At 40.2% G+C, this 144179-nt stretch overlaps 1 protein-coding gene across 2 annotated transcripts; it reads right to left on the bottom strand.

The window, feature by feature from the left end:
• Positions 1-216: 216 nt before the first annotated feature.
• Positions 217-74207, bottom strand: GRIN3A (glutamate ionotropic receptor NMDA type subunit 3A). Of its 2 annotated transcripts, none has more exons than XM_061370282.1 (9): positions 73452-74207; positions 40620-41224; positions 33360-34407; positions 18517-18620; positions 16939-17054; positions 14498-14649; positions 2714-2878; positions 1908-1981; positions 217-672 (listed from the first exon to the last, which is right to left on the bottom strand). In XM_061370282.1, exons 1-9 carry the CDS (start codon positions 74166-74168, stop codon positions 336-338), a joined length of 3318 nt encoding a protein of 1105 aa, XP_061226266.1. In that variant the 5' UTR covers positions 74169-74207; the 3' UTR covers positions 217-335. The 2 variants fall into 2 exon arrangements, with proteins under 2 accessions (XP_061226266.1, XP_061226265.1); XM_061370281.1 differs by having other exon boundaries at positions 18475-18620.
• Positions 74208-144179: the final 69972 nt, after the last annotated feature.

Consider the following 144179-nt stretch of genomic DNA (forward strand, 5'->3'; position numbering starts at 1 on the left):
AGGGCTAAAAAAAAATTGAAACCTTGCTGTACTGTCAAATGGAGGAACAAGGAACTCTCACTGTTTGGAGGCTCCTTATTTCTCCAGTTCCTCAGGAATGGCTGATATTTGCCAGGAGAATGATAAAGTTGTTATGGAAGAAGGAGGAGATTGATAAACTTGTTACGGAAGGAGGAGGACTCAGTAAGGTGGCTGTGGGCTGCTGTGATTCTGCTCTCATGAAGAGCATATTGCCTGCTTTATTGTTGCACCTCTTTCTGGCATTATAAAAGTGTGTTACAAATTTTACAGAAGGGGAGAAAGGAAGAAAGGAGAAAGGGCCCAGGTATGCTGGCTTAGGGTTCTGCAGGCCTATTTGTCCTCTGATACTCTTCCAGCTCTGATTTCCTGTCCATAGCGAGTTGCAGCTCCTGCTTGATGATTTCGATCTGCTTCTCCAGCTCCGTAAGCTCTTCCACCACTGACATCCTAGCAATACCGAGGGACTCTGCTTTCCCGTTGGTTGTTAAGGAAGCTGGAGTCTCTCTCTTCACCGGTGGCAGTGGGATGTCTTGGTGCTGTTGGACCATCACCTCATTTTGCCCCTCATCAGTGCATATATATTTTTTCCGGTGGCTGTTGCCCAGATTGGCTGTATTCCACACAGCATGCTGGCTATTCCCTATATGGGACCTCAATAGAGATGTGAGAGTTAATATGAAATCCGAGCCTGCCCTGTTGTGTATGCAGCCCTCCCCTGTGAGCCATCTTATTGGAAAAATACGATGCTACTGTTACGAATTATACATAAATACCAGTAATTCCCTCATCCTTCGGATTATTTTTCTTGAGAAGCACAAATCATGAATGTAAATGGCCAGATTTTTGTGATTAACCATTAGCAGAGACTAGAACAGAATCCTAGACTTCACCATCCTTCCCAAAAACATTTTTATTAGTTATGAAATTGCAATCTTTCCAACTCTAGTGCAGGAAAATGTGTGTGCTCCAAAGCTTTCTGAAAGCTTCTGTGGTTGCAATATCCAAAATTTATTACAGCGTTAGTCCTTTGTGTGTTAGTGCCCTGTGCTAGCTTGGGCATTTGCTCACATGGAGGAGGAAAGTGGCTTCCTAGAGTTAGTGTAGAGATGAAGGGGAAAGTCTACCATTTAGATGAAGTCTTGAGTAGCTGCTTGTGCTTTGCAGGGCAGACATGATGATGTGGTGTAACCAAACCTTGCAGGTACAGGTAATTCCTGAGATAATATTACAGAATTTGGGGTTTGTGTGTTGGGGGTGAAATTCCCATTTGGGACCTTTTTCAAATGCTTCAAATTTTCTTGTGGAAAAGTCTTTCTAAAATATTTTGACTTGAAAGAATCTTTTCCCTCTTTTTTTTGGAACTTTGCTCTGCAGCCTTCCCAAATCATGGCACCTCCCAGAATATGTTTCTGACTAAAGAAGCACCCTTTGGCCTCCCAGCTGGAATGGAAGTTAGCACAGAGTTTGCTGTTGTAGTAGATGAGCTTGGCTTTCCTTCCTGCTTTACCTCTTCAACAGACAGTTTATAAAATGAAAGCATTTTATTCATTTTTATTCATTATTCATTTCTTCATTTTATAAACTGAGGTTGAATGTCACAGGGCCCTAGTTATTTGCCTATGCTTTACTATGGGAGTAATTAATTACCTAAAAACAAGGGCAGTGAACTTACTCCAAAAAACTAACTATAGGATGGGGGTGCTTTTATTAGCTGTATGAAAAATCATGGAAGAATAATATTTCTAGATTTAATACTTTCTGTTGGAAACAACTAATTTCCACTTCCTTCCCTTGTCACTTCTATTTTTTTTTTTTTGTTTCTGTTACTTTTGGGGTGTATTAGATCCATAAGTAGATATCCAGACACAACACGCAAAACTTCCTACCTCTTTTCTACTCTTTTTTTCTTCCGCTGGCGTTTGTCTTCAATAAATGAACTGTTCAGAGCACGATGTAATCTCTAGAGGGAAAAGAAGAAAATAAATTAGTAAAAGCAAGATAAGAATAGCTCTGTAAATAGTTAAACAATTTGGGCTTTATGTGATGGACGCCAACATAAGATATTTTGCACATTCAAGGATACAAGCAATCTCTGTGCTTTGTCATTACCACAAATTTATTTTCCACAAGTTTCCCAAGGAAGGGCAGTCTGAAAGTTTGACAAACAGAGTGCGGAACAGTCTTTGGCGTTAAAATTCCTCAGAAGAATGGCAAACCATTACTTTCTAAAGGATCTCTTTCACTGTGGTGCTTTAAAGCAGTAGGTCTTCTTTTTTGTGCTTTTTGCTTCAAACTAACCTCTTAGAGCAAACACTTAGAGTAGTTTTCTTCCATTGTTTTCCCTACAGCAGTGACGGAGGTTATCCAGCACTTCCTGCATGCATCAAAAGTTTAGGAACCCATAACAGTGATATAAAATGTTCTGGTTAGCCAGTTCAGCACAACACCAGTGCTGCTTCTGATGTCCAAAAGAGTTTTAAGGTTATATATGCAAATGGAAAGGCTTAGCAGTTGTGGATATTTGAACTGTTTCCTCTGTGCTTCTCATTCTGCTGTTAAGTAACTCTCTTCAAATTCCAGAAGCTGCTGTCATATTTGAAATGCTAAACATCTGTGCACTTACAACCTTTTATACCTTGTTCTTGTTCAAGCTTTCTTAATCAGCCACATGGGGTTACTTCTGAATATGTACCTGACTTGTATGGAGCCAGTATTTCATCTTGGATTTCTTCTTGATTCGTGGTAAGACCAGTCTGTACACAATGTGTTCCCCAATGGTAGTGAGAATGGACAAACCAAGGCCAATGCATAGCATTACGAAGAGCCCAGAAAAATGTTTGATCCCCATCTGGAGCGTCTGTGAATGAAATAAGAAAGTAGGCTGTTAAGTGTATTCTACTAGCTTCTGTTTTCTCATTTGGAAGTGTGGTGTGGCCTCTATCACAGTGGTCACATACTGCAGAATAATCTGGATACAGTTCACAGCAAAGCTCCTCAGTGCTGCAGAAAGCTCAGTGTTCAGTCAGAGCAAAGGACCTCATGGGAATGAGAATCAGCCAAAGACCATGGAAATCTTGTGCAGTTTCCCCAATGAGATTAAGTGTCGAACGCATACAAGAATCCAGTATTTTTGGTGTCTTTGCATTTGTAAAAGCAAATACTGCTTGACTTGCTCTACAGTCAATAAACTGTAGAGCAAGTCCTTCATCAGCCATGAGTTAAGACCAACTGTTCATATTTTCTGGGAACTGATCATTCCCCTTTTTGTGCTTTACCCCTGATGGAAGGTCATGAAAAAAAAAAAGTGTTTTGAAGTAGTAGCACAAACACAGCACCTCTCCATTTGCTACATCAACAGGACTGAAACTGTGTGTGTTAGGAGCCCCAGCTGCAATTGTGAAAAACAGGAACACTCCCACATTGTCCTGCTGAATCACCCTTTTCATGTAGAGTAGGAAGCTTTTAATTAAATTGAGTTTCTTATTCACATTAACTAATTGTATTTTAAGACCAAAAAAACACACACAGCAACAATCTCTACAACACCTGCACTCTGATGTGTAGGTCAGGTTTACATGTTACGTATAATCTTAGTATCTTGATCCTCATGCCTCTATAGGTCAATTATAAGTGTATCAATAGCTAAAATCTCAAGCTAAAAATTACTGCCCACAGGCTGCTTGGGAAATATTTCCAAGAATACAAGTTCTACTTGTGCCTTTCCATTAAAGAACGCTGTTCCCCTAGTCAGAAAAAAAAAAGAGGCAGAGAATTGCTTGGGTAGATTTTATGTCAGATGATATCTGGGATGCTATCATCCTGGTTTACTGACCTCTGTGTTCCTTCAATTTGTTGTTAGTTTGGTGGGTGGGTGGTGGCAGGGATTGTGCTTTTTCATGACTGTAACTATAGTTGATTAATGGTGAGTCTGTTGATGTTGAAGGCTTGGGAATTCTTTTTTGTCCTTTTGTTGGATGATTGTGAGCAGTATTTCGCTCATCTGGTTGTCATATTTTATTTCTGTTACTTAAAACACAACAGGAGATAGCATATTGCAGATGTTTAACAAGAGCAAGGGTTCAGCAGTCTAGCAGAGTAAGAACTTTTGTATGTGGCCCTGGCAATGAAGTCTTGTTTTAGGGGTTCTCTGCCAAAATCAACCTGGTTGCCCGGCAGCGCACTAAGCAGAATTTTTGGGAGGAGAATTTTTGTACCAGTGAATAAACACTTCAATGGTGTTGAAAGATACAATGGGGATATAAAAGCAATTTCTAAAGAAATAGTGCAGCCTGGAAAGTAAAGAGAAAACACACTAGAGTGATTCTGGGATGGAAGGCAGTCCGAGTCTTGGCACAAGGGTTTTCTGATTCTAGGAGTCCAGCAGTCCAACTTAAAAGCAGAACTTTCCTCTCAACACTGGAATTTCTTACTGGCAAGAACCTGTTGTCCCATACTTTGTCTTTCCAGTTAGGGGAATAGGAGGGCAACACAAAAATCACAGGAGATAACGCTTCAAACCACTCAAAAAGTGCTTGACTGGAGGTCTGTGTGACCTGGCCTCTTTCTGTCAATTAGCAACAGAAGCCCAAAAATTTAGTCCAGGTAGCATAAAAGCAGACTGAGGCCCCACATGTGAACTTTTTCCAAGGTCTTTAAAGCCAAGACTTCAATATGGCCCATCTCTGAATTCAGCACATGTAAACTTCTGTAAGAAGCAAAAAAACTGCTACCTGTACTAGCTGAACATGCCAGTTAAATGTGCTTTCACTAATTCTCTAAGAAGCATTAATGCAAATCACTTGCCTTCCAAAAAGAATATTCAAAGCCAAGTATGAAACAACTTCCTTAGAGATGTAGAGCTAACAGTAAATACAAAAATAAATTGAATGAGACATAGAATAATAACAATTAAAAAGGAGTAAGTTTGCTTTGTTTATATGATCCAAGCCTACTATTTGGTGTCATAACAGTCTAAGGGTGGGCATTGCCAGTAACTTCCTCAGTGGCAGAAACCTTTGAATCGGCTGGCGAATATCCTTTTGCTTAGCTACTTGAGAAGTAATGTGAAAGTCCCCAGAGGCATGGGAGATTAGTAAGGAGGCCCAATCTGATAGTGTTAGGTACAGAAGGGAGCATTTATATTGCTCTGAAAATAGGAAATAGTTTTAATGGACTATGATAAACTGCTAGCTATTCAAACTAATAAAAATTTAAAAAAGACACGCAGTGGCAATTGCAGTGGGGATTCCTGCAAATGTGAGATGTCTCCTCCAGCCTGAAGTCAGTGTTTGATGCCAGCCCAGTACTGCTGCAGAGAGAATATCTGGCCGACATCCTACATGAAATATAATTCCCTTATCTTGAGTAAAACTGCTCTGATTTGTGCTGATGAGAGTCTGGCTCATTGTCCTCTCAGCTCTGCAGAATAATTTTCTACCTTCCCTAGAAAAAGGTGAAAGAAATTCCAGCACTGGCATCTCAGATGCATTTTTCACTTGTAATGGATAGCTTTTGAAATTGGCCCAAACAAGACATCTTTTCCTAGGAAAGGAAATGCCAAAACAAAGCATCAATAATATTTCATCTGGCAGTAAAGAAGAATGCATTGGAAGAGCTTGAGATAAAGGCTGCACAGTAGATGGACATTTCTGAGACTAAATTCAGTTGGGAAATTAGGTAGGGAAGAAACAGTAACCACAGTGTATTTTACAGTATATGGAATGATTTATCACAAAATTAACACATCTGCATGCCCTTGTAGAAAACCAATTTATCAGCTGTTCATAATTCCTGTAGACACACACATGTTAAATATTCAAGGAAACTATCTAATAGAGGCAACTCTCATTTTTTAGCTTCATGCTGATCAGTATCAGAGCAGCAAGCTCTACAACTTATTTTGTAGTTTGTGTATGTGTTTGTGCATGTGTATATAGAACCAATTTGGAAAGAGCAGCAATAACCTGGATTCTCTGTGTCACTGCTTTCCCTCTGCTGAAGTGGCAATGGTCAGAGGTGTGTGTGTTATGTCTTTGCTGGCAAAAGAAAATCAACTGATGATTATTTTTTCTTAGAAATAAAAGCCCATAATGTCATGTATTTTCCATTAACCTAGGATAAAAACATGGTCTTTGTTCTAACTTTGTAATCATAAATTCAGGAGGTAGCTCCTTGCATTTTAGGAGAAGAATCTCAATTATGCCCATGTAAAGCAATAAACAACCATAGACAATCCTGTGATGATTGCAGCTAATCGGTGCTGAGCAGTACACTGGCAACAGCCTCTAAGTTATTTTCCACTTGCAAATTGGGAAATCGTCAGTTTCTGAAACAAACAATTACAAGAAAAGAAGTGGAGGTATCTGTTTCTTTATATATGCTTGGAGAGACTTTTCCAGTTTATTAGCCCATATCTGCAACTGCTACTCAAACACTTCCTGCTGTCTCTTCTGTAGTGATACGCTTTTTCTTTGAGCCCTCAGTAGAAGGAAGGAAATGCAGAGAAGGGAGTTTGATATTTGTGTTCTCTTTGAAGGGGGGAGCAGAGACAAAAAACAGCACTCAGTGATTTTATTATTTGATTTAATGGAAAAAAACTCCTGCTTTATTCCCTACTACAAGACTGTAAGTAGTTTACTCTCCCTGATTGTACTGAGAGGGTGAATAAGTTACTGAGAGGGTGAAGTGGGAATAAATACCTCTGTGGTCCAGCTTCGACTAAGTAGAAGCCTCTAAAAATTTTTGTGGATATTTTGCAGGTTGTCAGAACAGCAGTGGCATTGGTGTACACATTCCTCAACCCAAAGACTAAATAGCGGTATCATGTGTGTATTAGTTACAGTAATACACTATCCTTTCTGGTAGCATTTTCCCAAGGATTTCAGAAAGCTTTGCTGAGATCAGGAAGTTAAATTTTGCAGAACCTTTGTGAAGAAGGAATTATTCTCAGCTTTATTAGGGATAAATGGATATGAAGGGCAGATATCTAAACTCATCTGGGCATCTCAGTAGGTCTGCAAAATCCTACTGATGTTGATGCTTGTATTTAGGTAACTAAGCACTATTAAAACCTGTCCCTCTCTACAGAATGGGGCATTTCTTGTAGCTGCAGAGATGCTGTTGTTTATTTATCATTGGTTCTATGGATGTCTGTGCTTTCAAGAAGTAGCAGCACTGAAATAGTATGTATTTGATCTCTTTAGGGAGATTATCCTTAGTGAGGACCAGTGACCGTGGCTTTAGAGTTTCAAGTGCCAAATTTTGAAATACTGCAAATCACTGTCTCGCATCAGCCATAATTAGCAAGAATTAGTACAAGGCAGATTTATAAGAAATCTGTCAGAGTACCAGGAAAAAAAAAAGAATATTTCCAAGGCTGTACATTGTCATGTGTCTCTTGTGTGCAGATTTACTTTCTAAATTAAAGTATGAGAATACATCACAGGGTTTGGTGTGGTAAATTGCAAACTGGCTTTGGGGGTTGGACTAGAGGATCCCAAGAGGTGTCTTCCAGCCCTAACAATTCTATGATTCTGTGATCCTATTTTATTCTCAAATTAGCAAGACAAGTTCCTTTCTCCTCTTGTTGTGAGGACTTCTCCACTGATCTGGAAAAATACTCCCTTCTGTAATAAATCTTTTTCTTTCAAGTAATCCATTTTCCGAGCCCTAGTAGTGAGAAGAATCACAGAATCATAGAATCATAGAATAGTTAGGGTTGGAAAGGGCCTTAAGATCATCAAGTTCCAACCCCCCTGCCATGGGCAGGGACACCTCGCTCTAAAACATATTACCCAAGGCCTCATCCAACCTGGCCCTGAACACTGCCAGGGATGAAGCATTCACAACCTCCCTGGACAACCTATTCCAGTGCCTCACCACCCTAACAGGAAAGAATTTCCTCCTTATATCCAATCTAAACTTCCCCTGCTTAAGTTTTAACCCATTACCCCTTGTCCTATCACTACAGTCCCTAATGAAGAGTCTGTTCCCAGCATCCCTATAGGCCCCCTTCAGATACTGGAAGGCTGCTATGAGGTCTCCACGCAATATACATATATACATATAATCTGAATTAGATACTGAGAATATGTTTCCGTCTGTGATATCACAGGCTGGTGAACCGGGAAAAACAGCTTTGTCTTGTCAGGTAGTGAACTTTTTTTTTTTTTCCAGTTTCCACCAGTGAATCTAAATCTGGTGCTCATTTCCTGGAGGCTGAAAACATGCTTCCTCAGACTCTGTTGTCAGACTCAATACTCATATATTCCTTTCCTCAGGACCATTATGGAAAGTATTTTTTACCCAAGGGCAAGTCCAGATGCCACTGCCTCTTCACTCAACGTCTGTCATTTTGTAATACTCTTCTTCATAATGTTCCCAGTCCTGGCAGTGAGCAAGGGCCAGCTTTCCTCCCCAGACAGCCTATGTCAGACTGAGTAAATTGTCTTGGCAGCAGAATCTTTTATCCTGTTCTTCATGTTCGTTTTTCACACACTCGTAACAAAGCACCATGAAATGTGACTGATGGGCAGATTTGATTTATGAGCACCGGGCAGTTTGTTCCCTTTGTGGAGGGGTCTACATGGCCTTCCCTTGACTCCTACAGCACATCAGAGACAAATGTACATACCAGAGCTTCAAGGTAATGGCTAGAAAACTGGTTGTCAGGTGATGGATATAACAAAAAAGGAAACTAACTCTTGATCCTTAAAGAGAGTAGGCAGAACTCAGAGCACAAAAGCATGATTTTCTGGATAACAACTGATAAAACTGTGGCAAGATGAATGAGGCACTGTCTAATTGTGCATCCCAGGTGATGCCAAAGCCAAAGATCACCTGTTCAGTCACAAGGTCAGTTTTGAACAAGTTCATTCAAAGACTCTAGCGCAGAAACATCAGTGGATCACACCACTGATGAGAGAGGAAGAGAGGATGAAAGGACTTCGTCTTTGCTGCGTGCCTGGTCTTGATCAGATAGAAACCCATCATCAGTGACTGATCTCCACCCTTAGCAGTATGGACCCCTCCCTCAGGCATCATCTGGAGGTGCATGGCACTATGCCTTCCCCCGTGTCACCACCCATGGTAGTGGGTCTGCAGTAACAGTCACACTGTGTGTGTGTTTATGTATGTTATCATAAATGTCAGGTTAGATACTGTTTGTGTGAAGTATCAGTAAGTTATTGATATTAATAGCTGGGGTATAGTCATGTAACAATATATTTTTTATTCCATGTATTGGTTGTTATCTGACTGAACTGACAGTCTGTGTGCAAATCAGTCTCCAAGTTCTAGAGCTTCAGTTCTCCTGTGACACTTGCAAATGGAGAATGTAAAAGCCTTTCAAGTGAAATAGAACATACATCTTACGTGGTAACACTGTAAAAAATGTAGCTTAAACGCTATGAAAGTCTGTACACAGCTTTTTGCAAAGCCTGACTGCTCCCTGGTCCAGAAGGGGCTCTTCTCTTTCACTCTGTCTTGAAAAACCATGATATGCCAGCTCATCTCCTGAACGCTTTGCCCTGATCATTACTGCCTGGTCTGAATACTCAAAACCATTGCTAATCGACGGACAATTTGCCTGGTCAGGCCATCCACCCTGCCTGCTTTCATAGTGGCTTTGTGCCAAAGCTGTTCTGCTACCATGAGCAGAAAGTTGCAAAGCTGCCAATTAACTATATTTTGGTTCCCTAAAACGCCACAGAAAGAAAGAATTAGATGTCTCTCCTGAGCTAGGGGGGAGCTAACGAGCTGTAAAGTCCTAGGAGCCTGGCTGGGGCTAGTGGCATTAATGAGAACAACAGCAGGGTAGAGGAAGGTCTAAGTGTGTTATGTGCAAGTTGAAAATGAATGACACTGATTATGTCCATACGTAATACGCGCAGATCTAACTCTGCCAGCTCCACTAGCCTCCTGCACTATGCTCTGGCCTAAGTAGGGACTTAGTAAATTTACAGCAAAGAAAATCCTTAGAGACTAGAATATGATAATTTTGAATCAAGAGTACTCGAGTGATATTGCTAGTGACCAGCAACCAGCATGAAGAGCCACCGTGACCAAAGATTACTTCTGGTGGAGAGCATAAGATGCAATCCACTGAAGCAATTTGTCCCAAGTTTGAGTTAGCTGCATCATCCATGAATGGGTGCTGGCCAGAGTAATATGCCTTGTGCAGGTGGGTTTGCTGAAGAGGTTCATACGAACAGTGGAGATAAGCCCTACTGAACACTGGAACAGGCTGCCCAGGGAGGTTGTGGAGTCTCCTTCTCTGGAGACATTGAAAACCCGCCTGGACACGTTCCTGTGTAACCTTATCTAGGTGTTCCTGCTCCGGCAGGGGGATTGGACTAGATGATCTTTTGAGGTCCCTTCCAATCTCTAACATACTGTGATACTGTGACCTCTGCACTTTCAAACACATCTTTATTTGGTTTCTCAGCTTGAGGAGTCGCTGCAAATTTTCCAGCCCCAGTATGAATCATGCCTTTCTGAGCCAACTCTGTTTTCAAATGCAATTTAGAATGAGTAGATAGAAGTGGAAAGAGCTAGCAGTGCGTTCTACCACAGGCAATAACTTTCTAGCGTAAGATTAGAAAAAGTGATGGGTAGGAAGATGAATCTCAAAACAAATCCAAAGAAAAATCAACCTTGGTGGGCAGGAGTGGCAGGTGGATAAGAATCAGGTGTGGCCTAAAGAAATAATGACAAAAAGGGAAGATGGATATTTTACCCATTTAAAGGCTATACTGATCAGTATTTCACCTAAGTATATTCCCATTTTGGGGTCACTATTCTTGGTCAACAGGTGCAGTGTGTCACAGACCGGATTTATTGAAAAGGCAGACAATAGAAAATACAAAGCCTTAGCCCAGCTATCAAAAAGCTATCTTTGGTATGTAATACGTGTGAATGAGTACCCACATAGAAGCTGAGACTTTTTCTGAAAATGAATTAACAGCTTCCGTGTGAAGCCTCATCCACACTTCAGCTAATCTGTTGAATGTTACTGTGACTGACTGCAGGTAACACAGATTTCTGGTTGCACAGGAGTAAAGGGTACAAACTGACAAAGATAACACCACAGATAGCTCCTATGCATCTTGATGCAAAGACGGGGAAACTATGCTTTAGAAAGGGGTCTGCTGCTTGGCCCTGTTTTGTTTAGTAGATTTGTCCCACCTATGAAACTGAAGGCTCTAAAATGTGCAAGTTCTTGGCTAAGAAGAGTGGATGAAAAGGAGGGGACACTCATGGGAGAGGTCACAGAAGAATTCAGAAAAATGAAGGTCTGGACTTAGCAGAGCTTTCCCCAGAATGGCACAGACTTACAATTTTCTGTTTCTCCTTACTCTGCTTACATAAAGCTTTTGAGTGTATGAGGATTTGTTCAAAGACAAAGTATTTGAGTGACTTTTTAGAGTCAAGTCAGTCATCTGAACCAGCTTGTTAGATCTTGGCCTCTGAAGAGAAACTCAGTTATGCATGTTTGGGTTAGCACAATGGAAAATCAAATAAGGACTACAGTCAGATACCCAGCCCCAGAACAGCTAGACCTGCCTTACTTTCCGATCATCATATGGAGGTTACAACTCAAAAGGCTGAATTACTTTGAAGCACAGCATCTTAAAACGTCCCTTAAAACCCCATGCTTAAAACCTGTTCAAAAGTAAGAAAAATGGAATTGCATGGGATTATTCATGTGACAAAATCGGTGATTTCTTGTAAGACTGCAGCAGCTTTTTTCCCCATCTCCTCTGCCTTTATTGGCAAGCCTCGGGGAAGGTTTGAGTACATAAACCATGTTGGGTTTTTTATGCCATGAGCACAGGGAAGTCTAAGGCTTACCTGGAAACTAGTGACTCCCAGTATTGCTTCCCTGAACATAAAGGAATTAAAGAAAATCACAGAATAACAGAATGATTTGGGTTGGAAGAGACCTTAAAGACCATCTACTTCTGTCCCTCCTGACACAGGGAGGGACACCTTCCACTAGACCAGGTTGCTTAAAGCCCCGTCCAGCCTGGGGCTGAACACTGCCAGTGATGGGGCAGCCTCAGCTTCTCTGGGCAACCTGTACCAGGGTCTCACCACACTCACAGTGATGAGTTTCTTCCTAACATCTAATCTAAATCTCCCCTCTGTCAGCTTAAAGCCATTCCCCATTGTCCTGTCATTACCTGCCCTTGTAAAAAGTCCCTCTCCAGATTTCTTGTAGGCTCCTTACGGTATTGGAAGGCTGCTATAAAAATGCAGGAAAATTGTATCGTCTTCCCTCATATTTTTAAATTGAAAAAGGCTTTCGGAAGAATAACTTTAAAATTGACATGCTGCCTATGAGATTTTCTCTCTGGTTTGAATTCAGTGTTTGTTCTATCTTTGTTCATTTTGCTTTTCTGCACAAAAGACAAATCTAGCTGGTTTTATAATATGCCCTCTGTAGTTTGGTTAGCCAGGTCTTATTTACTCTACTACTGTATTTGTTGTGGCAGAAAAAAGTTCCTGTTCTAGAGACAGTCTTGAGATCCTAAGGCTTAGAATAGTGGTCATCAAACTTTTTTTGATAATACACCTCTATTAGTAATTTTTCGAGCATGCACTCCCCATATATGTGTACTTATTCTTAATTTATATATAGCTGCATTATTGGATTTCTAATATTTTCTTCCTGCAAGGCAGTGCATTGTCTCGTGGGCTTAAAGAAGCAAATATATATTATTATATATATATATTATATATTATGGGGGAATATATATTATGGGGGAAAAACTAAAAAATTAGTTTTATGTTTAATAAATATATGTTTAGAATTGATTCTGTGTCTTAGCTATTTCTCTAGGGATACACAGAATACAGCCCTGGATACAGCTACTGAAGTAAGATTCTCAGGATCAGAGGAAGCTCCCCTCTCCATCACTGAGGAATTATCAAGCAGATAAATTTGTCTCTGGTATAAAAGTTTTACATTTTAAGACAACTGTAATTAATACCATTACTATTTTACTGAGGTTTCATTCAAAAGGTTGTATTAAAATGTAGAGTAACAAGAGGTCATTGAATGAAGTGCTTGTCAGAATCACGTATGTCAGCTACATTAAACAGAAAATTCCCCAAATACATGTCTTGTTAGATGATAATATAATCTTCAGATGAGATAATCAGAAATAACAGTGAATGCACACTTTTTTAAAAATGTGCTTCCTTCTGCTGAATTAATCACAGAATATTAAAAATTGCAAGTTGAATAAAAATCAACGGATTTTTTTTCTATGAATGTCTGATGTTAAAATACATTTAATATTGACACAATCTTAATGAGAATGCAAAAAATGTAGTGAGATGCAGAAATATCCCAACGATCTATGTATTGAAAAAGTCAAATGCAGATTTTCTTTGTCTTTTCTCTAAAATATGCTAGTTTTCTAGTGATTTAGTCCACAGTTGGAGATTTGCAGTCAAGATTCTCAAGTGACTATTGAAAAGTCGCAATCAAAGCCTTAGCAAATGGGCTTCTCTTTAGAGGAGCATGGCCATGCTACCACTTTCTCAGGGAACATGTGGGATTGGTTTGGTATTTGGCTGAATGCTCTGAGGAGATACCATATTTCTAGCTACATGTTTTGTACCAGTAAGAATACATAAGCAATGTCTTTTGGAAGACCTTAAGGTAAACGTGTATGCTCTAAGCTTCATGCATTGCTGTATCTTTTAATTCCTCAGTACTTTTATTTCCTTGACAATCTAAGAGACTTGACAAAAACTTGCTATTCTGGTAAGAGGAGTCTTCCTCTCATAAATAATGGCCTACATCTTCAGCTGCCATGAGCTGGCATATTTCCTCTGATTTGATACCACGATGTAAATCCACAGAGATTTACTTCCATTTCGGGCAGATCTACATAGATGTGAGTCTTTTCTGTTCTTGGCATGATATCTTAGTGGACTGTTTCTAGGTTGGTCCTATCTTTGGTACATGTAGCTGCCATCTGTGTTAGGAAGCGATCAGGGTTATATTAGAAATTTGGGATGTATTAAATTCTAACTCCTTCTGCTTCTTTCGCTCTTGCTTTTGGTCTCCCTGTTAGCGATTTTAGCTATTGCTCCTGATATTTAGCTATTGCTCTACACATCCTGTAGATGCCGCACATAATTGAGTGGAATCAGATATATCTGTTAAGCGGTGTGCCAGATGAGTTCTGTTAATAATATTTTACATGCCCTATTTGTCTCCAGAAGGGCTCTCTCATGCATGCACTGTGTGCCTAACTTAGCAGCACAGTCTTGCTGATATTTTTCTTGTGCTCTGATCTGAATGCTGCTGGGCATAGCATCTATTGCTTTTGAAGCTTAATGCTTTACTTCAGCTGCATCCCTTCTCTGTTGTGTGTGTATGTCTACTGCACACTGTAAATGAGGGGAAATAATCATCAACTTGAACAAATCCTTATTTATGTGACCCAAGCTTATCACTTACCTCCGTGACAGCGAAGCTTCTTTTCCCACATGGAACAACCTTGTACCATTTGTCGTGCAGAACATCCATGAAACCATGGGACTTGTACTGACTTATCAGGTCAGAGATGTTTGAGGTGAGTGGAGAATTGGGGGGAAGACCAATACCATATCCTAGAAGGAAAAGCAACACAATCATTTCTCTTTTAGTTGTCTGCTTTTTCCTAAAGTATGTTCATTTCAGTTGTCAACTACCAGTGTGGCAGAACAAGCTGGCATTCTGTTTCAGCAAGCCAGTTGAAACCTGGATGCTGGCTTACTGTGGACTGAGAATGATAAGACTTTTTGCTGTGCAAAATAAACTAACCTAATACAAACAAGACATACTCATTCAAAACTATTAAGTCCAAACAAGTAGTATGTAAATTTGGAGGCTCAAAGCTTAAGATGGAGTTACAGATAGATGAAAAAACCTGTGTTATCTCTAGAAACACAGCCTTTTGCATGCCCTCACCATGGGTTCTTCTTTTTTATCTTGATTAAGCAATGTAAAAGGGTCTTAATGCTAAGTAAACCACTCTGTGATCCCTTTACGTTGTTAGAGCAATGGATGTGACTGTGGTGTCAACTGTAACATTTTCTTCCTATGTATTTTCTGATGACAAGTTTTGTGCATGTAAATGTATATGGCAGCAGTCTGTATTGCTGTTACACAGTAATTTAAGGTCCAAGGGATATCCTTTCCATTTGTGCAATTCTGTTCTGGCAGTGACATGGACCTTCAGATAGTAATAAATACAGTTCTTAGCCGCTGAGTTGTCTTTTATCACATTAAAGTGCTGGTAAAGGACCTAGCGTAAATGAAACTGGATTCAGTAACTCTATGGTCCTGAAATTTGCAGAATCTGGGTTTTGATTTTAGAAAAACAAATACAGTTCGTACCTACAAGACATGCAGTTGCATACAGCGATGTCCTGCCAACTGCCTGTAAAGAGCACTTTCTAGTCCACTGTGGATTTTTTTCAATTCAGAATTCAGAATTTTGGACTGTATCCTTTAAAAAAACCCCAAACCAACCCCCCACAAATCAAAAAGTAAAACAACACAGGAAGAAAATTAACACCACCCCCACCTCCCCAAATGTACATGAATGGTAAACTTGCCAGCACAGTGGTTTGCTTTTCAATGATGCAGAATGATGTGGTGATATGTGTACCTGCAATGCAAGTCTCCCTTGCTGCTTACTTGTGTGCATTGTGCCTGTATTTCCACCTGAATGTAGTTGCTGACATTGAAGGAATGGCTTCAGAGAAGGCATAGCTAGGTCTCATGAATACCATTATTTGCAGCATATGTGTTTTGTAATTGGGTGATATACAGTCTGGTTATGTAAAAACATGTAGTTTGTGGCTTATTTGTATTTTTCTGTATTGAAATCTGCTTTACTCGATTCAAAGTTGTGGAAGCTGATGGCTTACTTCAGTAAATTTGACCTTTCTGAAATGGATGATTTATCAGGTTTCACGCACATAATGAAACATGTAGCTGAGCACACAGAAATCCTTCTACAGCTGCAACAGCTCTTTGTGCATCTATCTTCCCCAGTAACAAAAAGAACAGAAGGAAATGGATTGCTTTCAGGTCCCTGGTGTGAATTCAGATGGGAGACACTGATGAGATATATCAAAAAGAAGCGTTCTACAAAATGCCTACTGCTGGTGACTTGTAGCTGAAATGATTAAAATGCTCTGCTTCCTCTGGCCTTCATTTAGCATATTGCCTTCCTCAATCAGGTTTGAACATTTCTGAAAGAGGTTGTTTTAATGTGCAATAGGAGGGGCCAGAATGATTGCCCTTGGAGGGGAGGAAAGAGGGCGCTTCAATCATTTTCATTAGCCATCTATCACAAAAGTGATGCCTAAAGTCTCATAGCTACCAATGCTCACTCGAGCTGGAAGCAGCTTCACATAAACCTCCAGGCTGCCTTCTGACCTGTTCTTCGTTAATACACCAGGGCTGCAGCAGGCTACACAGCCAGGTAGGCTCCCTTCTTTAGCTTCAATTAGCTACAGATTCAGCAGGATTTTTAAGCTGACCTTTAAAAGAATAGTATTTTTCTGCTTCAAATGAGAAAAAAAAAGCTGTAGAACAGCATTTTGAACATATTTCATCGAGTTTTGAATGTGTATTTAAAGTGAGCCTACTTGTTTAGAGATGGACTGTCTCAGCACTTTAAGTAATTGCTATATAGAGCACAGCAACAGATGGTAAAAGTGGTCTGAAGGCATAAAAACCTCAAGAAAAGGGCGAAATCTTCTTTCTGCTTAATCCCTGAAAATTTTACCATAATCTTCCAGGGGTCCACAATTTTACCTGCATAGTTTCATTGACAATACCAAATCACAATAAAGGAAATGCAACACATGAGAAATAGAGTACTGCATTATAAAAGTCACTATTACCTTCAATGGCAAACGGCTTTCCCACAGTTAGAAGCTTGCAGTCAGCATCTATTGATACTTCATAATCTAAAAGTGCTTTATCCATGATGAAGGCATCGAGTTTCTCTGGATCATGCCTGTATTCAACATCAAAGTCAGAAACAGAATCACTTCACAGTCAGACTCAGTGATAGTTGCTGAACATTTCTCTATGTAGTTCTCTGGAAGATTACTGAATGAAAACAGAGACCAGGGACTGCTATTTGCACTCCTGCATTTAAAATGCAGAACTGATTTGTATTTTGAAGAATGAAACTATGCGTGAAATACAAAGTCTGTGCGAACTGGGCATGGGACTTATTTTGCTCCCGTGAAATCCTATTGATCTGAAAGGTGGCAAATACTACATTATGTTAAGACTTTTGACTCAATTGAAAGGTAGCATAAGGTTTTATTGGAAAAGATAAAAAGATTTCTAAAATACTAGCGCTGACTTTGTTTCTTTGTGATGTTAAAGTTATAATCATTAAGCAAAAATGCAGGAGAATAACCCATTCAAAGGTGTTTCTCCTCCTTTCTCCTTGAATATGAGGTAGATTAATCCTCTTCACCTAGATCAGCTTTTCTCTGTGTTCGTGAATAACACAATCATTTATGAATAGTACGCTTGCATAAATGGTGATATAAAAGAACAGTTCCAGTGCCTATTTTCATCGATCCAGGGACTGAACTCTCCACTCTTTTCACCTCACAGGTCCAGGTGTTCTCCTGATACGAAGTTACTTTACTTCATTGATTTTGATGGACAGATTCCAGTTTAAGTCAGAGAAACTTCCATGTATCTTAATTATCATGAAGATGGGTCTGGGAAAAATACATAAACAGGAAACAACTTCTGGTGGAAAATTCTCAAGCCATCTGTTATGCAACTTCTATGTGTAAAATGAATGAATTATTTCAGGCTTATTATCACCCCTCCTGTTTCCTGGTAGAGTAAATCAGTTGTGTGACCCCAGATTGTTAGGCACAAATGTCTCTGAAACACAGCGATACCATGAGTCCCTAAAGCAAGAAGACTTGGTGTTTATTACTTTTAAATCAGTCTAATATTTCTTTTAGTCATTTTAATGATACATGCTTTAAGGTTTCTCTCCAAGAACCATCTCTCCTCCCAGCATGCTGAAGATGCTGGGGAACCTCATTTGCAGCTTCAGCTTTTGCTTGGACTCTTTTTTTGCTGAATGTTTCTCTCTGCCTGTTGAAGGGCTCCCAAGCACAGAAACATGCCAGGATTTATACGTTGCCCATGCTTGATCACACCCTAGCAGTTACTGTGAAGCACTTTTCCCCTGGGAACACTCCAGCTGGTGCTACGCTAGCTTGCTTTCCAAGTATCACTCCCTCCAGGTAATTACATGCTTTCCTTTTCACCTGCCACACTCCCTTCAATGACTGTTTTGTGGGGTAAGTGATACTGAAAGTGGGAAACCCATCACCATCTCACTTCCATGCATTCTGGTCAAGGGACCAGATCTACTGTTTTATGCAGAGGCTCACTTTAGATATGCCACTCCATCTGGGGTTGCAGGGACATTGTACCGTCTCATGTACTCATGCATCTCTGGGAAGCTTTGCCTCACATAGTCTTCTGCGCTGCTTTCTCGCACGGTTCCAAACCGAAACCCTTGGGATGGGTGGTGGAGCTGAGGAGATGAAATTACAGATTAGCAGAGCCATTTGCCTCCTTCACATCTGGTATTTTGGTCTGCTATGTGAACAGTTTGTCAGAAATTCTCAGCCTTCACAGACCTGCCTCTGATGTTTTTCTGCCATCAGTTTTCCTGATTACAGAGAAAGTTTGAAAATACTTACCAGGTGGCTGATTAACCTGTTTGTGTAATATCAAGATTTTCTTTAAATGTAAAAATCATTCCCCTTGAGACACCCTGAACCCCCAAATCCAGGTTTTTAGTTGGCTTGTGTTTAAATAAATTAGTGTTTGAGGAAGTGTTATGAGAAGCCTCTACGCTACCTAGTACCCACTTTCTGGTGCCCAGAGTAACCAGTGAACAACCCTCAGTCTGGATTTGCTTTAGCAGGATGTCTTTTATTGATACCTTAAGAATGAGATTAAAGAATCTTCTGCAGAAAGGATAGCACAACCATTTCCCTTCTAGAAGCCTAGACAACCTACCACTGACTGCTGCTGTCTTTACTGCCATTCTTCACAGAGAATCTCAAGACTAAAGTGTTGTGGACACCAAAATGTCTCCACTGGGAGCAAGAAGTTCACCTCAGTACCTCTCACCACAGCCAAAGCTGTAAGGCAATTTTTGCACTTCTGTGTCCTTTCCTTCTCACAACTGGCTTCACCTGCTGTATTAAACCCCCCAGTAGTTTGGATGTTCACAGAAGTTTCAAAAGTTTCTGTTTCTGAAGTACCCTGCTTGTCTTTGGAGTGTTTAGTGACTCATGGGGAAATTCTCACATTGCAGTTGAGGTGTCAGGCAGTGTCCTCTACTATGCCAAGCACTTGGCTGAGATGGCTGAGTGTTGCCAAGATCATACTAATTGGAAAGCCTCCAGCAATGTACCAGCCTCTAAAATGTGGAACTTTCAGAGCACAAAAAGCCAAATAAAACTAAGGCTGAAGTAGCCATGCTCTATTTGCTTCCCAGGAAGCTCACGGTCTTCACAGAAGCTTGCAAAGATGATTCACCAAGACCATGCTCTGCTTTGCAAAGACCACACAAAGAGGTGTTCTGCTGGTCCATCTGGCTCTCTTCATTATTATCTACAGAAAACAGTATAGGGCAACACAAAGCTGTACAAAAGACATTTCCTACTGTTCTCTTCAATGACGCCACGGATGAAAAAGTGTAGTTAAGACTAACAAAGGTTGAATGTAAATGCATAGTCATCTGGTTCAGTCTGAAAAGGAATGGAAAAAGGTCTTTTGGATGGTATTTCAGTGTCTTGGAAGATATTAATATAATGCCTTTCTGCTAATTTTTACCTTAAAATGGGCAGGTACTTTCCATATCGTGCTCTGCTGATTGGGTCCCAGTGTTGCAACCCAGGAACAAGACTGGTGGCACAGAGGAAGTCCTGCTATGTTTTCAGAGGTGTTCTGGACTTGATGACCACAGAACAAGCAATGCACAGTGTGCCTCCATCTGGCACTGGCCATAGTGCTTGCTGTGCCAGAAGGACTGTGGGCGCAGAGGGAAATGTTCCTGCCTGCAAGTGTGGAAGCAATATTCAAGTGCCAGAAGGCATAAATAGCAGAGAGCTGTGCTGTGACAATACATTATGGAGACTTCCAGCACAATGCTGTCAACCCAAATCTAGGTCTACCCTTGAGACATTGAAGATGACCTGCTTGAAGAGTAAGTTTAGAGTGGGTTCCATACACTCAATGCCCCAAGAAGCTTGTCACCACAGTCAGCACTATTTTTTAGGTTTTACTTCTTTGAAGTTTCAGTGAAGAAACTGAAAACCCCTGAGTCTCAAAAGTGAACCACAGTGCCACCTTCCAATCCAGCTTAGGTGTTGGTTGTGATATTTGTGGCCCACCTAATGATGTCAAGTACAGCTGGTGATCCTGACTTCACTGGGAAGTATCCCTCACTCAGAATGTCACCAGTGTCTACATCTAGCTAAATATTTAAGCCTCTGTGAGAAAGACTAGAACAAAAGAGAAAGCAAACTGCACCTTCATGCAATTTTCTGTTCCAAATGCTTTACTGAGGACTGTCCATGCTTTGATTTGTGTTGGTCACTTTGTCAAATTTCACCTCAAATGGTGACAATATTGGAATACGTATTAGATTAAAATTCCATCTGGCTTAATATCCTGTTGCAAGCAACACCATATGTGTGGTGGGAAGTCTTGGAAAGTCTATGTAAGGAAGTTGTAGTGATCCCCTGCATCTTATGCTCTACTTGCTTCTGATAATCTATGCTTTCTTAAGCATAATTATGTGTCTGCAACACTGTATTTGATGACCCTTACTCCTTGTATGAAGGATAAAACTTAATAGTGTTTTAATCCTCTGTGTCTTTTGGGACTTCCAGTTTTTTTGTCACTGCTGCCTATCCACATGAGGAAAAGGCTTGCTTGCAGCTACATGAATAGTGGATTAACAATGCAAAATGATGCCAAAAGCAAATAATGGACTACCTGCAATGTCTTTGCTGCTAATCTACTAAGACTGCTAAGCATCACAGAAGATAAAAACCTCATGATGGAAACAAGGCTCATCAGTTGTCACTGCTCCTTTCTTTTTGTAGTCCTCTCCTCGGAAGAGTCTATGAAAAGATGGAAACCATAAATATCTCTGTCCCGACAGGATAGGTAAATGTAGTCTTCCTGTGAGTCTTGCCTTATCTCTTTCTTTATCTTTTCTGTTTCTCATTGTCTGTTTCATGTTTCTTGAATTTTAAGGGTCCTATATTGAAAGAGTCAGTCTTTCAGTTCTCTTTAAACTAGCAACAACATCCTAATATTTAGGGCTTCAGAGAAATCCTGAACTCTGAAAAATTAGCTTTTGAAGAGTCACAATTTTAAGAATCAAGATTTTTTTTTTTTAATTAACTGGTGATTTGGGGGAGACAGTTACTTTCTTATCAAAACCAGCAAACATGAAAGCTGTCTTACTGAGAAGGAACAGTTCTCAAAATTTACTAGTATGTGGATACTACAGTTCAGTGTATAGTCCTGTGTTTTTTCATTCAAAGCTCAGTCAGTGTGAAGGTGAATAACCATCACAAAGGTGGTGATGGATGGACAATAGGACCATTTGTACTTTCTGCATCCATAGAGAAGCCGGAGATTTCCTAGTGATTCAAGTATAATTAAAAATAAATTAATGCAATACCTGCAGTTCCATCCCCAGACACGAGTTTTCTTGGTACTCAGCTTAGATAACCTTACAAGGTCCCTCCTAAATCAGACATCTACAGCTGTAACAAATCGAAACAGCATTTGTTTTGACCTAGAGAGCCTTTCAGGGAAAACAGCTTGACAATTCCTTGAACCAGATGTAAAGAAAGTTATGGGTACAGATGATACATTCCTCTTTATTCATCTCTTTAGCTGTCAGACCTCCCTTCTGAAGAACTGGGAGCAAAGGAAATCACTTGTTTTTAAAAGGGTCACTGCTATAGGAGTAACTGCTCCTCAGCCAGTAGTACAGGCTTGGTACTTCCAAGCAGCCTCTCCATGCACTGCATGGGAGCTAAGCATTGCTGCCACATGTGGGACTTGTTAGTGTTTACTGACTAACCAGCCCTTCGAATGTTAGTTAGCAAGGCCACCACAGTGAACTGCAGACTATGTTGGCTGAGCTGCTGAGTGGGAGAAACAGGTGAATGCCAACGGCATGGGCAATGTAACTGTGTACATGAATATACAAATGAAGTAGTAAAAAAACAGTGTTTTTCAGGGATTAAAAAGCTATTTAGTGTTGCTGGTTAGTGGCTTTCCCCAAAACGTTGAAGTTTCTGGCAGTTAACAATAAAATTTCTGCAGCTCGAATACTGGATATCACAGATTTTATATTACTAAACTCAGTTTCAGACCTTAAGCACTGTTGTATGCCATAAATGGTCATACTACTCAGGTGCATCCCAAATTTTTAGAACTATCTCCCCAGCCTACTGCAAGAAAGCTACTGCCCAAGAAGTTGTGAGACACATGGTGACCTCCCATTTGGATCTGGGTCAGTATGTGGGGCACACTCAAGAGATGGTCACGAGAGACCTCACAGCAAAGGGAGAGGATCTTGCTGCATAGGTCAGATAGTTGGAGAGAAGATGACCCATCTCTTGTGAAGAGAGAACTCTTGGGAGGGAGGACTAGGAAGTGCTGCTTGGAAGGTCAGGGTGAAGGAGCAGGGGAAAGGCTGAAAAGCTTTGGAAGTGAATATGCTTTTTGGGAATTGGGGTACCAGTGCTGTTCCTGTGGCCTCCACGGACAGTATCTACCGTGGGATGTATGTGCTGTGCTGCTACTTCCAGGAACAATTCTCACTGTTGAAGAAAACATACTGTGGATAAGAAAACAAACAAAGGGTAATGTTTTCTTACACTAAGAAAACACAGGGTAAAGTGAACGCCTCCAACTGCTGAGGAGGTGAAGTGGTTGTTGGGTCACTTGAGCACTAAGACAGGCAGGTCAAGTAGTGTTTATGAAACTCGAGAGCCCCACAGAACATCAAGCTGACAGTGCCAGGAAAAACCTTAGGGAGTTCTTGAGAGTCTTCTGTACCTTGTATAGCATTGTGCTACTAGACAAATGATGTTTGTGCTGCTTACTGCCAAAAGCAGATACTGCAGCTACCAGTTTCCTTGGCTTGGCACTTCTAGATCTTCTTGGTTTCTGTCTTCTGTTGTTACCACATCTGCTGAGTAGGAAGTGGAAAACTTGTTTTATTTGGGAAGATGTTGAGAAGAATTTGGTATTTGCATACATCTATGGCTTGGGGTGCCAATTATGCATGAAAATACCAATGTGATAAAACCACAGGAGCAAGAACAGGAAAATACAATCCTGAATGTCAAGATTTTGCATTACTTGGCACATTCCAGTTTACGTAAAACAGTGCCACTGCATTCAGTGCCATCAGCTAGGCTGAGAATACCTAGGCTCAGACTTGAAAAGACTCAAACATAGAAATCTCCTATGGAAGCTGGGATTTAAAACCAAAAATTCATGAGATGCTTCCAGCAGATAACGTTGACACACTCCAAAATTGGGCTGTTGAGTTTTGAGGTCTTTCTAGCAGGTTCTGGCTTCCATATGACCTTTCAGTGTTGCAAAGCTGTAAGACTTGGCTCAAAGGCTCCCTCCTTGGTGCCCTGGTTGTCATGTCTGCTGTCATTTTGAGGTCTGTATTACTCTTGGTTATCATGTATTTTTGCAGTGTGTAAGAACCCTGGATGTTCAGAATAAAGCTTCAGTGAAAAGATGGTCTTGGCTCCTAAAAAGCAATACAATATTGCCTTCTGATCCTGAGGAGTTTGAGCTTGCTGAGAGCCATGAAGAGACAACAAAGGTCTAAACAAAAAGAACTGTTGGGAAGTGGAATTATGGCTATTCTCTACAACAGTTAAGTGACTGAAGTCTAGGAAGTGCTTTCTCAGTACTTGATCAATGAGGTGCACTGACTGTCTCACTGAATCTAATTCCGAACTATTCTGTGCATCTTGATAGCTGGCTGGAGGAAGAACTTCCGGAACTTGATTTCTAACTGGCATCTCAAATCATTAAAACGATTTCATCATTCATTCAGTCAGCCTCTCCTTTACTGAATCCAACCCATAAATTATTATTTGAGGGAAATGAGAAAAGGGCAACCCCATACAGAATGGAGTGCATCCTGCAGTGACAGATGCAGAATTAACATGGATTTAGCTTTTACCACCAGCTACCATACTGCTTTTTAATTTTAACAGTATATAGAAAAGTGGACTATGGCTGAAAACACCTTCCTAACTGTTACAACAACTTCTGAGGAAAAACTGCATGAACAAGTTTCAGTAGCTTTGTCCCATGATAGTGCTAGTTACCTGGTGTAACACCCGGTGTGGTATTTAGGATGTGTCATGTATGAGTAGAACTACTTTAGTGACTGCAAGATTTCTGCCAGGGAACTGCTGCAGAATCTTGAAAAACTGTTCAGTTTCAGTTGCTAATTGCTGGAGAAGGGTAGCATTAAGTGGTCTGCTCTGCTGTGAAGAACTGACATGATTTTACAGCTCTGCTATTCTGCAATGAGTCTTCTGTCTTTAGCATATGAAGTTCTCGCATTTCATCTTGCCTTACATAACCAGTGCATTTAACTGCTTGTCTAGATGCTAATAGATTTCTCATAACCCACTGATAAAAGAAATGCAATTGTCAGTGCTAAGCAAAGTTTCAGGGGAAAAAGAACAAAGCAAACAAAATTTAAAACAAACCCAAACAATGTAGAACTCTGGCCATGGGCTTTTCTCTACTTATCTGGAACAGTTTTTGAAAACTAACTAGTGAATATTTATGGGGTGCAGAGGGAAATGAAAGAAAAGAAAATTATTCACAGTGAAGCACATGAATTTCAGATTCTAACAGCTGAAAATTCACAGCTGAACTTCTGGATGTGGAGGCTTTGTTCATAAACTGTCCCGTGTGCTCAGGCTTGAGAAGTGGAGATGTTCCCCGGGCCTCCAGGAGATGGTGTGTGCAGAATACATCTGAAAGGTCGCTTTCCCTTTTCTGCTTCAAACTGTGTCAGTGGAGCTGACTCCTGGCTTGCCAGGATAATGTCAGATTTTGTTAAAATCCTGTCTCTTTTAATCCAACCCAGCTAGGTCATTAGTTGGCATAAATCTTTACGGCGTCATTGAAGTCAATAAGCAGTTTCAATTCCAGAACAAATGCACAGTCCAGTTTATTCTCCCACATTGCAACAAGAGCATACGTGAAAATAAACTGACATAGGTATCTGCTTAAAAATCCAAAGCATCTGTATTGATGGCCCCTGTGTGAATGCTAACAATTAACTAGAAGATCTGCTTTACTCCTCTCTGTGTTGCAAAAGCTGTACAGCTAAGGGATGAGACTGGGGACTCCAGTCTGTGGTAGACAGTTTAATCTCTGAAGATTGCACTCCTGGGCAGTACAAAAAGCTGCGTAAGAACAGAACTCTGGTGAACTTAAAGGTATGTTTATCCCCGTTTCATTAGAGAGTTCTCTGAACAGAGGGGTCTTTGAGTTGCAACTTATTCCAGGACAGCTGAGAACTGTAAGATAGTGTAAATTATTGTTAAAAAAAAATGGAGAGACTCAGGAAAAAAAAAAAAAAAAAAAAAAGCCTGTAATCCCCAAAGGAAATAGATCAGTTTTCAGTACACTTCAGTTTGAAGTACACTTCAGCAGCACAAAGCAGCCATAAAAAATGCTCCAGACTGAGTCGCTTCATTGACCATGTTCTTCTGCTTCTTTCCTGTAAAATAGGGCTAATGTAGCTGTAAGGCAGGTGAAGTCCTTTTCAAATTATAAGGAAAGGAGAGAGACCTGTTTGGCTGAATACATGCTCGAACTATCACAGTGACATGGGAGATTTCTGGTTAAATAATCCCTCTTGTCCTTCCATCCCAAGTCTCAGGTCTACAGACAAAAAAGCAATCACGGATCTCTACAGGCAACAGGGGGCTGAAGTGGGAAACCTGATGTGACAGTAGCCTGAAATGTAGGTAGCTTTCTTGCCTTCTCTTGCTGTAGCAGTTGCTGGTTGATTAGGCCCACACTAATCCTCCTGCCCCCTGGTGGTATGGCAATTGACCCCAGGTACCGGGGCTGAACACCATCCTCTGTGGTGACACTGTCTAAACTTGTAAGGCAAGGCTAGTACTCAGTGGTTTCCAGAAAAGGAACAAAAATTTCGTGCTGCAAAATGGGTTATCAGTTACTAGGACAAAAGAAGATTCCAGTTGCAGATTGTGGAACTGTCTACCAGGGCAGCCCTAATGTCTTAAAATATTTGTACTGGCTTTTGTATCAAATGCATCAAATTAAGGTAAATTAGAGGAGTCCTTTGTTATTGACAGATCTAACACTGGGACTAAATATTTTTTTCCTTCATGGAATCAGTTTGGAAGTGATTAGGAGGCACGTGTTAAGCATGAAGCATAAAAGAAAAATGATGGACTCATTTGGATGACTTGACCTCCTGCAGAATGAAATATGGTCAACAGTATTTGACTTTACTTGGTGTTCAGTCAAATCCTATTGTATTGAATGAAAACTACTGTTGTGGTTTTTTTGTTTGTTTGTTTGTTTGTTTGGTTTGGTTTGTTTTTTTTTCTGGAGGACTTGATTCCTTGACATCCCTGAAATCCAGGGGATAGGTGTAGTAGCTGACTGAGGACTTTTATCACTAGAAATGTGAGCCAGGCTACTGTCCAGGTCTCTGTTTATAGATCACAATGGCTGTGCCTTTTGTGAACAATAATAAATATCCTCAACACTGCTAAGTCAGCTGTATGGTGCTGTACCTTCCATCTGCCAGGCGATAAGAGCAACCTCATGCATCTTCACTGTTCTCTGCGTCTCTTTGCCAATTACTTCATTAACATCTCCTCATAGTTCTCTGCTTGCACTATTTCTTGCAAGGTTCTGAGCTCCATCTATGATGCAGTTGCTATTTCTGGTGGTGAGCTTGCTTTTCTTCTTTTTAAAATCACATGACATATAGGTACGCTGAAGCTTGAAAGTAAAAAACTGACATGGATACAGCTGAGAAAAGACTGAAACACATTAATTCCTTCTAGTGATGAAAGAACAACCTTCATGACATGCACCACATGGAATGAAGACAGCAGGACTTCCTCCCTTCCACTAGTACCCCTACATTCAAGCAATTAGCATGGTGAGCTAAAGAGTAGCCAAGACAGTACGTGACAGTACAAGGCATTCTGAGCTGAATACCTGCAGCAGTAAGGACAAAGATACAAAAAAGATAACTATTGGCAAGAAGGCATAAAAAAGCAGGTCTTGATAGAAAAGGAAACTTCATTTGGAGATCATTTGAGTGCACTGACTGATAAACTGGATATGAGAGTAATAAAAATCCCAACTAGACAGATTTTGAGTCCTCGAAGATATAACTTTACAAGAAAGGTTTACTGAGGTGATGGGGAAGCTAAACAAGTCAAGTGTTCTTCACCATAAATTGCATAGGGAAGCTAAAGAGCTCAAGATATCTCCTCCATTAACTGCACGTGTCTGTCATTCCTATATGCAATTGCTTTGCTGTTCTATATTCTGACTAGAGTTTGGTATTTAATTTATGCTTTGTCTGAGATTTTTTTCGCTTTGGTCTCTGTGATGCCTGAAGTCCTCTTGAGTTCAAATCCTTCACCAACTCATTAATACTCAGAAAAGCACCATCTATTAATTAGCAGGCTCTGAAGCTGTTGAGTCATGACCTTCCCGTGTCTTCCTGCACAGAAATACATGCTCTATAGATTTGCAGCCAATTCTTTTAATTGTAAAAAGAAAAGAATCCTGAAGTCTTCTACAGATACTAAACCACATGGGAGCAGTAAGATTTCTGTTAATTCTGCTGAGTTTGTTGCTGTTGGTTTGTTGTTTTGTTTTTTTTTTTTTTTTGCTATACAATTTAATGCCTTTAATGCATACTTAAATGGGTAGTTTTAAATGTACTTCAAACTTTAACTCATACTTAAATGAGTAGTAGTAATGCATGCTATTTCATTACGTATTTAATACACAGAAGTGCAAGTGGTGCTTCTTACAATGATTCATCTTATATTTCTGCAGGGAAAGACCACAGCAGTCTCTAAGAGCCTTTTCTTCAGTGTAGTTCTTACAAGACTTCCCTTTTTCAGGAAGAAAATTTATCAATAAACACACAACAGTTATGGCCTCACTTTAAAGCTTGCTGAACTTTATGGAAAATATCATTAAATGCAGGAGTATTTGAATCACGTGTCTAGTAGTGGAAAATGCCTATAAAGTGGCTGGACTCTTCCTTTTCTACGATTTGGTATTGCTAAAGCTACTCGCCATTGATATTTCTAGACTGTTTTAATACAGTCTTTAACTGATACGGTAATGGCCATAAGGCCACTAGATTAACTGAGTTTTTAATATATCAGAAATGAGAGCTTGCACCCTCACATTTTAGAGTTTAAATGTAGAAACAAAAATCAGGTGGACTGTACGTACTGAATTCCTGAGTAACAAAGTCTCAGAAGTATCTTGCCTGGATTATTACTCCAAGTGCTTACTTCCATAATAAAAAGATTGACAGCTTTTAAGAGCAGTTGTGTTCAGACAATGGATTACAAGAGAAGAAGAGATTTCTAAGGACTAATCCTGAAGCACACCAAGGCTGTTGAAATGCACAAGGCTGTTGCGGGATGGTGCTTGTCAGAATAATTGTAGATGTCTGCAGTTTATTCTTTGGGGCATCTATAGTATTTGTCAGACATCAGTGCTGGCCATACATGGAGACCTCATAGCAGCCTTCCGGTATCTGAAGGGGGCCTATAGGGATGCTGGGGATAGACTCTTCATTAGGGACTGTAGTGATAGGACAAGGGGTAATGGGTTAAAACTTAAACAGGGGAAGTTTAGGTTGGATATAAGGAGGAAATTCTTTCCTGTTAGGGTGGTGAGGCACTGGAATAGGTTGCCCAGGGAGGGTGTGAATGCTCCATCCCTGGCAGTGTTCAAGGCCAGGCTGGATGAGGCCTTGGGTGATATGGTTTAGAGCGAGGTGTCCCTGCCCATGGCAGGGGGGTTGGAACTTGATCTTAAGGTCCTTTCCAACCCTAACTATTCTATGATTCTATGATGGAGAGAAGTAGCACTTTCAGGTGGTGGTTTAGGTGATCTTATCCTGAAGTTAAGTGTCTTCAACAGCAGCCCAATGTGCTTACCTCTCCCAAACAACTATAAAAGCATATTAGACTTAGTAAATCATATATAATGTCTCCACTGCAGATATGTAAAACGAAACGATATAGCACAGTGAAATTCCTCATGGTGGGATTCACAGGTGTAGCCCATTTTGTTAAACGAATCTCAATGGGTTAGGTATTTTTGGTCAAAATTCAATGTGTAAAGAAGTTTTGCCATTATCAAAAGCTGTTTTGAGGGTAAAGTGATCCCAGAGAAGCAAAAAAATAACCGCAGTAAAGTAACAGACACAGCTACTCAAGCGTATCCTAAACAAGGCAAAGAAAAGCTGACAGCTGTCAAAGAAGTGACAATGGTGGGACTGCATCTGAAAAGCTCATTATATTGTTGAAAGAATGACACTTTTAGCAGAAAGAAAGACCAGGCATTGGACCACTATACAGAAAATCTGTCCAGCTCCTCAGATTCTCCTGTTGTATACTTTCTTGTTAGCATGTTTGAAAAGTTTCTTCTCTCCTCTGGGCTTCCACAGATATTTTGCCCCAGATAATCTGAACTACTCAACACACTCCTGACCTTATAGTGTATCTCCAACATGTGCTCTTGCATTAAAAGCTTGAAAGCACAGTCCCTGCTTCAAGTCCCCTTGCTACTAAAAAAACCCACTCCCTGGGGAGATCCTGTCATACAAGACCCTATTATTTGATTTGATAATGAAGTTTTATTGGATATGGACCTTAGTTGCAGGCTCACTGGGAAAAGGATGTCAGTGGCATTGCTGTTTACTTCCAGATAATTTCTTCTTTTCCCTATCTGTGCCACTGAGACCTAGGTTACTCACATGCGTATAGTACCTCTTTATGGAAACCATACTGGAAAATGAAACATAAAGTATCCAGATTTCTGGATTTGTCAAAAGACTGGCAAAAAGAAAAACAGCCAGTCTTCTGAAGCAGAATGGTAACAGATTGTCTTTTTTTTGTACCCAGAACCCTTTGCTTATCAACGTGCTTCTTTCCCGCTTGGCCCGTCCCTTTGAGGCTGCATACTCCGCTTGCTGTTGTAGCTCTGTAATGCCATCACATCCTGTGAGTCAGGAAAAATCCAACAGTGGCAAGCTGCCTGGACTTGCCTGTCCCCATTTGCATCCCTACGTGCTCCTCTAACACCAGATCTGTTTTAAGGAGATACCTACAGCAACCTAACCTTGCCAATGTGGAAACGTGCATTGGTCCCAGTGAAGGATAAAACCTTTGGGTCATGGCTTTTTCAGGTATAGCTGAGTATACCGTAATCACCAAGGTGCTGAGGAGCTGTACAAGAAACAAGGTTTAGGAGATAAACAAGTTTAGGAGATGTGAGGCATAAAGCCGGCTGCCTCCAGGCCACTACAGGTGGGTAGGACAAATGATCAGACCAGCCCAAAGGCGGGCTGCTGGTTTGCAGTATTTTTCTGATGAAAATATTGTAATATTGAGACTTCAGCAACAAGAGAGAACTATGCTCCCTTTGCTGAGCTGCAATGAGTAACAGCTAAAACACTGTACTGCTTGATCAATTAAACATCACTGTTGTAACATGAATTTTTACAGAAAGTCAGATGCTATTTATTCAGACAGTATCTAACCCTGTCTTTTTTTAACCAGAAGAGAGAACATAGATATTCCTGGCAATACTGACTTTAGATACCAGGTTTCTAATCTTGAAAAAAACCTTTACATTTTTCCCTACTTGCCTACCTTCCTGACTGTTTGAAATCTCAGATCGGATTTGCTGTCTGTTACTGACAGCCTGAAGAATTATATGTCTTACATCACCCTGGAAGGTGTTACCCCTCTATTTTGGTCGTTATTTTTTAAATACATTTCAAAAGCATAGTAGAAGGGCATATGTGTACTGAGAGCAGCAGGAGAATGTTTAAAAGTATATTAACATTAAAAGGATTACTTCTGCATCCTGCTGCCTTCTTTTTAAAATGAGTCTCCACCACTGAAAAGAAAGAGGTAAGCAGGTCTGGGGGAAAAAACCCCAATGTTTAAATCACATTAAAAAATGGTTTAAGTAACTAACTAAAAAGTGGTGCATGTACCTTTGCAACTGTTGTGCCACAAACATTACCTAAACAGATTTAATGGGATCACCGACATTATTAACTGTGTACCATCAGTGCTTTTGTTCACGATTAAGACCTGTGTTTTCAGCACCTCATATGCTTCAATACTCTGCGCTCAATTTTGTAACTCAGCAGCCAAGCTTTACAGTACAGCTTTAGAATAACTTGATTTTGTTGCAGTTGCAGAGATTTTTCCAATACTTGTCTTAAGAACTCCATGTGTGTTCACAATAATGATGCAGAAAAATAGGATGTAATCTGATGCAATTTGATTTGATGAATTAGGTGATGCAAAGAGTAGAGGACTAACCTAATTTTAAAGCCAATGCTATGTCTCACACAATAAAAGACTATAACAGATATGTCTGGAGCTGTGGAAATTCAAAGGATCTCATTTGCTTATTCAGAATGCCCTGAATAAAACAAATACATGACTTTTGAACTTAAATTGTGCCTTAAATTGATTAAATTATTGATGTAGTATTTATGCTACTTTTTTTCTGGGAGGAGAGTCAGATTATTAGTATCAATTTGCTTCAAGCCATAAATCAATTTTAGAGTGCCTCAAGCCAACAACAAAGAGTATTGTTCTTTGTTTAAAATATATTTGGTAGCAACTAGCTAGATAAAGTTGGAGGATATAAGCCAGAAGTTGTACTCACAAAGTCAAAACTGCATGGTCATTAGTCTGAATGCAAGGTTTTACTAATGTAACAGATGAAGCTTGGTCTTTCCTGTCTGGAAAGACATATGTAACCCTTAAATACACAGTTTATGAAAGCAAAGTAAATGTTCAGTTCTTGAGTTCTTAAAGTTACCTTTTCCAGTGGCACAATGTTGCATTGATTCAGTTCACCTGTGACAAACTAAAGATGAATGGTTTCAAAGCTTTGTACCAAGGTCATAAGTATAAAACTGTGGACAATACAACCACACCTTCACTGGAGAAAGTGCCAAACAAAGGAAGTTTGCTGTTGGCACCCTGTCCCCTACAGTGACTTTTAGGTGAACAGGATGCCTTCCCATGTGCCCTGTCTTCTCTAAACAAACCCTTCTGCACACGCGTTTTCATGGTCATTAGTAGCAAATAAAATCAGAAAAGTCTTACAAATGACCAGACTTGAATTTCAGCTTAAGATTCCTTCATTCCCTCTTGGGAGTTCGGGAGAGTGCAGGTAGAGGCAGTCCTGCTTCTACATTTTTCCTTGCCTTACCACAAAGTACTAGGACGTCTGAACTGTTTGCAGATGGGTTGCATACAAAATAATTAATTTCCTCCAATGACAGTTCCTCAGCAGAAACATCATTGAAAATCAAATGTCTGACTACTTGTAAAATGAATTCTACTGTTTTGATTGAGAAGATAGGGTTTTTCAAAAGATTTCAGTTCTGTTCCATCTGATTTAGCATTCACGGCTAATTTTGTCAGTAACACCTTTGTAAGAACCATTATGGCCTGTGAAATTACTGCAAAATCCTACCTAGAACATCAGTGGTTTTCTCTCCATCCAGTGTGATTATTTTGTTTGAGTAGATCTCAGGATGATTCAAGTCATCCAACTGATGAAAACAACAACAGCCAAAGGGACTCAGAACTGAAATCAAACTCTTAATCTGTATGTAGAAGCCACTTTTCTGCATTGAGCAACACCAACATCTTTCAACTTCCCCTTCACCCTTAATCTTTGACATTCACCCGTCCACTTCTACGACTGTTTAAAAACCCTCTCTCATTGAATTTTCCTACTGTAATGCTGTCAGGCAGTAACTAATTGTAGTGTCACTGCTGTTGTACACACAGATTGCTTTCTGATTTTATTAGAAACTATAAATTATGCAGCAGTGAATTTTGATAGGGAAGAAGAAAAGTCTGAGTTAATAACAACAGGCATGTTTTACCTTTGGGTCATGTATTCCAGACAGCTCTTCGTAGATCTTTTCTCCTACCATGACAGCAGCCAGGTTGGCTGTGTATGTGGACAAACAAAACAGACAGAAAATAGCCCAGAGATTCATTAAAAACCTTCCAGTCCAGCACTTGGGGGGTTTGATGGCAGCTGTTCTTCCAAACAGGATTGCATAGCAGACATTCAGAGCGGAGGAGAAAGAGAAGACTTTGTTCCTATTCCTTCCCTTCGGGGTCATCCCAAAAGGACTTTTCCACTCATATAAGGTGAGGAATATCGCTGTGATGTGCAGAGCAACAAATATCCCCAGCCACATAGTCCAGTGAAGTGGCCACATAAAGGCTCCAATAGGAGCTGCTGTGTCTTTGGTCCTCACCAAGATGCCCAAGCTGGTAGAAAAGAAAGGGCTGGTGAAATCAATCACTTGGCTGCGGGCAGTGTTAATGCTAAATGATGTCACTGCCATGTGAGCTGTGCCAGCAAGAAGGTCTCCCACCAGCCCTGTCCAGTGGCTGTTCTTCCAGGCTCCGTATTTTCCATCACCGACAATGTACAAGTCAAAATCAAAATTCATATCCTCAGCTAGCTTCTCCAGCAGGTCAATGCAGTAGCCATAGCAGCACTTCTTCAACTCAATGGGAATCGTGTCATTCCCTCCTTGAAGCGTTTCAAACAGGTTATCCAGCACAGCTGAATCATTGGTCAAAGGATCCAGGCACAGCTGCCCTGCTGGGCAAAGACCTTCATCATCTACATCTCTTGTAAAGACAAATGGATGCTCAATGAGAGTTACCACTCTGAGATGCAGCCGGGTGGGGTGTTGCATGTGATTTTTATGCCTCTGGGCCTGTTCTGGCCATATCCCATAGTCCATTATTATCTTTCCTTCTTGCCAGCTTCCCAGACGCGTCCACATTGGCTTCCCAATAGGGTCATGCTGTAGATTCCAGATGAAGAAGTTGTTTTCTGAGCTGACAATGGAGGACCCTTTCACCTTAATGTGGCCACTGAGACCGTCAAAAGTTGTGTTGGCTAAAAACCTGTTCGAGGGAGACAGCAGAGTAATAAGAAGCAGACAACCGAAGCCATCATGCTAACTTAAGTCACCAAGAATTTATGTTTAAGAGAATGGATTGTGCATGTTGTTGGAACACCTCTATCATTAATAGCTTTCCTATGTCATGATGAACAAACCATTTACTTTTTGTAAGTAAAGTACTTGGATATGCTCTCCTATGTTATCTAATGCAAATGAAAACTCTTCAGGAAAGATATTCTTTTTACTTACAATGAAAAATCCGTGAGAAAACACCATTTTTTTCAGTTACCTTTGCCTCACAAATTAGTGAAACATAGGTTAGTTCTAAGCAGCTGAACTCACTAGATCTGTAGTCAGTTTCCTAGATAAAAATACATATGAAAATGGAAGAGTGGAAATTATGTACAAAATGTCCTTCCAAGAAAAATCCTGTAATTTCAGTAAGATACGGCTTACATAAGAAAGGCTACTGAAGTGCTGTCAACAGCTTTCAAGCACTCTGAAATGAACAAATCTGGATTTGAAAATGCAAATTTGGCATTGGTAAATCACTGTTAGCCACTTCAGAATGAAAAAAGGGACTCAGTGAAAGATGGCTACCCTACGATAGTCAGGATTAATTCTTACAAAAAAAAAAAAAATAAAACAACAACAAAAAACAGCAAACCCACACAAAAACTTTTTAAAAACATGTGCAAAAGTAGGGTTCTTAAAAGTGTAGGTCTCATGAAGTGTCCCTGCTTTGCACTGCACATTTTGCACTGAGATTTTTGGGCTTTAACTTTTTTAGATATTCACAATAAGGTTATGTATTTCCTCTGTATTGGGTGGCAGGGTTAGCTACTAGTTGTCTTCCCCTTAAGTGTAATTCAGCTTCTGGTTAAGTCATTATCAAAGGTGCTAAAATGACATGAATAAAGGAGCAAGGGGATGAGCTGGAAGGAGAAAATCCATTTTAGTGTAAACATCATGACCATCTGAACTGTAGTCTGTTAATAAGAATGCTGCTATGCATTTTGCAGGGACTTTATATGTCTTAGTATGGCAATTCCATAAAAAGCAACTTAGTTGAATTGCTGCTAATATGGTGTAAAGTAAGTCAGGCACACGTTTCAGAAAGAGGCATTCAGAAAACAAACTATTTAGGTGTCACAGTAGAATGTAACACCTCACATTAGTTCTGGGAATTGGATGAAAGCAAGTAGTGAAAGAAGTATAAAGACTATAGCTGTCTTCCAGCTTCAATAAACAAGATATAAACATTAAGTAGTGTTGTTTACCGATAGTTAAAGCAGATAAAAAATAACCTTGAATTGATTTGAAAAGCATAAATCTGCAGCGAGTGTGTGTGCATGCATACTTCTGCCTTGTCTCTACCCTTTTGTTTTGATGACTTTCGATGGAGTTCCAGTGGTTAAAACTCTGGACTATGTTTGTTTCAAAATCATATCAGTTTCTGTCCTCAGCAAAGGGTAAATTTATAGAACTAAATAATGTAGTTTTGAGTGTGGTTGTGTGTGTGACAGGCTTCTCTGACATGGCTTCAGATTTTTTCTGAGGCAATCTATTTTCAGTAGGCTGAGTTCAGGACGGACACATACATATGGTTTAAAATCCTTTACCACTTAGTCTAGCGTTAGCTAAATGATACTGTAACTTGATTAATCAGTGGTGTCTGCCACTGTTTGACTAATCCCTTCCTCCTACCCTGTGTTTCATTTTTGATGGTCTACTTGCATGTCTGTGCCTGTAAACACTATCAAGGCAAAGTTTATAGGAGAAAGCAATCTTAAGCACTAAAGAAAGGTTTTTGTGCTCATAAACTTACATGGTTTTCATATCTTCTCCTCAGTCTTTGTAAAAAATTCTGCAACTTCTTTCTTAGAATCCTTGCTAGGCTTACATGCTGAACTATGACAGTAATGGTAAAACTACTGTAGACAGGTATGAATGTAAAATTTTGGAAGAATTGTGTGGAAAAAACCAAAGAAGTGTGGAAAATAGCATTAACAATTCACAAAATGCCAATATTGAGGGAGACAAATCCTCAGATGGAATAAGCTAGCTATGTTCTGATGGATTTGTCCCCATGTTACTGCCATAGCACAACTTGCATATCAGAATGCTGCAGACCAGGTGCTTTGGGAGTAGATGAAGCTATGGAATAATACATTATATTTATTTTCCCCAAGTAGAATGAGACCAGTGAAATTCATGCACTGTGTTCTCTGACTTTCACTGTAGAAATGTGTGCCCATAAGAACCAAGCCTTCTGTACATGTCCTGTGGTTGAATTGTGTTAGAAGTGTTAAAGGTACTACTAAGAGATCTCTGCTGGAGTATGGTAGTACTGCTGAAGCTGTAATAAGCAGATTTTACAGCAGAAGAGATGAAAATCAAATAAATATTTGAGATTTATTTATTTGATATATTGATCAGATTTAGTAGCATTCAAATGTGTGACTTGGCCACCTCGTGGAGTTAGTTGCTTACTTTTGCAGCTGATTTGCATGTTCTATAGTTTTGGTAGCTTCAGGACATGAATCAAAATAAATGAGGGGAACCATGTGGGAGATACATTTTAAGAACACTGTTTTATACACGATTGGCTATGGTTGTAATAATTTGCATATATTTTATGTAGTGCTAGTGAAACTCATGCCAGGGACTTCATGTAAAAACTCTCTTACTCAGTAATTTTAGGAAACAGGTATGACTATGTGACTACATTATTTAAGCCAGCAATCTCCAGTGTAAATCTTTGGGAACTGCAAGTGCTGAGTACTGCATGGATACTTTGCCAATACCTGAGCAGTATCTTTTCTATAGGGCTACTGACAGATTTGCATGGAAATATGATGTGTATAAATTTCAGAATATGAAGGGCTAGATCCTCAAGTTTGACAACTGAATGAACTTTCTTGATGCTATGTCAATATGTGTGAGCTGATGATCACACAAATAGGCTGTGATAGCTGTATCAAAGCTTTACCAGCATCACTTTAGTTTGACCAATGAGTCCAAAGTCTGTCATTTGCTCATTTCAGCTTTATTTGATTTTCATGTGCTTTGTTATACTGCTCATTACAGCTTCAGCAGTACTACCATACTGCAGCATCGATCTTTTTGTAGCACCTTTAAGAATGATTTAAGGAAATTATTTCTTTTTCTTTCAAGCTTGATGGCTTTCCCAGTCCACATTTTTCTTGGAAAGTTTACTGGAGGCAAGAATTAGAATGGGCAAACAAATAACAAGCTGCTGAAATTACTCAAGAAGCTGTAAAATTAGCTAAAGCTGTAAGACTAATTAAAACTGTAAGACAAGATGAGGCTCTGAAATTTTAATGCCTTGTTCCATCAACAAGGATGTTCCCTCCATAAGCAGGCAGGAATAGATCAGGCAATAGATCTCACTGTAAGAGAAGTCATGGACGGAGACTTACAACAGCATAATCTTCAGAGGTTTGTACATGTATATCCATGTCTATATCGATAAAAGCATACTTTGCCATGGAGCAGATCTTGGTCTTATTCATAATCATTATTCTGCTCCTCGGTGGCATTTAAATGTCTGCACAGCCAGTGTATGAGTGCAGTGTCGGAAATGAAAACTCAGGTGTCAGCTGTGCCAGCTTAACTACACCCTGCAATAGGTGAAGCTCTGTGTCACCGTTTCTTCCCCATCCCTGCTCACTGCATCTCCAAGGCTATGTACCAAGACAGATGGGTTCACTCAGGCAGAAAAACACCCACATTAGTAAACATTCAGTTAAACACCAGATAAAAGTTTCATCTTTGGAGGCACACCACTTGCCTTAAAGCACTTGTGCAATGAACAAGGTTGGTCAGTTTAGTCACTCATTAGTGCATCACACCTGAGAAATTACTGGTACCACTCACAGTTAACAGTTATACTGCTAACATCAGTACAGGCCATCAGGTATCTGTTTCACTCACACACTATAAAAACAGCTGCAGTGATTTAGGACAGAGGTTTACCTAACTTGTTATTTTGTTATTTAATAGGGCCCACAAGCAGTTGTCTAGGGAAAAAAAGGCTAGGCATATGATTCTTTTTTTCTTTCCACAATACCTTTACTGAGATGATGTGACAGGAAATTTCATAGATGTGAAACTACATATTGTCTCCCAAAATACAACTAAAGTTACAGCAGTTATTTTTCATGAGAGAGATAATAGTTTTCTGTAGAAAGCAATGCTGAAGAAATATTTTGCAGGAATTGCAATTGCGGGGATGAGTAGCTCAAGAGAGGATGCCTTCAACACCTGAACAGGGGGAAGCTCAGCATCCAGGAGCAACAGGAGCTGTTGGTAGATGAGGAAATGAACATGAGCCGGCAGTGTGCGCTCTCAGCCCAGAAAGCCAACCGTATCCTGGGCTGCATCAAAAGGAGTGTGACCAGCAGGTCGAAGGAGGTGATCCTGCCCCTCTACTGTGCTCTGGTGAGACCTTACCTGGAGTATTGTGTGCCGTTCTGGTGTCCTCAACAAAAAAAGGACATGGAACTGTTGGAACAAGTCCAGAGAAGGGCCACGAGGATGATCAGGGGACTGGAGCACCTCCCATATGAAGAAAGCTGGGTCTGTTCAGCCTGGAGAAGAGAAGGCTGCGTGGAGACCTCATAGCAGCCTTCCAGTATCTGAAGGGGGGCTATAGGGATGCTGGGGAGAGACTCTTCATTAGGGACTGTAGTGATAGGACATGGGGTAATGGGTTAAAACTTAAACAGGGGAAGTTTAGATTGGATATAAGGAAGAAAATCTTTACTGTAAGGGTGGCGAGGCACTGGAATGGGTTGCCCAGGGAAGTTGTGAATGCTCCATCCCTGGTGGTGTTCAAGGCCAGACTGGACAGAGCTTTGGGTGAAATGGTTTAGTGTGAGGTGTCCCTGCTCATGGCAGGGGGGTTGGAACTTGATGATCTTAAGGTCCTTTCCAACCCTACCTGTTCTGCGATTCTATAATACCTTCAAGAGCTTTAATTTTTATTTTCTTTATCCTGGTCTTTTAATCTTCAAAAATTCTGTTCTTAAAACTACTGCCCTCAGAATTGTTATAATAAGAAGCCTCTTGCTGAGTTTTACTTTTCAGGAACTTAGGTTTGATCTACTTAAAATACCCCAAATATTGAGACAAAATTAATATCACAAGTCAGTAGGTATATTGCAAGCCAGTGCAGTATTTATTGCCAAGTCATGTTTCACTGTCTGGAAACTCTTTGCGAGTTTCTGACCCCTAAGTTATGGATGAATGCTGACTAAGGAATTGTTAGGGACTCAGAAGGTTGTGTTTTGAGCTGTGCTGTTACCCCATTATTGTGAAGACACATCTCAGTTATAATTTAAAAAATGTTGAAGACACTGAAAAATCTTCAAGAACTTTTGTTCTAACTCCAACCAGCAAAACTGGTAGACTGAAAGCCAGGTGCAATGGAGAGAAGACATACAACAGTCACTGAATGTAAACTAGCTGGTGAATTCACACACTTGGCAAAGACCTTTTTGTTTGTTTTAAAAAGAACCATGAAATTTTCCCTCTCTTATGTTAAACCACAGAATATTTCTAGATGTGAATCCCCAAGCAGTTTTGGGACTAACTTTAGTATAACGACATGCAGTTGTCTATGAGAACAGTTGTAGCAGAAGCTGAAATAGGAGCCTCCCAAGCCAAGCACCAGGGAGAGCCCTTTGCAGTTTTGAGTGCGCTCACGAGGAGCAGTGATCAAGGTGCACTTTTTTGTTTCTTTTCCATGGAAGGATACTAGCATGGGCTACACATCTGCTTTTATACTCTGTGATTGCTTTGGTAGCACAAATATTGTGTTTTGTATTCTCTCAGGTATCTCAAAACCTCAGAGAATTTTACACCAGCCATGGCTTTTTCCTTTTATTTGCATAAACATAAATGCAAGATACCTTCAGGTTCTATAACCCAGTCTATGTTTACTATGTGATCTCTACTTCTGTGGAACAGTGCCTTCTTCTATGACTGGCTTAATTCCCTTCTGTGGCCAAGGTGTTTCATTATTTACCCAGATGTAATGAAGCAGGAAGAAATACTGAAATAATGTGTGTGAGAGGGCTAACAGTGTAATAGCTAAGCCACTGAAAATGGTAGGGAGGAGCAGAAAAACTGTTTTTCTTTTATACAATAAATATTATCTACAAGTAAAGAAAAAAATTAAAAACTTACTTTGACAAATACTGCCCTGAAGTGATATTCTTTTCATCTGTGTCCATGCAGTTCATTGTGCTTGGAATAAGAGCCAGTTCAGGTTGAATCATGGTGGCTGCTGCTACAGCTCTTGCTACCAGCTCCATTGCATCCTGTACATAATGCTCGAAGACTGACTGTGTTGTCTTGCCGTGAGCGATGAGACCGAGTGGCAAACCTTCTGTCCTGAGTTCTTCTACATTCTGTGAATCCCCAATAATCCAGTGAAGTTCTGGAGGCATCACACCAAACTGGGTAGTTATTTCAAAAATCCTTCGTGTTTTTTCCATGTCACATCCAAACATCACCATGGTAGACACTGTGTCTTTGATGCCCTCCAGGTAAAACTGTAAGTAGTTCAGCAGGTCGCTGGCTGAAGTGAGGTTTGCTGTGATGTTTATAATGGATCCCAGGTGGAACTTAGAGCTCTGTTGTGTGAGGAAGAGAAAATCCGTGATGTTCCACTCTTCCTGGCATAGCATCAGGCTGAAATTATACCAGTTGTTCATTGCAAGGATTGAGAAAGTGACATCAGCATCAGAACTTGGTGAGTTTTCTAAACTCATCTGCAGGTGAAGGGGATTCTGTAATTAAAAATATGGAAGACAACTGATCAGAAATATGCTGGACCCAAAGTCACTGAGTTTACTTAATCTTTATTTACTCACTTATCTCAAAGTAATTAGCTGTCAATCAAGACAACTGTGTGAGAGACAGGGAAACTTATACCCACCCTGCTTAAATACTGTGATTCATGGGCTTTCTTGTCTACAGTCTGAGTCAACTGCCATAGTCACTCATGAGTCTTTCCAAGAATCTGTTTCTTTCAAACCATGAGTATCTTTGGATTTCTTGGCATTCTCAAGCAAAGATTTCTCTGTTCTCCTAACAGGGGTATGAAGAGGTATGCCCTTACAGTGCCGGTCAACACTGGTGTTCATGTTAAAAGTTAACAGATGCTGACAAGTTCTTCGGTAAACAGAAAGATAAATAAAAAAGAGCCCTCAGTTCTTGTGTGTTTGGGTTTTATTGTTTTGTTTTTTATTTTCTCCTTTTTTTTGTTTTTGGGGGGTTTTGTTTGTTTCTTTTTTGTTTAGTTGTGTTTTTTTTTTGTTTTGGGTTTTTGTTTTTGTTTGGATTTTTTTTTTTTTTTTATTGGGGGCTTTTTTTACACAGACACAATTAGGTTTAACACATGAGTAACCTAATTGAACAGATGACAGTCTACAATCAATGCACACCATGTACTGCCAATAAAACACAAAAAGATTGATTTTTTGGTAAATGACAAGTTACTGAACGCACAAGAGGCTAAGCTATGCAGACTGTGATTTCTGAGTTGGCAAATATTCAATAAATAAACATTCCCTAGCACTTCCATGCCATCAATGATGTAACAAAACTTAACCCATTATGTTTCCCAACACCACTGTCCTTGACTTTTTCTCTTCCAGAAAAGGAAGAAAGGTGCAAGTATAATTTATCTGTTCTCTTAAGGTAAATATGTCTTTTTTTCTTCTTCTTATTTATTATTATCCCTTATTCTTATTCCTCCCTCTTCTCTGGTCCCAAATATAAAGTCTACAGATTTACCAAGGAAGCTAAAAATTAAAGAATCTAAGCAATTTCTGGCATTTTGCTACAAATAATTCTCTGCTCTACCAAAATGTTTCTAACATGCCTTCAACTAGCACCTTATATACTGTTCAACTCTTTGTTTCAGCTGAGAACTTGACAGTCTTTAGTGCAGCTTTGCTGAAAGTTATTTTACTTTATACTGGCATTTGATTCCAGTCATGAGACTATTCAAAGTGAATTATGAGTCCTGTTTCAGCACATCATTTGGTTTCTGAGATCTTTGTTGTGACTTTCTGTCTGTATTCATGCTCCCTCAAATTATACCTTATCCTACACAAATACCTGTTTTTTATCTATCAATTAAATTACTAAACAATTAAGATTCTTCATTTTTTTACACATTCAGTAGTTAACATGTTTTATATATGAGTGATCAAAACTTCACTGTGCTTAAGGTTGGTATAAAATGCTGTTGTTTTTACTAAAAAATGTAGTATTTTACTGTTCATTATAGGCTTCACTTTGCATGAATCTTAGAAATGTCATTCTGAATTTGGAATAATATGGTAATCGCTCCATTTATACTAGTTTTACTAAAATAACCCTGGAGTCTCCAATATATATGGATAAGTGGAATTAGAAAAAAAAATAGAAAAATTAAAAAAAATTAGGAAAAAATACAATCAGAAAAAAATTAGAAAAAAGCTAAACACCATTTGTAAGCCACAAGTTTTCATTGTGTTAATTTGCACTTACATGAATTCATCCTCTGTTTTGCAGAGCAGATAATTTAAATTCAGAGATTTGATAAAGAGAATACTGTAATCAAAGATGCTCTTAGCTCTATTTATTATTTTGGGTGTGGTACCTGTGGCCTTTTTTTACACAGATACATGAATAAACTAATTAAATAGATCTGCCTACAATCAATGCACATCATGTACTCCCAATAAGACACAAAAGGATTGACTCTTGAATAAAGGAGAAGTTATTGAACACACAAGAAGCTATCTTGTGAAGGCTCTGTGAGTTCTATGCTGAAAAACATTGCCTGCTAATTAAAATGCATTATTAGTTTAAAAAAAAAATAATGCGACATGCATAGTATCTTGGTTCGGGAAGCTGATTTGAATAAATTACTCTGCAAACTGAATCACAAAAGGTTTTTTCTGAGGTTATGTGATGAGCAGGTATATCAACTCTAATTTGTCTCACTGCAAATAAATGGGAACAGAAAGGATTTTCTTAATGTCCTCTCTGTCCAAGATCAAGTAAAAGTATGAACACTTTCCACACAATGGTCTGCCTCCAATCAACAAGTCTTTGCATGCCTATTAGCTTAGTTAATTTTAAAGTTAGAAAAGAAATTAATTATTTTGTATGCATAGAATATTTTACTTATATAAATGATAGCACACAACCTGACCATATCCGTATGAGGAAGAGCAATGGTCTTCATATTCAGAAGCATAACATCCCAAGCATATTTCTATAGCTATTACAGTATATGCGCAGGTATAAAAAAAATCTATGGGATATAGAAAAACAACCATGTACTGATGAGTGATAGCAGTTATCAGTAACAGATGTACTGTTGAATAAAACAGCCCCTGGAAACAAGCATCTGTCTGCTTTTGGCACATGCCAATCAGGTTGCGCATACTGTGTGCTAGCAGTTTGAGTCCTAGCAAATTTAAGGGCTCACTCCCAGTAGGCAGTATGAATAAGACTGCATGAAAACTGGCTATTTTACCTCCCAGGTTTAGATCTTTGAAATCCTCTATGTTCTCATACTAAACCCAGTGCATATGCACAGTTTACATATGCAAGACTGCTTGTCTACTGCACAGTTCTCCCTGTACTAAAACACTCTGAACTGATAAAGATACACAAAAGGTAAATATTACACCTTAGGGTACCTGGGCATTACAGCACCAAGAACACATAGACCAGAGAAAGTAAAACTCAGCCTCACAGCCAGAAAACTGGACAGAACTTTACTCATCAGTACAAGTGAAAGCAGTTTCCATCTGACGTGATAATTCTCAGATGCAGGGCTGGGCTCTCCTAGAGCACTGCAGCTACAGGCTAGTCCTCAGGAGCATTAGCTCCTGTCCTACGCGCAACATACCTGAAAGCATCAGTGTGGTCCAAAAGACTTTTCTTGTGTTGAGATACTGCTCCTCACTGAACAGAGATGGATTTGGAATAACCTGGCTTAGACTGAGCCTGCTTTAGAAGTGTTTCTTGGTGTGAAATCCTCTATGCTTCAGTTGTCACTTTCAAAAGCCCACAGGAGCATCTACGTGAGCACTTACCACCGTTGTGATTTATTAGCTGCTCAATTCCCTGTTAATGTGCTTGAAAGGTAAACATTCAGCCCTGAAAAACTATCAGTCTCTCTTCTTTATTAAGTGTATTTGGACTCCAAACCTGTCTCCAGAATTTTTCTGATACAATAATATCCATAAAATTCAGCCACTAGGCATTTGTCTTCTGCACAATTTTCAGCTAATTCTTAGTCCACCATGCAAACACCCCCTGAAGACGCTGGGGAGGAACAGCAATTAATGTTTGTTTTGTACCGAAGCTCAGGGAAGGGGATGATTGATGGGCCATGTCGGTTTACATCTCAACTGCGAAGTCTCTCTGGCCTCATCCTGAGAGTGGCTGTTTGACTTCACAGCTTTTATATGCAAAAAAGATCTTTTGAGGAAAGGATGTGTAGATGTTTGGAGATATTTGGATTTAATACCTTCTTAATTTTATTTTGAAAATATATGCCATTTGTAGGATGCAGTTGAACACATAGGCTCTGAAAAAAATTACACAGAATCACGTCAGTATACAGCCTTTGATACTACAGTGTTCTTAATGTTTTTACATACTTTTATTGATTTCTCTTCCTTCAGAATAAACAATTACTGCTTTTAATGAGGAACTTCTGAAAATTGTTTATTCCGCCATTCAGTAGTAATCACTGAGACAGTATAATTTTATAGCATTGGCTTTTGACAACAAATGGTAGTTCAGATGAGTATAACTTTGTACTTATCATGGAACAGAAGGTTTACAAGATACTATCAGCGTATTGAACTGTGCCCATCCATCCATATTAAAAGTTTTAGGTGAACTCCTTTGGAAGTTAGCAAAGTTTGAGTATTTCAATGAAAGTGTCAACTCATATGGAAATTCAATTACTTTGTTTAAATTTGAGTTTAAGCTGTCATTAGAGATAGCATGACTTGCATCATTCAAATTCAAATTAAACAATTAAACATAATCTGAAAAATGTTACTTGTAATCTAATTTTAATAATGTGTTTTCATTTACATAATATCACTAACAAGAACATCTTGTGTGTCTATGAGAGTTTAATTTTTTATTGCATGTCATTAGCTCCTGTTTTATAAACCATCCATGATCAGTTGACTTCAGTGTTTACGGGGTGAAGAACAGGCCTAGAAACCGTAATTTCTGGCTAATCGCCTTCGGATCAGATATCAACAGTCTTTCCACTGACTTTCAGTGGGCCTTGGACTACGCCATTCATGGAATATTAAGCTTTATATGGTCTGATGTGTTTCAGTTCTGTATATCAGCAGAGACTGAAATGACTTACTTGCTTTTTGTATCCCAACCAGAGCAGCTTTACAGTTTCATTGCCTGAGACACCTAAAATAGTAGGTTCATTTAACAGCTGGAACATGATTTGCATTTCATTAATGCAATATTTTTCAAGCTTCCATTTCAGTAGTCTGTAGTCCCATCCCTCTCACAAATCTTATGAGGATGAATGCCTGGAGCTGGACTGACCTACACCCTGAAGGATCTGGCCATTTATCTCCTCAAGCAAATCTGTAATACTAATTAGGCACGGTCATTGTGACATTTGACATTATGGTAGCTTCATCAGCAGAATTAAAAGCATATATGTGAATATTCTTTTGCTAACTGTGTAAAAGTAAATATTACACAGAAAATATTATTCCCTTCTGAGTTTCAGGGGCAAAGGCAGTGCTTAAATATATATGTATGATAAGAAACACAAAAGAGAAAACAGGCCATATAATTACATCAGAGAAAGCTCCACTGAAGAAAAAAGAAAAAAAAAACAAACCAAAAACCTTCTGGCTTACAGTGCAACTGTGGGGACTCACAGCTTTACAAACAGAGCTAAATGGCAGCTGTGAGCAAGCTGATGCTGCAGCTTCAAAAACTAGGAATACCTTTCTTCCAAGTTTGAAATTACAAAATTTAGGCCTAAAACCCCAGTTCCCTAAAGGCTACAGACACACCTACTGCTTTTTTCTTGCCATGATAAAATATGCTACGAAATGTTTGGTTTTGTTTTTTAATTTTTGCCTTACTGCTGAAACTGCAATGTTTCTAGCAGGATTTTGTGTTGGCAGCTTACAGCCCGTGGGAAGGGCTTCGGATGGAGAGGTCCAGCCACACTTGCTGACCTGCTGCACAGCTGCCCATTGTACAGTACCATGTCCCAGTTGCTGTACGGTTCACCTGCCAACAACAGAAGAAATGTGTGTGTGCTCTAGCATGTCCACCTCCAGGCTGCAGTGAGACCTACTCTGCTCACAGTAGAGAATGTGGCCAAGAGGCCACATACCCAGAGGTTCCCGCAGCAGAGAGTGAAGCATCCAGGTTTTCGTCTCAAAATCCATTCTGCAGCTTTTGTACTCTGGGGAAGAAAATCCCACATCTGCTTTGGCCCAAAAAGAGGAGGATGATTTCATGAATTCATCTTTTTTCCTGTCTTGCACATCTGTCTCTACATATACATCCGTTTGACCAAGACTGTAATCTGAAATAGGGTAAGTCCCCACTCTAAAGGCTGTTTTTTGCAGGTGGTTGAAAAGACAAAAGACATATTAGACCAGCCAGTGCTATTCTGATTCCTGCAGCAAAAGAAGCCTGGCATCCATCCAGGCAACTCTCCTAAGCAGATCCTAAAAAGGCACTGGATATGTATTTGAAACACCACAAAAACACAAGAGTTAGATTTGTCTGAAAATGGTTTCTCTTGTTAGACCAGTCACAACTTCAGGTTGCTTAGCATCTGTAATGCCTACATCCAAATACACCAAATTAATCTGAATACATACAGCTCTCTACAAGGTCAAAGATGCAATATAAAATATCAACTTTCAGATGTTCTTGGAAAGTAGACCCATTATTTATTTTCACAGTCACTTACAAATTATCACAAGCAACACTCCCTCAAAAACTTCAAAGGTGTTCTTTGCTCAAGGAGGACAAAAATAATACAACACATAAAGTTTGACAAAAAATGTTTCATAGAGATGCCAAGAACCAAAACAGTTCTTCCTTCCTTCATGAACTTTGCCATTATAGTTAAAAAAAGGGAGATGGCTACTAATACAAATAGATCAGGGAGAGCTGCATTAATTCTCCATGATAGGCCTTCTTCTGTCATTAAAATGGCAATGAGAAATTCCAGAGAACCACCTCTGCTCTGTGTAGCAGAGTAAAAGGCAGAAAGAGGTGGCTGCGTCCATGTCTGCGGCTCTTGCTCCCAAGTGCTACAGTATTGTAATCAATGCTTGCAAAGCCCTTGCAAATGTTTGGGTAAAACGTGTCAGGAGATACTGAGTGTAAATATTAGCCACAGTGGACAGTTTGTTACTGCACGGTATTGTTTTGTAGAAGCTCAACATTGTTATGGAATCAGCTGTCACAAGTAAGTGAGCACTTGCCAGCAAGAGCGTCTTGGTTAGCTCTACCCTGGGCTTTCTCTCTAATGTTATTTTGCAGTAACATTTGCTCATGCCTGGCGTCATCTAGGCTGTCATGTGAGCAGAATTTCTCATTTGGTGTTCATCTCAAGTTATCCCATTACAAGTCTTCCCACACTTGTAAAGGATGCAAATACAGTGGGTGTTCCATAGAAGCATATCTTTTTGGGGTTCCTCTGAATGCCACTATGAGCCTGAATAATTAAAATTATTAAAAGAGTATTTAGAAGAATTTAATTATTTCCTTACAGAGAGATGGCAATCAACTATCTCAAAGCTCTTTAGCATAATGTCTAGGGGCATTTGTGTGCTTTTCTGTTGAGGAAAGCATCTCACAAAACATTTCCACCTCACTAACATTGGTGCTTTTCACATCCTGGCCATCAGTCAGAAGGGCTCTGTCTCAAACCAACCCCAAATCAGACAGTCTGAGTTTCCCCACATGTATTATTCAGGCAACGCATAGTGAAAGAGCTTTCTTCCCCCAGTTTTTGGTTCATGCGGGCAGGTAGTAATCCAGCTTTTAACAGCAGCAGAGCCAAAACCATGGTAGCACCTGGGAAGAGACATTTGGGCTTGCTGAGATCTGCCTCCTTGGTTGTGGCACTCCTAATATCTGAGGTTGATGCAGGAAGGCCCTGTTGTAAAAAAAATCTTGTAACACACCAGTGATGCTGTTTTAACTTGAATAAAATGATTTAAGTAACTATCAGAGCACTCTGTGTGTGTGTGTCTAATGGAAGAACTCTGACTAGTCTTTTAGTGTGATTAGTAACAATGCTAGATCAAGGATACAGGTCTGATTAGGCTGCAGTAGTAGTAGAGGATTCTACTTTGAAAGGGACAGAAGCACTCATCAGTTGGCCTGACCCGGTCTCAAGGCAGGTGTGTTGCCTACCAGGGGCATGGATCAGGGATGTGGCAGAGAGGCTGCCTGCTCTGGTAAGCCCCATGGACTATTACCCAGTTCTGGTGATACATGTGGGTGCTATGGTTATAGATCGTAGTAGCCTGGGGAACATAAGGACTACAGAGCCCTGGGAGAGGTGGTTAAGGGCTCTGGAGCTCAGATGGTCTTTTCGTCTATTCTCCAGGATACAGGGGAGGACCTAAAAAAAAGCTAGGAGGATTGGTCAGGTTAATGAATGGTTAAAAAAGTGGTGTCACAGTCAGGGGTTTGGGTGTCTTGAACACAGGACCCAAGTTTGTAGGCCAGGTCTAGCGGGGGCTGGTGGAGCTGGTCCGATAAAGAAGGGGAAGAGCAGTTTTGGTAGGAGGCTTGCCAGAGTGGTCAAGGAGGCTTTAAACTAGATGTGTTGGGGGAGGGGGGCATCATTCCATCCCAACACTCCCAGTCAGTTGCCAGCACCTATAATAAATGCTCGGAGCAATGTAGAGATATTCCAGCTGCTCCAGCCAATGAGCTGGTTTCATTTGGAGCTCGGCTCAGATGCCTCTATACAAACACCTGCAGCATGGGGAACAAACAAGAGGAATTAGAGATGTTTGCACGTCTATGGGGGTATGGTATAATAGGCATTGCAGAAGCATGGTGGGATGGCTCCTATGACTGGAGTGTTGGAATGGAAGGTTACAGGTTTTTTAGAAAAGACAGGCCCAGCAGCGGGAGTTGCCCTTTATGTTAGGGATAGTCTAGAGAGTATGGAACTCTGTCTGGGGACTGGTGAGCAGTTAACAGAGAGTTTGTGGGTCAGGGTTAAAGGGAAAACAGCAATGGGAGACATTACTGTGGGGATCTGTTACAGCCCGCCTGATCAAGGAGAACCTGCGGATGAGGCACTCTACAGACAGACAGAAAAAGCCTCATGCTCACAGGCCCTTGTTCTCATGGGTGACTTCAACCACACTGGTATCTGTTGGAGGGGTGGTATGGCCCGGCACAAGCAATCCCGGAGGTTCCTCAGTTGTGTGACAGACAACTTCCTCCTGCAAGTAACAGAGGAGCCGACAAGGAGAGGTGCCATGCTTGACCTCGTGATCACCAACAGGGAAGGGTTCATTGGATATGTGATGCTCCAGGGCAGCCTTGGATGCAGTGACCATGAGATGGTCAAATTTGAGATCCTCAGGACAGTGAGAAGAGCCCGTAGCAAGCTCACTGCCCTGGACTTCAAAAGAGCAGACTTTGGCCTCTTCAGGAGCCTGCTTAGTAAGGTTCCATGGGATATAGCCCTAGAGGGCAGGGGGCCTCAAGACTGTTGGTTGATATTCAAGGATCACCTGCTACAAGCTCAGGAGTGTTGCATCCCAGCTAGAAGGAAGTGCAGCAGGAGGGCCAGGAGACCTCCTTGGATGGATAAGGAGCTGCTGAGGAAAATTCAAATGAAAAAAGAGTCTTATAGAAAGTGGAAGCAAGGACAGGCGGCCTGGGAAGAGTACAGGGATGTTGTTCGGGAAGCTAGGGACCAGGTTAGGAAAGCTAAGGCCCAGTTAGAATTAAACTTGGCTAGGGATATTAAGGATAACAGGAAGGGATTCTACAGGTACATAGCAAATAAAAAACAGACTAGGGAGAATGTAGGCCCCCTCAGGAAGCTCTCAGGAGAACTAGCTACACAGGATTTGGAGAAGGCTGAGGTTCTGAATGACTTCTTTGCCTCGGTCTTCACTGGCAAAGGCTCTGACAGCACCACCCAAGTCTTGGAAGGCAGATGCAGGGACTGTGAGAATGAAGACCTTGGGCCCACTGTAGGAGAGGAATTGGTTCGAGACCATCTTAAAAATCTGAATGTGCACAAGTCCATGGGTCCTGATGAAATCCATCCACGGGTCCTGAAGGAGCTGGCAAATGAAGTTGCTAAGCCGCTGGCCATCATATTTGAAAAATCATGGCAGTCAGGTGAAGTTCCCAATGACTGGAAAAAGGGAAATATAACCCCCATTTTCAAGAAGGGGAAAATGGATGATCCGGGGAATTACAGACCAGTCAGTCTCACCTCTGTGCCTGGCAAAATCTTGGAGCAGATTCTCCTGGAAGGCATGCTAAGGCGCATGAAAAACAACAAGGTGCTTGGTGACAGCCAGCATGGCTTCACTAAGGGGAAATCCTGCCTGACCAATTTGGTGTCCTTCTATGATGGGGCTACAGAACTGATGGACCCGGATAGAGCAGTTGATGTCATCTACCTGGATTTGTGTAGAGCGTTTGACACTGTCCCACATGACACCCTTGTCTCTAAATTGGAGAGACATCAATTTGATGAATGGACCAGTCGGTGGATAAAGAACTGGCTGGACGGCCGCACACAAAGAGTTGTGGTCAATGGCTCAATGTCTGGCTGGAGACCAGTAACGAGTGGTGTCCCTCAGGGATCGGTGTTGGGACCGGTCTTGTTTAACATCTTTGTCGCTGACATGGACAGTGGGATGGAGTGCACCTTCAGCAAGTTTGCCAATGACACCAAGCTGTGTGGTTCGGTTGATATGCTGGAGGGAAGGAATGCCATCCAGAGGGACCTTGACACGCTTGTGAGGTGGGCTGATGGCAACCTCATGAAGTTTAACCATGAAAAGTGCAAGGTCCTACACCTGGGTCGGAGCAGTCCCAGGCACAGCTACAGGCTGGGCAGAGAAGAGATTCAGAGCAGCCCTGCGGAGAAGGACTTGGGGGTGCTGGTCGATGAGAAAATGAACATGAGCCAGGTTCAGTGTGCGCTTGCAGCCCAGAAAGCCAACCATATCCTGGGCTGCATCAAAAGGAGTGTGACCAGCAGGTTGAAGGAGGTGATGCTGCCCTTCTACTCTGCTATCATGAGATCTCACTTGGAGTATTGTGTACCATTCTGGTGTCCTCAACGTAAAAAGGACACGGAACTGTTGAAACAAGTCCAGAGAAGGGCCACGAGGCCACTGACACCAAGCTGTGTGGTTCGTTTGATACACTGGATGGAAGAAATGCCATCCACAGGGACCTTGACACGCTTGTGAGGTGGGCGTGATGCCAACATTATGAAGTTTAACCATGCCAAGTGCAAGGTCCTACACCTGGGTCGGAGCAATCCCAGGCACAGCTACAGGTTGGGTGGAGAAGAGATTCAGAGCAGCCCTGCAGAGAAGGACTTGGGGGTGTTTGTCAATGAGAAATATTCAGTGTGTATTCCTAGCCCAGAAAGCCAACTGTACCCTGGTCTGCATCAAGATGAGCGTGACCAGCAGGTCAAAGGAGGTGATGCTGCCCCTCTACTCTTCTCTCATGAGACCTCACTTGGAATACTGTGTACAGTTCTGGTGTCCTCAACGTAAAAAGGACATGGAACTGTTGGAACAAGTCCAGAGAAGGGCCACGAGGATGACCAGGGGACTGGAGCACCTTCCTTATGAAGATAGGCTGAGAAAGTTGGGGCTGTTCAGCCTGGAGAAGAAAAGGCTGTGTGGAGACCTCATAGCAGCCTTCCAGTATCTGAAGGGGGCCTATAGGGGTGCTGGGGAGGGACTCTTCATTAGGGACTGTAGTGATAGGACATGGGGTAATGGGTTAAAACTTAAACAGGGGAAGTTTAAATTGGATATAAGGAGGAAATTCTTTCCTGTTAGGGTGGTGAGGCACTGGAATAGGTTGCCCAAGGAAGTTGTGAATGCTCCATCCCTGGGCAGTGTTCAAGACCAAGCTGGACAAAATCTTGGGTGAGATTGTTTACTGTGAGGTGTCCCTGCCAGTGGCAGGGGGCTTGGAACTAGATGATCTTAAAGTCCTTTCCAACCCTAACTATTCTATGATTCTATGATAATTTGCCCCTGTTATCATCATTGGGACCACTAATAGTAGTTTGACAAAACTGCTAGGACTTTAATTAGACTAACAATAAATTCTTGGCTTCCCATATAGCAAGGGTTTCTAAAGTTGACGTTAACTGCTTGTGTTTGCTCTGATGCCTTCCTCTTGAGGACTACCATTAACACAGCTAAAGAGCTGACAGGGAATTTGGTGATCAAGGCTGTAATTACAATGCACATTGCCAAGCATTGCTTTACACCGGACTCCTTAGCATGTCACTCCTTCCAGGCTCCTCAGCATAAAAAGCTGTTACAATGACGTTCCCATCCTTGCCTTGTTACAGCAAGACGGACATGTTGCAGTGTATCACTAGGAAATGCTACTTTTTCCCAAGTACAACAGGCTATGAGTACACTTTCTGTATCACCTAGCTTTTTAGGCATAAACCAAATTCTCACAGAACAAGAACAAATTTATTTTGGAAGAAAATACAGATTATAAGGAGAGGGGGTATAGAGAAGACTGGGGGATATGGAGAATAATTCATGTTACGTAGGTAAATAGTTTTACAAAAGCAGCTATTGCCCATTCTGATCTCCCATGCAGCTTTTAATCCAAGTAGATTTTATTAATCATGAACATCTTCAGCAAGGAATAAAATGTGGACCACCGCTTTCACTCAGTAATTCCAGCACCACTTGAAAGTGTCTTCAGCTCTTCCTGACCACTTGCATTCCCCACACCCCCCGCAACAGTACCCCTGTGTCTCATTATTTTTACAAATGACTGTGTGCCTCCAAACAGGCTGTGCAATGCTATCTGGTGTTTGCAGCTCAGCAGACTGAAACTAGGTCATTTGATCTTGTAGACAAATGGGGAAGGAAGTGGCAATTCAACAGAAAAACCTCCCCTGTTAATCCTGAGCCAATGCCATAGAACAGATTGAGAATGTGGTGCGCAGCGCTGTGCTGCTGCAGGTAGCACCTCCAGTCACAGGACAGCCCTGCCTACTGCAAGACACTGGGTGCTGCACCTCGAGGACAATGACCAGTGATCAAGTTAGCTGCTATATGGGTCACTACCTGTTGGAGAAGTACCCGCAGATTGTGCCACATGAAGTTATGCATGAAGTTATGAAGCATGTGCCTAATGAAGTTATGAAATGATAGCTGTATACAGCAATATACAGTGGGAGAATTAATGCTGACCCATGTCCCGTTCCTCAGAAAGCTGGCATAAGCTCATCATCACATCCGCTTCTGCTGTGCCTTGCTCCAGGCATGTTTCACAGGATTAATTTTATCTACAGGTGCATTTTGTTCTATACTGATTTCTCTTATGAAAGAAAGCTGAGAATTAACCTTGCAAAGACTGATCTCTTAACTCTAGTAAATGAGGCCAGGTGAATTCTTGTATGTACTTACTTGACTTAAATCAGAAACAGAATTTAAACATCTTCACCTGAGATTTCTTATTTAGTACAACGATTTAATTAGAGAGATGGAAAATTAGAAGGAAGAGTTACAATTGGCTCTCAGAGCAGAGGGTGCACAGGGGTAAAAAATAGGAAAAACAATCAAAGAAACAAACAAACACAGTCGGCAGGGAGCTGAGAGGGGGGCCCAGCCACTGGGACATGCCATCTAGAGTAGCTGTGAAATGTCACTGCTGCCTACCCGAAGTCCGAGATGCTGCCACACCGGCTGGGGTAGGAGGGTCTCACCCTGCACAGGCATCCTCACATCACTGGGCACCTTTCACTAATTGCATCAGGTGGGGAACCTACTTTCCTCAGCAGGAGGCAGTTTGTTTGCATAAGAAGCAGTTCAAGGGTACGTGCCGTTCAATATCCGCAGTTGCAGCAGGAGGAAGAAATAAACAAACTTGGGGGTGTGATTGATGTTTGTTAGCTCCTTGGCTGCAGATTTACTATTTTTCAACAGAGGAAAAGAATCTGTCTTTTGAAAATGCAGCAAAGCTTAATGCCTTATGTTCACTATAATTTTTTAATCACTGCTCCCCACTTTTCTTTCCCAATCCTAATACCTGTCAATAAAAAGCAAACAAACAAACCCACTCCCCAAAAAAACCCAACTATACAATTTTGAAGTTTGCAGCAGAGTTTGCAAATTGCTTTTCTGGGCATGCAAAACACAGAATAAGGCTGATCCTGTAATCAGGAGGTGCCTACCTCACGCCCCCAAAAGCGAAATCATTTGAGTTTCCAACAAAGCACATAGCATCTACCCACAAAGTGTGTGACTGTGCAGAGCCCGTTACCAAGGCACACAGAGAGAGAAGGAGGAGGAGGAGGAGAAAGGGGCTCTGGCTGGTTGTCAAACACAAAAAACAAGCTATATGGCTTAAAATCCCTGCCTTCTGTTGTCTCTTGTTTTCGAGCAAACCCCTCTCTGTAAAATGGGGATAAGCCCCTCCACAGCATCCCTGGAGGCACACATCACCACCCCATCAGGGCCAGGCTTCTTACTTCTTTGTGAAATTGCTCTCCATGTTTCTGCTCATGTTAAGGCTTATAGCAAGGTAAATACTTCACACCCTTTTACACAGGGAGGGGTCACAGTGGAAAAAAGAAAACAAAAAAAGAAATAGGTCACAGGTCTCGGAGAATATACCAAGATTTTGCCAGAAGCAGAATCTAGGCCTCAAATCTCCCATTCCTTCCAGTGCTACACACAGCTAAACAATAGATAAAGAATGTGGAAAGTAACAAAAAGCGTTTTATTTTATGGGTTACTGTTAAATAATTTGGGCATTTTTTCCATTGCAATACTCACAGTGCACTGGTCTGTCTGTCCAGACTAGTGTTACCCATCCCACTACTTGTCTCATCAGGACAGCAGGTCTGCAAGCATTTGGACAATATGACTTCCTCATTATTTTTAAGTGGATAATCAACTTACTAATTACTCATTGTATTCCAGAAGAGTCCTGGGTACAGAGATACGAAACAAGACCTTACTGCAGTAGGTACTTCAGAGACCAGAAAGTGGCTTACAGCAAGTATTGTGAAGAGGGTTGGGAGAGCCTATCAAAAATCACCACCTATGCCTCTTTCATCCTTTGATTTATAATATAAAAGATCGTTGAGTGAATATTTACAGCTCCTAGTTGTGACTCAAACTTCTGCTTTCCTCTAAATTCTTGACAGAAAATACACAATACCATCATCTCACTATTATGCAGAAATACTTGTCTAGATTACTGATACCAGGTTTTCTCTTCCTCTGCACCTAGCTTGGGACACTTAGATCAACAATCAAGTGATTGCACAGAGCTTGTAAATCACTATAAAATATGAATTATAGTTATTATCATTCCTTTGTACTGTGTTTGGGCTCTGTGGAGGTAATTTGATAGATCACAGGTTTCAAGTACTGTGTCCAACCATATGTATGTGAGAGGGGGCACAGAACAGAGACAAGTATGTGACTGTACAAACTAGGAAAAGCAGCATGCCATGCTTGATGGGACCATCTGGCTGTACTGAAGATTCATATTGCTGTCTGACACCATCCCTCGCCAGAAGCTAACACTAATCACAGGACACCAGCACTGGACAGATGAATGTAATTCTCTTTTCCTCTGGCTCTACCTGTGGCAAGTGTGGCTGGTCCCAGTATCACACTATCAGGAGAAGCTCACCAGCCTTCCCGTTCTTGCTGCAATTGCATATAAGCACTGTATGGATAAACGACTACTGGTGGCAATGGATCCCAATAATTGCCCTGGGCACAGCAGCTCTACCATGAAAAGAGAGCTTTTTGCCTTACAGCCTTCCCTTCCTTTTTGTTATGCCACTAGTGCTCAGTGCACAGCCTGGGGGCAAGCTCTGCAACAGAGGCCAGCACGACACTGCTAGTGGTGCTGGAGAGCTGCATAAACTGCACAGAGTTAAAAAAAAAAAGGAAATCTATACATATCAAAGAAATACAGGACCTTCTCTTGTTAATGAGAAACTCAGCAGCAGATGGACAAAAATAACTCAGTGCACTGCTCTTACTAGCAGTTTGGTGGTGGGGAAGCTTAATATACTATTAACCTTATGGAAAAAAACAATAGCTGGATAAATTGTTGTGATGGAATTAAATACCAAATGTACTTCATTGTAAATAAAGTATTTAATCCTACCTGTTTACACAAAACCTTATCTGTAATGCTATGTTACTTTTCTGGAAGGGGAAAGGGAAAAAACTGTTGTGGCAGATTAATAGGGTTTGCCCTATTAATCTGCCAAGGGGCTGTTCATGAGAAAATAACGAAAGCAGTAGCAACAACTTAACAGGCTGGATGTTACTCATGAGAAAAATGCTTTGAAGCATGGAAATGAGGGGAAAGGCCTTTACAAATCTAGTTTTCTTTTTGATACTGGCTGTACCTTTTCTGCTGAAATTCCTTGTCATTTCCACTGCTTCTGTATCCCCCTCTTTTAAAATATATCTCCTCCTTAAAGTTACTTAGGGTTTGTGCAACTCTGTGACAACTGAAAGCCACTATGCCCATTGCAAAGTACCAATTACCCAAGTACATTGGGTATTCAATTTATTTTTTAAGAGCTTTGTACTTTAGGATCTGCTAGGGATGCACAAAAGGCTCTCAGATACTCCAGACCAAATGAATCAACAAGCTCTTGTCTGTGCTTCAGCTTCCTACAGACATACAAGGCATTTTCTTCCTGCTCAGCTTTTCCTGCCCTGGCCCACATCATGATGCATATAGATGCTATGCTCTCTCTAGGCCAGCTCTTTAATCCTGACATCAGCAGGTAGCTGATGAGTGACAGCAGCTGATGACGATGCCCTCAGCTCCTGATAACAAACTCTGTGAGTGTTTTGATGTAGTCCGGCAGCCAGACCAAGATCCCTGTAGGTAGGCTGGACGCAGCTGAGGCAAATAACATCTTATTGGTGTAGCTGCAAATCTGAAAATATCAGATGTATTAATGAACCTGTCTGAATACAACTGCCCTCTGGTGCACTTTGTGGCTTGTAAACTCTAAAACCACAGCAGCTGACTTGCTTTAAATGGCACCTCATTCACCATCCTTCCTACAGCCTTTGCCAGTCCAGCATTACAAACTAACATCACAGCCAAGCCTAGCACTACCAGTTCCATGGACTAGAAGAAATGATGCTATTTATGAATTTAACAAACCAGACAGAAGTTATGAGTTTAATGATTTGGGAGCCAGCCTTGAGTTATGCAAAATACATTGAGTTAGGTATTCACAAAATTGCTTCAGCATAATTGTTGGCACATGGATTGTTTGCAAACAGCTAGCACAAACTACTTAGCGTTAATCATTTGTTCTGTGACATAGTTAGTCATGTACTATTTCTGCTTCTTGAGTGGGTGATTGTATCCTCTTAAAGGAGAGGGTAAGAACCAGTGAAAATGAAGTGTGCCCTGGGAGTTCAACATGGATATGCGCTTATGAAAGCGTCATGTCTCACTAATCTCAGCAAGATGTTTGCGTCTATCTATTTCCATGCAAATAATCCGCAATGACTCTGCAGAGTCTGTTGAACCAAGCCTGGGGACGAGGAATACACATCGACTATTTCTGGTGCTGCTGATTCTTTTTAACTCTCTGAACAAGGGGAAGTGTTGCAGAGGAGTATCTAATTCCCCCAGACAACCTGGAAGGAAGTGATGACAGACCATCGCTCCTATGAGTCTGGCAAGAACATACAATCAAAGCTGCTGTCTCTCTCTGCAGGAAACAGTACTGCTTCAGGGAGAGAGAACCTACAAAAACAACAAAAATATCACAAAAAAATGCATTCTCCGTGAAGAAATAGAAATGTATTTTTAATTCTTTCCCCATTTCAGTTTGCTCTCTTTACGTGATTCTAGCACTTGATTGCAAGTCTTCATCAGTTTTCCAGAAGATAAATTACACTTTTACACATTTCAGTGGACTGGATGGAAGTAAGGAAAGTAAAAAACTGGAAGGTCTGAATTTTGCTGTAATATTGTTTGGTATTTTGCAACAATACAGAGGCTGCACTTCCCCGTCTAAGCAAGGGAACTGAAATATTATGTAAAATTCCCTGCTTAAAAATCTTTATCAGGTACCACATGAAACACCAGGACGTATTATTAATAAATTGGAGTGAAACAGCCAGCCAGCTCTGAGAATAAAGGTGAGAGTCACCCACAGAAAGCAGGATCTTTTGTTGAAATGTTTGCTTTTCTCTCCTGAATGATGAGCAACATTTAGAGACCACTCTTAAAATGACTAAAGATTTTATGCATGCTTGAACATATTAATTGACACACATGTGGACTGCTAAACCATGTGTGGGGAACACCAGGCAAAGAGGTGTGAAGGCTGCTGGAACAACGCTGTCTAAGATCACTGTGAAGGCAATGGAAGGCAGCGTTGGTGTGGCCCATACTGTGTGACTGGAAGCACTGCTCAGATCAAGTGAATTCCTCTGCGAAGAACAGATTTTGTGCACAGCAGGGAACCTGCTCTCTGGCTTGGCTGATTCTTCCTCTTGCCACTAAAACTCTTAAAAAGGATGGATGCTGCAACACCACACAACAGCTCCAGTGGCCACCGTTGTTACACTGGGTAGTGGTCAAATGCGCATGTAGAATCAGACCACCATTTACAGACAGGCAACGGGTTACTGCTGATTGTGACAGCCTTGGGCAACATTTAACCTTCCAGAGAAAGCTTCTGACAAAGCAGGGAAATTCAGCTGGACTTCTCTATGCCTGTACTAGTAGACTGGTAACTATTCTGATACTCAGGCCTGGGCATTTTCCTATATGTTTTTAACTGTGTTGGAGAAGACTGAATTTCCCATTTGAGTCCCCTGTTCAGTGGTCAGATGCATACTTATTTCCCACCCTCTTATTGATAGTAATAAGCAATTTTGCTACTTACTATTCTCTAATAAGATTGTACTAAATTTGTATGTTTCTCAGAAGACACGCACAGAACAACTGAATCAATGAGGTTGGAAAAGACCTGTAAAATCATCAAGCCCAACCGTTACCTCAGGACTGCCAAGTCCCCCACTAAACCATGTCACTACAGGCCTCTTCTATGTGATTTTTGAACACTTCCAGGGACAGTGATTACACCACTTCCCTGGGCAGCCTGTTCCAATGCCTGGTTACCTTTTCAGTGAAGAAATTGTTTCTAATATCCTGTCTAAACTTCCCCTCTTGCAGGTTGAGGCCATTTCCTCTTGTCCTATCACTTGTTACTTGGGAGAAGAGCTCAGCTACCTTCTCACTCCATCCTTATTTCAGGTAGTTGCTCTCACAGTGCTGGCATAATATGGATTCAAAAAAAGATGAATTGTCTGAATTATTCTTGATCTTAGTCAGTGAATGGCCTTCTATAAATTTTTAAGTTAAGGGAACTCTCAAGTGACAATAAGGCAAAGTCAGGTAAAATTTAAAAGCTGATAGAAGCACTAAGTTTGCTTATTAATATAGTTTTAATATTGTAAGCCACAGATCTTGTTGGACTAGTTCCTCATCCTAAGCAAAGCTGTATTACACTTACATGAACAGGAATTATGAATATATTACTTTGGTTTTTATAATGATGTCAACTACGTCAGAAACGACATAGATACTCACATGAATGAAATTATTCACTTCAGCTGTTCTTGTTCTCATCAACATTTGCTTTTCATGAACATTTCGGCAGTCAAATTACACTTGGACAAAAGCTCATAGAAAATGAATAGCAAAACCAAACACTTTCAGTATTTGCAAGTTCCAGCTTCCATGTGTATCACCAATTCCTGTTTATATCAGATTGGAAGACAAAAACAATCATGCACCTCAGCCAAACAACCAAACCTGTATCTCAAGCTGGTTCCTATTCAAAGCCAGTGCAGTAGAAGGAAGCCCTTTCATACATGTTTTGGCAGGCTTTGGGATGCAGTTATTCCCAATGCTTACATTGTTCATGTTTGTTCCACAAATTTCAGGTGGTTTTCAGGCAGAAGAAAAGTTCTGTGGTTATCAGATGTATTATTCACTGTGAATTCTCACTTCATTTTCCTCTTAAATTACACTTCTGGGGAGGAATACAAGAGCTGTATGACATAGACAACAAGCTCCCATTCTGTGTCAAGAAAAGCATCTTTCTTATGCTAAACATGTGGTATGCTGCATCCCACCACAAGTCTCAATTTGCAATTTATTCTTTGCTGTAAACCTGTAAGGGTTGTGAATGCCCAAGGAGGACATTGCAGCACAGCTAACTTTCACACAACTACATGTTACATATTTATATGCACTGTCAAAATGGTAGGAAGATATGAATTTGAGTTTCACTGGAATCTAGCAGCCTGAGCTATTTATAAATAAGTGTCTTATTTTTGGTGCTCTTCAGAGAATGTGACGAACAGTGAGTGATGAGCAATTTATGTTGCTGATCATTTGTATCACAATAGAGCCTTGCAGTATTTTTCTGGAGTCAAGATTCAAGGATCTGTATTATCCTACTGTGGAATACAGGGCATCAGAACAAAGACCAATGGGCAAGATTAAGTACAGGTGAAATGAGCATGTCACATGAAAATGAATAAGTAGGTAGAAAATGGTGTAGCTGAAAAAAAAACCCAACCTGAGGGTGCTTGGGGATTCTGGGCATCCATATTCTAAACAGATGGTATCTAAAATATATCTAAATCAAATATCTAAACAAACTGATAACCATCTCTCTCTCAAAAGAAACTCAGTATGAGGAATCATTTCCCACAAGCATTCTGCACTGAATGATTTTCTATTTATACAATGAAAGACAACACTAAGCAAAATATGGCATAATGAATGTGAAATAAATATCATTAGAAGGTGTAAAGAGACGTTAAGGGTATAACTGAATGAAAAAAACAGGATTTAATTAACAGCTGTGTAAGTACTCTGCACTATGTAAATAATTCATGTATAAAAGATGATGATAAGGATGACTGAATAATCGCAATTTTGGCTTCTCTCTTTGGACTGCTGATGCAAGATCTAATCAGAGGCCACAAGAGTATCATTAACTATACCAGTCTATCCAGCCTATTTCTATGCTGATACATGGTGATATGAACTTTCAAAGAGGTGATTAGTATGTGGTGGTTTTTTCTACCCCCAAATCTCTGAGGAACAAACACTGATGCTGTGCTTTATCATTTCACCCCTCATTAGCTCTGCAGTAGATGCCAGTGAAAGTTTGGCATGAGCTGCCCCTCTGTGTCCCCAGAAGGTAGCTGCCAACAGCAGCAGATCATCTGTGTGCCACACCAGGCAGTGCATTCTGTTTTGTGTAACCGGTAACAAAGAGGGGATATAGGGATCATACAGCACCACACCAACTCCTTTTGTGGTCCGGGAGCAATGAAATAGCACTAAATGTTACTGGTGCATGCAGTGTGCTTGCTGGATGACTGGGAAAGAAAGATGGCAGAAAAGCAGAGCCTTCCTCCAAAGTTTTACTTGATTTTGTACTCTGAAAATAAGAATAAGCTCCTGGAAACTCCTTTTTGGCAAGTACAACACAATGCAATGATGTCTGAAGTTTTCATGTCTCAAAGCTTAAACCAAAAATAGTTAATACTTTGTGGTTCAACTATTCACCCTCATTTGCGTCAAGGCAATTTAAACAGAAGAAACCCAGGCACGTAGCTTTTTCACTTTTTCACGACTGCCCTTCCAATATAGAAATAAAAACTCCATGACATTAGTGTACTAAGAAAATGTAAATCACAGTACCAGTACACGCTTGAAAGAAGGTAGCTGTCAGTTCCAGGTAAAGGTTTGATCTATTTTTCCCACATTCTAATGCTTATATTGAATACAGTAAATTCATAGAAAAAACTGTGCTCCTACAAGGAGCTGTTATATATGAGTAAGCCTTATATGCTGAGAAAGTGATAAATAATTATGCTTTCATCTAAAATAGCACTGGAAAATTATCAGACTGTGAACTCAATGACTTTTCATCTGATTTGCAAAAAAAGAAAAAAAATCTTTTTAAGCTGGTTTGACTGAGTACACTATTAAGATGACTGTAATGTAACTGCTTTATCGGTAGCATCACTGAGAAAGCCTGGTGCATAATACAGCTGCTCTTTCTGGCTATTAATTGCTATGTCTAATAGTTCTTTCCTTGCAACAAATGCAAAACTTCATTTTTAAAATCTCAGTTTATGCTTGAAGATCTATCTCATCTTTTAGCTCTGTCTTAAGTTAGAATGCCTTGTAAAATGCCTTACGAGCAGCTAGGGCAATCATTTCCCTCACAGTGTTAAAAAAGCTAGACGTAGAATAGCATCCCTTTAGGGAAATACTAAAAGTTTAAAATATGCCCGTGCAGCATATTTATAGATTTTTATAATGCATTTCAAATACTTTCCACATTGTAAAACAGGCCTTGGAAACGATCATCACAGATGAAAGCTGGGGAAGACAAAGTAATAAAAATACAAAAAAAGATAAAAATGCTGCCTGCTTCTGAATTCCTTAACATTTGATTTCTTCTGTATAATAATAACAATCAAATGATCACAGTAATTTCCTCAGTTACTGTGCTTTAGTGGCAGCTGTATTCACCTTCACTCTTCTCCCTATCCTTCTCCACCTCCCCATCTGCTGCCTGAAGCCATGCAGATTCAGGTGACTGAAACATTTTAGATAAAAGTTAATTAGCCAGCACAGTGCACACCAGGTCTTTTCAAAAAGGCGTGAAGTGGAAACCTTCCAGTCAGCTCCTGACAGCTCTCCCAGCTCATCACTCCTGCAAGGGAGACTCTGTGCAGCAGGGCGCATCCAAGAGGTCCAGCATCATCTCTCAACCTGCTGGTAATGCGCTCAATACCTTGCAGAGATAGGTATAGCTTCTAGCAAAGCAGCAGTACATACATGCTTTCTGCATACACCAACAAGGCATATATATGCTACAGGGATGCAAAATGCTTGTGAACAGTTGTACTGTATTATGTTATTAGGAAATGATACAGCGTGAATAGTTATGTTTTGAAATCCTGTCTATAGTTACAGTCCCAAGGCTAGCTGCACATAAAAATTTCGCTGCTGTGTCCTGCAAAGGCCGCATGTAACCATTACTGTGGTTTATTGCAGTTGTGGTATGACACGCTATCAAGTCCCTACCGAGTTCTTCATGCAGTTCTCTATAATTACCAAGAGTAATGTTAGTTGTTTGATGTGACAGCTGTGAAGCACTTGGGGCCAGATTGTGAACTTCTTAGTCACACTCACAAGGAGTCCCTTGCACAAATGGCTTTGCTCAACAGTGACTCCCTTAATAAATGAATCATCTATCGTTGCTGCCTACTCAAGCTTAGATCCTTCTCCCGGTTTTTCTGTTTCTTCCACCATCTGCACATCCTCTCTCCATGGTGGTAAGAACAAACTCAGCTGATTGGGATTTGGGAAAATGTAGAGCTGATTTGGGAAAATGTAGAGACCTTCAGGGCCAGACCACAAGTGAAAAACAGTCACGGATGTCCAAAGCTGCAATCCTAAAGCCACTGTCCCTGAACTTATTCCCCTTTATTGGGAAATCCCTTTTGAGTACCTGCTGGTACATTGCTGCATGCATCCAAGTGACCTTGGTCTGTCTCCTGGCACTCTGAAATGCTGAGAAGATGTCTGACCCAAGGTGATGGAGCATCAGGTGGGATCAAGCCCTGACATACCCACGTGTGTCTCTTTTCCTATAATTCTCAGCACCAAGGAGGAAAAAAGGCTTCCACTAATTACACATACCCACACCAAGGCCTCAGACCCTTTACAAGAAGCTCCTCTCGCAGCTGCAATAAACCGCTATCTACATTTGATCTAATCTCTGTTCCTCTCCTACATGTTGGCTTAGCAGTTTCCTGGGAGGTCTGCACTATTTTTTGGGGAAGGATTACTCACTGGAAGTAACTGTCCTTAGCCAGGGATCAAGACAGCCCTGTTAATTCAACCCTGACTTTGTCAAGCTCTTTCACTCTGTGGTTGGTGATCCCAACTCTTTGTACAGTGCTTTCATGCAAAATTCAGCTCCCTTGTTTTTATGCTTCTGAAATCACCAAAAAGACAGACAAAGAAGGGCACCTTTTCTTCTCAGTTCAGTTTACTTTCTCCTTCTCTTTCCCTGTGCCACTGATATTTATGTTTTTAGTTTTCTTGCTTCCTTTTTTTGGTCTCTCACCTCTCTTTTCTATTGCTCCTTTCAGCTATTCAGAATAAACTCTGCAATTATCCAGAATAAACTCTGCTATTGCAGTGAGATTCAGTATACTCTCTCACTCAATCAGACTGAAAAGCTGATCCTTCACCTGCTTAGAAGCCCTTCAGTAATACCTACAGGACCATGAATATATAACTTGATTCTTCTTTGAAAGACAAATCTAGATTTTTAAAAGAAACTGTGGGTTTTTTTCCAATTTTCTGCTAATTATACTAAATACATAAATTCTAGCCATACTATGACTGGATTTCTTTCACATCAAAACATTACATGAAAATCCACAGAGGAAAAGAATAGAACACATAAGATAGATATGTTATTTGATGGCTTAAAATTGTAACTAAGTTCAACACAACCTAAACTGCGATTTTTCAGTATTTCATGAGCCTATAGTAAGCAAATCATTAAATGCATCCCAGATGAGAATATTTCTAAATAGTCTTTGAATTTAATTGCAAGCATTAAACTGAACAGCATATAGCATGACAAGATTCTTGGCTGTTTTCTAATTTCCATAACTCTGCTTTCATTTTAGTGGAAAGATGGGGTGCTTTCTCTGACTTTTGTGGAAAACTTCTTGGGGCAAGTTACACTGAACACCCCAGTTCATATTTCTAGAGTGTTTTCTTTGTTAGTAATCTGCTTGGTACCATAACTTTTGTATTCATATAGTACCTATGAGCAAATTATCTTTAAATGTGTCTTTCCTTTGGCCAAATTTTAATTTTTACTTACTGAAAAAAAGGTAAATATTCTTTGGTGTTTCTTCTGATAATACGTGTCATTCACTAAAAAACAACAATTCAACGCTCTCATACTTCAATCACTCATTACCAACATGAGCTTGTGCAGTGTATTATGAAAGACCTCTTCTAGGCTATGCATTCAGTAAGACTTTGCTTTGTGAACACAGAATAGCAAAAAATAAAAACCAAAACATCACGTATGGTATTAAATTCTGTGTTAACATAGCTTTTTCTGCAGAGAAGAAGCACAGGGTAAGGAATAAGAAAATCTTGCTACTATCCAGCTCAGATATTTCCTCCAGGATCTAGTATGATGAGTACAGCAAGGAAGGAGACTAATACACAAATGCGTATCAAACTACAAAGCAGGTATCTTTGCTTTTGAGTTTTAGTGTCAATTCAATATAGATATTTGTTACCATTTACACAGCAAATGCCTACTAGTATAGTATTTAACTGTAAGAATCACCTTCTCTCTACTCCTTTCCTAAATCTTAACTCTTCACCACCTTTTTCAAAGGGAATTGATGTAACTGAAAATAACACAACTCATAAAGTTTACAAAGTGATTTGATAAAACTTGACAGAACTGGATGTACTTCAAGAACAAAGTGATCATTGGCATAATTTTATCTAAGGATTCCCAGAGTCAGATACCTTAAATAATTACAGACTCACTGCACATTCTAAACCTAGGTAATAATCCCTTGTTCATTTTGAGATAGTTTGCTCAGTCTTGACTTGAAGTCACCCAAATGAAGAATGTATTTCAAATAATGCTGTACCATCCAGTTTCATAGACTACAGCATTTATAACCCCCTAAGTATGAAACAATCAGACATTCAAACTGTGACATCTCCAACATTTCTTTAAGTAATAATTGCGAGGAAAAAAAAATGTACAGAAAATTATGGATGGTGAATAATGCTGTGAAGGGTAGATGTGCAAACCAAGCCTTACAACTTACATTACGAATTACAAATACTGTAAAATAAGAACACCTTTATGACCGCTAAGCTAAGTGCTGAAGAAACTTAAAGGAGATCAAGTAAGAGCCCTGCTGTAAAATTTCACTGAGACTTGGGTGGCAAGGAATATTAAACAACTTTTTAATAATTCATACAACTTCAAAGTCTTGAACTAATATGCCTAAAAACACTTTTTCACCTCCAAAATTTGCTCCTTCATAAGCAACAAAACAAATTCTAACACCTCAAAATGCTGTATATATGTACCATACAGCATGCTAAAACATTCTAAGCTGCAAGTTCCCTTAATTTCAAAAGCCCAGTGGCAGGACAGGGCCTTTCTTCCAAAGGAGAGGGGTTGGACAGAGAACTAAAAGGTGATCCTTAGAAAATTTCATTCCGTCAGAGTTCTGGTTCTTTCTGTTTCAATGGGATGTTGAAATTAAGGATCCAGAGGACAGAACTGAAAGCCAAAATACCCTCACCAGTTTCCTGCATTCTGAAAAGGGTCTTTTGAAGTCATCATGAATTTAATTCTTCTTAAAACTGTAACTGGGATAAAGAAATACTCATTTTTCTTTTTTAACTTTTCATTGTCCCATGCTTCTGAGTATGCAAAACTTGTTGATAGGGGAACTATCCTTAAAAAAGTTAGTCGACAAGGATGACTTCTTGTGTTATCAAGCATGCAACACACAGAGAAAACAGTCCCTGAGCATTAAACAAGGTGAAAAAAACCCACAAAACATAGAAGGTGCCAATGAGCTCCCAAATGTTATGCCAACATCACTTTCACAAAACTTAACAGCTTTCTGACCACAGACAAGAATATAAACACGGCCTCCTTTCCCGTCAACACACATAATTTATCAATTTAAAGATAACAGATTGGCTTTAGCTGACAACGTAAGTCAACTACGAAAACTGGTACTTTCACAGCTGACAATGATGTCCAACACAGCACAGAAGCACAAGTAAAACTTCTCTCAAAATAACCACCTGAGGACAACATATGATAGTGGGAAAAGCATGTCAGAGGCAGAAAATTGGATCAGTTACTAGATACCACCTAATTGCTTTTTAAGACAGGAGACCTCTCACATGATGCTAGGACCACAACGCTGCCAGCATAATGTAGTTATGCCCCTGAAATCTGTGTTTAAAAGAATTAATGACTGTATAGGACACTTGGCTACAGAGAAAAACCTTACACAAAGCTTTTTTACATTAGCCAGCAATGTAAAAGAATTCTCACTTCATAGAAGATCAGAGGCCTAAACTGTCCAAGTTTCAAAAGCTCGCTATGAGCAAAACCGAACAGAGACCTTTAGCTGAAAGAGAAGCAACTGAACATCTGTTTGCACATCCTTTTAATTTCTATCCTTTTTTCCCTCAAGGCACCTTCCATAAACCCTCTTGCAGTGCCCAAAAAAAAGGTACATGCCATATGTATCATTTATGCAGTGTGAGGTGAGAAGGGTTGGTGATCACAGGGAAAGATTTAATAGATATTCCTCATCTACACAGTGACTATGAGTACAAACTTCAACATTTGGACTATGTCAGGCTAGCAATGATAGTTTGAATTACCAGAGCATACAGCTCAGCGTGTGTTTTGCAGTCTCTTCTGGAAAATGGGATTTTTAAAACCTTTTTTTTCTCGGATGACCAAACCCATGTTTTATGCAAAAGTGCAATTCTGGCTTGAAGAAGGAGAAAAAGCATTTTGGGGCGTTTAGCTGGACAGAAGCTTTTCCACATCTCCATTCCCTTGCTGTAATTTCTGCCTGCCCTCATTGGTGCAGGTGTCTGGCATGTCAGTATTACTCCCTGGGACACCATACACACAGTGATATTCCTGGCTGTTTTCTGAAGGGAAAGATGTACAATTTCCCACTCACGGTGGTTTGAGATATATCTACCTATATCTGTATCTAAATCTATCTATCTATCTATCTACATATATATATATCTACACACACACTATAAAGCTGTTTTAAGGAGAAAGCATAATCCCTTTAAAAGCAAACCAAAAATTAATCGTCAGTTTCTTTTTACAGCATCTCTTCTGAGGCTGAGCTTGCTACTTCACCAGGGAATTCACTGTTTAACCTAAAACTCTGACTTATTTATTCTTTTGACCCTCTCTGAAGTCTTGGCAGTAATCAGTGGTGCTGCAATTTCAGCTCCTCAGGAAACCAGATAAAGCACAGACTAGCTATGCAGGCACCGATTATTCAGATGTACTTTATTCTGTTTCATTGCTTTGAAAAGATTCTTTTTTGTGACAAAAGACATCAAAAGTACTGATTTATCTGAAACTCACTGAAAATACTCCCTAAATTCTGAAGTTCAGATAATGCTCCTGCAAACATGATCTCCCCTGTGCTTCTGATAATATCATATATAAAATGGATATTATGGGCTATCCTTCTCAGACTCATGGCTCTGAACTGTTGTACTAGAAGTGATATCACTGTATTTATGGCTCATGTTGCATGGATCTTTTCCCTGTACAATCCCTGGGAAAATTATTAATGATGCTGGCAGTCTTGGAATGAAAGAACAAACCTATGTAATATGACAAGCCCTGCCTCAATGGCATCAGTGCTCTTGAGTTGCTGTCTCCAAAATAACGAGCTGTCAAAGCTGCAATTTGAATTTGTGTTAGTAGTGAAGAAATCCAGTGGGTTTTTGCTTGCTGAATTTTAGTGTTAAATTGTTACTTTTGTTTACCAAGAGCATGAAGATTTACAAGGCTGACAGTAAACTCAAAAAAGTAAACAGCTTTTTTTTACGTCATAACAGCATCTGGATTTATTGTCAGTATATGTTAGTCATTAAATTCCATATACATATGAAAATGAAAGATGTTGCATTTTACCCTGTGTAGCGTCCAAGCCACATGTGCATTTTGCCACTCACAATAATGAGCCTCCCTCGAAAGCTGTTGCTTGTAACAGAACAAATGCAGTACCGCACTTTGTGATGGCTGTTGCCTTGTGATTGTTAATTGTCATGGAGGAAGACTATAGTCCTTTTCCGTTTTTTTTTTTTTTTTTTACTTCAGGAGAGTATAATTTAATGAGAAGCATACTTTTAAAGACACTCGAACACACTAGGTATCTACACGACTATCATTGCCCAGCTGTGCCAATGTGGATTTCCTCTCAATCTTACATATTTGAAGTGTTATCATCAAATGTCACAGAGGCAACAGCCATCATTATTGAAACATATTTCAATTCTGGATATTTATCTTTTAAGTATTGCTTTTTGCCACATTAGGGAAGATTTGCTCAAAAATCAACACGCTTATAAGAAAGTTCTGTATGAAGTGATGATGGAAACATTCAGCAGCAGTACAAACTGTATGTGTATGTTTTTGTCCTCACATAATGTGGAAAATGAGAACTTGTTAGATGTTACTACATTAAAAACAAACCTAACAAAAATTGTGAATGCTAAGGTAAAGCAGCTTGAGATGGCATCTAGCAAATGTTAAGTTCATTAGCATGCTTGCCATATTCCTCATATGGCAGACAGTGGGCAGTGATCTTCAAGGGCAAGAAAGTTTTGGGTCTGCCTGGAAGAAAGCTAACAGTTGGCAGCTCCCAAAAGCATGCAGCAGTAGTTCTGGGGGGCGAGGGAAAATTGCTCTGGCAAAGTATCAGTGGGAAGGGTGTCCCCAGGGAGGCTGACGCTTCACATTTCAGAAGCAGGGTTAGATCTCAGAAGTTCTTCTTGACTGAGTTTTCTTCTGACTCTTCTCTGGAAAACTGCATGCTGGGCCTTATCAGCAAAATCTGTCTCACCTGTAAAGATGTCATTTACACTCACTTTCTCTAAAAGTGCCAGTCTGTAGCTCCAGGGCCATTAAACCAGGAAGGTGTGAAGTCCATGGCATATTCATTTTATGCCAGTGCTTGCATGGGATTGTAGGTGACAAAATACTTGCCTACAGCAGGCAGTAACACACCAGAGGGTGCTGAGGTAAGTATCTCTCAGATTCCCCAGGTTCAAGATGCTGTTGAAAATCCTGTAACTCTGGAAAGTATGTGAGGTAAGACTGCTGAAGTCAAGAGTGCTGCCTCCAGCGTTAGGCTTAAAATGGTATTTATTGAGTGAAGGTATGAAACAGAGTGTTCAGAAAGATGTCAGGCTCTACAAGCCATCTTGAGAGACTAATACACTTGTATTACCTGCTGGCCTTTAAGTAAGACTGAGGGATTTTTAAATCCATAGAGCCTTGAAGAGTTTTTTTGGTTTTGGTTTTGGTTTTTTTTAGCTCATCTGAAAAAAAAAACCCCAAACCTGGACTCTCTTCAGCACAGGTTCAATGCCAGCACTGGTTTCACTGTCACTGGAGACAATGACAATTAAATGTTTGCTTAAAAAACAAAGTCCTGATTTGGATAGATTGATCCCCCATTGAGAGCAATCTGAAAGTTAAACAAAAGCTTTGAAGTTTGTGGAAAGGAGCAATGGCTCTAACCTGTGCTATATGGGTTTAACACATCTTGTGTCATCAAGGTAGACTCATCTCTAAGATGAAAGAGAAAATATTTCAGTTTTTAACAGGCATTGCAATACAGTGCTGGGCTTAGGATCTGGTCTTCAGGGAACTTTTCCTACTGACTCCATCGCAACTGCAAAGTGTAGTTGCAAAACTGGTAGATGTAGCTGTGAAAACTTGGGTGCTACCGGCACCCAATTTGCATCAAACGTGGCATTCAGTGGCACTGATTACCCTTGAGTTTCTGCACAAATCTAGAGAAACCTGAGTTACATGAATTTTGCTGAGGTAGAGAAAACTGTCAAGACTTCAGACCAGCATACAGCAGTCATACACCTTCAGTTACAGACTAAGAGCTGCCTAGCACAGACTTTCTTTTCCTAACTTTTCTATAACAATCTAACACGAAAAATACAGAAGTCCAATGGTGATCCAGGCAGGGTTTTGCATTTACTTTTGCAAAGTAAAATCATTGGTAATCCTTATGTTCTGATTACATTTTGAGGGTAACCTTGAGCTACCTCTTTTTATACAAAACAGTTACTTCTCCTGGCTATTTACATGGCAGGTTCTGCCATTTCATTCATGTTTTCCTTTGCATGGGTCACGCAGACTAGAGCATTTTCTTCCAGTTCTTTGGCCTGAAGATGATTACTGGTATCAACCACACATTTGCAAAATACTGAATTGTCACCTTTTCCAGAGTGTGTAACAGTAAGTTGTTGTCCCAGGTTCAGCTGTAACTGTTATTTTTCTCCCTCTTAGTAGCTGGTGCAGTGCTGTGCTTTGGCTTTAGTCTGAGAACAGTGCTGATAACGCACCAATATTTTAGCTGTTGCTAAGTAATGCTTACCCTGATCAAGGACTTTTCAGTCTCTCATACTCTGCTAGTGAAGAGGGGCAGAAAGCCAGGAGGACGCAGAGACAGGACACCTGACCCAAAGTAGCCAAAGGGGTATTCCATATCACAGCATGTCATGCCCAGTATATAAACTGGGGGGAGTCACCCAGAAGGCCCAGATCACTGCTAGGGTTGGGGTGGATATCAGTCGGCAGGTGGTGAGCAACTGTATTGTGCATCACTTGTGATCATAGCTATTTTTTTCTTTTCCCTTTTAGTTTTATATTCTCTCCTCATTTCCCTTATCATTATTGTTATCATTATTAGTAGTAGTTTTGTCTTATACTTTAGTTATTGGGCTGTTCTCATCTCAACCCATAGGGTTTACATACTTTCAATTCTCCTCCCGCATGGAGGTGGGTGAGTGAACTGCTGCATGGTGCTGAGTTACTGGCTGGATCTACACCATGACAATTGCCATCTCTGTGTAACAGAAAGTTTAGCTCCTGTTAGATAGTACTACTATTTGTGCCTAAGACAGTCATTAGTTTTTACTATTTTAGCTACACTAACACACAGAGATACTGTCAGAATTTAGTTTCTAGTATTTTAGGCAATTAGATTTAGCAAAAATCTTATCTAGCAACAATGCATGAGCTACAAGTAAAGAAAATCCTAATGCTTTAGAGAGCTCAATGCAGTCAAGTTACAGTGAATAACTTGCCCAAGTAGTGTCACCTGGTGAACAACCTACACTGCCCACACACAATGACAGCGCAGCATTTAGACCAGTGATAAATTCAGTAAACACCCTGAATGCTGGGTTTAGCCTTACATTTTTATTTTTTCTTTCCCAATTTTTTGATAACAACCTTTTTTTCTTTTTTCTTTCTTTTTTTTTTTTTTTTTTTGTCTGCAAAGCATGTCCTTCTCCAAAAGGTAAGCGCAGGACCAAAAGAAAAGCAGCTTCTCACCAGTATGTATCTTGGTCACCGCTTCTCCTCTCAAGTCTACAACTTAACGCAGCGTATGACTTCAGGCTCACTACTTAGCTTTTGCCACCAAGCTGTTCCTTTCCACAGAAAGGATGCTTCTCCCCTCTACCGCAGGGCTCAGAGGAAGGGCCAACAAGGGAGACGATACAGGAGGAGGGAAAGGAGAGAAAAGCGATTCCGACGGCCCCAGAGTCAGAGGGCTTCTTCCCGGGCAGGGGTCGGGCAGGGTCCCTCTGCATCCCGGCCGCTACCCAGCTCCCACGTCCTCCACGTCCCAACCAGACACCGGCCGGACCGAGGACCCTTCCCCGCAGAGAACCGGGTGCGGGTGCCGCCTCCGCAGCGAACACCGCGCTCCCTGCCCCTATTGCGGGGGCAGTCCTGCCCGCCTCCCCGCGTACTCCCCTGCGCCTTACCGGACTCCGCCGATGGAACTCGCTCAGCACGATGCTGACGACGGGTATGCGCAGCGCCGCCGAGATGAAGTCCAGCTCTAGCATCTCCCCGCGGCTTTGCGGGAAGGCAAGGATGGCGGAGACCCCCTGCACAACCACTGTGTGGCAGAGGCTCTGCAGGAAGGAGAGGGGGTCGTTGCTCCAGGAGGCACTGGGGGAAGAGAAGGGGAAGAGGGGCAGGTCGCCCAGCCCCGCCTCGATCGCCATCACCACCTCCAGGGACAGGTTGTAGGGCAGCAGCCCGGCCACTCTGTTGAGGTTCGCCACAGCCAGCAGCAGCGCGTCCCGCGGCGAGGGGGGCAGCCGCCGCTCCCCGCCGCCCCCCGGCCAACTGCTCCGGGGCCCCGCTGCGATCACCCCTTCGGGGCTGCCGCTCGCCCTCCTCCATCCCGCCGCCTCCACGGGCCAAGCGGCGGAGCGGGGCTGCAGGTGGGTGGCCCCCACCCTGACGGTGTGCCCGATGCGCCGCAGGATCTGGCAGGGCTGCGGGTGGGACGCGGAGCCGGGCACCGCCACCAGCACCAGGGCACAGGGCGGCAGGAGCAGCAGGCACGCCCAGCCCAGGAGCCCGCGGACCCCTGGCCGCCACATGGCCGGGAGCCGCCCGCCGCCTCCCCCGGCCCCAGCCCCTCCACCCGCCTCAGCCACCCCGCGGGCGGCCGGCAGCGGCAGCGGCATCAGCCGCGGCGGGCGGCCCCCGCGCAGAGCCAGCCCCGCCGCCGCCCATGGGGCCGCCGCCTCGCTCCCGCCCCGGGGCTGTAGAGAGGGTTCGGCCCCCGGGCCCGCCCACCGCGGACCCGCGGGGCTGGAGCCGCCCGGCGCCGGGGCGGTACCCCGCAGCCGCCGGCACGGCTTCCCTGCTGCGATCCTCCGGCTGGGTGCCCGCGTTGCCCGGCTGCTCTGGGAGAAGCGGGACTCTCCCCTACGAGGCGGCCCTTCCCCGCTCTCCGCCGCAGTTTGGGTTCCTTGCAAAGCTGCCCGGTCCGGCTCCCTTTTCCGAGGCCACCGTACGCTCCCCTGTCCGTCTCCCTTCCTCACCCGCACTCCCTTCCCTGTCTCCCTCGAAAGGCTCCCGTCCACAGCCGCTTGCCCGGCTCCCCTGTAAGGCTCTCTTTTCCAGTCCCCCTTCTCTCCCCGGCTGTCTCCCCTCCGCAGCCCTCCGTGCACTCCACTGCCCAGCTCCGAAGGCGAGAAAACTTGCGGGCGCTGGGCTGCGCTGCGCTCCCGCGGCGAGGGACGGCGAGCGGCAGCCGCGCTCCGGCTCCTCCCCGGGCAGCCGGGACTTGTAGTTGCCGCCGCACCCCCGGGCCTCCCGGAGGACGAAGGAGGCTTTCTGGGATAGCCCGTTCCCTCCACTCCGCCTGCTTGCTCTCCGGGGAAGCGTCCCAGGACAGCCCCGACAGAAACCTCTGCTCGGGCGCTGCCGCGGGACTCTACTACCCTCTCGGCACCGGAGAAATGAAATGGTTTCCCGGCGCCGAGACGCGACCCCGAGCTGCCCCGCCCGGAGCGGCTGCGGGTCGGAACGGCGGGCTTCCCTCGGCTAGGGGGAACGGGTAACCAGTCCGTTGCCGGCACTGCTTACTCGTCGGGAAAGGCAGCGCTGGCTGCTCTCTTTGCCTCTCTCATGCACTTCTGCTTCAAAACAATTTTTAGACAACTGGAAACTGAGATCCCTATTCAGCAAGCCACGGACATTTTTATGTTGCTTTTATGGTAAAACACCTTTAGCCGTAGAGAAACTAGCATAAAGCGAAGATGGCTGTTCGTGTGCGTTTTTGCGAGAGCCTGGGGAAAGTCCCGTCTTTGTCTTGAGTTTAACACCGCGCAGCTGGGAGCCGCGCTAACACCTGGGTTTGAGGCTTTAACCCTCCAGTCGATGCACTGACACCCTACGTCTTTGCTCTGTGGTCGATTTCCAGGATCTTAGAGGAAGCCCTCTCCCACCACCATGCTGCCCATCAGAGGGGAAATAACCTCACGGCTTACCTGCAGGCTGGCTACTGAAACGGGGCCTCGTGTGTATTTTCTGCCCGGGGGAGTTCCGTTGTCTTGCCCTGGCTGATTCAAACATGTTGGAGAGCAGTGCTGTTTCATGCTGTTTGCTGTCCCACGTGGAAGAACAGTTTGAGCCCTTCACTTCTAGAGTGGTTAGAAATCTTTTGGTAACTTCTTCACGAGCAGTTTACCCTGACCTAGTGCTAGCCTTATTCTTTAACTTAAAAAGCTCTTCTCCTTTAACTGTTGACCTTTCTCCTTTTTGTGAAATTCATCTTTAGAGCCATTTATGAAGAAACATGTTCCTTTTCATCTGGTATTCACATGATCTGTGTAGAAGGGAATGCTTTTCATTATGCTGTCAGAAAGAGGTGATCACTGCCCTCCAACAGGTCTTAAGTGCATGTTTCCTGATTTAAATTCTTTGTGGAGGGGAAGATCACCAGAGATGTAGTCTTCAGAGAGCTCTTAACAAGGTCTTACGCACTGTGCTGATATTTCTGTCTCTAACATCCTTATGGCCATCATTTTAGCACCTTGTCATACCTTCTGCTGTTACCATCTTCCAAATGACCTGCAAAACTAGTGTTTCCCTCATACTGCTCTCTCTAAATTGTTACCTGGTTACAAAATTGGTTCCTAGGTGGAAAACTAGGAATGACAGTAGTGATCTGTAGACCAAAACTGACTATGCCAGCTGCTACATGTAAACGTGAGCTGCTTCTACGTATAACAGTTAAGAACCATTTCCTGTTTACCCTTTTATTCTTCCTTCTCCTTCTAGTCTTACAATTACATTTTTATTTCTTGGTATCCTCTGATCAACCCGGGTTCATCTTGTCCAAAGTCTCTGTAAGCAGTAAGGCATTATTGGCTGGAAGAACTGTCCTTGAATATGGTGAATTTCTCACGGGGCAGAGAAAAAGTTTTGGTTTGGGGGTTTGTTTGTTTGTTTTTTCCTCCCAGAGCCACAGGAATCAGCTTTCAGGTTGTGAGAACAAGCTTACTTGAGATCTGTGTATCTCCAGAAGCATTGTCTGTATTTGCATCCTTTTTGTCAGGTTTGGAAAAACCTGGTAAGCACATGTAACTTATCTGCTGTGCAGCTAGGTAATTGCTTGTTGCCATGTTGTAGTTAGTTTTATAAGAAATGGCTACTCTTCTGTGTCTGAGCAGACAGCCCAAAACTCTCATTCGTTTGAAGCTTCATTATAGGAGTGGGTCTTCTTTTGGCTTTAGGGCACAGGCGACACTAGATTGAAAAAGCAAGTGTTTCAGAAAATGTAATCAAACTTATTGTTGAAACAGCTCTGAAAATTACACACAAAATCAATTGATAAAGGGAGAAATCAGCAAAAGGAAATAATTTAGTGTCTCTGTATTTGTTCTTTTATTTATTGTTAATCTATGACCAGATTCCAATATGCTTTGTTGATGATCATGCACTGCCACTCTTAGGATTACTGCTATAATTAATACCTGGGCTGGAACTCATTTTTGGGCAAGTCATAGCAAGTGGTCACAGTTGGACACCTGAACTGTACAGGGTGGGCAAACTCCCCAGGTGATGTAATAATTTTGCCTGAGATGGCTCTAGCTCTTGAAGCTGTCTTTTCAGCATGATTATTCTTAACAACAAGTTATTAATTTTGTCTTTTTTACGATTTGTGTTTATTTTTACTCTTTGCTCAAATATTCCTGTTAATAAAGTTCTTTACAATACCCCTGATACACCAAAGTGCTTAAACACAGGCTTTTTAAGAAAAGAAAACATTTAAATCCTTAAGTTCCACTCTGTAAGAGGCAGGAATATTTTCAGAAAATGATCTGAAAAAGGATATAAACCCCACCAAAGTGTATACATGTGACATTTGGAAAGCTGTGTCATTAAATTTTCCACTTTATTTGCATAAATATGCATGTGGAAAAAAGCAAAGTTGGTTTAGTTTAAAAAATGAATTGGAGACTGCTGTGCATAAGTTGCATCCTGCTTTTTAGTAACACTGCAGACCTGCTTCCAAGGCTGCCATCTGAATAAACTTTCTAACAGATTCTTCACTTTTCTTTTTTCCTTTTTTTTTTTTTTTTTTTTAAGCAAAGAACTGGTTGCCTTTTACTTTCTTCCTGTCTTTTCTTTTTATCATGGTGCTTGCTGCAATAGGAAATGTCTATTCTGCTCTTCTCCTGTGTTATTCAACTGAAATAAGACCAGGCAGATCCAGGCAAGTGGATAGACCTATCCTGAATTGGTTGTCACCTTGGGCAAGCATGAATACAGCAGTGCTGGTGGCATTGATTGTTGGGGAATGGTGACCACAGAAACCGGTCATCTGTGATGGGTGGCTGAGCATCACAGTTAAAGCCGGTGAAGACTGCATTTTCATTTCAGCAGTGAAAAATGCAGTAGGAAAACGTGATTAAAATTACTGCTGGCACTGCTCTTGCTGCTTTTTCTGCTTGCCTGGCTCATTGTTATTTTTCTGAAGTCAGGTTGGTTTGTTTGCTTTCTGGGCTGCAGAAAACTTGTCCTGTGTGTATCTCAGTGACATTATGCAAGGCTTGATCCTTCTGAGGAACTTGACTTACTTGGAAGTAAGTTATTGCTGTCGTCCTGTTCGTGTTTTATAGCTGCTCACATTTTTCAAAATGCCTGAGTCACTAGATGAGGTGCAGGGTACAACACATGACCTCTTTAGCCTTGGAGAGGCTGAGTTACTTATTTTGGGTCAGCCTGAAATTATTTTTTTTCCCCCTTTCATAACCATAACTGTAAAATGAGAATTAGGGAAAAATAAACCATTCAGGTAAAATTAATTATTTCATTCAGTAGGGATAATCTATTTTGTTTCTGTTTAGATGACTCAATTTATGTAAATGTAGTTTCAAACATTTGAAAATGCTGTTTTTTATTTGAATTGTTATGTCAAGGAAAACAAAAAGTAATTTGGATGTTTCTTACTTTCTTTCACACTCGTTGTCCAGCCAAAAGAAATTTGCAAATACTTTCAGCTATCTAAAACGGCATTACGAAGGTTAAGTAAGGGTTTATGTTCAAAACATTTTATGTAATTGTAGTGCTTGTTTCATGTGAATTGATGGTGCACCAGCTACTCCAGTTAGGCCTCTAAATATCCTCCTGTGGGCAGGCCTGGTGTTGAATCCAAACAACTGCTTTGAAGTCAATTTGGTTTTCACCAGTGAAGGCTATGTGCTAATTCACTACCTCAGGAAAGAGGCTGAGAGGGTTCTTGCTCCCTAAACAAAACTGCTATTTTGTTTCTTCTGGCAGTATAAATCCAGGCAAACTCTAATACTGCCAGAGGATGCTCAAAGAGTCAGTGAGGAAAGCATGCAGGGAACCACTTTATAGCTTTGGTCCCTTTTGGATAGAAGAGCTGGCAGAAGATCCTGTAATGTTGCCAGGCAGTGGCACACAGCCCGCAAGCCCCTCTGATTTTTATAGTCTCCTCTCTGAAACTGATACTACCAAGGGAAGATCTCAAGACATTCCAAGCACACGTAAATAAAATAAAATAAAATAAAAATATTAAAAATGATTGCTAGTCAGTTTCTTTCCACCACTGTAACTGTATAAAGGTGCCTAAAGGGGGCGTGAACACACACTCACTCTGAGACCTGTTTCCACTGCCAGAATAAGAGAAGAAAGAGGTTAGTTGCAGGTGAAAGCACTGTTCTCTCAATGTGAATGACCCAACCGACTACTGTTAGTCTTCCTTCTCAGAGGTGGTAGTGTATATCTTCCCAAACAAGTAGCTATAAAACCTTTATGAGATCCCCACTTGCCACATATTTTGTTCATGCTATATGTTTTGAGTTTGACACTTAGGTTTTTTTTCATTGCCGGTCCTTTTATACCACTTCCCATTGTTCTCATCTTTGAGATACATCAATGCTGTGCAGAGCTACAGCTAGTAGAGAAGTACCATAACGACTCAGTTGGGTACTTACCCTCTGGCTGTAACTACCTTGAGTTTCTGCCACTGCCTGTATTTTTTGTTTTTAAGCCTTTTTTTGTTCTGTTGTCACATCTCCTGTGTTATTCCTTCATAGTTAATATAGTTAATAGTTAATATGACATAGTTCATATGATGAAAACAACTCCAGTAGATAGGAATGGTTCCAGCACTGCTTACAGCACCATGATGGGTGGCACAGAGAGCCTTTAGAAGACCCTCAGTTTAAGGAGATGATTATCTGGGGATCCAGGGGTTGATTGAATTGTGAAGGGTTCCTCTTGAGCCTTGGAGATGTACTCTGGTGGAGCTAACTGCATAGGAAAGAGCTGTGTGGCTACTCCAAATATGAAGATACTCCAAACATGAGAGATTTAGCATGGGGCCCTTAATCTCCAGGAAATAAGCCTAGCTGTATGCCAGAAATGTATTATCCTGGCACCCACAGGGATTTGTTGCACAATAAAAGTCATCCTCACTGCAGGCCAGCTTCCATGAGCTGGCAAGCCCTGAGCAGAGAGTGGAACTGACTCCTAGGTGATGTGTGTATATGGTTTTATGTCATCACTGTGAGTACATGCATTTTTTCCCTGACTTTTTTTTTTTTAGCAGGCAGGCAGGTACTTTCTTCCCCAGTTTTTCTTATGGGTAGCAGGAGCCCTTTATCATGGCCCTGCCTGGGACATCTCCCATGAAAACAGGATGCCATTTCGTGGGCTTTTGCAGGACCAGGCTGGATTTAATGCAGCTTTCCCTGTACATATTTGCTTCTTTATTCAAGGATGACAGCTGAGTACTTGTGAAAATTTTGGGAAGTGGGAGGAGAAAAAAGGAGATAAAACATTTTGAAGTCAGTGTCAAAGTTGTTACCGCCATCAATGTTATTTGAGCAGTGAGGTCAGACAAACACCTTCTCACAGAGCAAACCCATAGTTTTGAAAAAAATCATATCAATACTGCATTGCCCTGTGCATTGTATCATTCCTCCTACAGTGCTTTTGCAAATATAAAATCATTATAGGCTGTTTCCAGCCTGTTTTGCTTGGCTTCAAAAGGCCACTTGGTGTAAGCGCCCAATAAAGATGGATAAAGACTTTTTAACTTTCAGTCGAAGTTTTCAATCTCCACAATATCAGGAGGGCATCCCCACACTGCACCATCCTGGCAAGATCGTATGCTTTTTACTGTTCATTCCCTCCTGCTCCCTTTAGTTTAGAGGTGGGAGTAAAAGGGGAGGGGGAAGATTGCCAAATCTTGGATGCTTATTAAAGTTAAATTATAAGGTTGGTGTAAAAAAAAAAAAAAAACAGGGAAAAACTGAATAAGCAAATTAAGGAAAGGCCACAATAGCATCTGTGTAAGAGATAATTTGCCCAATTTGTCCAGCTAAACAATTCTGTCAAGTTTACTGAGGGCTGCAAAATTGGCAAACTGCCTCATCTCCCCAGAGAAGTGCAGAGGCAGCGTGGGCTTAACCTTTCTGTTTGCCGTTTAAAGAGCCAATTTTTCAAACCGTTACTCAAAGCAGCTAGGATGACCTTACTCAGATTATTCACTTTAATAAGGATTTCTGGTACAAGCAAAACTGAGCTGGGGAGGAGTCAGCTTACCATCCAAAGTTATGACAACTACATTCCTGAAAGTTTATGGGCTTGCTCATGTGCTTGGGCACAGCCTGAAGCTGCACAGCACAGGATGCTGCTTGTAAGGGATGCACCTGAAGGATACCACCCTGAAAGAGATGTGAGTCCCTCTGAGGATCCAGACCTTGTGCAGGGCTTCTATTCTAGCTTTCATTGGAAGGAAAAATGATCCACAGCAGAATGCAGATCTTCCTAATAACTTGCCTTTTCTGAACAGTATTAGCTTACTGGCATGCGTGTGTGTGGATTCCTTCCAAAATGCTTCCTGTAGAAATGTCCCTCAAGACATGCCATACTGACATAAAAACCCAAGCCAAAACCCACTGTGTTGTGCCTAGGTATACTGCTGAGCTAATTGACTCAGGGAAGCCCTGGGAGATAACACACACCTCACTCACTCATTGCTTCAGTAAGAGATGTCCGAAGTGTCAGCTGTGCTATCCAATCTATCTTTCTGAACCAAATACTATCCTAGGGGAAAGGGGAAAATGGATATAATGCTCATCCGTATCAAGGAGGTATTCAGAGGTCTGTTGCTACGCATCTGAACTCAAGAACAGGATACCCAGTAGGGATGTAGGTTGCAACATAGTCTAAATTACAACTAACCCCCTTCAAAATGATATCAGAAAAAAGTATGTTGTACAAATAAATGTATTTGAAGGCTAAATTAGCCTGAAATTGGCAGGATTTGACTCACATAGGAGATTATGTTGGCAGAAGGGAAATGTCTGTAAAATGGTGACACGTGAGATAATGTACAAGTGAGAATGGTATTCACTCAATGTCGTGGTTTTAGAAGGAAATAGATGAACTGGGTTGTTGGCATTTGTTCCAGGGAGCTTTTAAATAATGTAATGCTGGATGTTCTCCTAGTAAGGTAGTATTGAAGAAGCAATAGTTAAATCAGACATGTACGTATGACAAATGATTTTTGTCATGCACGAGAAGCAACTTAACAACTGAGGAGTTTATGCATCTACTCAATAAACTGAAGTCTTATATTTATAAAGGCTCTTTTTAAAAACACAAATTCTCTTTAACAGCACACATGAAATTCCGAAGCACTAATGCCAGTGTGAAATTATTCCCATTGTACAAATAGGCTGTCTTGGAGCAAGCCCAATGTTTTTAACATGGTGCTGGATATCAGTGGGTAGGTACATCATATGAAAAGAAAGATGAAAGACAGCTCAGGTTGAAATGTAATCATGGGCTTTGAAATAGTGATGGGCTTTCTGGCTCTTTTATACACTCCGCGAGTCCTTTGTGAGTCTCTTGCTATCAAATACAAACTCCAGCACTGCTATAGCCCATCACAGGAAGACAGAAGGCTGTTACTGGAAATGAAACATCTCTGAGAAAACAGAGCATCACTTTTACACCACCAGAGATTCTTGAAGCATCATTTTGACAAGCTGCTTTAAACATCTAAGAGCTGTTTGAAGAGGAGGAAGAAAGTCAAGTTTTTTCTCTCTTGTTTTCAAGCCTGGAGAATAAGCAAATGTCAGCTGTAACTCTTACAGATTGTGTGGATAACCATAGCCGTGTAAATCTTGAGGAAAGACCCCAAAACATCAAAAATAGAGAAATAATAATAACATGTAGAGCATGACTTAGTTTTTTGTTGTTTTGTTTTGTTTTGTTTTTTTTTGGGGGGGGGGAGTTGGGACTGAAGGTTTGTGCATTCCTATCCCTTAATAAAGAGCTATGGAAAAAAATCTATTTTTGCTTTTTATTAGAAGGAAGGCAAAGCATCCTGTTGCATTTGAAATGTAAATTATTAAATGAGGCTCTTCAGATATCTTGCCTTTTTGCCTTCTATATTTGAAATACATTTTTATATAAGAAGGTGATTGGGTTAGTAGTACAACCATGGACAGTTTAGATGAGAGGTCTTCAGAAGAAAGCAGTTGTTTTGTTCTGGTTATTTCTACAGCAGAGCAGCTTCTGTAAGTGAGCTGGTGGAGAGAAAAAAGGAATCTGCTATAGGCAACACATGTCTCTAGCAATAAGGAAGAAATTAGAGAGTATACCAGCACCCTCATCTTAGGTGCTTGTCTGACTTTATTCAAGAGAAGCAAAATTAATTCTATCCTTTACTTAGTTTTCATAGTAAGATTCAGACCCACCACTGAAAGCCAAATGCTGCCACTGCTGAATTTGTGCACTGCTTGCGCCTGGTAAGTTGACCGCAGTGGGAGTGCTAGTGGAGTTAGTTACTATGCAACAGGAGCAAGTGGAGCATTTCTGATAGTATGTCAGTGATATTAACAGCTGGCAACTTGGGCATTGACTGCTCCTAACTTTAATAGCAGAATTATTTTTATGGCTGACAAAGGCTGATGAGAAATGAAAATTCTGGAGGCTGTTTGGAATACAGATCAGATTTAAAGCACTGTGTCTTCTACCTCAGAATTCTTCTGCAGAAAATAGGAAAATCCTCGGGAACATCACTTGGAAAGATATTCTTTCAGCTGATGAATTTCAATATAAATGGGAACGATGTTCCATAGTCGGAGTCATTTTTGCTATGGAGGAGTTGTCTTCAATAGCAAACTAAATTGTTTGCCACATGCACACAAAATGTTTACCAGCTAAACCTGAATAAATGTGTAGGGTGGCAAGCAGAGCTGTAGCTTAGTCATATGCATTACTTAAATGTCCCAAAGTATTATCCATCCATGCAGATATCTCATGTGGAATTGAAAGTTGGGAGTACACAACTACTTGGTTTGGCTGGGAGTGGAACGAAAGGAGAAGACAAAACCAGAAATGCACCCACTGAACAACAGCAACTGTGTCTTAGAGAAAATTTCTCTTTACTAAGGGATTGTAAGTAGAAGTGAGCAAATCAAATCCAGTATTGAACAGCCTCATGACAAATTGATATCAGAGTCTACTAAAAATAGTAGGTGGTTTCTGCAGATAATATTTTGAAGAAAGCTTTCTGGTTTGGATTAAGCCATTGGTTTATTTATGGGAGTGGGTTCAGTTATGTGCAACAGAATTCAGCAACTCCAGCTTAATGAGTTCTGTGTCTTTTGTCCCCTAAAACTATTTACACACGTAAATTTAATATCTTTGTCTTGGGTTTGCTTTGTTTTTTGCGGATATCCTAACAAAAAAGGAAATTCTATAAGGATGATGGACTTCTTTGATTATATTTGTAAAAAAATAAATACTTTATCAGTTCAGGGCTGATAAGAGTCCTAAACTATATTGATTGGTTGGAAGCTGCATGACTGCATCATGTGTTATTAAAGTGGGAAGAAGAAAGAAGCTAATTCCATTAGACCCCCAAGTAAATCCTCATGTGATTATTTAAATGAATGAGTTCTAACTAAAATCTGTGTTTTACAGCTATAGTTTTGCAATTAATAGAATAAGAAAGTTGTCCTGAGCCCTGTGTGCCTGATGAAATCTGTCATGCAGTTGAATTCTACCGACTGCTCACAACAAGCTGCTTTTGATAAATCTATAAGCTGAGACTTTGAAAAATAATTTGGGGAGCAACAAATATTCCAGAAAGGAGCATAGGCTGATTGCAGAACAGAAAAAGAAACAAGATTCACTGAGGCTGATATGAATTATTCACTGATGACTAATAATAATAATAATAAAAAAACTCCACAAAATAATTGGGCGACATGTGCCATCTCTGCCTTGTTTACAGCCCACGACTGATATGAAGCTCTGAAAGTTTGTCAAGTGGCTAAGCCTGTCAACGGGAAGAAGTTGAATCTCTTCAGCCTAATACAGCAGCTGGTTTAGTTAGAGTGGTGCCAAACACCCAGGGAAACAATCTTAATCTAAAATAAGCACTATTCAGACTAAAATACATGTGTGTTTTATGCAGTTCTCCAGACTGGTTTAAATAAGTAATTTTAAAAATCACATTTTTATTTAAAACAGAGCTATTTGTTCCTTGCTCGATCCTTTTTTTTTTTTTTTTTCTGTGAAGCTTGTAGCAGATTTTGAATAGGAGCTAATCTACATAACTCGAAATTGAGATGTCTGTGTTACTACTCTTGCATTAAACAGTAGAACCATAATAATTATCTGTGAAGAGATAAAACTGTGCACATGTTGACAGCATTTTAAGAAAAGGAAGAACTACATTTGTGGAACAAGTTGTGTGTTGTATTTTCTGCGTTGAAAAGGGTGAAATTCTAGATTGGTCACAAACCAGAGATTGTGTTCAATGGCATTACTTGAAGGAAATCAAGAAAAGAGTCTGACCACATGCCTTTGTGACCAGCAAACTGAAGACACTGAACAGCAAAGGAAAGCGAAGATTGTGATTGACCTGCTCAACTGGCAAAGCTTTTTAAGGCTATGGTGATTTAGAAAGCTTTCTGACAGAATATTCTGAAAGCTTTTCAGGTCAGATACTTTGCTTAAGTTCATTAACTTGTATTTGAAGTTAGCCTGGGTACAGATGAATCATGTGCTGATGTCTTACACCTAAATGAGGTTATGAGTCTAAAGCCAATAGGCATCTAGTAGCAATCGTGTTCCATTTAACTGTTCCAGCAAGAAGTCATCAGTTGTGGGAGGAATAAATGTATGAATGTAGTAATGGTTTAGTCACACTGAGTACATCATATTATCTCAGCAGAAGGAAGGCCTTGTGATCAAACCAACTAACTAATATAACAGTGAGGTCCTGGTAGAATGGCAAGAAAAGTGGGGCAAGTCCATGATAGTTTATTTGCCTTTGCTCCACTAAGGTCAATGTAGCTGTAAAAATTAACAGCACCTGCTGAGGACTGGGTAATTTAAACGATTAGAACCCTCCTACCCCCCAAAATATTCATACACTGAGTTAAACTGCTGGAAGAGCAAATATTGAGTTCTGCTGGTACCATGCCAGGGAAGCATATCCTGCTAAAAATTCTGCAGAGAACTGCCAGAAAATCAGTGAGCATTTGCTGTTAAAAAGTTGTCAAAATACTCTTGTAAAAATAGACTTACTGTGAATAATGAAAAATACAGGTGAAAAATTTGTACAGCTAATGAGTGAATAGAAAGACAAATGACATAGAAATGCTTTAAATGCCACTTTTCTTTGAGTTAGATACGGGCAGCTTTCTAATTAAGTCAACAGTTATACATGAAGAAGTGATATATTTTATGTCCATGTGAAATTCAGAAGTTTAGAATTATGTTAGGGTTACGGAACGTTCTTAAAAACTTCAGAAGCAAACTGTATTCCTACTGCAGGTTTTCATAGAGCAGATAGTACCAACATGGATAATAGGTGGTATTTAGAGGGAAGGCAGGTCTCTTGCAGCTTAGGATGAGCTGAGTGCTCACTGTGCCTCACACTGTGTATTCTCCACCTGAAGAAACCCTGGCATGATGGAAGGGGAGGATCCAATGCATGCATAAGGAAGGCTGCCTGGCCTGGGTGATAGAGGGAAGCAGGGCTACAAAGAGCTGTCATGCCTTTTTGTTGGCATGCAGGGATAAATGGTCATTGTTTCTGCTGAAAAGTACTATCTCCTTTAAAGATTCAGGATGATGTGGAGATTTTAGAAGGCAAGAGTTTGAGAATAGTGTAAATTGTGACAACCTTGAACCAAATGTATTATGGCAGTTAAAGTTGCTTTTATACCAGTGTTCCAATTGAAATTAAGGGAGTGGCATGGAGTAACTGGTGTTGGCTACCTGGTGAACACACAGTTGTCAAACTGAATCAGCATATGTGCTCATCTGACCCAAAGACGAGTTTATTAAAGCCCACAAATATGTCTAAAGCTATTTTTATGTAAGTTATTTAATTTCTATAGAATCTTTTTGGGTTTATCCTTATTAAGTTCCACATGACAATTCCTCAGAGGTAGTCAAGACAAAAACCTGAAAGAATAAAAATCTTAGTCATCCCCTGATCCATACGTTTTTGTACACTTCACATAGAAATACAATAGATTGGTTTTGCTCTCTGCTGGTGGTTATGCTTTTATCTCCTGCTAAGGTATTTTTCTGGGTTCACAGAAAAATGTCTGAATGTGACATCTAGATTATGGAGTTCAGTGAGGTAAATAGCATCAGTGATGTAACCTACGTAAGTCAATCAGTCAGTCAATCACAGTATACGGGTTTTGTAGGCATTTCAGAACACCATCTTACTTCTACCCCAGGTCTGATGAACTAAGTAGCACCTTGGGGGGTCTTGGTTCTCAAATATTTTCCCTAAGATAAAGTATGCCTACGTGTGCTTTCGAAACATGATAGAAACTTGCTTTGGCTGAACTTGTCAGCCTCTTATTTCCTTCTATTCTGTTGGTTTGGGTTTTTTTTGTTGTTTTTCTTTTGTTTTTTCTCTTTCTGCACTTGTTCTGTTATTGTCTGCATCTTCACAGCCTGAGATCTTTTAGGACATTTCCTTAAAATTTTCTGCCCCATGCAAGCACCATCAATTGTCACACCTCAGACAGTAACTTTTCTGTTTTGATCTTGTCTGATACTCAGGTATCCACTTTCTGCTATTCTGCAAACTAACTTAAGCAAGTTAGCAATTCTATTCCAAGTGACATGGGAACGAAGTTGCACAGACTAGTATGTGCACACAGAATTTTTGCAGCTGTCTGAAGTGTGCCTGAAAAACTCTGGAGTATTTTTGTGTCTGAAATACACCATACAAAACATATTTTTAGTCTACCAACACATTTTGTTAGACATAAGATATAAGCAAAATCAAACCCAAGCCTATTGACTTACAAAATGGCAAAAGAATGGATTCCTGATGTAAACATTTATTTCTAGCCTATTCTGGGACATGGTTAGACTTATCTAAGCAATTTTCCATGTGCTGTCTCAGCATCCTCTTTAAGACTCCAGTAATTTTCTTTTTTCTCATTGACTCTCTACTTCTCTTTTTATTTAACAGTCTTCACATCATAGTAACCTTTTCTGCAATGGAAAAATTGCATGAGTTGAATGTTTCCTACTCCTTGTAGTTTTCAAGAAGGGACTGGTAGAGAGTATTCCTTGTGCTGGGTTGTTCAAGGGGCTGAGGATCAAATTACCAAAGGTGCTGAGGTGCTTGTGCAGCTCTTACATCCTGAGTGGCTGTCATCCATGCATGATTACAAGGACTGAACAGAAATTCTGCATAACAGTTTTTCAGTATCCCTAGCAGACATTTTTTTATTTCAGCTTCATGACACTGACCAGTGCCAGATGTGTTAGTATTGGCATTACCAATATATTCTCCCTCATTGTAGAGAGGCAACAGTGGCTATTGGGTTGTTTGGTCTGGCAGGCCTATTTAATAGGCCAATTAATTAGAAGAATGATGACTCTACAGTAGTGTAATTCATAAGGAGAGAGCTTTAGTAGCAACAGAAGAGCTATAAATGCTAACATTACACTGATCTACTCATTACACCTTGAGTTTAGAGATTAGAAATCAAAATTTACACACCTGGGAGTGCAAAGAGGCATTTTGAATTTACCAGTAAGTACTTAAACCCTGAGAGAACTTTACATCTTTCCATGACATCTTCTGAAATTTGTAGAATTCCTCCCAACCGTCAAGAGATTTTTACTTTAAAGTCAACTTTCAGGTATCCAGATGAAGAATGTCAATACCATCTTCTGGAACTTTGTAACAGCTGAATACTTTAAAACATCAGAGCTTCTGGGACAGTACTGAGAAAAATGTGTATGCTGGGGGCTAGAAAGTGTTTGGGTTTTAGCTTGCTTCCTTTTTTTGAGCATCTAATTTTTAAAGCAGACCTGTGCATTCTTTCTTTGTGTTATCTTCAGTGTAGCTGAGGGATGGCATCCAGCAGCTAATTTAAAAATGGAATTCCCCACATAAGTTAATGACTCAAGGTGAAATACCAAGAAGACACCAGTTTATGATAAAAAAGGAAATTAAATAAAATAAATAAGAAAAAGAAAAAAAAGGCAAGGATTTTACCATCCAAGAAAGCTGGAATACTAATATTTTGTCCCAAGCTTGAGGACAGCAAATACTTGTGGGCAACATCAAGTTATGAAATGTGAAGCAAATTGTGCTGGACCACTCTGACTGCCTTTTTTTGCTGAGGCGTTTGGCTTTAATGATAAGGAATGAGCAGTGGATGTTGTATTGTTTGACTTCAGCAAGGCAATGAAGACTAGGTCAGGGGCAGCCTTGGTCACAATGACCATGAGAAGACTAGGGGTTTTAGCTCCTGAGGAAGGAGAGCAAAACCAAGACATGAATGGTCTCCCTGGCCCATGGGAACAGGAGGCTGTACCTGAAGGTCCGAGGTAGTTGGCCAAACCAACTTCTGTTGGTTTAGAAAGGCTCTGGTGACTGGAGGCAAGTTCCTAGAAAATGATGGGCAAGGTGTCATCCATCTGTCTGTGACAGTGGGTTTAGTGCCACTTTCAAGAAAAAAAGAAAACTTGCAAACTCCCAAGACAAGTTTTTTTACATGAAACTTATGTATTTGTTTAATGTTCTATTTCTGTCCAGGCTCTATGAGATTGCTTTATACTTTAGCTCTTTTCTAACCAAATGCGCAGTTAGTTCTGGTAGAGTCACAGGGTTACTGTTTGACAGGTGGAGTAAACTTGCTCAGTACTGGAATTAAAAGTCTCCTACACGTATTTATAATCCAAATTTGGTTTAGGGTTTTTTCTTTTTGTTTTATTTTTTAAATTTAAGTTCACCTTTCTTGTTTGAGTAAATTTAGCTTTTACAAGACCTGAAATAGACAGGGATATGTCTATTTCACAGACAAGAAATACTGAGCAGAGTTATTTTATCATGGCTAGACTGTGATGTCTTGGTTTACTCAGGTGCTTATCTATGTGTGCAACTTAGAAAACAAATTGTGTTGCTGACTTCAATCCAACCATCCTTTTATTCTACCCACTGGGAGAGGATGTTCAGGGGAAGAGTTTTCAAAAGCCTTGAGTCATGGTCTGTTTCTGCTCCTCCTTACAGGGCATAGAGTTTTGGCATCTTTTAAAATTATTTTAGTTACTTTAACCAACATGATAATGAGTTATAAATTGAAATTTCTTTTCTATTTTAAAGTGAACTTTTGAAAAGCCACTCATGCAATTTGTTTGTATTGAGTCTTATTTCCGATTTTGTGAAAGGACTCCTCAATTTTTCTGTTCGAAACAATGAAACAAGGGTGTTTTGAAATTCTTTATGTTAGAATTTGCATAAAGCCTTGACTTTTATTATCTGAGCTCAGCTGTTTTGGGAATGTGAATGAGCATAACATGGATTCCTATTTCCTCTTATTTATAGGAGTGATGAAAACTTCTTTCTAGAAATTTAATCCATCGGTAGGTACGGAAATCATAGTAATGCTCTGGCTTCAGCTTGTTCAGTACTACAAAGGTAATAGGTGATTGAAACTAATAAATTTATTTTATTTATATACAAAGTAACATAGATTCTAATTATGACTTTCTGTAAAAGAGAAAATTATTTATGCTGCTCTGCATACTCACTTTGGTCTGTTGAGTCTGACATTTTTGTAGTAAGAGCGAAATTGGTTTTAAAGATGGAGTTTGCTGCTTTGGATGTTAATAGTAAAAAAAAATTCTTGGCATGGGCTGTGGTAATTACTGCATGCCATGAAGATCTAATTTTGCCAAGGTCTTCTGATACTAAGACGCAAATAAAATCTTGCAGATGTCCTTTAATTACGTTTACCTGGATCTCGTAAACCTGAAGCTCCTTTAGAACATATATCACTGTCATTAACTTTCCGAAGTACTATGTTAATGAAGATAGCTGAGAGACTATGTCCTTCAAAAAGAATCTTGAAGTGTTTAAGAGGGTATCATTCCTGAGGTTTGGTCCAAAAGCTAGTGACTTCACAGATAACCACAGATAATTTCTTGAAAATTTAAAAAAATGTTTGTTTCTTTGTTATTCTTGCAGCAACTCCAGTGTGCAGGACAAAACCCAGATCTCTTGCACTCTCCCTTTTTTCCATTTACTTCATAGGCGACTTTCTGTCCATACCCTGCCCTGTTCTGAAAGGTCTCATCTGAGTTTTTTCTGAGTACTCAATTCCTCTACATTGAGTCCTGATTTAACAGCTGCAAGTAGGAGTCTGTCTATTAATATTCCCAGTGTCTTCTTCAAACACACTATTAGCTTCCTAATAATTCTTCTGGAGATGATCTGCCAGTTGGTGATTTCCCACGTCTCTTTGTTCGGGATGAAACCCTACTGGCTATTGCACAGAATTTTTCTAATATCCATACCTCTCATCACTTGTATTTTGCTTTGTAAAACATTTGCAAATGGCGGAAAAGAATGATGATCTCTGACTATCAACTCTTCTTTGAAGGTCAGACTCAAACACTCTTGCTCTTCCTGATGATTGGTACTCCAGGCTCTCCGGTATACAGATCCAGATGTAAAAAGGGCTCTGCAGGTTATTTTTGAACAGGAATAGTCTACATACATTAGTTTGTCTAAATAATGCAAAATAGATATTTTTTTTAAAGATCTGAAATGAAAGATCTTAGACCCTAATTCGCTGTTATCAAGGACAGCTCAGTTCCTTGCATTAATTCAAAGCAAGAGAAAGTAAGATCAACCTGCAAATACACAGCCAAAGTTGATTTATTAAAATCTTATGACTCCCCAACTTCCTCCTACTTCTCAAACCTGAATTTTGGGTTGAAATCCTTTTAGAAAAATTCCTGTAGGCAATAACAACAGTGTTCATCAGTCTGCGATGGATTAGATTTAGTAGAACCCCAATCCAGACAGTCATTCCTTGCAGGCTCAGTACAATTGAGACTCATGGTTCATGGCTGCTACTTGGTTTTTATCCTGTGCCTTGATTCACTCTTTTTTTCTTTGATGAGTAAATGAATATGCCATTGAAGAAACAAATACACTCTTTGTTCCTGCTCTCTCTCTGAATAAGAGGTTCATGGCTTAGGAACTAGGGAGTAAAAGGAACTGAGGATTGGAACCCATAGATCCAGTTTTCCGAGAATGAATACTGCACTTTTTCAGAAAATGACCTAGTATTGTTGTACCTGACTTGGGAAGAACTAAAACTACTAATTGATTTGAAAAAAATTGAACATTTGCAGAAAAGGCCGATGTCTTTGGACCAAGTAGGAAAAAAAAAAAAAAAGCCAACAAACCAAAACAATCAAAAGAATATAATTTTCAAGGTACAAGGCACACTGTCAAATCTAGATTTTTGCCAGCAGACACACAGCAAAATGGCTGCAGTTGAAATTCAGAATAAGAATACTGGCTTTTTGTAGACAGAGACAGGGTTTATGGACACCCTGTGGCAACAGTACAAAAGAGGGAAAAGTGATGGGTATCAGAGGCATGGCATGCTCTGAAATTGGAGAAGGAAGAACACTTGTGCATTTTGTCTACAAGCCTGTGCACTAAGAATCATGTTTCCTGCTGTAATTAACTGAGTGAAATAAGTGAGTCTGTAGCAAAGAGGAAGCCCTCTGGTCAGTGCTTTTGTTTCCCCTGTGCTATAGGTGATCTTGAATGTGAGACAGTAAGTGAAATAAGTATCTCAGATAAATTAGGTGGTAATGCGTTCTATTCACCATGCTAAGAGCTGCATGTGAATCACATTCCACCTACATGGGATTTAATTTCTACCATGTGCCAATGGAATGGAATAAGCAGTGATGCTGGAGCAGCAGAGCTGGTCCTGGGTCTTTGCTGACATGCTGTATTTCTTCACACTTAGCAAGGGGATCATGAATTCTGCCCAGGCTCTGGGCTTTGTTATTTCCACTTCTATCAAGTCTGCTAGATTTCTGGGCAGAGGAGGGGGTAATGCATTGGTTTCCTTCATACCTGCCTTCACTACCGCTACAGCTGAAGGCTCTGGAGGTACTTGCTGAATCTCTCTGTGTACAAAAGGTTTTTTGAAAGTCAGCTGGGTCTGTCACTCTCGTCTTCATTCTTAGTCTTTTATTCTTTACGTTGTTGCCAAAGTTTAAGCAAATATGAGTATGTTTGTGAGAAAGGTATTGCAGATGTCAGGTGTAAACCAAACAATTATTTCTTATGTGACATGTATGCTGCTTTGCCTGACTTAAGTCTCTGGAATTGATACAATCTGAGTGGGCTAAGTGCAAGTCTTATGGTAAAATGATGGAAAAACACTGTACATCTGTAATTTTTCCATCATGAATTATTCATAGCTGTTATTCAAGTCACACAGAGGAAACTTGTACTTCAAGTTAGCTAAACACAATCGTTCATTTATGAAGAGAACTCAGTGATGTGAAGGTTTACCATATGGCCTGCACTAGCAGAAGCAGAGATCCAGAGCCATATTTTTTGTTGGTGTACACAGGCATAGATCCATTGACTTTAATGAAGCTACAGTTTATATTAGCTGTAGATTTGGCCCCTTTTCTTTGAGAAGTTTTGTTGTTATTTCTCTACTGACCCATTTATTTTGCCTTACTATTGTTAGAATGTGGTTATAAATACAGGTTTATAATCGCTCCTCTACAGTTGCTTAGTTTTTTGTCTCTTCTAACCCATAACTTTAATATTTAATGGGGGAAGCTGGATATTTTGTGCTTCCCTTGAGATTCAAGACAATTCAAATATTTAGAAAAGGTGAGAAAAGGGGCTTAAAAAACCAATACTAATTCAATGGTAATAATGGATACTGTAGGAGAGACTTTGAGCAGCTTGTTTCAGAAGACTAAACATCTTTTAAGATTAGCGTCTCCTGAATTAAAAATGAACAGCAAATTGTTACAACAGGTTTTGTTTATCTCCCTCCTAATCTTCCAGCACTGTCTGGTTCCTTATAACTATTTTTGGCAACATGGGTCACCTCTGTAACTTCTCCATTACACTCATGTTTCTTGTCCCATATTATTTGAGGACACTGTGAAAACTGGATATGGCTTTAGGGGCTAACTGGAGGCTTTCTCTCATGATCTCACAAAGGTGATAAATGGGCAGTGGTCTGCATGTTGGTAGCTCTGGCTACAGCGCCCTCATGTTCAGTGTTGCCTGGATCAGTGCTGCCTGGGCCTAAGTTATGCCTCTAAAAGCTAGGGAATTTAAAAGATGCAAAGATTAGTGAATTGTAGTATTTCATAAAAGGTCTCATAGTAGACTGGGGGAAGAAATGCAGTTAATAATAATTAAAACTCTCTTGGAATGCAGTGGAACAATTCCTCATATTTTTATGGCGGAAGTCTAAAATTCATTAGGCTGTGCTTAGTAAGCATGCAAGGACATTACAGAATAGGATAACATCTGAATGCATTAACTTCAGTGATGATTCAGTACATTTTTTCCTGAGCTGCTTGTTGGTCAAAGCAGCCAATAATAGCCAGCCAAATTAATTTTAAGCCACCTCAGATACTTCAGGTTTGGTAAAACTGCTACTAGATATCACTTTAATAGCCAGCCAAATATATTCCAAACCACTGCAAATAGTCCAGGCTTAGTAACATTGCTTTGAAATATTCCTGTCCAAAAAAAAAGTGCATGTGTGGACCCACAGTAATTCGATATTGCTTGTATCTTGCACAGTTCAAGGGAAAGCAAGCTTTATTATTAAAATAAAACAATCTTTCCTTCTGTCTGAATTATAATCCTTGATTGAATATCATACCATTATGCTGATTAGATTTTGTAAAATCTAAACAAGTTGGGTGTGAAATAACCTGTTACATATTTGTTTCTGATGTCTCTAGTAGATGAAAAATTTCTGCTTAGTAAATAACTGAATTCCTCACAGTTATGCAGTGGATCCATATGACAGCCAAGCACTTAATGTGAAATCCAGTTGCTTGACAAAAGTCACTGGCCACAGTTTGGTTTCAGAAAAGTCTGACTTTGCAAATTATCACAGATATGCTTTATAGTTGGGAAGGGGAAAGAGTGCAAGAATAAGGAGACAGTAACTCATGGTTGTTTGCCACAGTGCTGAGATCTCATGACTTCCCTCAGATTCTTGACCCTCATATAGGAAGCTGTAAGGATGTGGGGACAAGACGTATACATTTCTGTGATGTGCTGGGGAACCTCAAATTTGTCCACATCTGTCCTGGATTCAGCAGTAGCAGTCATTTTTCTCTTTCTTGGTAGCTGGTGCAGTGCTGTGTTTTGACTTCCAGCCTGGGAGCAGAGCTGATAACAATGATGTTTTGGTCTGGCCAAGGACTTTGTGAGCCTCATGCTCAGACAGGGAGGAGGGGAGGCTGGGAGGAAGCAGAGACAGGACACCTGACCCAAACTGACCAAAGAGGTATTCCATACCACAGCATGTCATGCCCAGGGTGTAACTGGGAGTTACCCGGAAAGGACAAGGATGGCAGGGTTGGAGGAGGTACCGGTCAGTGCTTGGTCGGGATAGGGGGGCGAGTTATAGGTTGGCTGGTGCTGAGGTGTTGTATTCTCTTTCATTGTTATTTCCCTTATCATTATTATTATTGATGGTAGCAGTAGTGGTTTGTGTTATACCTTAGTTACTAAACTGTTCTTATCTCAGCCTGTGGGAATTGATTTTTTTTCAATTCTCTTCTCCATCCCTCCAGGAGTAGGGGGAGGGCAAGAAGGGGGGGAGTGAGTGAACGAGCTCCCTGACTGGGTTTAAACCACAACAACATCTGAAGTCTCCTGACGTTATCCTGCTCCATCATCTGACCAAGGGCTGGGAGGAAAGGGGGTTCTGCCACTCCGCTTGCCTTGGGATTGTGCAACTGCTGATCAAACATCTCCCTTTGTGGAGGCAGGTGAATACAGCATGTACATGGAAAATATGTTCAAACTCAAATGAGATTTATTCAGAGTTCCACAGCAGCCTCTAAAATGGAGGATTCGCTGTGCGTTGTCCATGAGTGTGTAATTCCAAGTGCTTGTGATGAAGCATACGGTGACAGCCCTTGTGACAGTTTTACCTAGAAATCAGAAATCAAAACAAAAGTTGACTAGGAACTAGCCTCAAGTCACATTGTCCTGGATTCAGCAGTAGCAGTCATTTTTCTCCTCCTTAGTAGCTGGTGCAGTCCTGTGGTTTTGACTTTCAGGCTGCAAACAGTTCTGATAACAACAATAATTTTAGCTGTTGCTAAGTCATGTTTACTCTGACCAAGGACTTTGTGACTCTGATGCTCTGCCGGGGAGGAGGGGAAGCCAGGAGGAAGCAGAGACAGGCCACCTGACCCAAACTAGCCAAAGAGGTATTCCATACCACAGCACATCATGCCCAGGAGGAAGAACTAGGAGCAGTTACCTGGAAAGGCTAGATCACTACTCGGGTCGGGCTGCATATCGCTCACTGGGTGGTGAGTGGTTGTATTCTATTCCCTTGTTATTTCCCTTATCATTATTATTATTGATGGTAGCAGTAGTGGTTTTGTGTTATACCTTAATTACTGGACTCTTCCTATCTCAGCCCGTGGGAGTTATATTCTTTCGATTCTCCTCCCCCTTCTTTTGGGAGTGGGAGAAGGAAGTAGTGGGGAGTGAGTGACCGGATGTGTGGTTCTGAATTACCTTCTGGGCTTAAACGCCGACAGCTCTTTTTGGCATCCAACGTGGGGCACAAAGGGTTGAGATAACGACAGATCTGACCAGAGTGTGTCTAATCGTATTTGTCATAAGCATTCATTGTTTTGGATTAATAGTCACTCATCACAGTGCTGATTTATTGGCTCTCAAAGTTGTTGCTCTTGATCTCACAGTTTCAGCATGTCATACCTTACTTACAGCTGGTATTTGCCGTGTTAGTGTTTATCGGCTGGGGGCCTTGGGCTAAGGTTATTGTTTCATTGTTCTTTATGGTAATGACTTGTAATGCAATAGACTAATTGAACATGAAACAGATCTAGCTTGTGTTCCCAGTGTGGTCACTACCTCTATACTTTGGGAGGTATATAATGGAAGTGTATAGCAATTACACATCTTTTTTCCCCTCCTCGGCTGGTCAGCCTATGAGGGAGACATTCCCACACACCCCTGCAACAAGTACAACAGCTGCTCAAACTCAGACTTCAGCAGACAGTGCAGCTACTCCAGCTTCAAGCACAGCAGCTACACCAGCCACAGTGACAAGTACAGCAGCATTGTTTGAGAGTTCTGAAGGTTTTGAATGGCCTTTGTGTATCCTTGAGACCTGCCTGATGATTGTGATGGGGATCACCATGTTGGCACAGATACAGAGTGTGTTTTATCCATGGCCATTTCATCTGATCTCGAAAGTTAAGCAGAGTCAGGTTTGGGTCTTGTCTAGGATTAGACGACGATATAGGAGGACCAAGAGATTTTCCCTGAGGCTGGACAGTCATGAGTGGCAGGGTGTGTGTAACAGTATGGGCAAGTACCTAGTCCACTGGGCCCCTCCAGTGCTTTGGAAGGGTTGAAGATGGAAGGCAGCTGTATGGAGTCCCTAACGACAAGTTGCAGAAACTGCTGAAGGGGAGGGTGAATTATTTTGAGCCTGGTGGGCCCATGACACCTCAGGTCATCAGGGCAGAGATGCAACATACAGATGGACTCATGATTGAGGGGTGGACTTAGCAATGGACAATATTACCCAGGTTATTCTTGAGTGTGAAACTTCCTGCAATTAAACAAGCCAAGCAGTTAAAGCCTCTCTGGTATGAAGGATGATGGCTGAAGTACAAATACAGGGAATCCTGGCAGATTGAGTACACCACAGCCTCTCCTGCTCTGAAAGACTATTACAAGAGGTGGAGCCTGACATCATGGACTGAATGGACTCAGCAGCTTTATAGGGATTGGTCCATGCACTAAGGAATGATCTCTTTCTCTCTCTCTCTCTCTCTCTCTCTCTCTGTGGATGTATATATATGTATATATATATGAGATAAGAGTGATGGTATATTGAAAAAGTGGGATCTGAGCATGCCGTGAATGGTATGGAATAAAAGGTGGATACTGTCCTGGGCTCAGCAGTAGCAGCCATTTTTCTCCTTAGTAGCTGGTGCAGTGCTGTGGTTTTGACTTTCAGTGTGGGAACAACGCTGTTAACACCAATGTTTTGAGTTGTTGCTAAGTCATGTTTACTCTGACCAAGGACTTTGTGAGTCTCATGCTCTGCCAGGGAGGAGGGGAAGCCGGGAGGAAGCAGGGACAAGACACCTGACCCAAAGTAGCCAAAGGGGTATTCCATACCACAGCACATCATGCCCAGGGTGTAGAACTGGGGGCAGTTACCTGGAAGGGCTAGATAGACAATCTGGTCTGGCTGGGTATCCGTTGGTGGGTGGTGAGCAGTTGTATTCTCTTTCATTGTTATTTCCCTTATCATTATTATTATTGGTGGTAGCAGTAGTGATTTGTGTTATACCTTAGTTACTGGACTGTTCTTATCTCAGCCCGTGTGACTTACATTCTTTTGATTCTCCTCCCCATCCCTCTGGGAGCAGGGGGGTGAATGGGGGGGGGGGAGTGAGACAGAGACTGCGTGGTTTGATTTATGGCTGAGCTTAAACCATGGCACACATCCAGATTTGTCTTAAATTTTGCATATATATTTTTTTCCCCTTTGCTTATGGTGGCCCAGTAAAGCAAAACAAAAACCTGGTTCTCTGAGACATCTGTTCTTAGAATCCAGTACCTTTCTTATACTTCACAGCGTTTTCCTACACCTAGTCTATCCACATGGGCTGGGACTGAGGAACTTTTCTGTGTTCATTACAAATCTAATGGACAAACAGCAACTCAGTATACTCAATCATAATCAGGTAAAATAAAGTGTGATGGCAATACATGACATTCTGCCATTCAAAGGGAAAAAAGCAAAAGCTGTTTTGCAATTTCCATGTTGTGAAAGATCAAATTCTGGTCTGGCATGAGCCATATATTGTAGTCATAGAATCATAGAATTGTAGAATAGTCAGGGTTGGAAAGGACTTTAAGATCATCAAGTTCCAACCTCCCTGCCATGGGCAAGGACACCTCATACTAAACCATGCCACCCAAGGCTTCGTCCAACCTGGCCTTCAATGCTGCCAGGGATGGAGCATTCACAATCCCCTGGGCAACCCATTCCAGTGCCTCACACTGTAACAGTCAATAATGTTACTTGAAGGAAATGGAGAAGAGAGTGTGAGAAGTAAATTGAAGACACTGAAGAGTCAAGAGAAGCAAATAGTGCTCTTCATCTTCCTCTTGCTCTTCACAGGTCACCTGGCAAAGCTTATTAAGGCCATGGTGACTTACGAAGCTTTCTGACAGCATCTGCTGAAAGCTTCTCAGGGCAGATGGTTTTGTTAAGTTACCTAACTTCTGACCATTGATGTGCCACTTCATTCAGATTTCATGCTGAGGCAAAGAGAGATAGAAGAATCTGGGTTTTAAAGTCTACTTTAAACAAATGCACCACACCCCACACACGCCTGACTCAAGTGGAAAAGCTGGACTGTGATTTTACAACATGGATTTCATGCTTGTTAGAATGTCACGCATTCTCTCAACCTCATCCTTAACAAGGAACTTCAGACAAAACAAGAATTAAGAAATACAGTACAATTTGTGTCCCTTGTTTTGTGGCCTCTTGAATCTTGAATGAAATTATGAGTTAATTGACTGGTTTATTCCATCTGTTATATTATCCTTCTGGCTATAGACACAACAAAGTCAGAATGTTAATATTAGGTGTGCTTTTGTAAATCTTGACTAGTTTCGACTTACTTTGGGCTTGTTCTGGGTTATTGTAGGAGGATTTAAACATACCCTCTATGAGAAGGTGTGTTCCATAATTGTCATTATTTTCATAAACCTACCAAATGAGATGTGAGATTAGTAACCAGAAGAGCCAGACAGAAATGTGTTTCTAGAAATGCACAAGGAATGGATGCATATATTTTCATGTGAATAATATGTCAAGAGCTGAGATAGCCAGAGGCCACTAGCCTGGGCAAATGAGCAGTGACTCATGGATATTCACTGACATTTGTTATAATGTGAACAGGCTTCTCAGGAATCCTTGTGGTAAAAATCATCCAATTTAAAGAAAATGAAGATGAAACTAACACCTGATATAACCCACACCACTGGCTAAAACCAGTACTATGAAGACACGGTGCAGTGCTATGACAGCAATAAAAAAAAATGTACTTATAGTATACAGTATCTCTCTTTGTCTTACTGTTCATGTCAATCCAGGAAACCCAAGGTAACTTCTGAAATCACAGTGGAAAAGGAATTTTTCATCACTTCAACTTCGCTTACAATTTTTCAGTCTCATAAATACTTGCCTGTCATTATATTAGGATGTTGTAATGATTGATCAGTCAAGGTTAATACATCCCCAGATCTCAGGATGGAAAGCACCCTTACAGAATAATAATCACAAACCCCATCAAACTCACAGCCAGAACTGGGGTTCAATTGTTCTGATCTTCTGTCACTCTGATCCCTAGCAGGTATTTGTCTCATAAACATCCTATGGATAACACAAGTTGGCTCCTGCTTTTGTTGTAGGTGCCAGTTGTGAAAGCCACATATTTTGGCTAGGCAAACAGTCAAAGGTTTGCTAGAAAGCCTTTCTGAGGAGCTCTGCTGCTGGTTTAGGTAAAGTGACTGGCTTTTTAAGTGCTCTGAAGAAAAGCTGCAAGAGTTATCTATTTCCTGAGAATTTTTTATTATCTGGGCTCCTTCCTTCAAGGGAAGAAAATGAGAGCTCTGAAAATCAAGAAATTTTTGAAGCTTATCTATGTTTTTCACTTAGCTGAAAAGGATATGAAAATTGTCTGTCTTGTGAGCTTTCCAGGCTGGTTTTGCTTATTGACAAGAACTTCTAGTTGTGGACTTTGAGAGCTTTCTGGTTTTCCTTTTTTGGAGACAGCACTCTCCATTCCAGTTCTTGAAGCCTGAAAATTCAGACCATGAGAAAGATTCTCTTTTTTGCTTCTTACATGTCACTAAGCTTAAAATTACATTCCAATTGGTTTGAATTTCACATATGGCTAGTATGAGAAGTGTGCTTCTAGTTTTGATTTCCAGAAATCCACTTTTCAGAAATAATTCCATCTTGAACTGGCAGGCTTAGAAACCCACAGATACCTTTAAATGGCACAGCCAAAATTGAAGCCAACATGAAGTCATGAACCTTTCTTCTTTCATTTACATCCTTTCATTGTAAATCCAAGGATGTCACCTCCATCTTTTCCACACAGTGATGAATTGATTAAATCAGAGATAAAGCTTTTCTCTTCCTAAAGATAAAATCTTACATGGCTGACAATGGCTGGCAGGAGACATGACATTTTTATACTCACCTTATATTCCTCTCTCCTTTCTTTTTGTTTTTATGAGTGCTCTATTAAAGGATTTATTAGTTTTCAGAGTGGCAGTCAGCCGAGAGGCTGAGAAGCTGTGATGAGCAACCTGGTGTATGCCTCCTCCTGTCCGCCTGCAGCTCCATTTCTATTGTTTTCCTTGTATTTTGACTGTATTTAGTTCCCTCAAAGGTCCTGTTTTGTAGTTCATCTGTACAGTGCATAAAAATAGTGAACTGCTGGTCCATAGGTCTATAGGAAAGACTATCACACACTATCATACTGACGGTCTGAATAGACGGGTAACAGAAACAAGAACTACAAGAGGGGACAATTGCTGCGTTCACTTCAGGCAGATTTTATTCTGAATGTCAGCAATTAAAGAGTGGCATATTCAGTGCCTGTTTCTGCTGTAATAAAGTTGCTTTAATCCTCTTTTTCGTCATTTGTAGATGTCAGGAATTTGAAAACATCCCACTGTGTATAGATTTTCTCACTGCTATAAGATACGACCTTTTGGTGGTGTGGTCCCTGATAACAAAATGCCATCAAATCCTGCCATATATTCATACAGTCATAGAAGAGTTAGGGTTGGAAAGGACCTTAAGATCGTCAAGTTCCAACCCCCCTGTCATGGGCAAGGACACCTCACACTAAACCATGTCACCCAAGGCTCTGTCAAACCTGGCCTCGAGCACTGCCAGTGATGGAGCATTCACAACTTCCTTGGGTGACCAATTTCAGTGCCTCACCACAACCACAGTGATAAACTACCTCCTTAGATTCAATCTAAACTTCCCCTGTTTAAGTTTTAACCCATTACCCCTTGTCCTATCACTACAGTCACTAATGAAGAGTCCCTCCCCAGCATCCCTATAGGCCCCCTTCAGATACTGGAAGGCTGCTATGAAGTCTCCACGCAGCCTTCTCTTCTCCAGGCTGAACAGCCCCAACTTTCTCAGCCTGTCTTCATATGGGAGGTGCTCCAGTCCCCTGATCATCCTCGTGGCCCTCCTCTGGACTTGTTCCAACAGTTCTATGTCCTTTTTATGTTGAGGACACCAGAAATGTACACAGTATTCCAAGTGAGGTCTTACGAGAGAAGAGTAGAGGGGCAGGATCACCTCCTTTGACCTGCTGGTCACGCTCCTTTTGATGCAGCCCAAGATACAGTTGGCTTTCTGGGCTGAGAGTGCACACTGCCAGCTCATGGTCGTTTTCTCATTGACCAGCACTCCCAAGTCCTTCTCCACAGGGCTGCTCTGAACCTTTTCTTTGTCCAACCGGTATCTGTGCCTGGGATTGATCCGTCCCAGGTATAGAACCCTGCACCTGGCATGGTTAAACTTCATGAGGTTGGCATCAGCCCATCTCACAAGCATGTCAAGGTTCCTCTGGATGGCATTCCTTCCCTCCAGCGTATCAACCGAACCACACAGCTTGGTGTCATCGGCAAACTTGCTGAGGGTGCACTCAATCCCACTGTACATGTCACCGACAAAGATGTCGAACAAGACTAATCCCAACACTGACACCTGAGGGGCACCACTCATTACTGGTCTCCAGCTGGACATTGAGCCATTGACCACAACTTTCTGCGTGCAGCCATCCAGCCAGTTCTTTATCCACCGAGTGGTCCATCCATCAAATTGATGTCTCTCTAATTTAGAGAAAAGGATGTCATGCAGGACATCATCAAAACAGCTGTTTTGATGAATATAAATAGAATCTTGTCTCTCAGAATTCTTGATTTTGTCTATGTGCATGTTTTGTTAAGAGGAGAAAAAATAAAAAATCTTAGCATACAGTATCTGAATGTCTTGCACAGTGATTATATGATTAAAATTCTCTCAGAATATCTGTCTGCATTTTTGCCTTACACAATGCAACCTTAATGGCTAGTAAATGCTGAATTTTGTTACAGACAAAAAAAACACAAAAAGTTCAATGCTTGTTAACATGAGCCAAGCCTGCCATTTATCTGATATTTTCAGCACACTGAATGTATTTGAGCAGTTTTGCTGCCATTATGGAACTTATTTTAGACATATCAAGTGCCAATTTTCTTTTAGATCATAAAGAAAGATGAGAGAACAGGAATTTAGATGTTTTGTTGATAAAGCTTGTCCTAGATCATCACGAAAAATAACTGCAATAAAGCAAGGCTGCTTGATGCACACAATGCAGCAAATAGCAGTTTTGTCATAAGTGACAGAATTAGAAGCCAAGTTCTGCTGATGCTTCTTATCTATGCACCAAAATGTAATTGAACCAAAATGATGGGAGCCACAAAGAAGTACAGAAACACATTCCTGTGACAACTGCATTTCTGTGCTCTGAGACTCCTGAGGCTGGTGGCTGTGCTAAAATCACTGAAATCAAGAGGACTAGGAGGAGACAGAGATGAACAGAAAACTTTCTGTCAGGTAGGTGTTGTATAGAGACCAAGAATCCTTATGTTTCTGTAAATTCAGGAGAAGAAACTCTGTAAAAGACCAGTGATTCATACTGGTCACTGGTTTGGACATCTATTTACCTTTCTGTCCCGCACTTTGAGCAATGTGTGGAGGCTGCAGTGCGAGTGTCTGGCTACCTGTATCTGAGCTTGACAATATCAACTTGTCCAGTATACACCAGACACTTCTGTTCTTTTGCCAGCCTTGGTGGTGGAAAATCAGGAAGTTATTAGATCCTATGGATTTTTAATTCTGGTCCTAGGAGAATTGCTAGGAGAATTTGGAAGCCAGAGGTTGTTTGAGACACAATGGCTGAACACTTGCAAGGTAGTTTTTACTCTCAGTGGTATAATTCAGGAAGCTGTACTAGCTAACGATATCTTTGATCATTTTCTCCATATATTTGCTTTATATTCACTTTTGGATTTTACACGTGTAGCTGTATGTACATGCACGTGGTAACATAGGTTCCCATTACAAACTGAGAGGGAAGGGCACATGACCGAAAGGTGGAAAGGTAGTAGTTGAACTTGATGTACTAGTAGCAACATGAACTACAGGCTGCTAAGAAGAGCAGCAGTAAGGGTTTGCAGGGGTAGGAGGAAGAGAGATGTTCCATAAGGACTGAAATTCCTGTTCCTGGAGACCTATGTGCAGTTTTGTCTTGAGCTTTCCTTTTGAGACCTTGAGTTTTCCTTAAGAGTTGATCATACATGAATCATAAAAATAAACAAATCAAAACCACTCCAGCACACAAATCAATAACAGAAGTACCTGCCGATATGTTCACTTCAAAACTCTCCATGGGCTATGGCTGAAGCCCTCAAATTTTCCCATTAATTACAATATCATGTCTAATCTAATACTTTTTCCTGACAGGCTACCTGGTTTTGCTGGGCATGAGAGAAACAGAAGATGTGGTGTATTGATTCCTGACACGGTGCTATAAGGCATTCACATAAGCTGTATAGTAGGTTACGATACAAATTTAGGGCCTATGGACCTGCTGTCTTTAATTGGGAAAAATGTTACAAGTGTTGTCCTGAGGGTTAATTGTAGCAGAGACATAATGTCTTGTTTAATGCCTTAGAAGATAAAATTGAAATGTTGTACTAATCCAGATTGTGTAGAGCTGTGAAGGGGTGAGAGGACAATGGGTAACAGGCTTAAAATTAAATATGATTTTGATAAATTGGAGAAAGTGCACAGTATCAGCAAGATGAGATCCAATGAGTGAAAATTCAATGCACTATATTTAAACCAAAAATAAAAATAAAATCAAGTAAACAAAGAAAAGGCAGGTAACAGATGCAGTAGGTCACAGGCTGAGGTTGCATCAGCTGTGCTGTTGGGGTGGAGGGAAGAAGGGAAGGCAATTACAGTAAAAACATCTCTTAAAAGGAGCATCAAATGTCAGATGTGGGAGGAAATTATGCCCCACTCTTTGGCACTGGTAAGGCTGGGGCTGGGGCACTGAGTCCCACTGTAAGCAAAGGAGTGGAGGAATGTTGACTGCAAACTGGTCAGAGTACAGGATGGAACGGAAGGCATTATAGCAGATTTATGAAACAGAGCCTATAGGGAATGGTTGAATGAATTAGCTGTATTCATCTTAGAAATATAAGGCTGAAGGGAAATTAACAGTAACTGTTTTCCAGAACTAAAATACTTGTATAAGGGACACAAGTAAACCGTTCCACATGACCTCTACACGGGGAAAGTTAAAAGTAACTTCCAGCTAAAGAGAAGAAAAAAAGAACTGGTGAGACACTGGATAAAATTTTTCGCACTAAAGGTAGATAATCAATAAAAGAAGTTACCTAAGGAAGTTAAGGAATATCTTTTTCTGAATGCTTTAAGAAGAAAGAAGAGCAACATCTTTTAGATATTTAGGTAGAGGTGATTTAGGATGCACCAAATTATTCCTCAGGGGACAGAGAGGAGACACTACCCTGAAATAATAATTGTCTCCTGCAAGCTGCTAGGGATCAGCTAAGTAGAAGCTCAGTGTACAGATCCACATCCTCTGTCATTTTAAAAGTCATTGATTTGAAGAGATCATCTAGTTTTTCTGTTGTGTGCTTAGGAATATTTTCCTGTACCTACTGGGTATACAGGGAGCTAGAAACAGAGAGAAGGGGTGTGCAAAAGAAGTAATAATGTAATGAAAATGTAGACAGAGAAAATTCTAGATACAGCCCTAATTTTTTCTCATTTTTTTTTTAATTAGGAAATTGCTGATGTCTACTATGAGGGCAGTAAGCAAGAGAACCTGTAAACAGGCTTTAGTGGGCATCCAATTTTTTGTATTCTTGTTTTTCTTCACCAATGGCCTGTTGAGATAATGTTTTTGGCATTTTTTGGCAGCTTTGCTGTTCATGAACCCTACACTGCAGTATCAGCAGTGCTTTGACACAGAAAAAGCTTTACTTATTTTCTATGGCAGTTTACAAGCGGTTTATAAGTTCAGTTTAATAGATCACTATTGATACATGGATTTAAAACCCTGAAAGATGTTCTTGGCTTGAGGCAAAGGGATGTAATCGTGTGACTTCTCTGAAATCCCTTCCAGCCCTATTTTTTCTTTGATTCTATATTTATCTTTTTGTGACTCAAACATCAGAAATTCAGAGAATATTCCTAAGAATGGATCTTATAGTACAGACGTTCTGTCATTTTCATGTACAGTATGGTATGATTTTAGCTTTAAATACTGAAAAACACGGGGAAAATGTTGCTTTCTTCTGTTTGTAACTTCTTCATTAAAAAATGGGGATGCAAGGTTCTCCCACAGGAGAGAGTAGAAGTAACTCTACCAAAGTTCACGCTACTCCACTAGAGAGGGACAGGGGAATGGCCTTCCCTAAAATACTTCAGGGCACATAGGGGACTGGGGAGGCCCCTTCCGTTTTCATGGGTTCTTTTAGGAGCTTTTAATAATTTTTTTTAATTTCCTGTTAATCAGAATGGATAATGACATGAACTGCAGGGCTCCGCTTTTAATAGAAAAGTATTTCCAACTGGTTGAAAAATTTTCAGACCTTGGTTCTCTTTAAATATGAGATTGTTCCATCCTCTTAATTTACTTGGTGATGACAGTGAAGAGGTAGTTTGAGAGATGGTTTCTGTTGTACGTTTTCATAAGCTGACTTTTCTGTTTGAAATTTTCAGGCTATAACTCTGATTTCATGAGAACTCAAGGTATACCACATTGACAGAGGAAGCTTTTGACCTTCTGTTAGTTAAATCAACCTTTGCTACTTCTTTCTTCTCTAAAAGCAGATTTAAAAGATCTTTCTTCTGGTTCTTTAAATAGGAATAGTGTGTGAAAAGAGGAATTCTGTCTCTTGGCAACATCCTTAAAAACCAAAACCTTTTGTATCAGTGTTCTGCTTGAGAGTTAAGGAACCCTTGCTACACTTCCAGGAAGGGAGGAGCTCATGTATCTCTACACTTCCCTGTATCTCAACAAATAAATGCTGTGATGAAGGAAATACAAAGTCTTGCTAAGCCATCTTGGGGAGTACCTAAAATCAAACTGGAAAGTGATAACGTCTAGAGGTAATGAAATGATCTTACCAAATGCTACATCTTTTCCCTACCCAGTGGTTTTCTCTGGCCTCAGAGAAGGATGTAAACCATCATGGAGTTTTTATGTAGATGGTCCCTTTAACACAGGAAGCTACATGGAAAGATGAAAATTCAATTTAGCTACTGCTAATAATTATAATTCTTTACTTTTATTTTGCAGAAAAGTGTTTGGATCTTTTAAAATCCTAGGACCATCATATTTTTATTTAAATATGCAAGGAACAGTTGCTGTGGTGCTGCCATCATGGCTCTCATTTCCAACCAAGGAAAAATGGTGCTAAATTTTTATAAATTATTTGCCATCAATTTGACAGCTTGCATATGGTTTCGGGAGTGTATGCATTTGTTATTTTATGGTAATTTTATGGATCATTGATATTTTACTCCCTACTGTTGGTCTTAAAGGTTTTAATGAATTGAGAAACTCTGCCTGTGGTTACAGCTTAACTGTAGAAAGCATACATATTCGTTATGAAGACCAGTTCATAACTCTCTAGATGAACTGAAATAGATTTTTACCTTTGTCTAAGGACATATGTACCTAGTAGTCACGCCTACATTTCATATTCCTGAGTTGACATTGATCTAGAACACCTTCAAGCTACTGCTGTCATATTTTGCACTTTTTTTTGCCTACATTTTGTGCCAAGACCCCAGAGTATTTCCTTATCTCCTGAGTTACTCTGCTCAATTCCAATAAGGCTAAAGCAAATGTAAATACCTGATAAAAAATAACAAGCCCCTCTGTTTACAACAAATTCAGACTTAGCAGTGTCTGCAAGATAGGCTGCTAGAAGGTAAAATAGAATTAAGGATCAGGATTTGTTAATTCTAGTCTGCTGTTATGAGTCAGACTGAGGAAGTGGGTTACAGAGTAGCTGAGCAGCAGAGAAACACATTTTCATAAATTATCCCATTTACAAGGTCATTCAGTTATTTATTGCTACAGTAGACACTGTGACAGGGTTCAGAGGTTTTGAAAGCTGTATTTGAGGGGGGAAGGAGAGACAAAAATGAAACAATAATAACATCTTAATTCTTTCTGTAAATCATCTACAGATGTTCTACAATAGCATGTTCTGTTGGTGGAATTTGAGTTTGGGTTTGGGTTTTTTATTTGTTTGTTTGTTTGTTTTCTCTGACAGCTTTTCAGGAGTTGTTCTCTGCATTTTCTTCCCAGATTATGCTTTTTCATACTTGAAAAGCTGCCATGGTTAAAGCTCAGTCATGCAGCCTGCTTGCTCACTCCCCCCACCTCCTTCCTTCCCCCTACTCTCCAGGACGGATGGGGAGGAGAATCGAAAGAATGTAATTCCCATGGTTTGAAATAAGAACAGTCCAAGTAACTAAGGTATAACACAAACCACCGCTGTTACCACCAATAATAATAATCATGGAATCACAGAACCATAGAATAGTTAGGGTTGGAAAGGACATTTAGATCATTTAGTTCCAACCCCCCTGCCATGGGCAAGGACACCTCACCCTATACCATGTCCCCCAGAGGCTTTGTCCAACCTGGCTCCAGGGATGGAGCATTCACAACTTCCCTGGGCAACCCATTCCAGTGCCTCACCACCCTAGCAGTAAAGAATTTCTCCCTTAGATTCAATCTAAACTTCCCCTGTTTAAGTTTTAACCCATTACCCCTTGTCCTATCACTACAGTCCCTAATGAAGAGTCCATCCCCAGCATCCATATAGGCCCCCTTCAGATACTGGAAGGCTGCTATGAAGTCTCCACGCAGCCTTCTCTTCTCCAGGCTGAACAGCCCCAACTTTCTCAGCCTGTCTTCATATGGGAGGAGTTCCAGTCCCCTGATCATCCTCGTGGCCCTCCTCTGGACTTGTTCCAACAGTTCTATGTCTTTTTTATGTTGAGGACACCAGAACTGTACACAATACTCCGAGTGAGTAATAATATAATATAATATATTATAGCATAACAATATTATATAACAATAATATAATAATATAATATTATAATAATATAATGATAAGCAAAATAACAAGGGAAAAGAATACAACCACTCACCACCCACTGACCGATACCCAGCCTGACCCCAGCAGTGATCTAACCCTTCCGGGTAACTGTCCCTGTTTTATATAGTGGGCGTGACGTGCTGTGGTATGGAATACCCCTTTGGCTACTTTGGGTCAGGTGTCCTGTCTCTGCTTCCTCCCGGCTTCCCCTCCTCCCTGGCAGAGCATGAGACTCAGAAAATCCTTGGTCAGAGTAAACATTACTGAGCAGCAACTAAAAACATCGGTGTTACCAGCACTGTTCCCAGGCTGAAAGTCAAAAACACAGCGGTGCACCAGCTACTAAGAAGGAGAAAAATGACTGCTACTGCTGAATCCAGGGCAAAAACTCTGAAGCTTTAGCCCAACTTCTGATTTTCCTAGTTCTGTCAAAACAAACAAACAAACAAACAAAGGAGGTTTTGACATATTCCCATCAATCTCTTAATTTTTTTTAAGAAAAGTAATTATTTCTCTTGACAGGTTATTTAAGGTAAATGTCTTCACTAATTCAAATAGTAGGTATATGGATGGGGGTTAAGTAACTTGAGATGGGTGTGGCAGAAAAAGAAGCATTAGCCATAAGGGTAGGAGTTACTCCTTCTCCTGCCCCAAATATACTTCTAATAAAGGGAACACTACTTAATTGATGTACTTTGCCTATACTGATAACCTAAAATCTGAAGACATCACTATGAGAAAATTAGATAAAAATTAGATAAAATTGTGGCAGGGGAAAATAGTATAATAGAAAATTCAGTTCAAAGTGGCCTTTCTATAAAGTGGACTGTTTTGCTTCTTTTGATCTGATTGTCTGTTTTCCTCCCAGCTGAACTGGCGTGCAACAAGTAGTAGATGTGCATTAGGAAAATTCCTGTTAATAACACTGATGGTACAATAGTGATCGCACACTGACTGCTGCAGGTAAGATTAGATGAGAGGGTTCAGTGAACACAATTGGGAAGGTGCAATTGAAAATGAAAATTCCTTTTGATGTTGTTATGAAGTAATTACATGAGCTCCCAGTTCTCAGTGCATCTGCTCCTACCCCTGATCAGCTGTATTAACTGTGGAGTGGAGCCTGAAATCATTTTGGGAACAGATTGTTCTGACATGGTTTATACTGAAGTAGGTACATAATGCAGATGGTTTTGTAAGTATGTTTACCTTATGCACCACCCATGTATGTGAGTATTTCTATATGTGTATATTTGTTACTAAAATTAAGGGCTTGTATAACTGTAATGAGGACAGAAGGGTCTAAAGTCAATACTACATGCAAGGTAACTGGTGTGCCTGTTGGGGAAGCCAGAGGTGGTTCAGACAAAAACTGCTTCACACAAAAAACCTGGCTACTACAGGCATCTGAAAGGGTCACAGACAGTAAGCTGAGGGCTGTACCTGCAGTTAGGAACACAGACCTGAAAAAGGCCACTCCTCCTTGTTTTCTGTATACTGGAATTGGTGTAGAGGGATTCCAGCACCCAAACAGAAAATACCCTTAATGTGGCCTCTAGCCTTGTGCAACCATGTAGCAAGAACAGCACTCAAGTGCCCTTTAGTATAACAGGGCAAGGAAGGATCTTGCAGCTCTGTCACTGCAACACAGACTAAGGTGTTGTGAGGACTTTCATTGGCTCTGTGCAGCATGGATAGGATGTCACAGAATCATAGAATGTTTGGGTTGGAAAGGACCTTAACATCATCAAGTTCCAACCCCCCCCCCACCATGGACAGGGATGCCTGTCCTGGGTTCAGCAGCAGCAGTCATTTTTCTCCTTCTCAGTAGCTGGTGCACCACTGTGTTTTTGACTTTCAGCCTGGGAAAAGCTCTGATAACACCGATGTTTTTAGTTGCTGCTCAGTAATGTTTACTCTGACCAAGGATTTTCTGAGTCTCATGCTCTGCCAGGGAGGAGGGGAAGCCGGGAGGAAGCAGAGACAGAACACCTGACCCAAAGTAGCCAAAGGGGTATTCCATATCACAGCACGTCATGCCCAGTATATAAAGTGGGGGCAGTTTCCCAGAAGGGCTAGATCGGTGCTCGGGTCAGGCTCTGTATCAGTCAGTGGGTGGTGAGCAGTTGTATTCTCTTTCGTTGTTATTTCCCTTATCATTATTATTATTGGTGGTGGCAGTAGTGATTTGTGTTATAACTTAGTTACCAGACTGTTCTTATCTCAACCCGTGGGAGTTACATTCTTTTGATTCTTTTCCCCATCCCTCTGGGAGTTGAGGGAGGAAGGTGGGGGGTGTGCGTGAGCAGCTGCGTGGTTCTGCATTGCCGGCTGGGCTTAAACCATGACATAGAGTCATACTCTTAATATAATATTCTGGATAAGTAAATTTCCCTGGCTAATTATTAAGGCAGAAAGCAAAATGGGGATAGACAAGACAATAATACTGTGTATACCACAAATACAGACAAAATGCAACTTGCTTCAGTCTGTAAAATAAGATTTTACTTGTCGTGTCATAAACATAAGCCAGTTAGCGGGTGGTGAGCGGCTGCATTCCCTTCCCTTGTTTTATCCTTTATCATTCTTATTATTGGTGGCAGCAGCAGTGATTTGTGTTATACCTTAGTTATTGGACTGTTCTTATCTCAACCTGTGGGAGTTACATTCTTTTGATTCTCCTCACCATCCTTTCGGGAGTGGGGGAAGGAAGTAGTGGGGAGTGAGTGACCAGATGTGTGGTTCTGAGTTACCAGCTGGGCTTAAACCATGACAACACCTTATCCTCAACATGTCTCCCAAGGTTCTGTCCAGCCTGGACTTGAACACTGCCAGGGATAGAGAATTTACTACTTCTTTTGTTTATTCATCTACTGTTCCAGTGTCCCACCACCCTCACTGTAAAGAACTTCTTCCTTATATCTAATCTGAACTTCCCCTGTTTAAGTTTTAACCCATTACCCCTTGTCCTATCGCTACAGTCCCTAATGAAGAGTCCCTTCTCAGCATCCATGTAGACTCTTTTCAGATACTGGAATGCTGCTATGAGGTCTCCACGCAGCCTTCTCTTCTCCAGGCTGCACAGCCCCAACTTTCTCAGCCTGCCTTTATATGGGATGTGCTCCAGCCCCTATACTATGCTCTTGTGAAATCCCACTTGGAGTATTGTGTACAGTTCTGGTGTCCTCAACATAAGAAGGACATGGAACTGTTGGAGTACATCCAGAGAAGGGGCTTGCTCCAGCAGAGAATGATGCAGTTTACTTTCTGGACTGAAGCCAGCTCATATTCAGTTTCTCATCAACCAATGCCCCCAAGTCCTTCTACGCAGGGCTGCTCTAAATCTCTTCTCTACCCAACCTGCAGCTATGCTTGGGATTGCCCTGACCCAAGTGTAGCACCTTGCACTTCACATTATTAAACTTCATGAGGTCCCACATCTCAAGTGTCTTAAGGTCCCTCTAGATCCTGTTCCTTCCCTCCAGTGTGTCATCTGCACCACATAGCTTACTGTTGTTGGCAGACTTGTTGAGGGCATACTCAGTCCTGTTGTGAACAAAGATGTTGAACATGTGGCAGCTCTACTTGAATGAAAAACTCAATACATATTTGAAAAAAGGGAATATAGCACTAGAGATTCATAAGGAAAAGTGAAAGGCTAAGCATGAATCTATGCTTCAGAGAGCTGAAGTATAGTACTGTGTTCCTTTTGGTATATACAGAAAAATACCTGGGTATTTTGTTATTATCCTTCATCAGTAACTCAGTAACTCAATTTCAGATCCCTACTTCTATCCTAGATATCTTTTTTTGAAGAATTGAATGCTGTAAATCTGTACCATAATAATGAAAAGAATCTGACACTTTCTTAGCTTGTAAAGAACTTAAAAGATACCCATGATCTGTCTCAGTTTAGGAGATTATGTATTATTTTAGATGAGGGAGGGACTACTGGACAAACAGGTCATTTATCTGTGGTAGAAAAAAACTGCTTGAACTTCCCCAAGAGGTATCTTGGAAGGAGTTATAACGTTCTGTTGAAAATATAAGCAAGATGCTAAATAATTCCTACAAGTAATGGTGTTTCTTCCATTCTTGCAGTACAAATGTCCAGCTGTGGGTTTGCTTAAAGTAATCCTGAGTGCTGGTAGCAGTGAATACTGGGTACTACAAGAAGTCTAACTTAATACAGTGTCTAGCTCTAACAAAGGTGGTTCAAGTACAAACTCAGGTTTGCAAACACAGACTTGTGCTGCCATGTCTTCTAGGTTCCAGTTCACAAAGCATCTGTCTCAAAATACCAGCAGGTATGACTGGAAGAGTTGCAGCCCCAGCAGTAACCTTCAGAAGATAAAGCCTTCTCAGAAGCTAGGAGTGTCTCTGCCTCTGCATCCAAAAGCCCTGACCTTCTGCCAGTGTGAAATCTGGTACAACCTACTCCATGCCAGAGTCTGAAGCAAATTTTTTACAGATGGTTAAGTATGAAGTAGCTGACCTAATAACCACATTAAGATCTTGTCCTTTAAATGCCATATGCGGTAATAGCTTATGGTTTCATTCTGATTTAATTTATTTTGGAGACAGAACCACCCATATGAAAGCAAGAAGATAATAGGCATGCCTGAAAAATATAATAACTGATGTTTCCCAAATGTAGGACTGAAATTTTACTCTTGCTCTGAAATCAACAGGCTATTGAACAATACATTTGATTGAAAGCAAATAGGGAAACCTGTCTGGGGCTTTTTTTTTAACTGCAGCTACTTGTCTGTGATAGGGGTTAATCATGCTGTTTCTGTGATATCTTTGATTTACATATGAAGACACATTTAATTCAATGGGTAATAAGATTCATGACGGACAAGGCAGTTCCTTCCTTTTCCTACATTCCTGTTCTTTCTTCACTTCCCAGCTGTTTTTTTTAGAAACAACCTTTGTCTTTTGGTTATAAAAGGTATATTCTTATGTCCTGTAAGATTAGTTCTACCAGTACATTTATATATATAGGGGTTTCATCACACTTATAGGCTAGCAGTCCCACCAGATTAGAAGGGCACAAATTTATATAATTTAATTTTATTTGTTTCCATGTGAGAAGCTTAAAAAGCTTAAAAAATAATCCAAAGCCTAATCATAAATTATTCTTCCCCAGGGTTATAATGAGTAGAAACTGATCATTGTTTTATGCAGATGTCAAAAGAGCTAAATTAGCAGATCACTAGAATAGGCATGTATAATGAAATTTTCAGTCTCCTTACCTGTCAAATTGAATAAATGGCCAAAATCAGAATGAACACTTTGTAACCAGCTCTTGCCAGAACTGCTGCTGGGAATAACCATCCCTGCTTTATGTATGCTTTGTGGTTTAGCCTCTGAAAATAATTTAAAAAGGCTGAGTTCAGGGTCTGAGGATAAAAGAGTAATATTTGTAAGAAAGTTTTGTTTTCTGAAAAAGTTGAGAAAACACAGTATGGAAAAAGGGTTAATATTAATAGGTTAGACCGTATTGCTAGAAAATGCTATTAATTCTGGCATTACAATTAGTGTGCTGTTTATAGAGATTTGTTTTTGCATATATTCTGATAGAGTATAAGTAGTAAGAGTCATTATACAAAAATCTTCTCTTTTTTTTTATTGTTGGTTTGGTTTCAGAGGCTGTGTGCTGAGAAAATGGAGACATTTTGTGTTGAATTTGTGTAAGCTGTATACTGTACCTAGAAGACATAGCAAAGTTATGTAACAATTCTTCATTCAATTCTTTCCACATCAACAGCTCAATTTTCTGTCCACTTTCTATCTCAAACATTATACCATATTTAAACACAAAGAACAAAAATAAAGGATAATGTAAAACGTAATTATTGAAGACCATAGATACATTCCTTAAGCTCTGCTCAATGATTAAGGTAACAATTATTTTTCTATTTAGGTCTCAAAAAATAATATATCTGAGGAAACCTCAATGTCCTATTGAGTGCCACAGGTGAAGAAAAACATTAGATCTGCTGATCCGCTCTTGGGCAGATCTTCCGAGTAATTCCATACATTAGACCTACTGATCTGCTCTTGGGCAGATGTTCTGAGTAATTCCATAAAGCATTGTTTTAAACTGGATTAAAATACAACCTGGTTGGGCACCAAACACCTCTGACTGGCTTGAATCTTCCTGAGTTCTTTGTGCAGGGAAAATACATGCAATTGGTTTGCACGCTGTGCCAAACCTGAATCTCAGACTGGTGAGGTCCTGCATCATCAGAGCTGAAAATGACACTTTTCTGCAGTCCTCTTTTCTCCTTCTCTCACCAAAAGGCATGCAGCTATCTACTCTGGCAATCTGGGGAGGCACCTGGTCTTCACATAGTAATTTCCAGCTGGGTCCCCTATTCATGGTCTTCTGTCCTTATACCCAACTGTTAAGTTGCTCTAGCTTTTGAAAATGCCACTTACATACCAGCTCATGGAGCTCACAGAAATGAGCTGTTATGTTAGGACAAAGATATGGTGAAGCCCTTTCTTCTGTCTGAAGAATGACTAGAGAGATTCCAAATTCAGCAAAACCTTTCCACATTTTGTGGAGTCTGGAGTCCCATCATCACTTCTACAAATGTCATTGCAGCTGAAAGCTGAGGATGGGTAGGTCTACAAGGATAGCTAACTTCACCTTAGTTGTGTTCAATGTTTGCATTCATTACATCAAAAAAACCCCACCCATATGTGGATTTATGAAAGCCACTGAACTCTCCAAAATTTCTTGCCTTGACTTACACTGCAGGCAATTATCAGAGCCATTAATCTTAAGTCATCAAAATGGTGAGATAACAGATGAGCTGGATTTTGTTTAATCTGCCTTCAGAGTAAAAAAGAATAATGACACTGACAAGGAAACTCTTCAGGGAATCTGCAGAGCAGCCTCAGCTTTAAACCACTTGAGAAATCAATACCACAGGCCTAACTCACAACAAGGATTTTGTATGAAGCAGCCCCATTTTGCTCCAGGTGATATTTGTGTTGCTTTTGGTCCAGTGGTTAAAATTATATCAGTGACAATTTTTCTGGTGAAAACAGTTCAAGATCACAAAATGTTGACATATCTTCCTGTTTTGTGTGGCAATAGGTCAGCTGAATGTGGGATCAAGAGTATGTGACAGGACATCTTTAGGAGTCCATGGGATATCTAGTTACTTTGCCAGCTTCCTTTATCAGCAGGTTTCACAGCATTGAGGTCTGCCCTATGATTATAACTTCTGGATTGCTAAAACCCAAAGCAACATGACTGTGATTTAGGGCAAGGGAGGCTCCAATATGTCACTATTGATGCAGTATTAAGGTGGTGGCAATTTTGTCATTCAGAACCAATCTAGAAACTGAGGATCATTTGAGAAGTATAAACAAAAGAACACTAATTGAGTAAATAATACAATTGCTCACAAACTATATCAAATTGCAGTCCTTTCAAGGTGTAGAGAATGACTGTTAATATTCATGTTTCTGGACTTATAATTTTCAGATGTTAAGAATGGGTATATAAGCCACTTGCCATTTTCACCTTCCAAAAGACTTAGCAGACATATGGTATAGTCTGCCTATTATGTGTCGAAGAATAAAGTTGCTCAGCTAAGACAACTTCAAAATGCAATAGTTTTGAAATATTCTCGTTTTTTTAAATTTTTTTTTTTATTAATTAAAGAAATTACTGCAGTGCCATCATCTTTAGTATGGTTTTGTTTCTTTGAAGCAGAACATTATTCAGCGTGAGATTTGTTCATCCAACAAATGTCATAAGATGAAGACTCTCCTTCTCACTTGCCATCTCTGTTTTCACTTGCCATGTCTTTAACTTGCAGAATTTGTTGTTGTTTTTTTCTAGCCTTCATTTCAAGGTCATTTTTCCTTTTTTATTAAGGTTTGGAAATGTCAGCTTTTGCTCTACAGACCAGAGAGGAGCTCCTTCAGAGATCTGTCCTCTTTTCTTAGAAGGATAGGAACACAAGATTTGTCAGGAGAGAACAGATTCAGCATATCATTCAGTATCCTATTTCTTACTGGATGAACACTTCTCAAAACAAGATGTAAGAAAACACAAAATCTTTGTACAAGGATGTAATTAAGTAAAAGTTTGAGCTATGGCTTTATCATGAGAATTTAACCCCCAGCATTTCAAAATTCTTGATTACTACTAAGTTGCTTGTTTTTCCTGTGAACCCAGTTTACCTTTGTCCTTGATGCAATCAAGATCTTTTTTATTCTCTTCTACTCCTTTCCCACCCTAACTGATTTATTTTGCTAATGTTGTTTTGCATCTTCAAAATGCTCCTTGCTCTGACAGGCTGAAACAGTTACCGGCTGCTGCTGCTGCAATTCACATTAAAGAGGATTTTGTGGTGGTGTTGATGTTTTTGCATCACCAGCAGATGTAAAGGAAGCGGCATTCACAAAATACTTTAAGCTACATAATGGCTCTTGAAAGCTAAAGGACGGTGAGGAAGGGAGAGCAATCTGAGTGCTCTGGAAGGGTACATCATGTCTCTGCCAAATGTCATTCTGTAGAGAGGCGCCAGCTGAGCAGAGGACCAACAAGCGAATGCCTGTAGGACACATGCTGCTGGTGTTTGTCACTCTCCTCCACACACCACTGTGCTTCAGCTGCAGATGGACTGAGTCCACTGGACAGCTTACTGTGTTTGGCAGCCCAGCTAGTCCTTCTCCTAGTGGTGCATAAATTAGTGGAAGAAAACAGGTTACTGTCTTTCCCCATATATGCAGACAGTGAAATTGCTGTCTTGCTGTATAAACTTAGTGGAAGAGCGATATGACCCACTTCAAATTGCAGTTCCTGAAATGGAAGAAATGGTGGTTTTCCATGGTGTTTCCTGTGTCCTAATTTTTTCTTTTTACTTGAAGACTGGGTATTATGTGGACATCTACATTTTTTTTACCATGTAAGGAAAAAAAGCGAAAAGGGAATAAGGCTCTTAAGGATCTCTTTCTTCAATTTTGCTAGAGAAGCAGTGCTCTTTTTAAGATTCTCTGCTTATACAAGTTTTCCTTTCCACTGAAGTACATGTTCTGCTGGACCAAGTGTTATACTTAATAAGTAAGACAGCTTTTCCTGTACTTTGTATACATCTCCCTCTTCTATAGTTTTCCAGGTGTATTCTGAGATAAGAGCCTTTCCTGCTTCTGTGTGGTGACTGCTCAAGACGAACCAAACTTGCAGGTCAGGAAAATAGTGTAAAATCATGGGGCAATGTGTGATATTTTTTGTACAGAGTTGGTTTTTCACTCTCCACAAGTACAGATGGTGTTGTCTTTCCACACGCTGAAGTCAAGCTTTCCTTGTGTAGATACTATGATCTGGTTTGAGAGATGCGGTACTTTCACTTTGCAAAAGACCCCCTGCTCTTTCTCGTGATGTCAATTTTTTATTCCTTTCTTTACTCCTTTTGCATCCTTCTCTTCTTCCTTCCTTCTTCCTTGCCTCATTCTCCACTCCTTCCCTTCCTCCCTGACTTTCTTATTCTCTTTCATTACCAGATGTTTCTGTAATCAGTAGATTAAACCCAAGACTTTTCTGTAAACACTGTGTTATGTTTTCTGTCAGGAAAACTAGGGCCTCTTTCAGAGCTGGAAATGGACCCTCTCCAGTCTCTGTGTCTTTGGAGAACATTGCTGGTGTAACAGGTGCTTCCTTTTCACCCTTCATTTTTGCTTCTTCCTTATAGGTTATTTCTCTGATTCGTTCTCAAGTAAATGTTGAACTTCTCTTCCTGAATGAAGGTTTTCTTGCATTTTTTGTTTGAACTCCCCATCTTTGAACACCAGATTAATCATACTGAAGTTAACAGTGCCATAGAGATTTAAAATAGCTGGGGCTTCAGGTTAATTTCTTCTGTGATTTTTCTACATGGTAATGTATGTAGTGTGCTTCTAAAGAGTTCTTTCCACTTGTTGCTCTTCACACTCCAACCTCACTCTGTTTCCATGTATATTTATCACCTCTGGGTCATGTGTACAGCACATTCTCCTAACGTGTGCTGCAGGTGCCATAATTTAGCACATTTAGCTCAGAGAAAGAACACATATTTAATTGCAACAGTTGTCTTTCCTTTATTTTTTAAGCTTAATCTCATTTAAGGTTTAAAAAGTAGAGACAGTGAGCTCCGCCTTGCTCCTGAGTACACAAGTAGTTCTTTTATGTGCACTACTCCTTTCTTCAGTGTTTCATGGACTGGGGTGAGTGCCTCCATAATAGACCGTGCCAAGAGTATAAGACAACTATAGTCCATCTATGCCTGAATATTTGAGAGAGAGAGGCCTCACTCCCCCAAATTAGTGTCCAGCCTATTGGTATCTCTGTTAATATGCCAGTCTCTGCATGTCTTTATTAATGCATCCTGTATGTTTGTAATTCTCCCAGGGTAGTGAGGATTTTATCCCTGTCTCTCTCTATTCTCTGCCTCAGCCCAAGTACTGATTAATACTGGTTTAAGAGCAGGCCTTTCTCCTGTGACGTAAGAAGACAACAGTTGTGTTCACAGCATAGTACCACTGATGCCAGCTGTATTACCTTCTGGCAAGAGAAGAATCAGAGCAATACCTAGTAATCTTAACCTTTAGTAAGACAAGTGTCGGCCTATGGGTTGAATCCAGGCCTCACAGTTAGAGAGCTTTTCTGACCGAGGGGTTCTGTCCTACTTGTTCAAACACATATTTTGGTTCTTATTTTAGTAGCTGTATGTATCTGGAAGGGTGTTAAAAAGGTCCTTGTTGCAGATGACATCTTGAAATGGCTATTGAATTCCAGTAAATAATAGTAAATGGAGGTTATTGATTCAGAAAAATCCATACATAGTCAAAAAGAGTTAGATGAATCTTCACTGACAGAAATGAAAGCTCATGTTTATGATAAGACAAGCAAAATCTTATTTTGTAGACTGAAGCAAGTTGCATTTTGTCTGTATTTGTGGTATACACAGTATTATTGTCTTGTCTATCCCCATTTTGCTTCCTGCCTTAATAATTATCCAGGGAAATTTATTTATCCAGAATATTACATTAAGAGTATGACTCTGTGTTGTGGTTTAAGCCCAGCCAGTAACGCAGAACCACGCAGCCGCTTGCTCACTCCCCCAGCCTTCCTCCCCCCCTCCCGGAAGGATGGGAAGAAGAATCAAAAGAATGTAACTCTCACAGGTTGAGATAAGAACAGTCCAGTAATTAAGGTATAACACAAATCACTACTGCCACCACCAATAATAATAATGTTAAGAGAAATAACAAGGGAAGAGAATATAAACGCTCCCCATCTGCTGACCGATACCCAGCCTGACTGAGCAGTGATCTAGCCCTTCCAGGTAACTTCCTGCTCTACAGTTCTACAGTTCTACATCCTGGGCATGATGTGCTGTGTTATGGAATACCTCTTTGGCTAGTTTGGGTCTGGTGTCCTGCCTCTACTTCCTCTTGGCTTCACCTCCTCCCTGGCAGAGCATGAGACTCATAAAGGCCTTGGTCAGAGTAAACATTGAGCAACAAGTAAAACCATTGGTGTTATCAGCATTGTTCTCAGGCTGAAAGTCAAAACCACAGCACTGCACCAGCTACTAAGAAGGAGAAAAATGACTGCTGCTGCTGAACCCAGGACAGATTTCAAAAGCAATAATGATGCTGAATTTTGAGAATGAAGACCTTGGGCCCACTGTAGGAGAGGAATTGGTTCAAGACCATCTTAAAAATCTGAACATGCACAAGTCCATGGGACATGATGAAATCCACCTGCGTGTCCTGAAGGAGCTGGTGAATGAAGTTGCTATGTCACTGGCCATCATATTTGAAAAATCATGGCAGTCAGGTGAAGTTCCTGATGACTGGAAAAAGGGAAATACAACCCACATTTTCAAGAAGGGGAAAATGGATGACCCGGGGAATTACAGACCAGTCAGTCTCACCTCTGTGCCTGGCAAAATCTTGGAGCAGGTTCTTCTGGAAGGCATGCTAAGGTACATGAAAAACAACAAGGTGCTTGGTGGCAGCCAGCATGGCTTCACTAAGGGGAAATCCTGCCTGACCAATTTGGTGGCCTTCTATGATGGGGCTATGGAACTGATGGACAGGGGTAGAGCAGTTGATGTCATCTACCTGGATTTGTGTAAAGCATTCAACACTGTTCCACACGACATCCTTGTCTCTAAATTGGAGAGACATCAATTTGATAGGTGGACCACTCAGTGGATAAAGAACTGGCTGGATGGCTGTCCATAAAGAGCTGTGGTCAATGGCTAAATGTCCATCTGGAGACAGAAATGAGTGATGTCCCTCAGGGACTGGTGTTGGGACCAGTCTTGTTTAACATCTTTGTCGCTGACATGGACACTGGGATTGAGTGTGCCCTCAGCAAATTTGCCGATAACACCAAGCTGTGTGGTTCGGTTGATCTGCTGGGGGGAAGGAATGCCATCCACAGGAACCTTGACACGCTTGTGAGCTGGGCTGATGCCAACTTCATGAAATTTAACCATGCCAAGTGCAAGGTCCTACACCTAGGTCGGAGCAATCCCAGGCACAACTACAGGTTGGGCAAAGAAGAGATTCAGAGCAGCCCTGTGGAGAAGGACTTGGGGGGTGCCGGTTGATGAGAAAATGACCATGAGCTGGCAGTGTGCACTCTCAGCCCAGAAAGCCAACCGTATCCTGGGCTGCATCAAAAGGAGCGTGACCAGCAGGTCGAAGGAGGTGATGCTGCCCCTCTACTCTGATCTCACTTGGAGTATTGGGTGCAATTCTGGTGTCCTTAACATAAAAAGGGCATGGAACTGTTGGAACAAGTCCAGAGGAGGGCCACAAGGATGATCAGGGGACTGAGGCGCCTCCTGTATGAAGACAGGCTGAGAAAGTTGGGGCTGTTCAGCCTGGAGAAGAGAAGGCTGCATAGAGACCTCATAGCAGCCTTCCAGTATCTGAAGGGAGCCTATAGGGATGCTGGGGAGGGACTCTTCATTACGGACTGTAGTGATAGGACAAAGGGTAATGGGTTAAAACTTAAACAGGGGAAGTATAGATTGGATATAAGGAAGAAATTCTTTACTGTAAGGGTGGTGAGGCACTGGGATGTGTTGCCCAGGGAGGCTGCGAATGCTCCATCCCTGTTCAAGACTAGGTTGGACAAAATCTTGGGTGATATGGTTTAGTGTGAGGTGTCCCTGCCAATGGCAGGGGGGTTGGAACTTGATGATCTTAAGGTCCTTTCCAACCCTAACTGTTCTATGATTCTATGATTGTAGGAACCCAGGACACTCTGGAAATCTGCTGTGCATCTTGGCTTTGCAAATGCCACAGACCTCTAGGTGGGTAACTAGGGCTAGTCTTACACTTCCATTTCAGTTATTTGCCATAACGTTAGTATCAGGTAGCATTAGCATCTTAGGAGTAAAAATTAAGCCTCCTAGTGAAGGTCGTGATTCTTTATTTTATTAAAACCAAAACATGGGAAATATTCTGGTGAATGATTTATAAACAGTCTTGGACAAACAACCTCTGTATAATTTTGAGCAATAACTGAATCACTGGACTAAATGAATAATGAGGTGCTTAAGTTACTTTCTTTAAGACAGAGACAGAACACAGCAAAACAGGAGCACACTCTCTTGGGATGTCACAGTCTTAGTTCAAATCAACTTTTGTGTGATTCAGCAGGATTGGATCCAATGTGCCACACATCATTAGTGGTCTTAAGTGGCATATGAAGAACTCTAGAAGAAAACTTTCTAAATATCTTAGGGAAAGGTTGTTCCACAAAGTTAGGTCAAACAGAGTTTAAGAGTATATTTTCAAGCTAGATTTTCAGTCCTCATAAAAGTGTCCTACTGATTTTTTTCAGTCTCATTTCCAGTGAATATATAACACACCAACAGAAGACACCAAAATGAGTTAATTGCAGAATACTGCAAGTTATATATATGAGGTTTTCTTCTAAGAGTCTGGAAAACTATTCCAAGGAAACTTACATATTTTAATTTTTGTTTCTTTGATTTCCATGTTTGTGCTTAAATTCAGTGTTGCAGGGTTATTCCGTCCTCCTCTGATTTTATAAATCTAGTTTTATTTATATTAAGAATGTTCCAAACCAAGTTTTTTTTTGTTGTTGTTGTTATTTTTTTTTTTTAATTCAAATCTTCCATTTTCTCTAAAGAAAAAGAAGTCAGTTTGGAATTCAAGCAAACCTTAATTAAAAAGATATGGTTAAGACACTTTCTTAAGAGAATGAATGTCTTCACATAGTTGAAGGCATGCACATTAATGTGCATCAATGCCTGCTTTTTATCATATTTCCCTAGTAAAAGTGAAATAGATTTTCTGTGGTGTAACTCCAAAAGCTTTGTTTGCATTTGCTAGGATTTTTTTTCTATGACTAACATATGTCTTGGTCCTAAATAGAACAAACATTGCAATCTGTTAATGAGTTAGAAATGTCGCGGCTGCTGTACATCATATGAAAGATGGGAGAATCTGAAAAAGATAAAAATGTAATGTCTTGCCAACTTTTCTGTATGCTTTTTGGTTCAAGTTTTAAGACTCGTTGCTGTACAGAGAAAGAGTGAAGTATTGCCAGAGGTAGTAACCTCTGTTGTATCTCTCTTTCTGCATTTAGAGACCCGGGTGACAAGAATATTCTGTCCTAACACCTGTGATAGTGTTAAATTCAATAAGAATGCAAGGAGCACCTAGAATCTATAGTCTTTGATCTTGTAAGTGGTATTTATATACATATGTATATATATATATATGTATAAAGAAAACATTAGTTAACTCATGAATAATTACAGATTTCCATGAAAAAAAGAGAAATTTCTGGCAAACAGATATTTTCTGTACTTCTGTGAAAATTATCTACTGTAGGAAATAACTTCAGTGGTGTAGGAAATGGAATGGGACATGGCGGAAAGTAATGACAAGAAATTCTAATAGTCTTATTGGCTGCTATTTCATACAACTATATTTTTTTCTCATTTTAAACTTGGTCATTGGTTTCATTATTGCTTTTGAAAGCTGTCCTGGGTTCAGCAGCAGCAGTCATTTTTCTCCTTAGTAGCTGCTGCAGTGCTGTGGTTTTGACTTTCAGCCTGAGAACAATGCTGATAACACCAATGGTTTTACTTGTTGCTCAATGTTTACTCTGACCAAGGACTTTATGAGTCTCATGCTCTGCCAGGGCGGAGGGGAAGCCAGGAGGAAGTAGAGACAGGACACCTGAGCCAAACTAGCGAAAGAGGTATTCCATACCACAACACATCATGCCCAGGATATAAAGTGGGGGCAGTTACCCAGAAGGGCTAGATCTCTGCTCGGGTCAGGCTCGGTATCAGTGGGTGGTGAGCAGTTGTATTCTCTTCCCTTGTTATTTCCCTTATCATTATTATTATTGGTGGTAGCAGTAGTGATTTGTGCTATACCTTAGTTACTGTACTGTTCTTATCTCAACCCATGGGAGTTACATTTTTTATTCTCCTCCCTATCCATCCGGGAGTGGAGGGAGGAAGGCTGGGGGAGTGAGGGAGTGGCTGTGTGGTTCTGCATTGCCGACTGGGCTTAAACCACGACAAAAGCATTCTTCTATCTATGACCTATGAATTGTCTTATTCATATTGTCTAGATAGTAGAACTGCACTTCAAAATTTTGACTTCGTTTTATTTGCCAGAGAAAATGTTCCTGTATAAAGTACCTAATTATTCTAATAACTTCTGAACAGCTCTTCCTTTTCCTTCCTTCTGCCCTTCTCTCTTCTTGGCCATGAACGAAGTTCATCTCTGATGTCACACTGGTAAGTCAATAGAGTTATCTACCATGCTGGGCCCAATTAGTCCCTGATATGCTTAGATGCAGCTGGTATCAAGCTTTTCGTTAGTTTCCTCTGATGTCTTTGTTAAGCCCATTCCCTGTCTTGACCACCTGTAAAAAGGATGAATCACACTCACATATAAGTTAGAATGTCACTGTAATACTGATTGTATTTGCTCATGGTCTGGTGGTTGTTGTTCATAACTGCTCTCCTCAGAACTGAAGATATATTTTTTGAGAGTAAGAGCTAAGGTTGACTGAAATAGCAAACAGATCAGGCTAGAGTGCTAGACACAAAAGGCAGGTCTGTACAGTTATATTGTTACTGGAGTTGATTTGAAATAAGACATTTCTGAATATTAAGAAGTAGGTAAACCTTCCAGGGAAGAAAAAGAAGTCCTTTCTTTCAGGTTATGTTGATCCATCAAGTCAGTTCTCACCACAATGTTGAGGCTTTAAGGACTATAAGAGATGATTTCTGACAGATTTGCAGTAGCAATTTAGGTTTCTTCCTCTAGCTATCTCCTCTGTTTTCTTCCTGAGATCACCACTTTTTCAGCAAAGTCAAGAATACTAGAACATCAGTAGTCAAGGATAGCTTTGGAAAGGGAAAACTGGATGCTAACCCAGCAAGTTCATGGTGTGAAGAGAGTATAATTGAAGTTGTTTTCAGTATGGCCAAGTGTATTAGTGGAAATTTTCTATGAGCTACAATTTCAATGAGCTAGAAAGATCAAAACAAATATTTAAGCATTGCTTCTTTATCTCTCATCATAATTATTTGGCATTTTTTGAAACAGCTTCAAGAGGATGTCTTGAGATTTGATTGGGAGGGACTTTCAGATGCAGTGATTTAGGTGAACTGAAAGTGAATTTCCTCTCCTGTCACAGGAAAATGTTCAGGAGAGTTTCTTTTTGTAAATTTTACTCTATCAACTCTCTTGAAAACTGTGCTTGCAGACCTGACTTACTTTGTGTTTAATTGGTGTTTGCAGAAATCTGTGTCTCCTGCCGCCTTTTAAAGTGATGAGGGAGTGGGAAGGGGACACTGTGGTAATTGGGGTAGGGATAATAAGAGGGGGATCCAAACCAATACTGGGACGATATGAAATCTTCACCTAGAGTCTTTCTGCACTCTAGCATCTCTTTTACAGTAAAGCACTTTGGTAAGCCTTGACATACTTTCCACAGTATACAGTTAATTTTAGGCTGAGGGGTGAGCATTTTTAACACTTTTAATGGACATAAATTAAAAATCAATCACATAACAAAGTCATTCACTTAGGTTAAAATAAGAAACTTCTAATCTAGTGCAAGTGCTAGTGTTTTAGAGCTTATTCCTACAGCATTTATTTTACCTAGATGACTCGGTGAAAGTTGTTTGTGCTTTAGAGTGACAATGAATGGATAAACTCCTGCAACAGAACTCACTAGGAAGACCTCAAAAGTCCCTACACCATTTCCCAAGACATTTCTAGATGCCATTGTCCTAACCCAGCATATTGAGAAGGCTTTTATTAGTGACTTTGAGGGTTTTAAACACCAAACCTGAGGACACTGGAAGCTTTAGCAGAGATGTCAGAAATTCCCAGCATCCGTTCAGTTTAACTGAGTCCCCCACCTCACTGTTACAAAAACTTCACCACATAGTAGGAGATGTTTCTTTCTGGAAATCTTCCTGTCCTGCTTCTCTCCAAGACATGATTACTAAATCCTCCTTCCCTTTAACCCTGTCATTGTCATCTCTCTATATATTCCATAAACCTTAATTCCTGTTTCTCAATTTCTTCCATTTTCTCCCAAGACCCCCAAAGGGGTATCCCTATCCAGAATACTGACATGTTGGACTGAAGCCATTAGCTTGTGGTGTTAAAGGATGAATTTATAGATTTGCAAGTACATGCTTGCAAATTGTGTGAAATGGAGGCATGAGCCACTTGAAGCATGCCACTTATAAGAAGGAGTATGTGGAACAAAGTACATGCCACATTTTATTAATGCTCCATCAAGAAACTTCATTGGGCCCTGCAGCATTTGGGGAGTGATTTTTTTATTTTTATTTTTTTAAGACCTATTTTTCACTTCAAATCTTGATTTCCCCAGAATTACGTTTCAGTCCTTCATGAACCAAGGTATTTTTCTGTACTTCAACTGTCTTCCCAAATCCAAAAATACTATGAATGATTTGAGCCAAACTTATGCAAACTGCAGCTATGTAAAAAAGAAGTATTTTTTAAAAATCATTATTTTATTGTTGGAGGTTGTGTGCTTTTGAAGATCTGGCTTTTCATTTTTCCAGCCTGTTGGAACAGTTTTGGAGCAGTTCTGCTCTCTTCTTCCATTCATTATGATTTCAGGATTTTGACTGTATTTCAGATAGAATTTTGACTCTATCAATATTATGTACATGATGCGTACATAATATTGATATTTATCAACATTATGTACATGGCTTCCAGATGTTATCACTGCCAAAATCCTACTGGGTTTGGCACTGTTTAGACACATGGAAGCATCTGTAAAGAAAGAACACATAAAGTGGTTTTGATGTTAGGTGTTGGAATCAACGTATGTTTGCCTGACAATGTGAAACTTAGGCAGGTACTGTTGCCTTTCGTAAAAGCTGAAAATTCTGTATGTTCCTAGAAGCAGCTAGTATTATGCTGAATGTAAGCAAGTATCTAAATTTCTCTGGTGTTGAATTTCTCCTAAGTATATGATGGCCCAATTAAAAACACCATAATCTGTAATTTGCTAAGGTACTGTATATTTCAAGAAAGAGTACTCGTGGATAGATGTCAGATATAAAGAAGAATGGAGATGTTCACAGGTGGAATAAACCTTACTTTTCCACATCAACAAGAAACAAGAGTGGCTTTTTATTTCTCAACTGAAAAAAATGAAGTGGTTTGTTTCTCTCTGAGTTTGTTTTATCCTGCCCATTAAAGCCAGAAAACAGTGCAAGCCGTGGTACTAATTCATGTGCAGAAATCAGGAACACAGCTTTCATTTGGGAAGGTGTCCACAGGAAGATCACACTCCAAGTCTTATATATTAATAGATATTGATTATTGACTAGTTTTGAACATCTTTTACAGAAGTACACTGTTGCTTTCCATAGTTTTATAGAATATAACATTAACATGGCTATGCCTGCTTTTGAAGAGATTTCTAAGAAGGTGATAGAAGTGGACTCCTCCAGACTTTGTATCCTTGCATGAAAATGCTCTCAGCCTGAACCCATGCTGTTAGGGATGCTGGTTCTCTGTGCTGGTTTTGGCTGGGATAGAGTCAATTTTCTTCATTGTAGCTAGTATAGGGCTGTGTTTTGAATTTGTGCTGGAAACAGTGTCAATAATACAGGGATGTTTTATTTACTGCTGAGCAGTGCATACACAGAGTCAGTACCTCTTCTGCTTCTCACACCACTCAACCAGCGAGCAGGCTCGGGGTGCACAAGAAGCTGGGAGGGAACAAAGCTGGGACAGATCACCCAAACTGACCAAAGGGATATTCTGGATTATATGACATTACGCTCAGCCCATAGAGCTGGGAGAAGAAGAAGAAAGGGAGGATGTTGTGATGTTTATCTTCCCAAGTAACTTGTTACCTGGAGCTCTGCTTTCCTGGAGATGGCTGAACACCTACCTGCTGATGGAAACTAGTGAATTAATTCATTGTTGTACTTTGCTTGTGTATGTGGCTTTTGCTGTACGTATAAAACTGCCTTTATGTCAATACATGACTTTTCTCACTTTTACCCTTTTGATTCTCTTGTGCATTCAACTGAGGGGGGGAGCAAGCAAGAGGCTGTGTGTTGCTTAGATACTGACTGGGGTTAAACCGTGACAACCTCTGAACTTGCCTCTCAGGCTTAAAGAAGCTTGGTAAACCTCTTCAGGGTCTCCTGCAGTACCTAGGTAGATGTTCTGAAAGGCTTCATGTTACAGTGGAATACACTTTCTTCAAGTGTCCAAAATAAAACGTAGAATTGCTTGAGGAAGTGTTAAGCACAAAGCTTCATTCAGAGCTCTCTTTTCAAATGAGGCTGCTATCTGGAATGAGGAACTCAAGGATTTATTTTAGAGCCTTTTTAGCATCTTTCTGAAATAGAAATAATTCTCTTTGTGATGCTTCATCAAACTACTCTGTTTATCATGAAATACTGAAGAGTTTAGCTTCCAGGACCTCCAAGACATTCAGATTTTTTTATCTATTATTTAGACATGAGGCTTAACAGAATCAAAACTGAAGAGTATTAAAAATGGATTATTGGTCAATCAAGTTTACAAGCCAGAAAATGAGGCAACATCCATCAGTTTACAAGAAAAGCCCCATTCCACAACGAAACTCTGATGTAAATTTGCAGTTGTCTTCTGTTGGATCCATTTGTCTTACAGTTTTACGACAACCTGTAGTGCTGACCTCTGGAACAAATTAAACCAATGGCTCTTCACCTAGCTTTGAGTAACACTGCTCTTATTCTTAATTCTGGAAAGCCAGCTAGTGATTGCATGAAAGCTGACAGAGAAGAGTTTATAGGAAGATAGTGATTTTCTGATTAAAATCAGAATAGCTTCCATACGTGTAGAGGGAATAAATTAACATTCTGACACTTCATAACCCGTATCTGACAATGGAAACTTCACTATCATTTAAACAGCATTGTCTCCCCTCCACTACCTCACAGCTGTCCTGTGCAGTGATTCAAATCTGGGTTAAAGGACAGACAGCAGTATCAAAGGAAAGTTACATAAGTCAACCAACCAACCTACCAACCTGCCAACCAAATCTTACTCTTCAAGAACAATTCCTGACTATGAATTTCTGGAATTCTTTATTGCGGGGCTGGATGCTCCCCTATAGTTAGCAGTAGATTATAATGTTTTCATGGATACACTTCACTTAGAGGAATGGGACAAGAATGAATGCCACCCATTTCCAAGGCATCATTTCAGTTAAAAAAGCATCTTCTATGTAGTTTTCTCAACAGCAAAATCTTTGGTTTTTCAGTACTCTTTAGACATGCTCCAGCTGAGAACATTGTCGTAAAGGCAGCAACTTCAAATGACAAAGAGATAAACTTGAGGAAGTGTTTTTGTGTTCATTCATAGGATTCACCACAGCACACACATGTTGGAGGTAGGCATACAGGAGATTATTACTATTCATAGGTCTCAGAATCAAAACTTGGTTTTACTTTATACTCTCAGGGACATTATACGAATATATGCACATAGGAAAAGTAGCGAGACAGGGAGCACAACTAACACTATTTGACAGCTAGTGATTGCACAGAAGCTGACTGAGGAGAGTTTCTGTTTAAGCAGTCAGCAGCCTCTTGAAACAGCAAAGTTGACATTCCTATGCTCAGCTAGGATTGCTTCTCCTTGAAGGTGAAATTGGAACATAACATAATCCATTATGGATGGATGTTTGAGAAAAGAGTTGTTCTCAGCATAGACATACTTTGTACTAAGCAATCATATGAGGCTACTACATTCAGAAGTATGACTGACTTTGCAGAAAGCAGGCATTGAATTGGTGGCAGTATAACGTATTAACTGGAACACATCACATTAAACTTGTTGTTTTGAAGGGCACAAAAGATAAGGCAAACATCCCAAAATGACAAGTAAGAAGAAGTTAGAAATGGGCCACGTTTCAAACAATGGAATGAAGAACAACTTCAGTTTACAAGAAAATGCTCTTTTAAAAAAAGACACAATAGGTAGACCTGCCAATCTTTGACAGCCTTTGTTCTTTGAAAGCCATACTTCTAACAGAGGACAGATGTAGACCTCTCCCACAACACACGTAGGTTTTCTGGAACAATGTCTGGAACAGTCTGGAGTTGTTGCTGCTGGAACAACACTTCAAGAGTCAGGTGGTTATATTCCCCCTTATAGTGCAAGCATTAAATAAACTGTGCCATACAAAGAGTTCTCTTTGTTAAAGTTTACAGAAGGGTCTGAGAAAAATAAATGGGGATAAGAGAATTACAGAAAAATCTAAGTTCTTACACGTATTTCTAACTCAGCTGCAACTGCAAGAAAGAAAGCAGTAGTAGAGATGCCATTCTCTTTTCTGCCACAAGTTTTGCTTTCTCCTCAGTCCTGATCTTGGTGTTGGGGGTGGGGTGGGGGAGGGAGCCGCTGTTGTTAGTAGTGAATGTGTTTGATCTAAACCGAGATAATATAACAGGGAAAATAGCCTAAGGCTGCCAGTTTATCAAACAATGAGACTGAGGACACGTGGGTTGACTAGAGATAGTCATACTGCTAAGCCATGAGTCAGCAGAAGAGTGGTGGCTTTTTTTAAGATCTGCAGACTTACCTCAGAATTAAATGAGGCTGCTGTTGCAGGCAGTCATTTGAGAATGCAGTGGGTATTTACTCTGAAGCAAGACTGTTGCCTATAATGTTTTAAAATTAGCGTGTTTTAAGGTAAGTCAGGGGATCTCTTTCAAAAGATCAGTAAGTCACTTACAACCAACTGGTGAGATTAAGATCATTTTGAGTGTTTGGTGTGTTGACTGACAGCAGGTATTTAGCTTGTTTAGCTAGGCAGGGTATAAATAGGTGTTACATCGTACATAAAAGACTTTTATGCTGAAAAAGATTTAGTACAGAGGAAAAAGGATGTAAAAACTGCATATGTGATCTTCCTTGAACGACATGCTTCAGTGCCCTCCATGCTGTACCACAGTAGTCAAACTCTTCCCTCCTACATTTTTGTCTATATAAACCTTCTTGTCATACAAGTATCTGCAGTTTAATGAGTTACTACAAGGGGTACTGCTTGCAGAGCCTAAAAGTTAAGGCTGCAGGTATGAATAGCAAGCTTTAGGTAAAAATATTCCTTTATCTTCTAGAAGAATTCTAGGTGTACCAAATCAGTCATGAACCAGTCACTTTTACATAATCTACAAAGCAACAGTTTATATTTAGTTTTTCTTATTATTCTCAATACTCTACAGGGAAAGAACAGGATTAATATTTGACATTAATCAAGTCCAAAATGCTGTTGGTTGAAGTTTTCTAGCCTTCTTGCTCCTCCATCTCCAAAGATTTGTCCCAAGGAATAATGGATCCTAAATGCTTTCTAAAAGAAATATTATGAACTAGGTAGTCCAGATAAACCTATCTATCTCTGCTCTATCTGTTCTCTCTCTACTTTGGCAGAAATCATTGCTAGAAAAATTCTGGAAGTATGTGGCAGTGGAGAGGGAAGTACGGACATCTTCAGTGTGGTCTTCGATCTGACGAGCCTGTTCTTGGGTGTCAACTGGGAAACTACGCATGCCAGACATCAGGCCAAAACAGACATCCTTCAAGAACTGGATAATACTACAAAGTAGCACCAGACTATATGCTGTAAAGAGGGTTAAGAAACCAGAAACATAGTACCTCATTTTCTGCACACAGGAACATGGTATGAGCATCAAATTGTACAGCCAGCCTCTGGCTGGGCAGATGCCAGGTCTTTATTTCTTCCAGGCTGCTCCCTACCCTATTCCAGCCATAAGTGCGTTAGCTTCTCCTTCTTGAAGTTTCTTATCCATCTTGTTTGATCAGTCATGCTAGGAATTGGGAGGCAAAAGAGTGGTGTTGAGTCCATTCTCTCAGATCAGAATGTAAAGCAAACAACATTCATACTTGCAAGAAGTGACACTACTAACAGGTGGCTGATGATGGACGAATTTCTGAAAGCTACATTTTTTCCTTTTTGACCAACACCTCCCAATACAAGAGCATTTAAGTATCTTGTGTATAAACTGCAGATTTACAGCCTAATGTGTATGTGTTTAAGTTACAGCTGAGCTAGTGTATGTGTAGAAATGTCTATATGTGTACATTCTTGATTAGATTAGAAAAGCAGGTATGTCATACACAGTTGTGGGACCTCCCCACTAAAGTTGGCAGGTTTTGTTTAAGAGTTTAGAGCACAACTGTATTGAAGCAGTGGCTGTCATGTTAAACACGTATTTGATTTACTGCTGATAAATTTATTTATCAAAATAATCAGGGTTGAGTTTTTTATTTTCTTTCAGTTTTGATTTTTTTTTTTTTTAATGGGAAAGTGTGGTAAGGAAAATTTGATCTTCTACCATATTTGGAAAACTTTCATTAGCAAACAAAGAGTGTCAGCTACTGCACTATCTAAATACAATGCACACACATGCTGAACTGGGAACTCCTGAAAGTACAACCCGTTCTAATTAAGCTTGAACTTTGAGAGTATTTGAAAACCTTACACACTTTCTTGCCTGGAGAATTGCTTGCTGAATCCAAGAGAAGATTTCCCTCATGCTTTTCCCAGCTTATTTCATTTTTACCATGGAGCACTGGTGAGCTCCCTGGTGGAGTTTGGTTGAAATAAAGGTCCAGTCATACGTAGTAACTTTCTTGGGGTTTTTTTTTTCAGCTGCTTAATGCAAGCACCTTCAACGCCCTCCAGAGCTTTTGTAAACACAGCTGAAAGTAATAACAGAGCTTATTCTTGCTAAGGGAAAGGTACATGCAACTGCTAGATGACTGCATGTCATACTGGCAGAGATCAAGAACAAGTAAATGCATGCCAGCCTCTTCTGTGTAACTGGTTTTAATCCATCCTCCTATAGATACTGTGCTATGAATATTCTTGCAGCAGTAGCAGGTGCCATAACAAACGATTTTGTGGATATCTCAAGACAAGTATTTGTGATTTTGATTTATATTAATTAGGTGGTGAACTCCGATACAGCAAAAGGATGAAGTATAATCTTAAGTGATAGCTTATCCTTTAATCCAGCAGTGAAGGACACTAGTTTATGAGTCAAATCCTCAAAGAATATGTAGCATATGATATTATAGGAAGGCATGTATTGCACAGGTAGGGATTCTACATAGCATCTCTGCTCTTCAGAGGGAATGTGATCTCTTTAGAAAAAGCAGTCATAAAGCACTATCCTGTATGTCTAAGGGAGCATAGTTATGAAGAGTCGTAAACACAGATTCTGTCTAACTGTACCTGGCATCACCTGTGGCAATGGGACGGCTATTCAAGGACGATTCCTTAACTCCTCTTGTGCAGTTCTAAACTCCTGTAGTAAGTCAGAGGTGGTTTTGTCAGCAGGGTTAAAAATTACTTACATTTCATTTGTACTGCCTAGGACTGAAGCCTCTTTCTCTCCTGAACAGCTGAGGTGATGTAAGTCCAAGTTTAAACCACTCAAGAAGAGATTCCACTTCATTTGATCAAATGGAAGCCACATTCTGACTTGAACATTTAACATACCATTTTATTGTCAAGAATACATGCTTCACTACATTCCTGAAACACTGCACAACTGCAACAAGCTTCTAACCCTTCCCTGGATATTTGCTTGTAAAGTCAACCACTTGACCATGACGGAGAAGTGAAGGATCAGTTCTGCTTTATTCCTTGTAAGCAGAGTGCAAATATGCCAGTAAATGCACCTCAATATTCTCATAAGGTTCTTGGTAAAGGAGCAGTGTCTGCAATGCCTGTAACAGAACATTTGACATTGCATCTACAGAGCATCCTTTTTCCAGAAGCAATTCATCACTTGCAGCTGCTGGGAAGGAATGAATATGGCACACAGCAACTGGATCTACTACTTGTAGTTTAAGGCATGATGAAACTGAAGTGGCATATTTTTGTGTGTCCTGAATAGATAGCTCTCAACAACAGCTATCCTCAAGATAGAGGGTTTTGACAGACACAGTTGCAGGCAACCTTCTGTCAAGTGAAGATCACAGCTTTTTTATTGTGTGCAGAGCACAGTTTCTTTGGTCAAATTAAGGTTTTTATTCTGATAAAAAAGGAAGAGGTGAAGAAGAAAGTGACAAAAGCAATGGCCAGTTCTATCTGTCCCAATTATTGTGAAATACTACACTTGTAGCTCTTAGCAAGAATGTTTCTTGCTATTTTAATTTTAAATTTTATTTACTGACTTCCTCTTTCTTAGTGTACACTTAGTAAGACATTCTCATCCTGATCCAAAATGTTACAAGTTTAACTGAAGTATTCTATAGCTACTCTCTTGCTTAGATTCCTTATTTTTTACTTTTCCAACCAAATCAGTTAAGAGCTATGAGGTTCTAAACTCCTGTTTGCACATACAGAAGTCTTTATGGCTAAGATATTGTAGGTAATGATGGGTCTTATATAGGTTTACAACATAGCAGTCATAAAACTAGAAGCTATCACAGTATTCGAGATGAGCTTTTAATTGTGCTCATAACTCCCTGAAAATTCCTCATTGGCTAGCCAACATGTTTCTCAGGTCAAACATAAAATTTGTTTTTTGTTGACTGAAAGAATAAGCATAGTTTAGGATTAAGTTTTTCATAACTAGATTTAAAAGGAAGGAGATCTGAAAGGTTTTAATCACAGGTTTACAAAGAGGTTCACTTATCTGTACATGCAATATCCTGTTATACAGCACTGAAGTCCTATAGATCTCAGTAGCAGAAATCTCAGTAGCATCTTTGCTTTTGTGCTACTGCTAAGGCTTTTCATATTGCCCCTAAAGAACAGAGGGGGATTATACCATGCTGTTGGCAGGTAAAACAAATTTATATCATATACTTTGAGAATACTGCTATTCAGAGGCCTTTTTATCTTGTAGCAGTTAACCCCTCACTGTGTTGCCCATCCTGGTTTAAATAGTCTCCTTCCAAAATCCTTATTTTTTAGCAGACCTAAGTTCCTCCAACTCCCCAGAATACTTAGGTATTCATATAACCGTACACAAACCTAACCTAAACATAACCAGGAGAGTTTGTAATGAATTAAGTCAAAATTATCCCCCTTTTCTCTTAACGGCTTCTTAAAGAATGATTTTCTGATTAGTGAAAAAACTTAGTCTTTCTTAAAAGCCATTAAAAATGAACTTCAGGGGGAGACAGATGTTTATAAAACCTAAATTTTCCTTCTGCTAGCTTGTAGAGGTCCTATATTGTTATGCTATTTAAACTTGCTAGCACTATGGTTTACTTTTTACAGCTTCTCATTTAGTATGGAGCTGAAAAACATTACCGGGACAACAAAATCTGATATTATCACCATCATTTTCCCAAAGACATTCATGTGGATGCCATTAACAGACAGTAATTTGAGACTGGAGTGTTTGAGTAACCTAGTTGACTCCAAAAATGAAAGAGAGGTGGGAGGATGGAATGATTTCTGGTCATCTCTATCCCAAGTCTCATCCTGTCAAATGCATCAGCTTTATATGTGTCCTTTTCTAATAGACGTTACCTTGTTTTTATTCTGTAAGTCACACACTTGATTTTAGCAACACATGGCACCTGCTTTTACTACTTAGAAAGAATCAGGTAAAGTTATTCCTACCTTTGTGACCTTCTAAAGAAGACATTTCCTGAGGTTTCATTATTTGTGATTACTACTAAAGACTACTTAAATTTATCAAAGTGAGCCAGTTGCCTCGTAGACCACTTATGTAGAATTCTTTCAAGTTAAGTTTAAACACTAATCTGTTAATAAAAGATAAATTAGTTTGACTAACTTGAGATCAATCCTCAGTTCTGCACCAGCCTTTAACATGGGACAGTGTACTTGTTAGAAATGTGGCTATTAGACATAGTCCTTATAGAGTGAGAAATTAGTGTAGAAGCTGCCACTTCCTCAAAAGCACACAGAAACCACCGGCAACACTCAGCAAGCATGAAATCAAGTGCTTTATGTTCAGAAAGTTGTGTTAAAATTGTCATCAACTCAGCTTGAATTTTTTTCATGAATTTCAAAGATTTTTTGTGTGTGGTGAGTACTTAAATTCTCATACTATACAAGCCTAACTGAAAACAAACAAACAAAAAAAAGGTTTCAATATGTTAGAGTGTAGAAACATATGTGAAACAGGACAGTGGAAAAAAACATCAACAATCTCATTAACCACAACTACATTTAACACTAGGAAGACTTAGTATTTTTACAAACACTTTCATTTGCTTCTTCCAGTCCTTTTCTATTTTCCATACTCTTCTTTGATTTTCCTTCACATAGCCTACCCTGTGGAAAGTAGGTCTGCTCATCTTATATATCACACTGATGAATTCCTCACAGGAAACAACAACCAAGACAAGCAGCACACAAAAAAACCAGAAAGCACCAGATGTCTGTAAAATACACTGTATTTTACACTGTTCTTTCTACTTTCTGAAACGGTGGGTTTTATTTGTGTGCAGCTGCATCTATTTCAATATGTCCTTTCCTTTCTGATATGCTCTTTCCTTTTTCAGTATCACAGGATAATTGAGGTTGGAAAACACTTCTGCAGTTCATCTAGACATCCCCCTGACTCAAAGCAGAAGCTGATTGTTCAGGGGCATGGCCGTTTTGGTTTTGAGTATCTCCAAGGATGGAGACTCTACAACCTTTCTGGACAACCTGTTTCAGAGTTTGACCTCTCTTCCTGCAAAAAATGGTGTGGATTTTTTAATATTTAAAAAATGAATTTTCTGTATTTTGATTTTTTGCTGATATTAGAAAAACATTGGTCAATGCAGAGATGAGTATATTCTATATGCAAAATTAGAACCCTTTCTGTTAAATTAAGTAAAAATAAAAAAGAAGCCATGAAACTTCTTTGGAGAACTTTAATTGGTTTGCAGTTACTTAGACGCAAAATACAGAGTTAATGGCATTCCACCTTTAACAGATAGAAGCATCTGGCTGGAAAAGCAGATGTTCTGGTGGACTCTTAGGAATTTTATTTGTGTGTGTAGGAAGAATGAGCTTCAAGATGGGAAAAGATGTACCTCTGTCAGTTTGCCTTGTACTTTGGGGGATGGTTTCATTTTTATTTTATTTGCTGTTTCAACTGAAGAAGAAACCACAGTCCAATTCATGTTTTCTCTTGTCAGTTCCTAGCTTTCTTTATTGAGTTCCTGTGTTTAATATATTTTGTGTTGTCTCCTTTTTCTCCAGCACAGGGAGTAGTTTTTAATTTCATTTTTTGGTTTGGATTGTTTGTTCTGTTTCTTCTTTTCCGCCTCCAACCTCTGCACACCCCCTTGTCTCTGAAGGAGTTTTAATAACATATATTTGAAAGGCAGCTTTTCTCAGGCAACAAAGTTCAAGAACTTGAGCTCTTTGTAGAAACAAAAGGTTTTGTTTTGTTCTTCTCAGTACACAGGAGCAGAAGTGGACTACCATGTTACCCTTTTTTGTCTAGAAAATCACGGTTGCGTAGACTAGTGTCCTGCTACACGGAGTTGAAACAAGCTAGATACCAGGCTTTATAAAATATTGTTTTCTGCAGCTCGTGTTCCTGCAGATAAGCACTGCTGAATTTCTTTAGCCCTCACAATCTGCAGGGAAAAAAGTTAGTCTTAACAGCTTTAAGAGCAAATAGTGATATTAAGGGAAGCTGGCTTCTCAAAGATCACATCTGCTCCTTGCCCATTGTAGAAAGTTGATAGAAATGCAATACCTTTGAGACCTCTGTCTTTTTGGTAGGTAAGTTACAAGGGAGGTTGCAGAAAGTCAGCTCAATGGATCTGCATAGGTGTATGCATATAGTTTCGCAGCTTAGCACATTTCACACTAGAATTTCTCCTAGGACAAAGCAGTACATTTACATGCAGTTTGTCATCTTGAAAAGGAGACAAGTCTTTGTTGTCATAACTATCCCCTCACAGGGCTCTGCAGAATGAAGAGAGGAACAGGCCTTTCCAACACCGCTTTTTCAGCAAAATGTTTTAGCTCCTAAATTATCCTTTATGTGTCCTTTTCATCTGAAAGCACTATATTTTCTTCTAATAGAGTATTCCTTGTCTCACATGAATGTAGTGTCAACACTGGTATAAAATAAGAGGTATTTCCTTTCTAAAATCCGTGGGGGTATTACTTTGCACGTCCTTTACTCCAGGTTCTCTGTACTTCTCATGAAAGTCACATGCCTGTAAACCTTTTTAAAAAGAAAACTGGAAATATAGTTGTATTTCCAGTTTGAGTATTTGGATATCTTGTGTTTAGGCAATATATTGAGGCACCATAGTTTGCATCGCTAGTGCCATGATAATCCTATTTTTAGTTGAATCTTAGAAAACAGTGATTGCTACCTACCAACAGATTATCTTGTATTTATCTTAGCTGTCTGCTTTCTCTGTGACATGATAAAACATGTATGTTGTTCCTTAAAAACTGTTACTTTAGCCTGATCTTATGTGATCTTAGCAATACAGGTTCAGTAATTTTCCTGTAGCATTATTAACAATTATTGCAGTTTCAAGTGAATAGTTTTGTTTGTTTGTTTTGTTGTTGTTGTTTTTTTTTTATGCCTTGAGCTTTTTCTAATTGCCTTTAGCTTCAAAACTGAAACCCCACTGTTTTTCAGTATGTAAATTGTCTTTCCTTAGGTGTCCTGGGTTCAGCTGTAAACACTGTATAAATCTATCCTTATTTTAGAAATACTTATTTTAAGGGTAAAAAGAGACTACAGATAATTTTGAATGTCTGTGCTAAATAATATCTGACAAGTTTCCAAAAACAAGCAAAGGAAGCATATATTTTTAGTGAGGTAGGGAATAGAAGAACCTGTCATCCTTATACTCCCTTATTTTAACAATAGCTTTAGTCAGCCTCCCGCCTGGAATATTTTAATGTTTTACATTTTAATATGCTAATACATCAATACATTTTACATTAATCTTTTACATCGTTTACATTTCAGAGAGATTTTGCCTAAGATATGCAAATCTCAACTCTTAAAATTACAGTTTTATTGTGAAAACTTTCAGCAAGCTGTTTTTTAAATTGATTTTTACTGTTGTCATGTGAGTGGGAAATGTGTCTGTGTACAGTAATGAATTCTGTCTCATGAAGTCAGCATTGAGTATGTGTGTCAGAATACAACACTCATTTTGAATGTGAAGTTTTAATTTTATTCAACTTACATATAGGACTGAATTTTAAAAGCAACTCATGAGAACATTTGATGTCCCTGTGGTCACAGGGAAAATAACTTGGGTAAATGCTTGTAAATGGATAAATACTTGAATAAATGCTATGTAGCATTTATGTCTGGTTACATCTGACAGTTTCCTTAAAGAAACTGATCAAGGTCCTACCAAAAAATCAGAAAGTTACTGGAAAGAACTTTGCCCAGAGATTTTCAGGAAAGAGAGAACAAGAATAAGAGAAAGAAACTAAGCATCTTTTTCCCAGGAAGAGAAGAGGTGTAATGCTTTGATTCCTTGTTTGGGAGCAGAAGCCAAGGATGCTTTGGCAGGAGGTGTTAAAGTGTTATTTGTCAGCTAGGAGTGCTCTCAGCAAAAGAAGGCTGCTCAGAATTTGTGTGGAAGATTGGTAGAGGTATGCATGAAATTCTCCTTTGCCTCCTAAATATGTGCTGTCTGAAGTGAATAGCTATTGGTACACTTGAAAAGTAAGCTAAAATAACAGTTCAGGGGATTTTTGTGGTAGCATGGAGATGGTTACAAATTTGAGAGTTGTAACTACATTTTGCCTAAACAGATACAATTTTGTGGTTTCATATAACTTTCAAATGAGAGAATACCTGCAATATCCAAAGATTGCCAGTACCTACTTGTTTATGTATATAAACAGCACTTTTACAGTCCTAGTATTCTTACTTATTAAAAATAGGATAAAATATTACTGAATGAAATAATCTAATTTCTATTACAGATATTTGCCAGTATATTTGGGTAGTTGGCACCATGACACAGAGAGAAAAAAACAGCTTTTACTGTAATGCTGTTTACAGTTTAAATGCATTCTAATAAACAGTGTAAGTAACGGTCACTCTCAGAAGGTCATTTTATCCATGATAGAGCTGATTCTTCCTGAATAAAACAATCATTTTAATTGACATTTTGTTCAGCCAGGACTATGGACTCTGTATGGTGTAGCATGATAAAAACCAAGGCTGATTTTACTTTTTGAAGAGGGGAAAAAAGTAAGGAGCTCAAAACACAGTAAATAATACTGCACTGCAAAACTGTCGAAGTAGTATGCACAGTTTCATTTAGATGAGAATATCAGTTCCTGTCACAGACATAACTGGTGTCCAAATAGGAAAGGGTTCTTACTGGAGCATTCAAGGTAAGTGATAAAAGCATAGCAGTTTCCTTGCTTGTTCTCGTGAAAGCTGCAGGTTTTGTTTATTTTTAAGATTTCAGCTGTGCAAATATGTATGTGAAAGGATTTCTTCCCAGGCATTAGCACAGATACCCCTAGATGTTACTGTAGCTGGGCAAGGGTTGGAAGAACATGAAGCTATACATAATGCAGGTACTAACTGAGCACTTGGTTGGTCACGCAGAAGAATGTTCTCTGCTTCTCCAGCTGATAGGCCTTTCTTTCTGAATTACTTCAGCTTAATTGTTAGGTTTTGCATGATGTGATAGACGAACTGATTTTGCCTGGCACCTCACACAAACAGATGCTGTTTCTGAGCTCAGTGCATTCAGCTTCTTAAAATTTTGGTATGCCCATTCAAGCAAGCACTCTTCTTCCTCTAGATTTGTAAACTATTTGCCAAGAAAACAATAGTGACCAAAATTATTTTGTTAAGTGTCATCAGCTTCTGTAAACTGGCTGGCTGAAAATTGAAGAATGTGTGTGGAGATGATAGCACTCAACTGAATGGCTGCACAAAACCAGGACTGTTTCAGTTTTGTGGATGTGCCTGCAGCAGACCTATTGTCTAACAAAAAAGGTGGAAGATGGGATAAGGAGAGTCCATGTTGATGAATCCTTTTTACTCTCTGTAGCATTTAACTGAAAGAGTAGTGTACATGGCTAAACCATTCATGATACAGAACAAAAAGATGAGTTAATTTCACTCTGTTATTTCTCTATAGACATGCTAGAGAGCTCTGTGCTGATATTTCCATTTGAAACAATCTGTGTAATTTTCCAGTAACTGGAAATTTTAACAATATTTTATTTTCAAATAGGAACAAAATTATATCAAGAAATAGGAAAGTTCCTGTAAGAAGGGAATTTCTGGGATGAAGAGGAGTACTACATTACATAATTCAAGTGAGACAAAAGCTAAAATGAAAATATATTCTATGAACATTATTTGTTGGATGAGTGGGCAGAATAGGTTCACTGACATAGTAACATATTGGTGTATTCAGAAAATATGTACAGATGCATTGCCATAAAATGCACAGGGCAGATTAGAAAAGAACATTGCAATGATAATTTCAACAAGTGACATCAGAATTTGAATAATCATGAAAACTCTTTTGTATTTTCATTCTTGATATTTCTTCCTTCAGATTGGGCTGGGCTGCACCTTTAAGCTCTTCTGACAATCCCTTTACCTGCTCTTAGTAATGTGGAAGCTTGGTGTTCTGGGCTATCAAAACATTTGGAAAATACCTGGAAAAATGAAAAGAAAAAAACAGTGAATAGAGTCAATGGCACTAAATAAATAGCATTCAGATATTGCTTTCACGATATTCAAGCTGTAGGATTATGGTGTCTTGAGTCACAAAAATACATTAACTTCAGCATTTTCTCCAGAATTGTAGTGGAGCTTTCTTCCAGTGAGACCAAAGTCATTCATAACTGACATTTCCCCTTTTCCACATCTATGTCAAGCCATATATTAGAAGGAAGTGAAGAAGAAGGATCACATTATGTTAAGTGCATGACAATAATCTCCCTCACACATAAATGGTTGGGACAGTATGATGCTTTGTTGACAGGCTACATTTTAAGCTTTCAGTGTGTCTTCTTACATATGACAACTTGAAAAGTATAGTTTAATTAATCACTTGTTGCTTGGATACTATGAGTCTTCTTTGACCTGGAATTGCACTCCTAAATCAATCTTACAAAAGTTGGATGAAACTCTAAAATAACTTTAGAGTAAAAATAGCTGTAACATTTCAAAGTCATAGTTTTTTCAAGATTGACATAAATTTGCAAACCTGATGGGATATTTTTTTCTGTGTGTTTCCTGTAGTAAGATTAACAGTTCTAGTACCTACATTACAATACAGATTATTTTGTTTGAAATAATTTTGACTTTTCTTATAAAGAACTTGTGTAATTACTATTCACTCTATTTTGTTCTTTAAGGAACACAATAGAGACACAGTCCTGTACGAATATTTTATACAGCTTTTCAAAGATTAAAATTTGGATAGTAAAGAAAAAGTGCTGTTTCAAAACCAAGTAGCTCATAAGCATTTGAGAAAGTAACTTCCTCTGCTAGAAATAGTATTCTACAATCGAGCAGTTAAATTATAGCTTATTATGTAAGAGATTGTAAGGGACTGATTTTTATTTGAGAGAAAAATGTTAAACACTGGAAATGAGTACATACATAACTTAATATATGCTTGTTTATAACCTGCAGATAATTGCAATAATGAGTACTAGATCTTCATAATGGCAGGTTGAAGGTCAATGACACCAGTGCTTTACATGCAGCAGTAATTATGTCTTCTTGTGCAGCTAGAAAGCAGAAAGAAATTTGGAAATCTAGAAATTAAAGAGCATGCAGTGCTCATGCATCATCTAACAAAATAATCACCTGGTTTTGATGGGTTACTTGTTCAATTCTAGGTTAATATCTCAAACACTTCCCAGTTTGGTTGCTGATTTATCAATAGAAATGAAAGTTACCCTCTCACTGAAAGTTCCCAACAAAAGTTGCAGATTTTTTTATGTCTTTCTTCCTTCAACAAGACTAGAAAAATAAGAACTGGCTAGGAAAAACAGAATTTTCTTCCTGGAAAAGTGGGAGCTTGACTAGCATACATGTGACTGAATAAATGTGATGATGTTACTTACTACACCAATTCTTGCTCTTAACAATATATATTTTTCTAAAAGTAAGATCAGCTGAAAATCTCTGCCATATATAAAAGGTGGGTTTTACAGAAGACATTGCCTTAAGGTTTGAGAAAGTTTATGAAACAAACTAGACATTGGGATATGGGA

The sequence above is a fragment of the Neopsephotus bourkii genome, unplaced genomic scaffold, assembly GCF_033783945.1.
Source record: "Neopsephotus bourkii isolate Nb327-2 ecotype Australia unplaced genomic scaffold, CSIRO-AGI_Nbou_v1 NB_1530, whole genome shotgun sequence".
NCBI lineage: Eukaryota > Metazoa > Chordata > Aves > Psittaciformes > Psittacidae > Neopsephotus > Neopsephotus bourkii.

What these genes read in the sequence shown, in the direction of transcription:
- GRIN3A (XM_061370281.1), bottom strand. Translation starts at nt 74,168, where the DNA reads ATGCCGCTGCCGCTGCCGGCCGCCCGCGGGGTGGCTGAGGCGGGTGGA. An exon ending in GAAGCTTCGCTGTCACGGAG is followed by an intron (nt 2,879 to 14,497) that starts GTAAGTGATAAG and finishes TTTCATTCACAG; the next exon opens with ACGCTCCAGATGGGGATCAA. An exon ending in ACTGGCTCCATACAAGTCAG is followed by an intron (nt 1,982 to 2,713) that starts GTACATATTCAG and finishes TTTTCCCTCTAG; the next exon opens with AGATTACATCGTGCTCTGAA.